The following is a 119,158-nucleotide window of genomic DNA, read 5'->3' on the forward strand; positions in this document are numbered from 1 at the left end:
ATCTCTATTTTCTTCTTGAAAAATACAGTTAAGGAAATCAATATTTGTAATTTTTCCCAAGTAATTTCCTCTTTAACAAGTATTTTCACCATCCATTCAATTTTAGTTCTCCCTGTGTTGCATTGAGTATTTTAAAAAAACAACTAATTTAGATTTAATTATTACTAATTCGTCAATAATAATATACCTATATATTGGGTGTTCTTAACGATTTCAGGAGTCAAACGAACCAGCCAGTTTCTTTGAACATGATATATTTCAAATAGTAACAAACAATAGCGCAAAGCTTTTAATATTTTTTTAAAACTGAGAATCAAGCGCTAGATTAATAATGTATAATAGAGTGCTAATAAAACCTGATATGTTTGCCTTGACAATATTGTTCTGTAATAAAGTAAAAATTACAAATAAATAAATATAAAGACAAAATAATATGATTACAAAGCAATGACTTTTTTTGAGTAATAATAAAATTACCACGACTTGTGTCGTATAAATTGAGTTAAAATAATGATTAGCTACAACAAAAATAATAAGGAACAAATCTTTCAGGATTTAGTTGTAGATAATTAAAAAGTTGCTGCTAAAAAATATGACTGGAATGAAGAATACAATTTCATCAAGACTTACCGTATTTATGAATCTTCAGAAAAATTTATTTAATATCACGTATTAATGCATTCAAATATCTTCATTTAAGTTCATTACAACCACCAACCTAGAAATGCACACACACACACTCTTGCAGTTTAAAGCTGTAGGTTAGCTGTTTTATATGAGCTCTTTCTTCTGTAAATATAATTATTTTTCTAATTAGAGTTTCAATAGTCTCATTTAAGCCATGAATCTTTAGTTAGATTTATTATAATCATCATCTGTGTATGCACACAAACACACTTTTGGGATAGAGCTGTAACATGTTGTTTATTGGGAGCTCTTACTTCCCATTCAAGTATAAAAAATCCAGTTTTCTATTTATTTTCTGGTCTTCTAAGTAGTAGAAGGATACCGAAAGAATTGGTTCTTATTAACACATTGGCAGACTGCAAATTATATAATTTTTCTGTCCAGCAGAAATTTATCATAGACATTTTTCTATGGCAGACTGCAAATGTATGAAAACTCGAATAAGAATTGATAATATTATTTTTCTGCCCAGAGCATAAATTCATTGGAAGAAAGATTCACAAAGGCAGAATTTAAAAAAGGTTTATGTAAAAGTAGATTGATGACACATTACAGATATTACAATAGAGACTCTCGAATTAAAGACAGATGCTTCTCTAAAATTCAATCTCAACTATTTTTTTGGATTCATTTGCTTCGTAGTCTTTGTCAATAGACTCTTGAATTGAAAACTCATTTTCCTCTGTTATTCAAGCTTCAAGTACTTCTTTTATTCATCTGCTACGGTAGTTTCGGAATATTTTTCACTCGAATGTTTTTAAAGTAGGCTAAATAATGAATGATGTTAGTTCTGAGTTACATCATAATTCAATAATAATTTTCATATTTTGAAAAGAATCCCTAAATTCCATCATATTTTAGGAATCATATCTAAAGTTTCCATAGTAGCCTAGGTAATGATGTCAGTGGCGTGTGATGTTGAGGTGGCGAACGTTGATTAGTTTACGAGTATATAATTAGAAACGACTGGAACTAGTATCTTAGTTTACAAAAATAATATGAATCGTTGGATAAATCGAGTAGCACTGAAGGTAACATCACAGTTTAGAGTGGGCCGCGCTCGCTTTCAGACATCAGCACCATGAGAAGAACGGACTCTTGTTCATGAATCGCTGCGTGAAGGTGTCGCTGAAGGAGCGAAAGCGTGACGTAGTGCCGACGTGGCCTTTCGACCTCTCCACGACCACCGCCGGCATTTGAACCAGTTGCACGGGGCTCTTGCTGTCCTTCAGGGCCTGCGTCAGGTTCAGGATCTGACCCCTCATCACACTCATCTGCTTCTCGAACAGGTGTCGGTCGAAGCCCTTGTCTTGCTGCAACACAACATCAATAAACACACACGACTATCACTCAACGAATATTTCTGTAATAATAACTATGAGAATTATTCATAAAATGATTAAATTATATTATATCATATTACCGAATGATTAATTATAGAACAGTACCCTTCTATTTTCATTGATGACATGACCGGTTTCGGGTATTCTTTCCATTATCAAGAGTCCGAAATGTCAAAAATATCAAACACTTTGATATTTGGATAAATACCCGAGACTGATAATATCATCAAAGATAATAATAGGGTACTGGTGATTCTAAATAATAACACTACCAAGTAGGCCTAGCCCTGTACAAATCAAATGAAAAACATTATTTAATTTCTCCTCCAGATAGGTACTGGTAGGTATCTCAACACGCATTTTACACTACTCATGGAACAGAATACTGTAGGGGATTCCTAAGCTTATTCCTTATAATACTAAAAAAACAAGTTTCTCTCCCAAGGGATTACACTCATCATCTGCTTTTTTCCTCCTTTTTTCTGTATTTTTCTCCTTTTCCTCTCAATTAATATTTTTAACCGCTAATTCTGAGTTGTTGGTTTTTCCCAATTTCAATTTTAACTACTACCGTATTGAATTCTATATTTAGGACTCATATCTGCGCACAGGTTCAACGCCTATGCAGGTATTAATATTTTCCTTTTGAGTGTTCTGTACTTTTTGCATAGATTAACATTTATTATTATGTATTTTTTTTATATATACACTGTTTTAAATCTCTTTAGTGTTTCTCTATGCTGTAAAGTGTTGTATTATTATGTTTTGTTTTTGTTTATTTTTGGGAAATAAATTTCATTTCATTTCATTACAAGTTATGCAATTTAAATAAGGTAGCATCTCTATGAAAAAGTGCTACCTCATTGAAAATAGGAAGCATAGTTATAGGTTGTGTTGTTTCAATCTTTTTGAAGCAAAGAGCCGTGTGAAGGGAAAATTGCTATATATATATATATATATATATATATATATATATATATATATATATATATATATATATAAAACCAATCACTCACATCTGATGAAATCCCAACTCCACCTGGTACAATACCCTGCAAACGCCCCCGCTGTAAAACCTGCCCTATCACTGATCCTTCCATTTCTTTTACCAGTCCTATCACCAACTACACCCATCAAATCCATCTATCCAGTAATTGCATCTCCAAAAATTTCATCTACCTCCTTTCCTGCAACTTCTGTCCTGCCCTCTACATAGGTGAAACCACCACTGCCCTAAACCTCCGGATCAACAATCACAGGGCTTCCTTTAAAAAGAATACTTCCCTACCCATCCCCACCCATGGCTCTGAGCACAACAAGAACTTTGACAAATGCTTCAAAGTCAAAGTCACTCTCCCTCCCACAGCCCCCTCCATAGATGTCAAGACGAAAGAATTGGCTTTTATTTGGGTGCTTGGAGCTGCTTCCAGTCCTGGTCTTAACAGACAGCAATAGTACCATAACTATCAACTCTACACCAACTGTCCAATTAAATTGAAATAAATTCCATCATATATAAGAAATTTCACAGCTATCAAATATTATAATAAATTATCAATCAAAATAAAAATAAATTTAATTCCAATTCCATTCTATAATTCCATTTTCTAATTTTATTCTACTTCATTTTGGATTTCTAATTTTAAATCTCCTCTTTTCTATCAATTCGTAATCTACACCTTTCCTTATCCATAACCCACTCAAATTTGAAATCTCCCGCTTGAAATAACCCATCATGGCCCACCAACTAATCCCATAATGCTCCTTCAATCAGTGCGCCTCCGTTCGTCTGTGCTCTATGGTCTACACAACATCTCTACCGCGTCTCTGTGGTCATGACCGTTAGAATCTTCAAATCTGCACTTCACTTCCTGGTTGATTGACAAAGGGGACCCAGCATATATATATATATATATGAGGGCTATTTTTTTTCAACTTCCGATCGTGCCGCTAGAAGGCAATGCGAGCAGCATTGGCCAACAATGCGCGGCAGCTGACTATGCACATCTCACACTATAACCTCACTCGTTTTCGGCCATCTGTCGTCATTACCAGTTCATCTAGCGACACATAAACATGGCTAATATGATAGAATCTCCCGCCAAGTGTGAGTTGCGAAGTGTAATTCGTTTTTTGCAAGCTGAAGGGTTATCCGCAGCAGAAATTCACCGTAGAATGAAACGGAAGGATACTGCGGTACATTACAACGTTTGCGGAGAGCTATTCAGAACAAAAGGAGAGGAATGCTCACATCGGGAGTGGTGCTCATTCATGACAACGCCCGTCCTCACAGTGCTGCTGTGACGAAGCGTCTTCTTGAAGGGTTTAAATGGGACGTTTTTGACCATCCGGCATATAGCCCAGACTTAGCACCAAGCGACTATCACCTTTTCCCGGAACTGAAGAAAATGCTAGGAGGGCAGAGCTTCCGAACAGACGATGCGCTGCAAGATGCTGTGAAAAACCATCTCAAATCACTGGCGGCTAACTTCTATGAACAAGGTATTAAGAAGCTTGTAGCCAGGTATGAAAAATGCCTCAATCTGAATGGTGACTATGTTGAGAAGTAACTAATAATGTAAATAACTTTTGATAATGAATTCATTCAATTACTCTCACTAGTTTCTTTTTTATACCACATCGGAAGTTGAAAAAAAATAGCCCTCGTATATATAAATTGTTAGATAACAGACGCATACATTTTTTAAGCGCGGGTCCTAGAAATTACACAACATACCCCAACAGATAGCGCAGTTAACCGATAGCGGCAGTTCCGAAATTCTGGCATAACTTCGTAACATGGCGACAACCCTCTATTTATCTCTATTCTTATTCTATGCTGTAACCATCCTCGTTAAATTCAGTGTCTTTTGCATAGCATTTCAAGTTGATGAGTAGTTGAGGCGTAATGGAGCGTCACAGAGAACCAGAAACCTTATTTCAGTTTAGATAGAGAAATTAATTATCTATGCTATTACTCCTCTAAACGCGGAATAACTCCATATTAGACAAGAACAAAATTATTGTTTTTCTGAAAATAAAATTGAATTTGAATACATATTTATACTAGCAGGTAACCCGTGCTTTGCAAGAGTATTTTTTTAAACTTGACAAACTGAAAACTTGTAATGAAATCTAGAAGAATTGAAAATTTGGGTGCGACGGGAAACCTGTTTTTATCATTCGAAAAGGATCCCCAATCATACCTATCTTTTAATTTCCCTTTTAAGAGAAATGTTTAGCTGCTTCCATACAACAACTGGAAGCATGGCAAATAATTGAAAACTTGACAAACTGAAAACTTGATGTGATCGAATCTTGAAGAATCGAAAACAGGTCTATAACCATCCTCGGTTAAGCAAGAATCTATATGCAAAATTTCAAGTTAATCAGTCCAGTAGTTCTGACGTGATAATGCGTCAAACATAATTTTCCTATATTTTACACATGTATACGTGTATGTATAATCAGTTCTTTCCTTTATAGTATAGAAGATGATAGATGGATGAATGATCATTGTTATTTTAGATAGAATAATTTTAAGATAGAATAAGTTGAATAGTTTCCCTTTCAGAGGGAGTTTTGACAACCCACAAAACTCATTTTTCATTTGAAGATAAATTGAAAAGGTGCATAATAGGACCTTATCTTTTTGCTCAGCTTGCCAAAATACCCCTATTTTTAGAATATTAAAATTTTCGACTGACTGTACAGTGAGTCAATTATTCCATCAGGGTTCGAATAATTTTGAAATTTTAATTAAATAAAAATGGAAGAGAATAATTTATTTATGTAAATACCAACACCTTTATTCAAAGACATATAAACTTCATGCGTTTTCATATTGTCGATACAGCATTGATGAAACTGTAAACGTTTATTTAGCACTTTGTCTCAAAAACTGTTCTAGCTGAAAAAATAAATATCGGGGACTGAGCTTCGCTCTAGAGTACAAAAGCATAACAAATTTATTACGAAAGAAGAAATTATAATAACATTCATACAGAAATGTTCTATCTAATCACAGTAAATTGAGATTAATTCCCAGAGGAATGTAAAAATTCCCCTCACAAAGGCCCGGTTGCACAAAAGCCGGTAAAATATTAATCCTGATTAACTTCACGTGAACGAAATCAGAGAAGACCATTTCAAAAAGATGGATCTACTGGAATTAATTAGGATTGAAAATAACCCGGCTTTTTTGCAACCGGCACTGATTACCTGATTAAATGATTACAAAAGTTCAACAGCTGAGTCATAATTTTGACACAGTCCCACACACATGAACTCGCTCACTCACTTCCATCACCAAAAGACTACGAAATAATTAGTATCAGCTGTTTTTCCAAGAATGAATGATAATTATCCTTTCAATGTCCTTCAGCGAGTTTTCCCAGGGATGAGACCTAGTGCAACCGAATCTTTATATTATAAACCTACTATGTTCTGAATTTCGTGAGAATCGTTAGAGCCATTTTCGAGATCCGGTGAAATACAAACATACAAACATATATAAGCATCTAAACATCCAAACATCTAAACATATAAACAGAAGTTGCTCGTTTAATAGTATAGGATAATCCATGCCACGTGTAGGGCTGATACATTGCATCAGGAAAACGAAGTTTCAAAACCATGTTTTTTCTAAACAGATGTTTTTGAGTATAGTCCAGTCAATATAGACATAAAAAAGGGGGCGTGCTTGCAATTTATATTGTAGTTCTGATTTTTTAATATATTATTTGGGTACATAATAATAATAATAATAAATTTATTAGCCAAAAAACAGGATGTCACAATTTGACATATAGGCCAGTCAATATAACATTAAAACACTCAGTCAATACAAATACTGTCAATAAAAACCAATACAAAGTCACATTTACAATAAAAACATGTATGGTATATTAATCCTATTCATATAACAGTAATATTAATAAATTCTAAATATTGAAATCTTCTACATTCATTTTCATGTCGATAAACTCTTTAACTGAGTAAAAGGGGTTTTTCAAGAGAAATATTTCTAAAATCTTTTTGAACCTCCTGTGATCAAGTTGCCTCACCTCAATAGGAAGCCTATTCATCAATTTAATATCTTCAATAAGTACTGAGTTATAATTTTTAGAAATGAATGAAATTTGAAGAAAAAATCAATATTGATGAATCAATAGTTTTTGATCAACAATATCTTCCGATTGTTAACATTTAGATGTATAATTCCATCATCACCAACTAAATTGTCGTCACATTGATATTTCGCACAATGTCATAAGTTCATGAGATTATGGTCTATGAGAATCACCCGTCAGATTCACTTCATTTCAGTATTTCCTAGTAGAGAGGCGCGCTTAAGGACACCTCAAGGATCAAAATTTCAAACACTTATAACTTTTGACACAATGCTCAGATTTCATCGTACTACACTTCATTCTTCTCGGCTCGTCAAGGCGGTCCAAAATTATGCATCATAAGTCAAATTCGGTCAAAAAATTGAAAATTTTTTGTTGAGTGTACTTGAGCCCATATTCCAATACATAAAAAATGGCCAATTTCTATATTCAAGAAGTACACTCAACAATAAATTTTCGATTTTTTGACCGAATTTGACTTATGATGCATGATTTTGGACCGCCTTGACGAGCCGAATAGAATGAAGTGTAGTACGATGAAATCTGAGCATTGTGTCAAAAGTTATGTGTTTGAAATTTTGATCCTTGAGGTGTCCTTAAGCGCGCCTCTCTACTAGGAAATACTGAAATGAAGTGCATCTAACGGGTGATTCTCATAGAACATAATCTCATGAACTTATTACATTGTCCAAAATATCAATGTGACGACAATTTAGTTGGTGATGATGGTTGAAGCTGAAAATTAGGTGTTTTCTCAATACAAGGAGCATTGTTGTCAGGTGTACCTGGAAATCTATATGAGATAAAGTGCTCTACCTGATCTCAGATTGTAGAGCACAAAAATACGCCCATAGGGAGTTTGAATTATACATCTAATCTTTGATTAATATAAATATACTAGAGTAACAAATACCAGTTCTTCATGTATTGATCACATTCTGTTTAGAGGTAGTAGGTCCTTATCGGATGTGCTAGCAGCAGTGATTGATGCGGGATTGACTGATCACAGAGCCGTCTGTGCTTCAATACCGTCAAAGAGAACCAGCGATACTCATGGTGTCACTAAGTCTTCGAGAGTAGATTATGTCATGATAAATTGGCTACTTGGGATGGAGGACTGGATGTCTGTTTATAATGGTGTAGACGTAGATTCGGCATACTCAGCTTTTCTGAATACTTTACAGACACACATACAGTCTTCCAGTATAAACATAGAAACAGTCAGGACAGGCAACCACCGTTCTAGGGCACTCAAGCCTTGGATGACTGCTGGCTTAGTTCGGGCTATTGAAACTAGGGATAAATTATTTAAAATAATGAAAAGGGACCGAAACAATATATTAGCAGAGAGAAATTTTAGGAAGTTCAAGGATAAAGTACATAAATGGATTAAGGAGGCAAAGGAGAAATACTATTCGGCCCTTTTTCATAATGCCAGGGGTGATAGAAAAAAACAATGGACAATTACATTGTAATTGATTTACGACTCACAAGGAATCTTCCTTTTGCCGGTGTTTTTGACTCACCTACTGTACTTATGCATGTGAACATAAATTGAATTTTCATTTTATAACTATTATTTATAATATAAAGGATATCATTTCGTTATTATATCTAATTAAATAAATGTATGTATCTTGGTTTAAGTGCAGTAGCATATACTTATATTTATTTTTGTAAAGCTTTTTTTGTATTTTGTTTTTGGCAAATAAATTCATTCATTCATTCAATCAATTATCAATGAATTAGTAGGTAGGAAGAAAACTAAGAAATCCATAAATTTTGTTAGAGGAGGTGAACTTATAACGGATGAAAAGGAAGTAGCAGAGGAGCTGAATAATTATTTTATAAATGTGGCAAAATCGGATTCATCAACTCCCAACCAGCCAATAGAGGCCAAGAATGTCTTCCACAAGTCTTTCAATATTAAGCATAGTCCAAGATCACTGTTCTGGATGCCTATCAGTGCAGATGAAGTGTTGCTACTTATTTGTAAATTATCCAGTAACAAATCTTCTGGTGCGGACACTTTTTCACCATTCTTGATGAAGAAAATAGCACCGAAGATATGTGAAATACTTTCATATATATTTAACAAAAGTCTAAATGAAGGAAAATTTCCATCCGAACTCAAAATGGCCAAAGTGATAGCTATTCCGAAGAAGGGGAATACAACTGATTGCAATCGCCCAATTTCTTTGCTTTTCTCCATTCAACAGATTTTTTTGTCTCTAATCAATTTGGATTCAGAGAGGGATTGAGTACTGAGCTGGCTCTGCGCAAGTTTCTCTCTGAAGTCCATTCCAATATCAATAATAAAGATGTTTCAAGAGTCTCAGCACTGTTTCTGGACATTCGTAAGGCTTTTGACACAATTGACCACAATATTCTGTTGGAGAAACTGGAGTTAGCCAGTGTTCGGGGTGTTGCAATGAGCTGGTTCCAGTCATATCTCTCAGGCAGGAGTCAGTTTGTGAGTGTGAATGGAACTAAAAGCTCGATGAAATATGTTTGTGCTAGGGTTCCACAGGGATCTGGTTTAGGACCCATTCTATTTTTGATATTTATAAACGATCTCTATCTTGGGCCTTTCTATGGAGCCATAACTGCTTTTGCAGATGATACTGCCTTCAACTATGGTGCAGACTGCTTGAAAAATCTGCAGGTTCAGATGCAGTCTGATCTCAATCTGTTATCTCTGTGGTTTTCCTTTAATAAGCTGAAACTCAATGCTGACAAAACAGCATACTTAAATATTTAAATTTATGAATCATTCACCTTCGACAAACCACTTAAACACCACAATATTCACTGCCTCAATCATGATAGCTGTAACTGTTCCAATATATTACAATCCAGTCAAGTGAAATATTTGGGTATATCTATGGAGGATGATCTTCTGTGGAGGAGCCATGTGCGGATGTTGAAAAATAGCCTGCGCATGCTTCTTCTTAGATTCTACCATTTAAGAAATGTATGCCCACTCTATATTCTGAAGTATGTATACTTCTCACTTGCGCATTCCAGACTTTCATATGCCATATCATGTTGGGGATGTACTTACATTACCCACTTGAAACCACTAATGCGTTTACAGAGATTCTTGCTTCATTTCTTGCATGAAGAACCTATTGCTCACTCCGATCTCTTCAACAATTTGAGGATTCTTAGCCTAAGATCACTATACATATTCAAAGTACTTGAGCAGTTTTAATGGGCTAGTGGGAGCTTGGGGAATACAGTGGATTTAGCTGAGCATGCGCCTCTTACTCGAAGGGCTGGTCAGGTTAGAGTGCCAAGACCCAATTCAACTTTTTTTAGAAAATCGTTTCTATTCTTAGAAGGGAAATTCTGAAATAAACTGCCCTCATCCATTGTGCATAGTGGTTCACCACAGCTTTTCAAACGTAATTTGAAGACTTTCCTGTTAAATCTGAGTGGAGAAGATGTAGAAAGTATGTATAATATAACTGTATAATCAATAGTTTCTAACTTTGGATTTCTAATGAGATTAATGGTTTCCAATATGGTAAATTTTGAACAAATAGTGTAAAAATCGTTATACAGTAATTCAGAACTATTTTTTACTAACGATTTTTACACTATTTGTTCAAAATTTAGTTGTGATTGAATGCCATTTTTATACATGTGGATGTGTAATTGTGTATAAATATATATATATATATATATATATATATATATATATATAATATAAATTGAAACAGGATACACACGAAACAGATAGAATAAGAACACTTGAAAACTTACATTACAAACGAAAATTTATGGGAGCTGGGCTCCCTTTCTCAATCAAACAGAATTGAAATAAATTTCATCATTTATAAAAAAATTTCAAAGCTATCAAATATATAGGCCTAATAAATTTTCAATAAAAATAACAATTAAACAATTCTATAATTCCATTTTCTAATTTTATTCTACTTCATTTCTGATTTCTAATTTTAAATCTCCTCTTTTCTATCAATTCACTAGCAGGTAACCCGTGCTTCGCAAGGGTCTACTTTATAACTTGACAAACTGAAAACTTGACGTGATGAAATCTAGAAGAATTGAAAATAGGTCTATGAGAATCCTCGGTTGATTAAGAATTTATATGCAGCATTTAAAGTAAATCAGTCCAGTAGTTTCAGAAGTGATGATGCGTCAAACATAATTTTCCTATCCTTTACACGTGTATAAGTGTTTAAGCAAGTTCTTTCCTTTATTATAGTATAAAATATGATAGATAGATGGATGATATATCCATCTAAGTGTTTAAGCAAGTTCTTTCCTTTATTATAGTATAAAATATGATAGATAGATTGATGATATATCCATCTATCTATCATCTTCTACATTATAATAAAGGAAATTAATGAGAATAAATTTTGAAAGGTTTGAGATATCGATGTGCGGTTTTCACCATACCTTTTCTCTGAAAATCCTGTATCGGAATCATGTATCATATGACCACCTTTCAATTAAAAAAACATAAGTTGGATTCAAAATGTTGGAAAAAATTTGGGTGCGACGGAAAACCTGTTTTTATCATTCGAAAAGGATCCCCAATCATACCTATCTTTTAATTTCCCTTTTAAGAGAAATGTTTAGCTGCTTCCATACAACAACTGGAATCATGACAAATAATTGAAAACTTGACAAACTGAAAACTTTATGTAATCAAATCTTGAAGAATTTAAAATAGGTCTATAACCACCCTCGGTTATGCAAGAATCTATATGCGAAATTTCAAGTACATCAGTCCAGTAGTTCTGACCTGATAATGCGTCAAACATAATTTTCCTATACTTTACACCTGTATACGTTTATAATCCAGTTCTTTCCTTTATTATCAATAAAGTGCCCAATCAATTTTTTCCGCGGTAAATGCATTTCAATCTTCAACTTGGTGCCAACCTAACAAAGTCAACTCAACTTAATGCCAACCTGACAAAATTATTAATTTAGTTACCAGTTAACAACTGTTTCGAAGAGGTACTCTCTCTATATTATAGTTCTATATTAACATATGGTATGGACATTTTTCAATTATAATTAAGAGAATAAGAAGAATATACATGCTAAAAGACGAACTTTATACCCTTAAAAACCACCCTTAGAATTAAAATATTGCCAAAAGATTTCTTAGTGCGCCTCCAAAGGGCCAACTGAACATACCTACCAAATTTGAACGTTTTTGGTCCGGTAGATTTTTAGTTGTGCGAGTGAGTGAGTGAGTGAGTGAGTGAGTGAGTGAGTGCCATTTCGCTTTTATATATAGATAGAAGATGATAGATGGATGGATGGATGATCATTGTTATTTTACTAAAAGATAGAATAAGTTGAATAGTTTCCCTTATGCACCGAAAAGGTGCATATGACCTTATTTTTTTGCTCAGCTTGCCAAAATACCTCTCATTCCAATCTTAAAATTTTCGACTGACTGTACAGTGAGTCAGTCAGCAGGGCTCCAATAATTTTGAAATTTTAATTAAATAAAAATGGATAGAATAATTTCTTTATGTAAATAACAACACCTTTATTCAAAGACATATTAACTGCATGCGTTTTCATATTGCCGATACAGCATTGATGAAACTGTAGACGTCTATTTAGCACTTTGTCTCAAAAAACTGTTCTAGCTGAAAAATAAATAATCCATGCCAAGTGTAGGCCTAAACATTGCATCAGGAAAACGAAGTTTCAAAACTATGTTTTTCTAAACAGATGTTTTTGAGATAATTTCTTTGATGCAGCTGTTTCACATTCACCATTATTATTATTATTATACAGAGTTTGTGAAAATGAAAATATTTATTAATAATTATCAAAACAATACTTTTATTATATTTATAATAAAAATATTATAATTATTATTGAAAATATTCATCAATTATCAAAACAATATTATTGAGGTTAAGTGGTATCAGGTAGAAAGCAATATAGAAACAGATATGTTCCTTTTTTAATTTCGACCATATGATTTGGTGATTTTTTAATGAAATTACTACATTAATAAAATTTAAACATTAATTCTGAAAAATCCAGAAGGAAAATTAAAATTTGGGCTTCCAGGTGCACGAGATTGATATCTTTAGAATCTATGTGCAAAATTTGAAGATCTAAATCATTCCTGTTTTTCCGGTATGAAATCCACAAGTTGACATGTTTTGATGTGAACAAACGAACACACGAACAAACGAACAAACACAACCCTACTCTCTCTTATTATATAGATAATCTACACCTTTCCTTATCCATAACCCACTCAAATTTGAAATCTCCCGCCATTATGGGTTAATGGCCCACCAACTAATCCCATAATACTCCTTCAATCAGTACGCCTCCGTCCGTCTGTGCTCTATGGTCTACACAACATCTCTACCGCGTCTCAGTGGTCACGACCGTTGGAGTATTCAAATCTGCATCACTTCCTGTTTGATTGAGAAAGGGAGCCCAGCTCCCGAAAATTTTCGTTTGTAATGTAAGTTTTCAAGTGTTTTTAATCTATCTGTGTCGTATGTATCCTGTTTCAATTTATATTATAATACTTTAAAGTGTTTTCCGTTATGTGATATATGATATATGATATATATATATATATATATATATATATATATATATATAAATTTGTTAGATTAAAAACCGAAACTTAACACTTGAAAATGGCATGAGTGTTCGAAACTAGTTGTGTTTATATAAAATTGTATAAAGAGGGTTCAAGTAATTTCTATAATAAATTAAACAATTCAGGTAGCCCTATTTAAATACTTTAATAGATCATAGGCCTTGTCACACCCGTCTTTTTTAATATTTTTATTAAATATAAAAATTTAAATAAAATTCTTCAATTTTTACTACTGTCAGATGCATAATCCAAAACAAAACAGTTCCTTTTAAAGAGCCTAGGGGAGTTTATTTAAATTTTACTATGAAAATGATAGCTTAATGGAATTGATAGTAAAAATAAGAACATTTTGAATTTAGTAATATGCTGATTTTAATTATTTTATATTCTTGTTCTTGGACACAGTCCTTAAGGTTGTGCATTCAATAATTTTTTTTTCAAAAATTTTCTTCTTTCTTTTTCTAATCTATTGGACAGGTTCTTAGGACATAATCTATGCAATTGAAATATTTTTATCAACTTCTGTTAGCTAACAATAGGGCTTCAAAAGTCACTTTTTTGAGGCAGATGGTACACATACCCTACAAAAACTACTGGTCAGAAAATTTTTAGAAAAATATGCAAATCTCCTCTTCAATATAGCAGAAATTACATCAACTTTGTTTATGAAAATTCTGAAAAAATTAAATTTTTATACATTTTAAACTCCTTTTTCACATTCAATGTTCATTCTATAGAATTAAAATTTATAGTAACTTGTAGCGCTGTTCTTGATGAATAAAAATAAAGTTGATGCTTAAACGTCTTTTATAGACACAATAATAGCCGCTGGTATGTGTACCTTTAAAGCACGGTTCTACGCCTGCTATGCTTGGGCAGCAAGTGAATAGTACAGCTGGAGCGATCTAGCGGAATTAGTTTGTCCCTAGAGCTAAGAGCTCGACGTTAAATAAGTTTAATTTCAATTTATAATACATAGGTTATACTTATACAAAATAATAATAATGACATTGATGATGACTCACCCTTTTTAGAAAACATACAATTAATAATAGAATCTGATGATTTAAATACATTTTATGCAATTTTATACATTTTCTGTCAATTCATAATAAAAAGAATAATATTAGCCCACAAAGTGTGTCAAGTTTGATTCCCACTTTAATAACATTTAACCTTTTCAAAACTACATTTCATCTCCAAATTAATTACCACATTTTCTCTTTTCCGTTATATCACTTTACATTTTAATTCAAGATAAACCTTTAATAATAAAACTGCACTAGCTGAATCTTTTTACACACAACAAAGACATTGGTTGTACGTCTAAAGTACCAAACAGTACCAAGTAGCCAAACAAAACAAAAAACAGTACCAAAAGTACCAAACAGAACAAGACTTCGCTTCTTTCCCTCCAGTTTTCAACTGCCATAACCTCTTATACAACTCAACTTCCCTCCAAATATTAGAATAATTCTTTTTGTTATTTATTTACTGTTCAAATTTAATAAAAAATGCTATTTATTTGATTTAAATTTATATTTGGCTTTTTGTTTATTATTTTAATGGAATCCTGTAAATGATAACATTATGTAAAATTTGTGTTAATGTAATTGGTACAATTCTTTTGATTTATTTAATAAAATTACCAATTATTTTATCTTTTAAAGTGTTTTATTATTTTTTATTTTAAAATTTTATTATTGGAAACTTTATATTTAATAACTTTGTTGTGTTGGCATCTAACCTACAAACATTATTTTGAAATTATCAACAATACATCGACAAATGAACTTTCGACTATCAATATTTATCTATTTGATTATACAGTATCAATGTTTTGTTCAGCGCTAAATTCAAATTATTTATCTTTTTAAAAAGTTCAATACATCGACAAATGAACTTTCGACTATCAATATTTATCTATTTGATTATACAGTATCAATGTTTTGTTCAGCGCTAAATTCAAATTATTTATCTTTTTAAAAAGTAATATTCTATTAATACTCTAGTAATAGCCTATATTCATCCATATGAACATACAATTGAGGTAGAAACAACAGGCATTCGCCCAAAACATACTATTCAATATATTAGAATTGTAATAATTTCTGTTGTGTCAAGAGGGCTATTATGGGAAGTATTTCTTCCTGGTGCCTTCATATTGTAATGTGAATAAATAAATAAATCACAGCATGAAAACTGCTTTAAACCTTGACACAGTCTAGAGGTTATAGTAGTGGTTATCTATAGAACCAACCTTGAACAGCTGATAAAGGTCATCGCACAAATCCTGGACGAAGTTCATGTCGGAGAGGTGCGGGAGCACAAGGTCCTTGGTCTCCTGGCTGAAGGGCACCTTGGCATAGGGCAGCCACGCCCAGTGGTAGGGGTAGGCGCGCCACGAGTCGGGGTGCTTGAACGGAAAAGCCAGTCCGTTGTCGATTGCCGCTATCTTCACCTCGGGTCGGTCCACTACGTTCCACTCCTGACATTAACAAAACAGTCACCAATCATGTCATTTTTACTCTTTTTCAGATTAACATTTTTTACTTATATGTTTTATATTTAGATCTAAAGATTTATATAATAAAGTGCTTATAATTGTATTATTTTATTTCAAACATGGCTAGTTTTGGGTATTCGTCCCATTATTCCTTCATAATCAACTTTCAAATAGCAAGATACTTGGAATCCTGAAAATAGAATATAATAATTGCCTTCATTAAGGGCAGTGTTGAGACTCTATGTCCTCTCTGCCACACAACCCTAAGGAATAGCTACAAAGTATAATAAGGAAAGACTATAAAGTAGGTATAGTTTTTCACACTCCGTGATAGAACGTTTACTATAAATAAGTATTGGAGTGCAGATAAAAAGTAATTTTTGGAATAAAAAGTCCATGAATCTGCTGGCATGAACAGTCTGCTCATCAAAAGGGGATACAACAATAACATAAAGTTTGCAATCCTGTGAATACAAAAATTATTGATCAACTGTCGATTGGTGGAGCAGTGAATACAGTTCACAACGCTTTCAATCACAATAAGTCATGTACTGCGATTATAAGTTGACAAATAATATGTTGGATGGTGAATATCTTGAAAGCTAAAGGTTATATCACAAAACTCTATCGAGCAAAACTTGTAGGAAATTTATCTAGCTTCACTTTTGTAGTAAATTAGTACATTAGTAATGTTGCTGAAATGCATCTCTTCCAAGATACATGCATGTAAGCCAGAAATAAAAAATGATACATTTAAACCACCCTCATCCCTTAAGTACAAGGGGTAAGGATGAAGACTTTTGATATGTTTACCTTCTAACTAGTCCAAACAAAGCTGCGAAGTCAAATATTGTGTTCCAAACGTTCTCTCTAAATTTACCTGTCAATTGATCTATTGTTGTTGAACTGAAGATTTTACACTCAATACTATAACGGCTGCATCAATTTGTAGGGAGATGCGTAAAATAATGAAATAATATATTAAATTGGAGAGAATATGATTCTCTATGAGCTCATGATTAGCATGGAGTTTTTCAATCAATCAGAGCCGGAAGGGTTTCTCTTCAAAATGTGACACCTTCGAGAACTCATACCTAGAAAACTAGAAGAGATATGGGAAAAAGTTACAAATGAAACTTGTAGGCTGATTTGTAAGCTTCAATTTTGTATTCGACAAAAATTTCCGAAAGACGCATATTGTCCGAGATATGTGCAAAAAACCAAACCCTTAGCACAGGGGGTAGGAGTGAGGACTTTTGATATGTTTACCCCCTTACTATCCTTAAAAGAGCTGCGAGGTCAAAAATTGTGTTCCAAACTATTTCCTCTATAATCTTTCGTTGACTGGACTATGATGTTTTCACTTCATTTCCATTTTTAGGAAGAAATAAAACAAATGAGCCATATGAAAATAATTTGAACAATATTTTGTAAAGCTGGAATTAGTCAATGTGTTGCATATATCACTTTCTTACATGTTCCCAATGAGAAAAATTACGTAAATCTTATGAATTTAGCTCAAATAATGAATAGTGAATGGAAGTCATTGTTTATAATTATTTGTTACTTTGATGGAAAAATTAGTTCTAGAAGCCTAAAGATTGAACAAAATTCTAGACACAAATTTATTAAAGATTGCATTTTTAAACTTTGTACAATATGATGATAGCTAGTTTATTTATGATCACACATAGTAGTTCAGAAAAGGTGTGTAAAATACCAATAATTGATGTGATATTGAATCAAGATTCAACTTAAAAGATGATAAATCTATATATTCATCGCGAGGTACAGCTGTACTCCACGCGCTTACTGGAGGGTAAGACGATTAATTTATTCTACTTGTAAGAGATTTGAATAGAATAAGGAACATAAACAGTCATTAAATAAGACGAAAAAGAAATTGAATACAAAATAACAGTAATGCTGTTTGATACAGGAAAATAAAACAAAATTCAAACTTCTTTCAGATCTTATTCAGAAATATTTTAGGCTGATCAATATTGAACACTAACACTAATATTTAAATTATATTTGTCAATGGGCATTAGAATCCAATTGGAAATACAGTATTAGGTTTGATTTTTTAGAAGAAAATGTACTTAGTTCCTACTAGTACACACCCACACCTACTTAGTTCCACTCCCGAAACTCAAATTGAGAGTAGAAATAAAATTTACTTCATTTTTTTCTAAATAGAGAAGAAAATTATGAGGCTTTGGCAAATGAATCATCCGATTAGATGTCATGACAGTATTATCCAAGGGAGTTATTATGTGTAATATCCTCTTTCATGCTGGCATTAAAACTTCATGCTGACAACCACATGCCTACTCCATGCAGTTCATTCATTGATCCATGAACAATTCATGCAATAGAAAGAATCCAGATATGAAATGATATAAGTTAGTGCATGTGGGGCACCACTTACACTAGAACTAATTTTAGGTGAATTTGGAAACATACAAAATATACTTTTATAAGTGAAACTTCACTAAATTTTTAAATGAGAGGTGCGAATTCTGCAGCAAATGAGAATACAATAAGCCATATGAATAGAGTTGAGCATTTGCTTATACTTCCAAAATATGAAGCATATGCTTCATTTTCTATGAATAAACGTGAGCAAAACCTTTTGCTCATGCTCATCAAGAAGAATAGTTTGAGCATTTGCTCAAAAGTAGAAGCTTATGCTCAAAATTGTATGAATAAACTAGAGCATTTGCTCAACTTTTGAGCAAATGCTTCAAAAAAGGTGAGTCTAGTCTGGAGCAGCTTTTTAGCTTTTGCTCATAGTAAAATGTCTCAACTGATTTGTGTGAGTAAGCGGAAACTATACCAGATACGATCAAAACTAATAGTTGAGAACTATGAAACTCTTTTTAGATTCAACCATGATATAAATATCACCATTATTCCTATAAAAGAATAAATACAAAAGATACCTATCCGATATAAAGATAGTCAACACAGAATGAAGTATTCAAGTAAGTGAGAATAGGAAATAGGCATTTAAGAAGATGAGAGTGTAGACAATTATAAGAAGGTTATTGAAATTATATGATTATGTTAAAGATTATTATAGAGATGACATTTTTTCACGCTATTATTTAAAAATTCATAACTCAACTAAACTAAAACTCAATTCATGGATAGAGAACAGAGCAGATGACTAAACACAAGCGGTGTCTATAGTTGCATATTTAGCGCTTACGTGAGCTATAAAAAAAGTAAGGCGACAAAGGCAAATCAGCTGATGAAATTCTTTAAAATACGTGAGAATGTGCTCCAGAGTTCAGGAGCATAAGGTAAGAGTATAAGGTAAAGCTTATTCATATAAAAATGAGCAAATGCTTATGCTTCTACCTAATGCTCATGAGCAAAACCTTATGCTCCATGCTCTTGCTCATGAGCATTTGCTCTGGTTTTATTCATATGGCCCATTATCTTGGCGTTCAACAGTTCAAGATACAAATGCAGTTCAAATGTCTTTTTTTAATTTCTCAAACAATAAAAGGGTTAAGAAAATGAGACGTGGCCGCCGAAAACAAAGGATGGACAGGAGAGGTAAAAGTTCTAGTGACCCTTCAGTGGTCACCTATTGTTATTGAATTTCGACATTTTCGTGGTATATTGTTAAGGTTTCCACTCCGAGCAATATATTGGTGGACCAGTGTGGTTACTTGGAGACACTTTCGACTGTAAACCAGCGGTAGCATATATCCAGTGATTGGATAAACACACACATTACTATCGATGACAAGTAGAAATTTAGTCAAACGTTCGTGGTGTGTAAAGCCCAAATTGATTTTTAAAAGTACATTTGTTTGCCGTCCTTATAAATTCTACCAGATTTAATAGGACTTGACAAACACATGATACACATCATATGTTTGCCAAGTTATGTTCAAATAGAATTTGAAAGAACGCCAATAAATCGTACGTTCAATGAGTATCAAATTGTAGGTAACTCAAGTTAGTCTGTATACACCTTGTGAGCAAGTTGAGTTTCATCAAATGAACCATTGGGAATAATACAATAATCACAAGTACTTGATCACTGATTTACAGAAATAATTGCAAAAAATACAAGTAACAGATGTAAGGTAGGGTATACAAGTAACAAATAAGTTGGAGCTACCAGCTAGAATTGCCTTCAGGAAAGCACACGGGGCCACTAATGAGAGTAATGAAGCGGAGTCAGGGGACAATAAAGTATGCTAGTCAAGACTTAGAGGATGGACCTTTTTGGAACAATAGCCCAGCGCACATGTAGCGCGGCCCCGTCTCCTTTCTTTCACCCCAATAAAATGATCAGAGATTAAATAAAACTCAGAGAATTTTCAGAATAGTTTTTCAATATATAAATTTTTTTATTTGATTGAAAAAGTATTTATATATTCGAATGCATTTTATTGGTGAAGGAATCATCTTAGATAAATCCGCCCGCCATAGAACTCAAATTCTTCCAAGTTGAATAATATTTTTCCATTTGGATCAGGTATTTTTCATATTAACAAGTTCTAAAGTATGTAGAACAGCAGCACAAGACAAATCCACACCACAAAAACAAAATATTAGTAAATTGTGACAGTGAATTTAGAGAAAACTGGAGCAACGCCATAATTTCCCCATCTTTCACAAATTGCATTGGTATCACCTCATTATCAAATACACCATTCAAATTCGTATGTTTTGAGAGAAACTCAAGTTTCCGTCATATCGGTATATCCAGTTGCTCTCTACATGTAAGCAGCCTTGGAGCCGGAATTCCACCTTCAATTATAGTTTAGCCGTGAAATATAATGAAGTCATTAATATTATTAAAGACACAGCTACAGAAGTAAGCATTGAGAAATGTAATACAGTAAATAAACAAAAAATCTCAATGATAACTACAGAGATATCCAAAAATAATTGTATGCATAAAAATTATTATGTATACACTAATTATTGACAGTGAACGTAAAGAAAACAAAACAACGTACAACGTACGAATCTTAATCTGTATTATATAGAGTGGGTAAAAAGTTCGAGAACGGCTCAATATCTCATACACAAAGGTAATTTGACGGTGGGTGAGATTGGGGATCCTACTAAAATTAAAAAAACTACTTGACAATGACTTTAAAAATCTGGTCCGCCATATTGAATGCAACTTCATTTTTTTAAATGGGAAGGTGATCATGCGATACATGATTTCGATAGGGAATTTCAAGTAAAAATGAATGGCGGAAACCGCATATCAATATCTCAAACCGTTTCGATGATATTCACATTATTAATCAATACTATTCAAAGCCGAAAAGAGAGAAAAAAGTCTGAGAACGGCTTAGTATCTCATAAAAAGAAGTGATTCCAAGGTGGGTGTGATTAGTGATGTTACTCGAATTGAAAATACTACTTTACTATAACTTTAAAAATCTGGTCCGCCATTTTGAATGCATCTTTATTTTTTTAAATAGGAAGGTGGTGGTCATGCGATACATGATTTCGATATGAAAAAATGAATGGCGAAAACCGCACATTGATATCTCAAACCGTTCAGAAGAAATTCACATTATCAATCAGTACAATGCAAATCAGAAATGAAATACATGAGTGGTATTGATTAATAATGTGAATATGTTCTAAACGGTTTGAGATATCAATGTGCGGTTTTCGCCATTCATTTTTTCATATCGAAATCATGTATCGCATGACCACCACCTTCCTATTTAAAAAAATAAAGAGGCATTCAAAATGGCGGACCAGATTTTTAAAGTTATAGTAAAGTAGTATTTTCAATTCGAGTAACATCACTAATCACACCCACCTTGGAATCACTTCTTTTTATGAGATACTAAGCCTTTCTCAGACTTTTTTCTCTTTTCGGCTTTGAATAGTAGGTATCGATTAATAATGTGAATATCTTCGAAACGGTTTGAGATATTGATATGCGGTTTCCGCCATTCATTTTTTCTTGAATTTCGCTATCGAAATCATGTATTGCATGACCACCTTCCTATTTAAAAAAATGAAGTTGCATTCAATATGGCGGATCCAAGATGGCGGACCAGATTTTTTAAGTCATTGTAAAGTAGTTTTTTTCAATTTCAGTAGGATCCCCAATCACACCCACCGTCAAATTACCTTTGTGTATGAGATATTAAGCCGTTCTCGGACTTTTCACCCACCCTGTAGTTCAATGATTTGTAAAAAAAATAGTGTAGCGTGAGTGGCCCGAATGCAAACTGTGAGGCCGTTTCAGACCGCCGTAGCCTCTTCGGGTGATGTAGCACGTCTCCCAGCGTATTAATACGCAACCTATGAAGAGTTCACACCAAAAAAAAATTATTTTCATTATTTTTGTATTATTGTTTACATTTTGAGCTGTGGTCGAGTGGCATTGTTTATCTCAAACAGCATGCGCTGTCCGATATACGGAGCGATGGCCACGTTGCAAATCGTAGCATTGACGTCACGTATTATGTAGCGTCAGCAACGCCTGTTTGAAATGGACAGATTGATTAACATTAGGAGCCATGTCTTTCACAAGAAGTCGCTCTAGCTACATACGGCAATCTGAAGCAGCCTGCCAGTGTCTTACCAAGATAATCACTGTCAGAGTATACATTTTGTTGGTCCCTTCTGTATTCACTAATGTATTAGTTGGTCTAGTTGATCATAGACAAGAAAAAATAATATTTAAAAAAGTGAAATCAGCCGATGCCAATTTAATTTGATCCTGCAAAATACACTAAAATGCACGCTTAACTATAGTTTATGCTGTTGATTTCATGACAACTAATTTGTCGAGAGATAAATAGTAATCTAAATGTATGAAAATTGTTAATAAGTATGGACAACTAGTTAACAAATCAAAAGACGCCAAGACTGTGCGAAATGGTGTATTGAAACGATGACAGATTTGGAAAATGTTGAGAGTTGGAGCAGAGCTCACCGTAAGGACTTGCATTTCGGCACAAGCCGTGTTGTCGTCGGCCTGCTGGCCTGCAGACGGCGACTGCTGACTCTCTAGAACGGCACTCTGCATGAAAACATCATCCTTGCCGTCAGCAGCAGCTGCATCATCGTCCCCACTCACATCGACCCACGCCTCGGGAGGTTTGCGAACAATGTTCTCATCAGGGCTAGCGTCCGCTCTCGTTCGCGGCGTCGTCAAAAATGTCAAATACTGAATGAATGTTCTAGACTTTAGGGGCTGTTTCTGTAAATGGCAACAAAACACCATTCACTGTTAGACATAGGACACTGGGTGCTGGAAGGAGGAAAGCTGGTGATAAAGCCTGTACAGTGTCGAGCGCAACAGAATCAATTATTGCCCACAAAAAGACTAAGAAAGGATCTCTAATACAAGGAGCTGCCATCAGGTTACAACCCGACTGCTGCTCCAAACAAACACGATCATTCCTGATCCTTCAAAAACCCATTGCGCAATTGTTGCAAAAATTCTAGTTGTGACTTTGTTTTGCAGTGAGCAACTGCCGTAGAACCAGCAGTGACGGTGCAGAGAAACAATCATTCAAAGATGAAGGAAATTTTCAACTGCTGAAAGAATGAAAGCTGTACTTGTGATAAAAGCAGTGCAGTTGTAACTGATGCAAATGGATTAGAAATGTTGCTATTGACATGAATGGTTCATTTTTACAATGACTATGATGATTTTCAGGGTATGATGGAGCAAAACTAGCTCCTCTATTAATTGAATAGTATAGTATTAAAATAATAGTATTATTTTAATAGCTAAGTATAGAACATAGTAAGTATCTTAGTTTGTAATCAAGAGTGTTTTGTCGTGGTTAACAATATTCAATAGAATTTTACTTCTGGAACGTTCTAAAAGCGTTTCTGATTGCGGTAACGTAGTGATGTAGAAGATGATAGAAAAGAGCTTGTATAACAAACACCAAATGCGTCAAAAATTGAAGACAAATCACGAAATAAAAAGTTGAACTTACAGAAAAACTATAGAACACAGTCAAGAAAGAGAAAACTTTTGTCCATTCAAATTTTTTGGGAAGCAACAGGTTTCCTTTATTTCTTCAGCTTATGAAAACTCGATCTATTGTCATTGGAATTTATTTAAAAAGTTCAGACATAGACAATACACAGCATTGCGAAATATGTACACTCCGAATTCAGTCAGAAACAGCCCAAAGTGCAAGTTTTGAGGAATCAACACAGTGGATGTGAGGCAAACGTATGAAGGGATCGAGTGCAAAAGCAGAGTTGGACAAAATAGATAATAACTTTCAGAAGCCAAAAATCAGCTTATAAACCAAAAGTTTCCGAATCAAAAAAAATGACGAGGGAATGATGAAATATAATAAATTCAAAGCAGGTTCGTTATCACATGTGATAAAACTTCAGAGATATCTCATTTACATCGAATTGTTTCGAGAACTTTGAAACATTCATCAAATACTAAAACAATATCCAGTTGTTAAACAATTTCAAGCAATCAACAGCATTCGCAAAATATTAATATCAAATATTACCTGTGATCAATTCAAACTCAAGACGAATGACATCAAAGACGGGTTTTAATGAGAACATAGAACACCTTTTGTATGATTAGGTGACCAAAATGCAAACCCATAGACCAACTCAAAATGCAAGCATGGAAAGCACAGGCCCAAAACACACCAACTATATACATGTATACAGAAAAATATAGCTTCAAACTCTCTCAAATCAAATCTCAACCTTAACTTAAATAAACTTAATTTTTAACCAAAATAAATATTCAAGAGTTCGAGGGTGTGATAGATCAATGATATAACCAACGGGATTTTCTATTGGAAAAGTTGATTATACAGGGTGATTCATAATTATGGTAAAATAATTTAATACGTGATAGTAGAGGTAAAAATAAGAAAAAAGTTCTTATAAACATATATCCATAAACGCTTCATTAGCGAGCTATACAGGGTGAAAGATTTCGCCCGGAATTCAGTTCCTCTGGTGAAATACACCGATGCTGAATTGTTTGGGGACTAGTTTTTGAAAAACTTATGCTGGATTCATATGGAAAAATATCTGAAAAACTGAATAAAACTAGTCTGGAAGCTGTAGTGTGAGTAGTTTTTGAGAAAAAAGTTGAAATATGCAAAAAATTCAAGTAGAAAAACACATACTTCTACGTTTGATGCCCAATAACTTTCTTTAATGACCAGTAAACAAATAATTTTTCACAATAAAAATTGTAGAGAATTTAATTCTGAGAAGAATGATGTAAGCTGTGTAAACTAAATTTGAATAAAAGTTGGATAAAATGTATTCTTATGTAGTACATTACACCACAAAAATTTGCTGTTTTATGAGGAGAGAACTAATAACTCATAAGTTGTACCTGATTGCAAATAAAATATTTGGTTTTTTATGAAAAGTTTTTTTTATATGAAAGTAGCATATCTAGATGATATTAAACTTATACCAAAAGACTAGTAGATTATGCCATTAAGCCTAGAAGGAAGCTCGAACAGAAGTAGATGATCTCCTATGATTCCTGCCCAAATGTTTACTGAAAACTGATGTTTTGGAAGATTGGGATTGATGGCATGAGGATTCTCAGCTGCCCAAATATGTTAGTTGTGGACGTTAACGATAGCTGTTCTTGTAAAGTGTGCCTCGTCGGTAAATAAAACGGTTGTTAAAAAGTTTGGGTAAACAAGTTTTACTAAAAACCATCGGCAAATACCAGCACGGGGAATACAGTATCGTGGCAATAGAGTATGAACTTTCTGGAGGTGGTATGGATGTAATTGTTGCTCTTTTAGTATCCTCCAAATGATAGATTGATTGACATTAAACTGCACTGACAATTCTCTTGTGTTCTTCTCGGGATGTTCATAAATTTCATTAAGAACTTGTTCTTCTAACTCAACAGTCTTAGTAGATCGGGGTCTGCCTGCATAAATGTGCTCTTTGGATATCAAAGAATCTGTCTCAGACAGACGTTGATGAATAGTGGCAAAAAACCTTGAACTTGGACATACTCGGTTAGGAAAGTTCTCTTGATACAAACGTCTTGCTTCAGTACTATTACAGTAGTGTCCCATTCCATACATTAAATGCATGTCAGCTAATTCGGAGTATGAATAATGTCTAAAATTACCTGCCATTTTTTAAAAAGTTAACACTTAACACAAAAGCAAAGTGAAATGGTTACAAATAAATGGTTAATAGGCTAAACAAAAAACACAACGCGGCTACAGTAGGCCTTTGGAACAAAACAGCTGATATATTTTGTCTAAAATAAAAAAATATTTAAAAGAAATTATCAGCTGAAAATTATTTTACTGTAAGTTAGGCCTACTGTAGCCGCGTTGTGTTTTTTGTTTAACCTATTAACCAGTTATTTGTAACCATTTCACTTTGCTTTTGTGTTAAGTGTTAACTTTTTAAAAAATGGCAGGTAATTTTAGACATTATTCATACTCCGAATTAGCTGAGAATACATTTTATCCAACTTTTATTCAAATTTAGTTTATACAGCTTACATCATTCTTCTCAGAATTAAATTCTCTACAATTTTTATTGTGAAAAATTATTTGTTTACTGGTCATTAAAGAAAGTTATTGGGCATCAAACGTAGAAGTCTGTGTTTTTCTACTTGAATTTTTTGCATATTTCAACTTTTTTCTCAAAAACTACTCACACTACAGCTTCCAGACTAGTTTTATTCAGTTTTTCAGATATTTTTCCATATGAATCCAGCATAAGTTTTTCAAAAACTAGTCCCCAAACAATTCAGCATCGGTGTATTTCACCAGAGGAACTGAATTCCGGGCGAAATCTTTCACCCTTTATAGCTCGCTAATGAAGCGTTTATGGATATATGTTTATAAGAACTTTTTTTCTTATTTTTACCTCTACTATCACGTATTAAATTATTTTACCATAATTATGAATCACCCTGTATTGAAGAAAACTTTGAAGCAAATGTTCTTTGAAGCAAATAAGCAAGTTATTCTAAAATTTGAATTCCAATTTGATAACTAATGTGTGTGAATGGTTCAGACATAAATTTATTGGAAACAGAATATTTATCTCGATAATTTATTTAGATTTGGAATAGACCGGTCTCGAGCTGAAATGAAAGCGTATTCTGTAATTATTCATATCACACAATTGAGTGGATATTGTTTGTCACGCATCTGGCATTGGATTCAATTTCCAATCAAGGACACTTTTGGGAGACATGCAACACATTATCTACGTTCAAGCCAAGTAATAAACAAATGTTCTCTGAAATAAATGTAGGCTATCAATTTTGATTTATTCGCAATATTGTGTCAGAATGAACAAAATTTATTTATATTTTAAACTGATACTATTAGAACTTCCCAATAAGTTAAACCCGAATGAATTTAATGTTTTCTCAAGTTTTCAATTATTCTAATAATATATTTATATTTCTTTTGCAATTTTAAATTTTCAGTAAAACCAATTTGTAAAATAGATATTAATATGATTAGTGGAAAGTGAAGACTTAGCCTGTTTTTCTTACCAATTTTACCATGCTACCATGTTAAAAGATCGTGCAGGCTCTGACAATTAGCACTCGTTCAATACGTTCAAGCCCCAACCTTTGCAAGAACCTCCCTTACTGAATTTTCATCACATCCTATTTTTCACATCACCGTTTTTGTTTTGTAGAGTTTCAAATGTATTTTTTGGTTCTACTTTTCATGTAAATTCTCCTGTATGTCCTGTATGAAATAATAAATATTGTTGACTAATATTTGATATTATCAGAGTAAGTAGTAATAGTTATGTTCAAAGTAAGTCTTGGTGAAAATATTAAATTTAATGATCAGTCCTAATCAAAATAATTTATTTCATTGGTTATGTTCAAAGTAAGTCTTGTACAAAATAATAAATTTAATGGATAGTCCCAATCGATATAATAAATGTAATAGTTAGTCCTAGTCGAAATAATTCATTTTATGGTTAGCCTATGTTCAAAAAAAGTCTTGATCAAAATAATAAATTTAATGAATAGTCCTTATCGAAATAATTTATTTCGTTGATTATTTTCAAATTAATTCTTGACCAAAATAATATATTTAATGGTTAGTCCTAGTCGAAATAATTCATTTTATTGGATATGTTCAAAGTTATAAAGTTGACGGTATAATCAAAATATGAAATTTAATGGTTAGTCCTAATCAATATGATTCGTTTTATTGGTTAGTGCTGATATTAGCAATTGATATCACTTTAGTTGAACCATGTACCGGGTGATCAAAAAGTCTCCGCAGTAGCTGCGTGGGGGCATATTGTGTTCTGTTTAGAAACGCGTTTAACAAGTTACTCCCCCTAAACAAGGAAGGCACCTTCATCATTTATTGTAATGAATGTAAATTTAATAAATTAAAACCCTTTTGTTGTTCAACAATAACAGTATATTTGTTTTTGTATATATTGTTATATTTATTTTTTGTATTGTTCATTGTTTTTTGTTGTTTTCTATAGATAATGGGGTGTAAATGTTAGGAGAGTGCAGTTGAACTCACAGTGGCATCCTCCATCTCGGCCTCGTTAGGAAGAGCAGTGGGAGTGGTTCGCTCTCTAACGGACGCGTTGTACTTGATGAGCCAGTTGTCATTGCCTCGGTCTGTGTTGCGGATGATGTAGTCGAGGATGACCATGCGCTCGAACTGCAGCCGGAACTGCAACTGCAGCGAGGGCGACAGAGGCGACAGCTCCATGCGCCGCAGCCAGAACTCTGCGTCCTTGTAGCCATCCACGAACATTTGGAACGAGCCCACCTAAAACTCAAACTCATTAGTAAATCGAAAAAAATCAATTGAAATCTTACAATAAGTGGGGTGACTGTAGAGGGGCAATTGGAATCAGAAAATCATATAATTCAACTTTGAAGTGGCATAGCAACTGATGTTACGCTGTGAAAAAGCCATGTTAAGATGTTTTTCTATGCATAGTTTTTTATTTCAATATTTCTATTCGAAATTTTGAATGAAGATTTTTTTGGAAAAAATACTGTCACTGATCCCAATTGTCTCTTCAAATGAGGCAAATGGAATCACGGCTGTAAAACTTTTGTGAGCACTTCTAGTACAATTTCGATTTCATTTTTGAATTCTACATCAAAAATAAGCTTGAAATGCATTTCCGCTTTCAAATTTTATAATGTCGCCATTTGACCTATGAATGAAAGAAAAGTAATCAATCAACTCTGTCCGAAAGTAGAACAGCATAGTAGAGTGACATAGTAGATTGATAATAATCAATATTAAATCTTAAAGTTAATCAATTTAATTTTATTTATTTATTTTCTATTGTTCATTACATTGTTCTTATGGAGGCAAAATGGATCACCGATCTGTTGTTCCACATTTTTGTATGAATAAATATATATACAATATATATACAATTATTCATATTTCAACCCAAAATGAATAAAAAGATTCCAGCAATAGCTCGTGCTGCCAATTACCCCACTCCACCTTATGAAGGAGTATATACTTTGTCGCCATGTTAACGAGTGAGGACAGAATCTTGAACGCTTAGTAGCCTGCACACAGGGACAATAGTAGCTTCCACTAGATGTTGCGGGAACGCGAATTGGAAATTCGTACTTTTGAGTTCCAGACATTTCCAATTCCTGCGCCAGCTAATGGAAGCTACTATTGTCTCTGTGTGAAGCGTGATTAAGGAAGCGTTACCTGTTAGGACTCTATAGTACTACGTCAATTACCATCTTGGAAAATGTATGTGCGTGAACAACGAGACTTTAACACCCCTTAGCTTAATGACTCACAGCTGTCACCTGGTCATATGGGACATATATATGATTCATATATTTATCTCATATTGATCAGGATTTTAGAGTTTTATTTTACGAAAAGTTTAATGAACGGTGTTTCTGCCTTTGAACAGTTTTGTCATCGACAGAAAGATTGTTTATTTCACTTGTTATCAAAATTATTGTAGTTTCTCTTTTGTTTTTCATAACAAACGTGCTGGCTTGTGCGACGGATAAAAATATGTATTTGAAATGGCTTCATGTTTGGCATTGACTGAGTTATATATTAATACCCAAAATTTTACTAGTGTGTGTGAGCTCGTTCGTTAGGACTGAGAGTAAAAGTCCGGCTGTTCTGGTGAAGGGGATAGATTTTGTTCTTGTTTTATAATACAGTTTTCCTGTCACAGTTCGGGCAGTTTAAAGAGAATTGTATTATTGAATAAGAAGGGATCTGAACCCACTTCATTAGATCAGTTTTTTTTATTTTTCATTAATAATTAACGTCGCGTTCAACCAGTGGATGCCAAATTGGGGGCCATTATCATAAAGGTAGGTGACTACTGAGTCATTGTTTTAATTTTTCCATAACCACAACAAATTTAATCTTCACTAGCAGCCAAGCGAGTAGCCCTTGAAATTTTATCTATTTATTGTTATTTCATAATTTATAATTATAATTCTAATTTTTTTGTACAAATAATTTATTGTTTTGTTTTAATTATCAAAACCAGTACGATCATTTCTTGTTTTCATTTCCCCACCTTTACATACTCGGTGTAGGCACATATTGTTTACATAATTGGTGGAGGCTCAAAGGGTTTTTAATCCAGCTTTTAAAATTTGGACTTTTCCGGTTACCTCATTGAAGATTCAATTTTTGTGGTTGCATTTTTCATTATTAATTATATGTTTTTATTTCAGTGAAATTATGGGTGAAATAGTTGAGTTTGAACCTTACGGGACTGTAAAAACAGTTTGTAGGATGAATTTCGAGGATTTATTGAATTGGAATATTGTGGAACAATAATTGATTGCTAATAATGGATTTTAACGGATGGAGAATGATAATTATAATTGAACAGATTAATTTTGAGATTCACGATATTGGAAGATTTACGATTATTGATTTGGAGATTTTGAATTGTAAAAGCTTTGGCAATTGAAGATTTTGTACGATTGCAAGATTTATTATCAATTCTTATTAGAAAGAATTGGATATTTATGATGATATGAGAAATTGATGATTATTAAGATATGATTGAATAGGTTAAATTATTATTATTGAAGAGATTTTGAGATATGGAGAATTTATGATTATTGGAACCAGATTAATTGGAAATTTATTATTTATTATTGAATAGAATTGGATTGGAACAGATTAACAATGGAAAAACTTAGACCGTTACTATTACCGAAATTTTTTGATGGAAAAGATGAAGAATTTGACATTGATGATTTTTTCAACTATTTTGAAAAGGTTGCCTTAGCGAACGGTTGGGATGAAAAAGATAATTTATTATACTTGCGGTTTTGTTTGAAAGGAAGTGCTGAGAAATATTTTGACGTTATTGAGAATGATTTGACTCGACAGGACAAATTTGAATATAAGCCAGTGAAAGAAAAATTGGTTAATTTCTATCGATCTCCTCTCAAATTGTGGAAACTAGAAAAGGAATTAGATACTTGTAGCATGGAATTTGAAGAAGATGGTAGAGATTTTGTAGCACGAGTCTTATCCCTATGTAGAAAAGTAGATTCGAATATGCATGAATCTCGGATTATCAGGATAATTTTAAGAGGTTTGTCTTCAAATATATTTGAAAGAATTATAATGTTATCAAATAGTACTATTGTAGAATTGTATAAAAATATTGAGAAATATGAATTATGTCAGTATTTGAATGAGTGGAAATTTGGACAGGTGCAAGTAATTAATGATATTATGGAACCAGAATTTGAAGAACTATTGGAAATCGGAAATGAGTTTGAAAATGAGAATTGTTTAGAAAATGCTATTATCTGTGATGATTTTGATTCTTGTAATTATTATGTTTCAAATGAAGTGGATGTATATTGTCATGTTAGTAACTTCGAGATTGAAAATGGGTTGGATGAAGTTCTTATTTGTAATGATTGTGATTTGAATGAGGAAGATATAATTTACAAAGAGGATAAAGATAGGGAAATGATTAAGGAAGAGTTATCAGATTTATCGGAAAGTGATTTGGATTTCTCTTTTACGATTGATAACAGGCCGTTTGAACATTTTGTGAACTCTGGTATGCGTAATGATTGTGAATCTAGAGGAGTCAAGATGCATCAGAATGTTAGTCTCGTGAATAATAGGACTAATAGAAAAAGAAGACGTAAGAAATGTAAAGTTTGTGGTAAACATAATCATTTTACGCGGAATTGTTTTTACAACGTTAATTATGCTTATCGGGTTTATAAAAGGATGCATAGAATTTGTGAAAAAGAAGGCTATGATATTAGAGTGTGTTCTTTTGATGGCAGAAATAAGTTTTCGGAAAATGCTAGACGTAAGAAAGCATATTTTACTGATAGGACACAGGAGTTTAGTACTAGGCATATTGATGAAAATGTTTTAGACGGCGGTCCATCAAATATTGATAATTCAAGGAATGAATTAGGAGGTTGTATAGTCACTGAATCAGGTTCTACTTTGGAAGGTGTTAGGCACAATGGGATATATGTTAGAAGAAACTATTCTAATACTGATGATAAGAAATATTCAATCTCCATAAACACGAGATTGATCTTGTAGATATTAAAATTAATTATAGCCAGAAATGTGGATCAGCAAATAATGGTTTTGAACGAAATATTACTGACTCATGTCAGAGTTGAAAAGTGATGTAGATAATAAAAGTTTTGTTAACAAGATGAATGAATCAATTATTGATAAACAAGAACCAGGCCATGGAAATAGTATATTAACCGATTACAGAAAAAATGTGAATCAGCGATTTGTGTGAACAGTGAAGGTGAAAATACAGAGTCAGATTTGAATTATTGTAATTATCCGAAAGATATGAAGAATAATAAAATTGAAACTGATGGAATTGTTATTAATGAGAGTTCGGTAGAGAAATATGATGACATAATTTTGAATAGTTTGGAAAGCGTGTCCCAGTTAAGCGTTAATAGCGATGAAATATTTATTGAAACAATAATTCTGGAGAGGTTTGAAAAACGAACTCAGACTCAGCAGACTCAGCGAAAGTATTACATGAGACAATATTGCTAGTAGAACGAGGCCTTTTAGCTGATTTGCAGTTGTCATTCAATGAAGAACGCTGAACTGTTTGGGACTAATACATCATTCGATGTCAGATAAATTGAAAATAATCATTGTCCGATATGAAGAATGATTAATATTATGTTATGTGGAAATATTATGAGCTAAAAAATAATGATTAGAGTAGAATAAGATAATTAGAATAGAATTTTTATTAGATTTTGATATTTTTACTAATAATGAACTTTTAAATTTTGGGATTTTATGATTTTTTTTTCACTGAGCTTGTAGGTAGTGATAATTTCAATCGTTTATGTCCAATAAAATTTTTCGATTAGGGCAGTAGTTTTCGAGTTAGGTATTTTCAATAATTTTCAAAATTTTCTTTTGGGGTTTTGTGATTTTTTTTCTTCATATAAAGTTTTGTTTTAGTATTTTGAAACATATTCTGGAAATTCAATGTAATTCACCGAACGAATCTGTTGTGAAGGAAGTTTTTCAAACGACGATTTTGATAGCGTTCGATATTGATTGACTCCTACTAAATTTTTGCTCTACTGGCTGCCAAGAGGCGAAATTATCGAAAAATTCAGAAATCTCCAGTTCATGGGAAACAATTTTGTGATTTTTCGATTTTTTTTTCGGGAATCTTATTTTTTAGGATGAGTACATTCAACTTTGTTCTGTGAAAAATTTTGTTTAGAGCAAAGGGTTTTGAGGTTTTTCATTTTATAGTTTTTGTTGGTGACCTTGTATGTAGCAAAAAATTTTTTTTTTGAATTTAAAGATGAATTTTAGGTCATTCGCTTGCATTTCTAAAATGGGATAGGATATGTGAAGTAGATATTTTGAGATATTTGAAGGTTCGTGAGTTATTTCAATAGGTAGTAAATTTTCGGCTACAGTCAGACACGGATTTTGAATTTCGCGCGTTTCTGCTGAATGGTTATCTACTGATTTTGAATTTCGCGCGTTTTTGCTAAATGGTTATCTGCTATTTTTCTATGGTTTATGTTGGGATTTCATTTTGGTTTCATGATATTTGATGGATAGTTGTATTCTACATATATTGGATTTTGGTTTTCAGTTATAAGTGATATTCGTTATTCCGATGAGTTCTTTTTTTTTACGATTTATGATGATTACAAGGTATGCGGCGTATCTTGATTGTTAGTCTAGAAATTTCAGACAAATTCGGAAAAAGTCGATTTTCGAAAAAAATTTTATTGCAGTTTCATATTTTCTTAGCATAGATTTTAGCATTGCGATAATTATAATTTTGTTTAGGGCAAAGGGTTCTGAGATATTCACTTTAGAATTTTGGCCCTTTGGATTTTATATTTCATTATATTAAGGTTATGAATAAGTTTTATTGAAATATTTTCAAGGGTTATTAAAGGTAGATATTTTGTTGATAGATTTCATGAATTAAATATTTGAATTTGTTGTCATAAGGTGTTGATAATTAAGGTTTAATGGTGATAGTCATTTTTTTAAGTCGTATTTTTTTGAAGTTATGCGCTATATTAAAGTCCCTAAGAGAATTTTTGTAAATATTATTCGTAATTATTTATCATTTCATCATTGTTTATCAGAATTGATTATAATATTTATGGATTTATCATCCAGTGGTTGAATAATAGGATTATATTTTATTTATTTGATCTGTTTTCGATGGGGTCTTATGATTCAAGCCTATAATTATAAGTCCTCGTAAAATTTTATTAAAGTATTATTACTGATTATTGTTGCTGGAGGTGAAGTCCATATTTTTCAATGGTAATATAGACCAAACTTATTGTCCATGGGTTATAATAAACGGTTATAGGGGAATTTTTTAGCTATGGATAGCAGAGTTTCAGTTTTATACGTTTATATCTTTGAATTGAATTTCGTTTTATAATTTTTTCTCAGTATAAAGTAATGATTACTATATTCTTGATTATATTTCATGATAATATTTGAGTTTCATTGTGTCATGGTTCTAATATTAATGGTTTTGAGTAGAAAAGTTTTCTTTTGGCACAATAGGTTGAGTTTAGGGCTTATTATTATGGTTGAGTTTTTATTTTCAGAAGTGATTTTTGGTAATCATTGTAGAACCATGTTTTACGATATAGAATCAGTTATTATAGAAGAGGGTTTATTATTCCATGGTTACATATTTATAATTTTAGGGTACAGTTACCTATGAAAATGGTATTTGGCTGGGTTTTACATTTAATTTCACAGTTGCATTATTGATTTTGTATTGATTTTACAGTTATGACTAACCATGTTATATTTCATAGTCATTATAATTATATCTTAGTTATTTCAAATTATGGTTATTCCAGGAAAATGAACAGGAAATATGGTTGATGGATAGTTTACCATTTTATGATAACCAAATGGTCATGTTTCATTCACATAATTACATATTCTGATTACATGTTACATTTTTGTAATATAACATTATCACTGATATAACTTTCTTTTTTTTCTCGATAAATCATGGTACGTTTTAATATTGGTGCCACGAAAAAGTACAGTAATGTAATTCATTGTTTTGTTATTTTATTTTTGCGTTTGTACTGATGTGACCTACGTTAAAGAAAGTGCAATTGTCACGTATTTTTGTTTAGTTGTCAATCTTGTTATTCATATCCAGGGCAAGGTCGTTCATTGAGTGACAAACGTTGTTATTGATACTTTTAAACGTTCACTAATAGAAATTCATAATGAAGCTGTTATAAGACAATTATATTTTTGATGGATGAATATTTTATTCACTTTTATTTTGACTTGAATTTCTTTCTCAATAAAAATATAACTAGAGTATAAGTTTCTTATATTCTGATGATTTATTGTATGATTGTGATTTTGTTTTCATATGACTCATATATTGTTCTGATTTCAGAATTGTTCCAGTATATATATATATATAGGCCTATGCACTTCTAATAAATTGTATCATTTCTAGGTTTCTGATTAATAATATATGCTAACCAGCCAGTCCAGTTGTTAATTGTAATATTCACGTCGAGTTTGTTAATTTATTGTAAACGTTTCTCTTGATTTTTTTTTATTACGATTCATTTGCGGTTGCTTCAAAGTAGAGTTTTTTTTGTTTGTAAGAGGTTCTGTTACGCATAAACATGTCAATTATGGTACATTTTGCGTCATTTCTCATTCTCACGACTTTCACGGCGCAACTGGAGGCAGTCAGGGTCTTCGCGGGAGTTTTCTACAAGGAGCTACGTCACGCTGTAGCGTATGAATCATCGGTTCCACTAACATACGAGGTAGATTTCCCGGCAGCTCAGCTCGACATCTTGCAGGCGGAAAGGGTGTTCTGGCCTAACTGTCAACAAGAGGATTGCAGTTTAGCGGATGCGGTAGAAGTTTTGTATAATTCTACAAACGGAATTCTTCGCAACAGTCATGCTGCTTTCAACTCTTCAATTCGTTTGGGAACTCAAGCTTCACGAAAGACCAGAGCGATCGATGTTGTCGGCGATTTTCTTCATTTTTGTTGCGCAGTCGCGACGGATGGGGAACTTCATAAGCTGGAATTCAACGAAAAACATGTAGCTGATCACCTCAACGCATTCCAAGGGTTGGTTGCAGACGACCACAAAGATTTAATTCGGATTTCTCGCAACTTGAGGCAGTTTGCTGGAAATTTTTCTCAGCAATTTCACGATGCGTATAGCAAATTAACAGACAGTATGAGATTATTCGTACAACAGAATGTATCGGAGGAGAAAACACTGTTCACAAACCAGTTATTAATTACATTTTTCACCTCTACTCACATGTAATATTTTATCACGGCAGGAATTCATAAATACTGCGAAGGAACGCTGTGATAAAAAGCTTTTACCCTTTTCGCTGGTACACCCCAATTTATTACGTTCAGATCTCTTCAGATTGGAGAAAGGATATAAGTCGAAAGGACACCAGTTAGCTATACCTCTATCGGATTTGCAGCGATATTTTGATCTTCCACTTACGACTTGCGTGGTGAAGGAGAACTCCATGGTGCTTAGCTTAAAAGTACCGTTGGTCAGCATCGGCGGACAGTTTCAATTGCACAAGTATGTGAGGACACCTATGTATTTCGACGGCCAGATTTGTCAGCTTCAGCAGCAGGATTTCGTTTTGGCGCGGAGACAGGAGGACGGTGAGATTCAGGTCATCTCGGGAGATCATCTCTCTTCTTGTCGGGCACAGGACGATTTCTTATGCTATCTTCCGCGGCTGGTGCATGGAGGACATATGTCATCGAGATGTATGCATCACTTGTTTGCGGCGACAGAGCTGAAGGACATCCAACAATATTGCAGTTTAAGCTGTCGTCCAGCTAAGCAGGAGTTGGAGATCGTCGAATTTTCGCCTTCGGAGTATATCGTCGCGAATATACAGGCCAACACTACAGTCACTTGCGAGGGAGGTTCGTTTCATCATCTTCAACCTATTCCGGGAGCAATGTATGTGGTTTTACCCTGTCATTGCGAGATTTCGGTCGGCGGGAGAATAATGGTGAGAAAGACTTTTCCGTGTGACGCAAATGTTGATAAACAACCTCAGGTTCTCCATTACTTACCTTTGCATTGGGTTAAGTTTAATTCGTTGAAAATTGATGTTTTGCAACCGCATTTCAATCCTAATTTTGTTAATTTTAGCGAAATTTTAAAAACTGATATAGATATAAAGGTTCCGGAATTTACAGTTCAAGACGTAATATCGTCAGATATATTTCACAAAGTAGATCTTCCAAATTCTTGGGGAGATGTTGTAAATTCCTCTAGTTTTGTTTTTATATATTATTTGGCTGGTTAGGGTTTTTAACTTTATTCTGTGCATATTTAGGCATCAAGTTGTATGTGTGTAAATTATCTGCTGTAACGGTAGCACAACCCAAGATACATATAATCGATAGTTAGGAGTTATATAGTTACTTTTTGATGGATTAACTGTTTTATTGTTTTTTTTTCTTGACTATATAGTTATGAGTCAGAATGAACAAAATTTATTTATATTTTAAACTGATACTATTAGAACTTCCCAATAAGTTAAACCCGAATGAATTTAATGTTTTCTCAAGTTTTCAATTATTCTAATAATATATTTATATTTCTTTTGCAATTTTAAATTTTCAGTAAAACCAATTTGTAAAATAGATATTAATATGATTAGTGGAAAGTGAAGACTTAGCCTGTTTTTCTTACCAATTTTACCATGCTACCATGTTAAAAGATCGTGCAGGCTCTGACAATTAGCACTCGTTCAATACGTTCAAGCCCCAACCTTTGCAAGAACCTCCCTTACTGAATTTTCATCACATCCTATTTTTCACATCACCGTTTTGTTTTGTAGAGTTTCAAATGTATTTTTTGGTTCTACTTTTCATGTAAATTCTCCTGTATGTCCTGTATGAAATAATAAATATTGTTGACTAATATTTGATATTATCAGAGTAAGTAGTAATAGTTATGTTCAAAGTAAGTCTTGGTGAAAATATTAAATTTAATGATCAGTCCTAATCAAAATAATTTATTTCATTGGTTATGTTCAAAGTAAGTCTTGTACAAAATAATAAATTTAATGGATAGTCCCAATCGATATAATAAATGTAATAGTTAGTCCTAGTCGAAATAATTCATTTTATGGTTATGTTCAAAAAAAGTCTTGATCAAAATAATAAATTTAATGAATAGTCCTAATCGAAATAATTTATTTCGTTGATTATTTTCAAATTAATTCTTGACCAAAATAATATATTTAATGGTTAGTCCTAATCAAAATAATTCATTTTATTGGATATGTTCAAAGTTATAAAGTTGACGGTATAATCAAAATATGAAATTTAATGGTTAGTCCTAATCAATATGATTCGTTTTATTGGTTAGTGCTGATATTAGCAATTGATATCACTTTAGTTGAACCATGTACCGGGTGATCAAAAAGTCTCCGCAGTAGCTGCGTGGGGGCATATTGTGTTCTGTTTAGAAACGCGTTTAACAAGTTACTCCCCCTAAACAAGGAAGGCACCTTCATCATTTATTGTAATGAATGTAAATTTAATAAATTAAAACCCTTTTGTTGTTCAACAATAACAGTATATTTGTTTTTGTATATATTGTTATATTTATTTTTGTATTGTTCATTGTTTTTTGTTGTTTTCTATAGATAATGGGGTGTAAATGTTAGGAGAGTGCAGTTGAACTCACAGTGGCATCCTCCATCTCGGCCTCGTTAGGAAGAGCAGTGGGAGTGGTTCGCTCTCTAACGGACGCGTTGTACTTGATGAGCCAGTTGTCATTGCCTCGGTCTGTGTTGCGGATGATGTAGTCGAGGATGACCATGCGCTCGAACTGCAGCCGGAACTGCAACTGCAGCGAGGGCGACAGAGGCGACAGCTCCATGCGCCGCAGCCAGAACTCCGCGTCCTTGTAGCCATCCACGAACATTTGGAACGAGCCCACCTAAAACTCAAACTCATTAGTAAATCGAAAAAAATCAATTAAAATCTTACAATAAGTGGGGTGACTGTAGAGGGGCAATTGGAATCAGAAAATCATATAATTCAACTTTGAAGTGGCATAGCAACTGAAGTTACGCTGTGAAAAAGCCATGTTAAGATGTTTTTCTATGCATAGTTTTTTATTTCAATATTTCTATTCGAAATTTTGAATGAAGATTTTTTTGGAAAAAATACTGTCACTGATCCCAATTGTCTCTTCAAATGAGGCAAATGGAATCACGGCTGTAAAACTTTTGTGAGCACTTCTAGTACAATTTCGATTTCATTTTTTAATTCTACATCAAAAATAAGCTTGAAATGCATTTCCGCTTTCAAATTTTATAATGTCGCCATTTGACCTATAAATGAAAGAAAAGTAATCAATCAACTCTGTCCGAAAGTAGAACAGCATAGTAGAGTGACATAGTAGATTGATAATAATCAATATTAAATCTTAAAGTTAATCAATTTAATTTTATTTATTTATTTTCTATTGTTCATTACATTGTTCTTATGGAGGCAAAATGGATCACCGATCTGTTGTTCCACATTTTTGTATGAATAAATATATATATAATTATTCATATTTCAACCCAAAATGAATAAAAAGATTCCAGCAATAGCTCGTGCTGCCAATTACCCCACTCCACCTTATGAAGGAGTATATACTTTGTCGCCATGTTAACGAGTGAGGACAGAATCTTGAACGTTTAGCAGCCTGCACACAGGGACAATAGTAGCTTCCACTAGATGTTGCGGGAACGCGAATTGGAAATTCGTACTTTTGAGTTCCGGACATTTCCAATTCCTGCGCCAGCTAATGGAAGCTACTATTGTCTCTGTGTGAAGCGTGATTAAGGAAGCGTTACCTGTTAGGACTCTATAGTACTACGTCAATTATCATCTTGGAAAATGTATGTGCGTGAACAACGAGACTTTAACACCCCTTAGCTTAATGACTCACAGCTAAGTGGACGACTAGTTTGAACTAATACTCAAATCCGGCACAGCATCCCTGTTCCATGTGTTATCTACTAGCGTCCAATGGTAGAATTCTATTAACCTTAACGAAGTAAATACAATCACTGAATGTTGGCAAATAACGAATGAGCCAACCTTGAGGTTGTGCAACACATCATTTGATCATTCCTGAAATTAGACTTATATACTTATATATTGGACTTGTATATTAAATTAATGTATTAGAAGGTAGTAGGAAGCAGAGGAAGGAAGCCAGTTACCTTTGGCCTCAATCCTAGTCTATGGAAGCGGCGTCCTAGTTTTGGAAAATGTTCATTGATAGCAACCTTCACCTGCGACTTTCTTCTATCGATTCTATGGTAATTGAATGTTTCACTGACTAATTTCACAACCTGCAAACAAAAAATAAAACACAAAAAGTAGTAATTGTTGAGAAGATTAATAACACAGAAATTATCTTATTTATTTAAAGTTATCAAGTAAATGACATTTGTCATAACAGTAATATGAACATTAGCATTAACCATCATCATCATCCATGGCGCTACAACCCGCTACAGGTCTTGGCCTCCTCCAGTATTTGCCTCCATTCGTCTCTGTGTTCCGCCCTGCTTTCCAACCTGTGGCTGCAATCATCACTTGTGCGTCGCTGTCAACACCTTCCAATGATATCAATGTCGTCTGCGTACGCGAGAATCTGGGTTGATTTATAAAATATATATTATTCCCTTCAGTGTTGACTTTTGACTCAAGAATGATTTTTTCTAAAGCTATATTAAATAGCAAACATGAAAGAGCATCTCCTTGTCTCAGCCCTGCCTACATCTCAAAAGGTTCCGACAGATGGTTTTGTATCTTCACCCGGCATACAACTTTAGACAAGGATGCTTTTGTAAGGTTGATGAGCTTCCTTGGGAATTGAAATTCCTCCATTGCTTCGAATAGCCTTACTCTCAGGATACGGTACTGTCATAGGCCGCCGTGAAATCCAAGAAGAGGTGGGAGGTTCCTGTTTTATATTCATGAGCCTTCTCTAGAATCTGTCGCAGCGAGAGTATTTGATCTATTGTAGAGCATCCGGAGCGGAATCCTGTCTGATACTTCCCTACACACCTTTCCGCTAACGGTTTGAGCCTGGCAAACAGAATGTTTGAAAATACTTTGTACTCAGTGTTGAGAAGGGTTATGCCACTTTAATTCTTACATTCCATCTGGTCCCCTTTTTTATGTATCGGACAGATAAGTCCTACAGTCCAGTCCTCAGGCATCCGCTCTGTCACCCACTCCTTATGGATTACTTTTTGCAGTTGTTCAGCAAGGTGATCTCCAGCATCTTTCAGAAGTTCTGCTGGGATTCCATCTTCTCCTGGTGCCTTGTTTCTATTCAACTTCTCCACTGCCAATTGGACCTCCCCCACCGATGGAGGGGGTTGTTCTGCCAGGTCGGTGTTGATAGTTACCTCTTCATCCGGCCTTTCCAGTGGAATTGCAGGATGGTACAGTTCTTCAAAGTGCTCCTTCCATCTACGCAAAACTTTCCCCGGCTCACTCAGCAGTTCACCATCCTTTGTTCTGCACAAAGTTGTTCTTGGCATTAAAACCCTTTCTTCCTATATTAACTTTGTTGTAAAACTTTCTTGTTTCATTCCTATCTTTCGCAGCTTCTAGGATCTCCAGCTCTTTTTTCTCCCATTTTTTCTTCTTTTTCTTATGTATCCTTTTTTCAGCTCTTCTCATAGCTCTATACTGTTCGGCTGTACTCCTCGTCCCTCGACTCTGCTGCATCTTCTTATAGGCTGTGTTCTTTTTGTTTGTTGCCTCTTGGCATTCGTAGTCAAACCATGTTTTGGTCTTTTCTTGCCTTTTCACTCCTATGATAACTTCTGCAATCCTTTCCAGTACATCCCTTAGGCTTCTCCACATCCCAGATGGATCTTCATCCTCTTCAACTCGCAGATTATCCTAGACACAGTCTTTGAATTTCTGAGAAGAGTCCTCCTCTTTCAAGGTACCAACATTGAACTTCTTGTGTCTGGCTCCCTTTATATTTTTAACTTTGGAGATCCGTGCTCGGAGCGTGGCTCCAACAAGGTAGTGGTCCGAATCTATATTTGCTCCTCTAAAGGTCCAGGACATACGAGCGCTTTTCTACAAACTCTCGTGCATGGGGGTTTCATCAAAGTTTTTGAAGATACTCAGAAATATATATTTCGGAAATAATGGAACCACTGCACGAGTATGGGGTGAGGATGGTCTGACGGAGGAGTTCAGTACAGGAGTAGGCTTAAAACAGGGCTGTCAGATGAGTCCTCTCTTATTCTCACTTTTTTAAATGATTTGGAGGGGGAATTGGGAGGAGGAGCAAGAGTGGGAAATCTACGAATAAAACTTCTTATGTATGCTGATGATATTGTGTTACTAGCTGAAACAGAAAAAGAACTACAAGATATGATATTCAGTCTAGAAATTTATTGCAAGCGATGGAATCTGAGAGTGAACTTGAATAAATCGAAAATAATGGTATTTAAAAATGGCGGAAGGCAAGGGAGACAAGAGGAATGGATAGAAATGGATAGAATTTTACAGGAATCGGATAGAACGAGTTAACGAATATAAGTACTTGGGAGTAATTATGACATCAACCCTTAGAATGTCTCCTCATCTTGAAAATAAATTGGGAAGTGCGAAAGCAGGGCTGAATGCTGGCTGGGGCAATTCATAAATAATAGGAAAGTATCATTGTCGGCTAAGTGGGTTTTATACAGAGCTGTAGCAAGGGCAATCATGGTGTATGCTGCTCAGGTGTGGGGATATAGAAGGTTTGAACAGGTGGAAAAATTGTGGCGCTTTTTCATTAAAAGATTGTTCAACCTGCCTTATAATACACCCAGTTATATTCTATTCTTAGAAACAGGAGAGCCGCCGCTTTTTGAATACACGCTCCGATTGCATTTCAATTATGTTTGCAAGGTAAGGAAAATGCAGGATTGACGCTTACCTAAACTACTAGCAGCCCAAGTTGTAAAAAAGAGAGTGTTCTGGTATAAGAGCTGGTTAGATATGTCGCAAGAGCTGGGTGCCAATGTTGATTTGAGTTTGGACAATCTGAGTAATTGGAAAAGTGAAGTTAATAAAATTTGAAATTTAAGGAAATTGAGAAACATTGAGGATTTTGAGATCTCAGCAAACGCAGCCAGACATCATACCATATATAAGAGTCTCACGAGTGTGAATTTGGGGGGTAATGGCTATTTAAAGGAGGAATTTGGTTTGCCAGACATCAGGTGGATAATGAAAGTGAGAGGAGAAATGTTAAATTTGAATGACAGACCGTGGTTGAAGGGAAGTATTAGAATGTGTTCGATGTGTAATGCGGGTGGAAGAGAGGACACGTTTCATTTTGTGGCGCGGTGTTTGGTGTTGGGTGAGTGGAGACGAAGGTGGTTGGGTAAATCAACTCTCTCGGAAAATGAGTACCTAGAAGTTCTGAACGGAGAAAATTGGCGGGGGCTGGTTGGATTTTGTAGAGTGGCTTGGCATTATCGGTGGTTCTTATTAGAGAATTTCAACTATTGAAGTAGGGTAAGCATATATGTATAATGTCAATTGAAACCAAATGAAGACACTTTCCGACTGGCATTCTGTTCAATAGAACGTCTCTGCATTTGTTGATATTGTGGAATAGCCCATTGAGATTTTCTGTGAATTGTTGTTGCTTTTATAGTGTTTTATCTCTCTGTTATGTTTGATTTATTTGTATATATTGAATTTCTCTTAAATGTTCACTTTTAAATAAAGTTTTCTGTAATTCTTATCATAGATAAAATGAAAAAATCTCAACTCGAGCTGACGGCGAAAGCCAAGCTTAGGATGTTATGAATTTGTATTCTTGTATATTGTGCTGTTGAAAATAAAACATTATTATTATTATTATTATTATTATTAGTCAAACCATGTTTTGGTCTGTTCTTGCCTTTTCACTCCAATGATAACTTCTGCAATCCTTTCCAGTCCATCCCTTAGGCTTCTCCACATCCCAGATGGATCTTCATCCTCTTCAACTCGCAGATTATCCTGGACACAGTCTTTGAATTTCTGAGAAGAGTCCTCCTCTTTCAAGGTACCAACATTGAACTTCTTGTGTCTGGCTCCCTTTATATTTTCAACTTTGGAGATCCGTGCTCGGAGCGTGGCTCCAACAAGGTAGTGGTCCGAATCTATATTTGCTCCTCTAAAGGTCCTTACAGGCATAACATTGGAACGATGCCGGCCATCTATCATCACATGATCAATTTGATTATATGTAGCCATATCCCGGGAGACCTATGTTTCCTTATGAATATTTTTCCTGGGAAAGGATGTGCTGCTTATCACCATTCCTTTAGATGCAGCGAAGTTGATAAGTCTTATTCCGTTCAGATTGGATTCATTATGTATGCTGTGAGAAGCCGCTTGCTGTTTGTAAATGTCTTCCCGTCCTATTTTAGCATTCATATCTCCCATTAGAACGTTAATGTCATGTTTTGGGCATGCGTTATACGCTCTCTCAAGATCTCCATAGAATGTATCCTTCTCTTCATAAGTTTTTTCTTCGGTAGGTGCATGGCAGTTGATTATTAATAGATTGAAAAACCTTCCTCTAACTCGTAACACTCCGATTCGTTCATTTATTGCCTTAAAATCAATCACTAACTGCCTGATATGCTTCATAACTAGGAAGCTCACACCGAAACAGTGTCTAGTCTTGTGGCAGCTGTGGAAGAAGTCTGCGTTTCTTTTGTGTATAACACCGTCTCCTGTCCAACTTACTTCTTGGATTGCAGCTATGTCTGCTTTGTAGGCTGACGCACATTAATAGGGTACGCACATTCCATGTAAATAATCTTAATTCAATTTTCCGTTTGCCAAAGCCAGTTTGTTTCCGTTTTTTAATCCTTAAATCCTGTCCAATCCGAGGCTCATTCTGAGTTTCCATAACGTTGACAGTTTTACAGGAAGGGTTGTTGGCCTTTCGCAAACCCTCCTCCTTTGCTCCTATGAGCATTAACAGTGTCACTAATAACAAGCTGATAAACTTTCGGGTATACTGGGTAATCTGGTAAGTTCTTAATCATATCATAGCATCTTGGAATAGCATACATGATATTATTTTAGAATAATTACCTTAGGAACAGCTTTGGATACGTTTATGCATATCTTGCCATATATTTGTAAAGAGAACTTAAAAACATTAGGCCTATATGTTTTTTTCATATTATGAAAACTCAGCACAAACTGTAGCTGTAGGTAAACTTGACTTATGCTTAGGCTAGCCACTAGCGTAGAGTTTCACATGTACGGTACAGCCGAAAACCTGAACGTTAGTGGCAGTTACTTTGAACGCAGGTGTGCAATAGTTTGAGTGCTCTTGCAGGTTAGCTGTTACATAACACTACTCGCCTTTCAGTCGTAAGTGATAGTGGCTGGCCTTACCTACAAACTAACGATTATCAAGCAAAGTGGGTAACATAATAAAGCATTTGAAAGTATCTTTAACCGCAATCTTCAGGTCGCGAGCATCAAGTCTCGAAAATAGACTGTTAGTGCCAGTTGCACAAAATCCGGTTGAATTTTTATCGTGATTGATTTCAATAGAACCAATCAGAGAAGCCTTCTTTTCGAAAAAGCCTTATCTGATTGGTTCACGTAAACTTGATCACGATTAAAATTTAACCGAGTTTTGTGCAACAGAGCTTTTAATAATTTAGTGTATTACAAACGAATCTCATAGTCCCAGTTCGTGATGGAGACCAATATTTAAGCATCTTGAGTAATATAAGGACCTCCTATATACTATCGGACCAGCGCCTAGAAAAATAATGGCCACCGTAGATGGTGACCGGCATTAATATTTTAAACAAGAACTATACGAATTGAGATTTCGATAAACTGAGACCCTCCCAAACAGCTGATTAATGTTTTTCTTAGTGGAAATTCCTCAAGTCCACCAACTATGGCGGCCATTTTTTTCCTAGGCTCAGGTCCGGCAGAATATGGGAAGTCCTGGTGATATAGAGAGCCTACCTTTGTCTTTGGAACGACTTTCAACTGGAGCTTGTGGTCGACGAGAGAGGCGCCGGCCTCGGACAGGTAGCCCTGGTTGGGGATGAGGCACTCGCGGCCGAAGCAGCATGGGCAGCACAGCTTGTGCATCCACTTGGTCCACTTCGGGTTCAGGCGGCCGTACGGCTCCTCGTCTTTCGGCTTGAACACGCCTATCACTTTCTGAAATATACACCCACAAAACCACAATCAACAATAGCATTGAGTAGACCTACTTTAGCAGCAATTCAAATAGCATTCCATTTCCCAGAAATATCCTACATAATAAGAAACAACAGATACTGTATCTGATATCTTATAAGTGACTATAGTAAGGTCCACGTTATAAAGGCAGTGTTTGATTAGCAATGGTATTGCTATCCTTGTCCATCATTCAACAAAGCGGATAGCGCTATCTATAATAATAATAATAATTATTATTATTATTATTATTATTATTATTATTATTGATTCTAACTTCACTTTCACAACAATTGAATCTCCTTCTCGCTTTGCTCTGTTACCAGATTGTTTTTTAACAATGTAAAATTAATAATAATTAACAAAATATTTCATCTTAATTATAAAGATTTATTATGAAATTATTGAAAAATATTATTTCTTGCTTAATAGAATATAATTCATTATTTTAAACGAGAATGAATAGTTAATATTACAACTATAAACCTGTATCAGCTACCGTCTATGGAATGCATTGACAAGACAGAGGATCGGCAACGTTGTTCTGTAATCTTTCTCCACTGCCATTATAACGTGGACCTCACTATAGTTCTACAACAGGCCTACTGTCAGCATTCCTCATAAATAACAATGACGCTTCTCATTCAAACAATGCTGACAGCATTATCATGCAAAATCGAATTCTATTTATATTAAGTGCATACATACTACGGTGATAGGCCTACAATAGACATTCATTTAAAAATGTATGAGAGTAATCATTCAGTTATTATTATAACCTCTTCAAAATTATATCAAATACTACCTATTCGATTAAAAGGTATAGGAGATAATTGAATATTGCAGTAAATTAAAGTATCAAATTTTATATCCCTAGCATACGACGACGCAGTAAAAATCAATATGCTGCATACACATAATTTAATTAAGCTGGATTTTCACATATGAATGTGAGTGAAAGTGACCGGTACAGTGAGAATGTTATTCCCACAAGTTCTAAAGGGACTATTCATACTGGCTAGGCCGTAAAAGAGTCAATAGTTCAATCACAACTTTTGGAAATTACATTTTCACTGTGCCGGTCACTTTCAATGATACTAATATGTTACAATTATTCTAAAACGAATCAGATTTTCAAAAAAACCTGACAAGTTTTAGCTTTGAGAATCAGCAGCATCACCAATAACTTCTCCGACCTTAAGCCGCGTCCACATTATGCCAAAAGGGGTCGATCGACACTGTTGAACAAGTGTCGACATATCGCCCGGCTTTGTCGAATCATGTCGACCCGAACCGAATTCAACCCGAATCAAGTCGGTTCGGATCGAGCAAGTTGAATCGAAATCAGTAGTGTGGACGTGTTGAACGAGGTTGCACAACATTTCACACTGTTCTTTCAATATTTATTTTATTAAAAATTATTTCAAGTTTATATTATTATATTAATATTGCTTGCTTTGAAATTTTCAAGAGGTGGCCAAATGATACGTAAGAATCTCCTGTTGCCAAAAAACGCTGAGTTACTGCAAGGTGCTGGCTCACTGGAATAGGTGGTCTGAATTTTGTGTCTTGTTTATGATTACGGGTGCAATTTTACTTAATATATTTTCAAAATAGGAATTATTTATTCTAAACAAGTTCTGAAAGCCTACGTCACTTCTGTATTCCAAGTTCAAATCATCAACATCATTATGCAATAAATGCTTCATAAATTCTTCAGTACTAGACTTTTTTCTGCCTCGGACAAGGCTGGGCCTTCCCCAAAACCTCGGGCGGCGACGATGGCGATCATGCTAACTTCCTGCAACAGCAGTGATAATTGCAGCAGCCGCCACTGCAGCGTCTTCCGAGTCACTCATTTATTCATTAACTTTAATTTAAATTCACTTACACCGGCGTGTGCCGCTCGACTAGTCCACATTTACGGAGGTATGTGGACAAGTCAAATATCGAATATCGATCGACACATGTGGATCGACTTTTTTGACATAGTCTGGACGCGGCTTAACATACGGTAACGATTTCACATGGTAAATGATAATTTTTATCAGTATCACCAGTTTTGTCCGCCTGAAACGCATTCATTCATGAAGCTTGCTATAACTGTTTTTCTCAGCTCATTTCCTTATCCCGAAATCATATATCATAGATCGAATTCTGTCGAAATATGGAAGATTCATTCTTGAGCATAATTTAGTCAAATAAAACAGAAGAAGAAATAAACAAAATAAACAGAAATAAACAGAATTTGACTTTTTTAACAGTCAAATAAAAAAGAAGAAGGAAATTCGAAGAGGAAAATAATACTCACACCAGCAGGATTTTTGACAAAATAGCTTCCACTAGATCCTTGGTAAATTCTTTCCGGATAGATTCCATTATCGATTGCAGTTTCCGCCTGACGAATTATTTCTGAGAATGAGGGATCATCTGAAAAAACCCAACAAGATATTGGTATCAAGAAAGCAGCACGTTAGCTTAAACCCAGAAAAACCTTAAATGTTTAGAATAATATTTGACGAGAAGTTTAACAACAGTTTCAGCAAATACAGGTATTAGGTATCACACTAACATACTATTACATTGGAAACTTATATTCCCCCAAAGATCATGGATTAATAAGAAATTTGTGGATGTTTGAGAAGTTGTATTCCTTACTAATAGAAAAAATTCTTTAAAATTTGAGAATTTTCAGTGCCACTTGGAAAAGTTTGCTATTATTCAAAGGAGCTATTTAAGATCTCACTAAAATGTGTAGATACTAACTGGAATGTATATACTCCAATAGAACAAAATCATAATTATTATTACTAAAATATTTTTCTGTTGAATCTGATAACTTGACTATTAATTACATTGAACTGCTACATGGAAAAGAGAGTACTAGCAGCTTGAGAATCATAATGCATTTCAATAGAAATAGTGATAAAGTTCTTGCTCATATTACTGAAGTTTAAAGAAATTCTCTGCTAATGCACAGAATTCTCCCCCTAATAATCAGGTTTGAATTCCAATTTATCACATTTGAATTCTCTACTGTATCAGAAAAGACAAAACCCGGAAAAGGGGAGGATTGGTGTGTTTCTATAAGTTAATTTTTGACCAAATTTGGATTTACATAAAGAAATCTACGTCAATCAGAATCCTGTGGGAAAATTATATGAGTTGAGCAATAGACACAAAACGAGTGGAATAGATTATTGTGTCCTTGAACTCATTCATAAATGAGAACCAACCTTTAGAATAAATCTCTGTCATAAAAAGCTGCACTGGATTCATCATCTATGAATTAATGAGCAGTAAGACCTCATTGATTATACCATCAATTCCGAATTAGTAACCGTAATGAACAGTAAAACTGGTAATGCAATTTAGATTAGTGGAGTATTGATTTAAAGATAACGTCAATTACTAATCATTGGAATACTTGAGATATAAACCTCTGATTCTTCTCAACTGATGTTTGGACTTTGATTGAAATAGACTGAATTGTCTACTCCATGATTATTATGAACTTATCAAATAATAAAACACCATCCATAGTTCAAAGTACTTTTGAATTTAATTAGTACTTCATCTCTATGTAGGCCTCAATAATAACACTGTGATTATGAACTTCAATTTGGTTAGATGAGATCTCGTGCAACGCTATTTTTTTGCTGTTAGGAGTCAATAATGCATTCATAAAACGCACAAAACACATAAATATGCATTATTCAAGTACCAGTACCGTAAAGTATTATTCCTGGGAAATTGGTAGAGTGAGATTCACTTTAACTGTCTACTAGGAATTCTACTGAAATTCACCAGAACTGGTAATTTTAAAATAATGCGAATAGCACTAATGTTTTCTGAAAACGTATATATTCAGGGCTACTTACTTTCTTATTTGTAAAATAACACCATAGTAACTTTTTTGAGATATTTTTATTATAAAATAACAAGTTTTAAATTTATTTTATAATTAAAATATTTCAAAAAGGGTACTATAGTGTTATTTTACAAATAAGCACTCATGTTATTCATGATGATAAATGCTGACAGTATGATGTGAATCTTGAAAGCATCAATTCTTTCATGCCTATTGAGTTATAAAACTACCAAAACGGAAACAGTGAATTATGGAAGCTTGTTTTTACCATCTTATCACAAGCCCACCCTTTAGTATGACTATTTGCAGTTGATGGGTGAGGTAATGAATGGTAATGACTTTCCAAAGATAACAGGAAACGCGCTTGATAATCGCGCTCAATCAATGTCGTTGTGAATTATTCATGAGTTATACTAAGGCTAGCTTCACACACATTCGGTTTCATTCGGTTCGGTTCGTTTTCGGTTAGTTGCCGAAAACGAATGAGGCTTTCATACATATCAGGTTTTAATTCGCACGGTTCTGATTAGGTATTTTCTTCTCAAACACAGCTGCGTTTGGATTTTCACAATTCATGCTGTCATTAAAATATAAGAACTGGTGTTCAAAATAAAAGTCAGATGTGATTTCTTGAACAACAAAATTTTCAAGCTAATTAAAAATGTTTTACTATTTGAATACCTAGTTTATTTTTGATTATATTAATTTTGGACGTTCAGAGTGATTATTTTTTTTAATTGAAAATTTGTTTCTTGTTTTGACACATGGTACATAACCTTCATCTCTTCTCTCCATTAATGAAATGATATAATTTACGTGGAAAAATAAAAATATATAAATTCTCCCTGAGTTTTAATTTATCTTCATATTTTTTTTAGAAACTATTCGTTGAGATAAAAATGCTCCAATGAACTAATAGAATATTGGCCATATGATTTTGACATGGAAGATTTTGAAACAGATAATCAGGTTAAAATAAAAAAGCGAGTGTGTGTAAAAGACTTGGTTTTTGTTTCCGGTTTCCTAGCAACGAATTCGAATATAATAAAACCTATTCGTGTCGAGGGGGTGTTCGGTGCTAAGCGGTTGCTATTCGGGACCGAATTCAAACCGAATCACCGTTTCACACTTATCGGAATTTGCCGAAAACGAACCGAATCGAATGTGTGTGAAAGTAGCCCTCCGCTAGAAACGAATTTGAACCTGATGGAATTTATTGACCGAGCGAAGTGAGGTCTAAGATTCAAGTCGACGGTTTTGCATTTCTCTTTATGTTTATATGTTTAAATGTTTTTATGTTCTGCATTTACGGCGAACCGCGGTAATAGATTTCCATGAAATTTGACAGGTATAGTCCTTTTTAAATTGCGCGTCAACGTACATACAAGGTTTTTGGAAATTTTGCATTTCAAGGATAATATTAAAGGAAAAGGAGCCTCCTTCTTACGCCAATATTAGAGTAAAAATCAGCTGTCATTAGAATTATTCATCATAAATCAGCTGTCGAGTGGATTATAAATTGCATGCAATGGCGCAATGTAACTTGGTAAAAATTCAGCTGCTGTGTGGACTATTAATTGCATGCCTCATTGAAAGCAATTTTTATGCACTATTAAATGAACTATTGATTGCATGCAATTAATAACTAAAACAACATATTTTGTCTCTCGGCCTTTCTCTGCTTTGAACTCGGGCTAACCTGTTGCCAGTATGTATTGAGCGAGATTAGCTTTTGATGTTAGCATTTTTGATACACCAACCCCAACAGCCATTAGCCGTTTTCACACCGATATCTCACCGACTCGACATACAGACAGGATTTACTCTGATGGACAGTATAAGAGGAGGCTGTTGTTTATAACTGCGCGAGGTCTACTGTTCACAGAACAACTAGTTAAGAGTCAAGTGGGCGTTCGGTTCTATGAGGTTTCTATTCGGTACCGAATTCAAACCGAATTACAGTTTCACACTTATCGGAATTTGCCGAACCGAACTTGTTTCTTGAAAATCGACATATTTTTGCCTCCATCTTGTTTTTTTATGACAAAAATTTTTGTGATTGCCATCATGGATAAACTCTCTTTACACATCATTACAAAGAGATTGATACCATTCCCAAGTCTGCACCTTCAAGGAGTCTTGAGTTACACGGTTTTCTAATTGTTGGGATTGGCATTTGGTGGAAAAAGTGTGTTTTCCACTGCAAACAGTACTTTTCTCTCTTTTTCCGATGACGCTCCAGCCGTGGAATATGGACTTAAAGCCTCCAATCAGATGTCATCATTTTGAAGTTTTGGAAATATTCTAAAACACTGTACCAATAACATTAGTGTATTTCCACTGCGAATACATTTACAGGATAGAAAGTAAAATATTGTCCCCGAAAAATGTATGTTTCAAGTTTTTGAAGTTGAATAAATCATGAAAAGAGTGGTCGAAATAAGTTTCTCTCGAAAATCATAGTTTGGTTAATAATAGACACTTTGGTGATAAAACCAATCCGATATCTCCCACAATAACTGAATAGCAAGCGATATGAAAATTCTGTCAATAATGTCCGCCATCTTGAATTTTTCAATGATGTCGAATATTTTCATTGTTTCCATCATCAATATTCTTATTCGGCTTGTTGTAACGAAGAGATTGAGACCATTTGCAAGTCTCTATCATGAAAAAATCGATTTTATAGTTCTAGCTTGTTACCTCATGCGTATGGAAAACGCACCAGAAATCATGCAGGGTTTTCTTTGGAGGGCGTTGGAGAACTCATTTTTTGACGTACAGCGCATTAAGATATATCGTTTTTAAGTTGAAAAAGCGCTCTAAATTTCATAGATTTAAAATGCCTCTGTATCTCTTGCACAAAAAAGTTATAATGGAATGAAATTTGGACAAATTTAGAAAAAACGTTTTTTTGGGCTTTTGAAGGTTATAACTAGAAAAATATGCGTTTTAGAGGAATTTTATAAAACATAAATTGTAGAGGTCGGTTTTTAAAATATTTTTGTCTCGAAAAACGGTTGAATATTTTGAACGGTTATTGAAATACAATCGATATAGCAAAACCCTCAAAATTTAGGCGGCCATCTTGTTTCCGAGGTGTTTGCCTGTGATTTCGACTTATCATCATCACGGTCCTTATTAAGCTAGACCTACCACGGCTGTTACCCAAAAATGACCACGGAGTGCCTTATTCATGACATTTGTGCCCGGACTAAAAGGTGAATGGAATAGCTTCGGGTACTGATTCACATACAGTGTTGTTAATGCTTGAAATACAAAATGATCAAATTACTAAACAACACATTGATAATAATTCTCGTTAAATTAAAGAATATAACTGGAAAATATATCATTTTAAAATTGAAAATGCAATTTATTTGCAACACACTCATTTTTGACATAAAAGATGCTGGAGATAATTAACCCCTTTCACTGCGATGAACGTTTCAACATGCTTTTTAGATTTCATTATCTACCTCCGTGGTGGTTATCACTCTATGCAAGACCTTAACTTCGATGGTGTGATTCCCATGGGCAAATTCAAATTTCAAAATTCAAATTCTTTATTCTGCCTGACATTTTTTACAATGTAAAAGCTCGTCAAAAAAATACAGTGTACATAATAAGATACATAACACAATATCAAGAATAACAATAGCTCAGAGTATGTATATACAAGTAGGCTAACAGGGAGATTGACAAGAATAGTAACAGTATTCACATGATGATACACCTTACAGTACACAACTTAGTCCAAAATGAGGTGCAGCCCTTATATTGAACAATCAAAGTATTCAGTCAATGAATAATATGCTTTCTCCATCAATTTATTCTTCACAACTTTCTTGAATTTCATTTTTGGCAGCTCTTTAACAGCTGAGGAAAGACTGTTGTAAATTTTTATCTGCTGAAATAGGTGGCTGTCCCTTGTTTTAGAAAGCCTTATCTGTGGGATTGAAATATCATTTCTATGCCGGGTTGTGTATTCATGTTTGTTTCCCTGACATGAGTAAGATTGTAAATTAGTTTTGACATGCAGCAAGCTACTCATTATGAAAATTGAAGGGAATGTCAATATCTTCAATCTTCGAAAGCTTTCTCTGCATGACTCTCTGTTTCTCAAGTTGTCTAACACTCTTATTGCCTTTTTTTTGCCATATGAAAACTTTTGAAGCATGGCAAGAATTATCCCATAGGCGAATACCATAGGATATGAGGGAATGGAAAAGTCCATAGTAAGCAAATACCAAAGAATCAGAATTCAATGATAACGTAAGTCTTCTAAGTAGAAAGACAACACGAGAGAGTCTCTTACACAATTCTATGATGTGAGGCTCCCAACTCAAACTTCTCTCCAAAGTGAAACCCAACATTCTGACCTGATGCTTAATATCATTTTCTTCTGGACTATTCCTTAAAGAGAAGCAGATACATTCAGTTTTGCTCTCATTGATGATTAGATTATTAGACTCAAACCATGATTTAGCAGAGGCTCTGACAACTTATATCTAACATCATCATAGTTCGAGTCGGAGCAGATTAAAGATGTATCATCGGCGTAGAGAACAGACAATGTTGGAATATTACAATAAAGGTCGTTAACAAAAATTAAATACAGGAAAGGGCCTAAAACAGAACCTTGTGGGACGCCAGCAGCAACATCCTCAAAATTTGAGCACTCATTAGCAACAACTACCCTCTGTTTTCGGTTTGACAGATATGACTTAATTAGTTTGAGTTCAGTTCCTCTAATTCCATAGAAAAAGAGCTTATCATACAAGATATCAAAAGGTAGGCAATCAAAAGCTTTTGTAAGGTCAATTAAGTTAGCTGCTACTATGTTTCTACTTTCAAAGCTGTGAAGAATAAATTCAACAATAGTCTCAATAGCCATTACAGTGCTATGTTCGGGACGGAAGCCGTGCTGATTTTCATACAGTAACTCATTATTTATGAAATATTCATACAACTGCAAGACTAAACATGATTCAATTACTTTTCCAATAATAGGGACAATAGCAATGGGTCTAAAGTTCTCAGGCTTACTTGAGTCTCCCTTCTTGAAAACTGGTATAACATTTGTGAATATGAAACAATCAGGAAAAATACCATCATCGAGCACTCTGTTAATAAGGAAAGTCATTGGATCAATCAAGCTGTCAGAGACTGTTTTTATAATTTTGTTGGAGAGTCCAAAAATATCCTCACTTCTTGAGATACTGAAATTGACAATAACTTGTCGAACCATTCTACAATTGACTGACTTCCATTTGAAACCGGCGACAAGAATAGATCTATTAAAGTTCACCAACAAGGCAGAGTGCTGCACTACTCCATTTTGCAAGCTAGAATTACTATCAGAAGATTTTATTGTTTTCGAGAGATTTACAAAATAATTATTGAGAACGTTGGGGGCTATTTGAATTTCTGTAAACGGCTTGGAAGTTCCAGATTCTTTTCTGACAATTTTCCAAGCCATTTTACATTTATTTTTTGCCATTTTGATGAGTTCGTCATTTGCTGATCTCTTGGACCTATCTATCTCTTTATTGTACTCTTTTTTGTAATTTAAATATATTAGTTTGTCTTCTAAATCCTCCGTACATTTCCATTTATCATACAGAAGGAGTAGATAGCATCGCATCGATTTCAATTCACTGGTGAACCAACTTTTTGAACCAGAGTTAGGTCTGGAATTTTGTTTTTTAAATATTTTATAAGTAAGTGGACATATTTCATTGAATAAAGAAGATAATACACTTACAAACAGTGAGGAGGAGAAATTCACATCCACAATGCTGTAAAGTCCAGACCAGTCAATCTGTGATAGACACTGATTGAAATCTTTTATTTTTTCTTCATTTATTAGCCTTACATATTTTCCTCTACTTTTCTTAGAAGACCCATCTCTCTCTGTTACAACCTTACTTATATTAAGCCAGACACCTGCATGATCAGAAATGATATCTTGCGGCAGAATAGAGACATGTAAATACTCAGAAGAAATGTTCAAATGAATGCTGTCCAGGCAGGCATTAAAACGAGTTGGAGCTTTGTTAGAACTGTAAAGATCAAATATGATCTTAAAACACCCAGTAGCTCTAAAGATTCTCTACTATTCGCATCCAAAAGATTCACATTTAGATCCCCAGCCACAGCCAGCCAATCGTTCTTTCTCAGGTACTTGTCATTGACATGAACAAGGAGGTTCTCAAGACTCTCAACAAAAACTCTGAAATTAGCCTGTGGTGAACGATAAATACATAGAATTATAAGATTGGACTTCGTCAACCTAATAGCCGATGCTTCACAAACACTATCCTGACAAAAGTTTGATACGTCAATACACTTAAAAGAGATCCCTGCTTCAACAAAAATTGATGATCCACCATAAGATGTTCGTCTCGCATAAAAACTGGCTAATACAAAAATGACAGGTACATAATAATCAAATCTTCTTCACACAACCAATGTTCATTTAGACACACTATGTCAGCAGGTTTTGAGTCAAGAACTGCCTTCAACTGACCAAGCTTACCTCGAAGAGATCTTATATTAAGCAGGAAAATGTTTATGTCACCTTTATAAAAAGGAGCTCTGTTTTGAGCCTTGTCGTTATTTACAAGTTTAAATCCGCTGCTGAAATGTTGCCTCCGTCACTCCTGGTGTCCTCCATTGTGCAGTTAACTGGTGAGCCTACCACCTCAGAGTACGAAGGAGTAGAGTCCACAGCGGCCGGTAGAGATGTTGAATGTGCTGAGAAGTCGGTGTTTGTGCTGCCACCATGAGGTTCCACGTCTAGATAGCTCTTTCGGTACCGCAAGATACAGTCAGCTATGATGCGTTTTCCAATGAAGTTGATATGTAAGCCGTGTCGTGTGTAGAAACGTCTACCCAGTCCATGCACGTTGAACAGCTTCACGTTGTTGAAACGACTGACTATCTTCTTCAGTTTTTCATTAGCATCAGATATCGCCTGATTGATGGGTGCAGACAGTGAAAGATCATAACGGCACGGTACATTTACTATGAAAACATGTGTATGCGTTAATTTCTCTAATTGAGCCTCAATAGTGTCGAGGTAGTCTGCATGACAATCAGCAGAAAAATCTGGTGTGGCGCACTCACACAACTTTCCTTGCCGTTATGAAAATTGATCACCTGACGCTAGTGTACAAGCGCATCTCAAGTCTACTTATAAACAAAGATCTGAGCCAGCTGGTGACAGGACAATAACGCTGGAGACATACGAGGCCTGCTACCTCTTCATAGTGAATGATTTAATAGAATCAACAGTTGCCAACAGTTTGCAATTGGATAATCACATTTTCTCAAATTTCGAGCTTATTTTCAATTTTAGGTGAAAATGTTACTGAACATTAATTTTAGAGATTCTCATGCTCAATCTTTTCCACTCAAAATGTTTTGATTAAATTGTATCTGAAGCCTGATAATTGGGAATCTAAAATCAAACTTTGCATAGATGGGGCGGAGCTCCTGAAATTTTTACAGATATGGGACTTGTGGCAGTTGATAGAGCTTATCAATGAGACTTTTCTAGGTATGAATTTGATCAAAATCGTTGGAGCCGTTTTCGAGAAAATCGCAAAAAACCCTGCTTTTTGATAACATTTTCGCCATTTTAACCGCCATCTTGAATTGCATTTGATCGAAAATGTTCGTGTCGGATCCTTATAGTGTAAGGACCTTAAGTTCCAAATTTCAAGTCATTCTGTTAACTGGGAGATGAGATATCGTGTACACAGACGCACATACACTCATACACACACATACAGACCAATACCCAAAAACCACTTTTTTGGACTCAGGGGACCTTGAAACGTATAGAAAACATGAAATAAGGGTACCTTAAATTTATTTGGAAAGCAATACTTTCCTTACCTATGGTAATAGGGCAAGGAAAGTAAAAATCATTTGTACCACCAAATAACACAATCAAATCACGTGCAGTCATAGACTTACAATCATCGTGACACTTAGCCATAACCGAACACAAGCGAGTCCCAGGTTTCAGTGTACTAGTTACTTTGTTAATCGTTTTCTCTGCTCGTCATTTATCAGTTCGTCCATTCTTCTACCCTGACTATCAGCAAATAATTTAATCCCGCCACCAGTATTTATCCGCCGTTTTGAATTCAGCGCCAACTTGCAGGCAGGTGGTGCCGAGTCACTGATGCCAACCGCACAAGATGCCATCTTCTCCTTATTCCCATCACCCGTTGCAGTCACATTAAACTCATTGTACCTAGCGCACATATTATCATACAGCGACCTCCATTTGTCAGACTGCTGATTACGATATGTGAGCAATTCCCCTCTTAAGGCAACGTTGTCCGCCTCCAAAGCCTCAATCGAGACAGCCATGTGCGATATTTTATTTGATAAGGAGTCATTTTCTTCCTTGAGAGACCTGTCAATCTCATTTTTATTGCAACAAATCTCACATGGATTCACAAGAGGCTCTGTATTAATAGCTGTGTTGACCAATGATACACTGTAAGGAGACTTAGTCACATTCCGATCCTCTAGTTGAAGGGTGAGATCCTGTATTTTTTGAACGAGTGCTGACTGATTCTCAGTCAACTGTTGAATTTTGTTTATCAATTCATCCTTGGACTTGAGGACTGTCTCATCAGTTTGAGAAACTGAATCAAAACAAACTGGCCTCCATAATGAACCTAAGACAGAATCCAGTGATGCCCTATTTGATGGCTTCTTGATATTTGAAAACAAACGCTTCATTTTCGGACTTGAAAGATTATCTGGAGTTTGATGTTTCCCGTGTTGTTTATGATTATCAATGTAATGTTTTACACAATCAATTTTAGACGAGGTAGTAATGGTTGCAAGGCATCCAGGTGTACAACACCGCCAACTAATGTCTCCACTTACAAGAGTATGACCTTTTCTAAAGCAATAGCTTTTATAGTACATTGCCAGATTATCCTTAGTTGTTCTGTATGTTTTGAGTTCTGAGGCCATTTCGAAACCGGAAAAAGGTAAGCAACAGTGTTTTCAATATTGAGACAAGAAGTATATTACAATTCAAAAAGTTTACAAGGTTTTGAATTATTGGCGCCAATGCTGTAGTTTACATCGCCTCTTTCCATTATCACCTTATCAGCCCTCCGAGCTATGATCACCCGCTTTCATTGGCCAGATAAAACTATACAAGAAAGTACCCAGAGAGCGAACAAGGCAGGAAACAATATCGGAAGCTCCTGATAAGAACGGACAATAGGAAAAGGTAAAATCAGAAAAAGGAAGAACAGCAATAATCCAAACAGTCAAAGAAGGAGAAAGATAGCAGAAGCACGTCAGTTATTATCTCAAATGAATTGAACTTAGGTCCGTGCAATAAGTGCCGATCCTCACTGAAGTAAAATGAAGAGAATATCAATTCACTCGAAATTTGAGTCACATTTAAATGACGATTGTAAGTTATTCACTGCAACTACTTACGATTCAGATTCACACAACAAAAAGGAGGCTCAAAGCAACAGAAAGACACAATTCAAAACTCACAGAACACTGAAATACCGGCTCAAAATTAAAGTATTTACTGAGCGTTACAAAGCGTGACCAGCCACGGCAGACGGCTCTCCCAAACTGAAAAATGATGTAAAAATGATGTTTTACATAAGCAATTCTTAGAACACCATGGCATGTGCGCTGTTGCACCATCTTGCTGCAACCAAGAGCCTCGTATACTAGCTTCTAGCAACACTACAAACTGTAAGATGATGCTATAATCTCTAATAAAGTTCAGCTTTAGTCTAGGCTATGTGAGAAAAATTGGACATACAACTCTTCTGCGCGTAATTGCATACTAAGCTCCGAATTCCAGCGAATGTGAAGGGATCTCATGAAATACAGTATATATGAGGGTTTTCTGAACTCCAATATCTGGATATTTTGGCAACGTATGAATTTCGATGAAATAAATAAAACCTGATTAGAGTAGAAACATATAAAACACCCAAACACTATTGTGAATGAAACTCGAAAACCATTCGCAGTATCTCTTTCTCCATCAGGTTCATGAAGATCTAAAGTTCTAGGAACTTTAAGAAAGGGAAGACTAATAAAACATTATCTTTTCTGTACCGGTACAAGCATTGCCGTATTTAATAAAATAGATTTATAGCAGTAATATCAGAGACGAACGTATCTTCAACTCATCTTTACTCTATGTTAATAAGCTTCAAAAATTAAGGTTGCGTAATAATTTGATTATCCGTAAGAATTTATTATAAAAATATGTGCTCCACTGCCAGATCCCTCCCTGAGTTTAATGCAATGTGTTTAATATATTAATCATTAATATGTATATCAATGCAAGTTTTATTATTGTTCCAGTAAAGTTTATCGAGTAGTATAATAAAACTACATAATACATTCAAATTGATTATCTAGTACAGAATCAAGATGTTAATAGTGATTTATGTTTTCTGATAGGTACCTCATATAAAATTGAAATGCCAGTAAGGATACAATAACTTTTAGGATCAATAAGGATAACAAAATTCTTCCTTTAAATTATATAAAGTAGGTATGCACCGTAACCAAACATATAATAAGCTCAGCACAAAATATTAATCACTAAGGAATTACAGAGAGCTCGCTTAAAAAGCTGATCCAAAACATAAATTGTAATCCGGTAAACGTTTAAACTTTCAATCAAAAAACCTTGAAAGTTCTGGATGATTTGTGTAAATGGATGATCTGTTATCTTGAAAGTTCTATGTATCTTCCAAGTAACTGTCAGTCTGTACTTTATCCCATAACAAGTTTAACAACCCGATGATAAAGCCAGCAATGTAATCAGTAATTCAAGTTAGGCAGATCAATAGTGAAGCAATGACGTAACATCGATATTCAATATAGCATTAACAAAGCTACCAAGGTGCAAGGTTTATCAAATTGCTCACCTATCCAGTTTCAAGACGAAACTCATGCTGATGGATTACAACTCATGAAATAAGATATATTGTATTCAAAATTGAAATATGAAATATTCCAATAGCATTAGCGGATACAGTTTTAATTCCAATAATAAGTCTTATTATGAATTAAGATTAATATTAAATATGTTTATTATAATTATCTCCATGTTAAGACAGATTGAGCTTGCACCCTTAAATTAGCCAAATAAGCTATCACAGTAACTTTCAAATAGGAGTTATAAGAGGCTGATTTTACAATAAAGGTATCAAGTTTCATAGCCCAAGTAAGGCGATTAAGTTAGTTTGTTTTTAATACATTCCTAGAATCTCTCAAGCTGGGTTCCACAGAATAGCAGTGGACAGTGGAAATATGATTTCCAAGAGTTCTTATTAGACTATTCTCGCATTCTCACTCAGCCCGGTCCAGCGAGAAACAATAATCCCATTAGAACTTTATATAAAAAATATATTTTCACTGTTCACTGTCACTGTTGTTTGGGAATCCAGATTTATAATGTTAATATAGAATTTATTCTGTGGGAAACTTTGAGAAGAACACTGGATAATCTTTGTTTTAAAGTTTATAACTGCCTTATCTCTTGTTACTTTTTTAATTATGTGCGTACGTGTTTGAAAAAACACTCAGTATACAAAGTGGGTGAAAAGTCAGAGAACGGTTTAATATATCATACACAAAGGTAATTTGACGGTGGGTGTGATTGGGGATCTTACTAAAATTGAAAAACTACTTTACTATGACTTCAAAAATCTAGTCCGCCATCTTGGATCCGCCATTTTGAATGCAACTTTGTTTTTTTTTAAATAGGAAGGTAATCATGAGATACATGATTTCAATACGGAATTTCAAGAAAAAATTAATGGCGAAAACCGCATATGGATATCTTAAACCGTTTCGAAGGTATTCAAATTATTAGTCAATGCTATTCAAAACAGAAATTGAAGAAAAAAGTATGAGAACGGCTTAGTATTTTATGAAAAAATGTGACTTCAAGGTGGGTGTGATTGTGGATTCTACTCAAATTGAAAATACTACTTTAATTTGACTTTAAAAATCTGGTACGCCATCTTGGATCCGCCATTTTGAATGCAACTTTATTTTTTATTTGGAAGGTGGTCATGCGATACATAATTTTGAGAAAACATGAATGGCGAAAACCGCACATCGATATCTCAAACCGGTTCAAATATATTCAAATTATTAATCAATAGTCAATACCACTTGTCTATTTTGACTTTTATACCGCTTGGTAGTGATTTAGAATGTGAATATCTTCGAAGCCTAACGCACCACAAAGTGGGATGATTTCAAAGTCAAAAAGTAGAGAAGTAGTACTAGAGACACCCTGGGTTGAAGAGCACGCTCATGAACTGTTGGTGTTGATTGATCTCTAAAATCTGCAACTTGTAATAAATTATACAGAGTTGGTGAGAATCCTATTATATTGAGCGAGCAATTTCTGTATGTCTGTTTATATTTTTGGTTATTTATGTTTATTTATATACTGATTATTTATTTAATTATGGTTATCTATGTCCAATGGATCTTGAAAACGGCTCTAACGATTTTCACAAAATTTGGAAGATAAGGTTTATGATATATATAAATTCGATTGCACTAGGTCTCATCCTTGGGAAAACTCGCTGAAGGACATGAAAAGGATAACAATTGTTCATACTTCGAAAAACAGATGATAATTTCGTCGTCTGTCGAAACAGAAGATGCGTTTGTGGGAGAGAAACAGAATTATTTCCAGCTGTGTAATCAATCAGCGAGAAATATTATCTAGAAATTTTAATCGACTTGATCAAAATAATCTGATTTGTTGACATGACATGATAATCATTCTAAACTAGAGTACATCATAATTTTCAAAGTTATTCATTATTCTACAATTTTAAGTGATTAGTGAGTGTTATTTTATTATTCAATTTGGTTTGTAAAAAATATAAATTGGAACTTTTTGTTATTAAATGTTTGGACTGAAAATTGAACCTGAATTCAAGTGTATGGAACATAACCTACTTTCTGGACTATTTATTGACCGAGCATAGTGAGGTCTAAGATTCAAGTCGACGGTTTGGCATTTCTCTTAATGTTTATAAGTTGCGGCAATAGATTTTCATGAAATTTGACAGGTATGTTCCTTTTCACAATAACATAGTATTGTCTCTCGAACTTTCTCTACTTTGAACTTGGGCTGTCCTGATGCCAGTATGTCTTGAAGGAGATTAGCTTTTGATGTTAGTATTTTTGATACACCAACCCCAACAGCCATTAGCCGTTTTCTCACCGATATCTCGCCGACACGACATACAGACAGGATTTACTCTGATGGCTGCAGTTTATAACTGCGCGAGGTCTACTGTTCACAGAACTACTAGTTAGAGACAGACAATTAACAGGCAGACAGACGTTAACGGGAACAATTTAATACAGCCTAGAGCTGAAAAGTTGAATAATTATGTTTTATATTAGGTACTCAGCTGAAATCATGTGTCGGCGCTGAATCATGTAACTGTGTGATACTCCCAACAGCTTTTTCAAATGAATTGAAAAATTAAATAAATAGCATGCAATTGATTCTAGCTGACTAAATGATCAATCAGAACGAATTTTATTCTTATGCACTATCCTGGAAATGGACGAAGATGTGAGTCAATTCTTGACCTGTAAAACTGTTCGAAGAATAGGTGTTTAAAATTTAAAGCTGATTGATCAATTCTTTCTAGTTATTGTTGAACATACAAACAGTCGGAAGACGACTTTGGCAAGTGATAACTCGCTACTGCTCGTTCAAAAATTCTCCTGTTCATGCGTCTAAAACTCGACCCGCGGTTGTGTGCTTGAGAGTACCAAATGAAATAACACAATTTAAACACTTAATTAGTTCAATTAATGATGTAAGGTAGGTATGGCATAAAAACGTTTATGCGTAAACGATAAGGTTAAGTAAAATCTTAATAACTGACTGTGACTTTGTTTAATTGGATTCAAATATAAAAAAATGAAAAAAATGCTAGCATACCTACAATAAGAAAATTATTGATTCAAGTTACGGTATGTACTATATCATGGAAAAGCATTGATGATTCATCAGAAAGTCTATAGGTCGCATCAATACAGATTTACGTCATTAAATTTAAGCCTATTGAAATTGTTTGTTTAGTCTATTGATTGTAAGTTAAAGGCTTTTTAGTTTTAAGCAATGAATGTTTAGATTGTTGCATAACACTTGCAAGCACAGCATAGGGTATTATTAGGTTAGTTAGGTTATAAAAATGACTCACCTGGAAATGTATTGAATTGAATATCGGCCTCCATCCGCCCCAAAAGCGGCTGGCTTTCTCGATTAGATCTTGGCGAATCTATGGTTGAACCTTTACTAGAGCTTGCAACAAAAGCCACGTCAGGTACAGAGACTTCAGTATCAGAAACACCTGAGGACGATAACGACACTATTGAATCACTTCTGCTAACTAGCTCATCCGTCTTGAACGTTAATTTCAGTTGGTTTTGCTCTTCTGTCATTGAGCCTAAAAGAAATATCAGAAAGAACTCATCAGAATTATTTGTTTTGGTTAAGATAAAAACAACAAAACACGGGTAAAATAACAATAAAATAAATACACTAATAATAAACCTAGCACGCCGCCATTGACACTTTCATAAATAAATCCTATTATTGCAAAGTCAAATTACGAACAGCTGTGAATATGTCACAATCACATGGAACAACGTACGTAACCTAAAAGAACATAATTATAAACTTTTCAAAAACAGAAATTTATCATTATCATTGGCTTAATAATGTTTTTGAAAAAAATAATTCAGTACTGTTGTATTCAAAGAAAATTATAACATACTCAAGTAGCTCATTTCTATGCATTAACCTTCATTTGAAGTGACATCATTTGATCCGTACATAATACTGGAGGTTGATTTCACTTATCGATAAACTATTCTCGATCATATCTCACTAACAAATTAATACAATTAGAATAAAACAGCTAAATCATAAATAATAATTAACATTTAAATAAAAAATTACACTCAATGACTACAAACAACTACGCCACAACTGACGATGGCTCAATGACACGAATTGAACCATCATCGGTAGTGCGTAGCTACAGTGGCGTAGCTGTATCTTCTTTTCTTGTTTTTGTCGCATGCAAAACTCGTTGTTGACAGTTGAAGTGGTAGGTGATGCTATAGGAGGAGGGAAACCTTTTAAAATATGAAAGTTTTCAAGTACCTCCGCGATTGATACACAAATTACAATTTTTAAATTGACAATTCAATTTTTAACCCTGCATTACGCAGTTTAGTATCATTATTACTCGAGCGTGGTCAATATGACCCCATTTGATAACAAACTATTCTAGTATTCCTGAAATTTTTTCTTAGCACATTAGTTTATAGAATGGATTTAGATTTAGGCCTATAACACTTTAAAGGCCATGCTATACACTATGTTATTGTTGTAATAAAATTATTCCAATTCACAACGAATTTATCACAATAATTTATAAGGTACAATAAAATCACCGTAGCCTATTACTGGATGCTGAACATTAATGGTGAATATTATCGCAATTTTATATCTTCTGTAATAATTTTGCATCTTCTTCTTTCCAGGCGCGAGTCCAGGGAGGGGCGATCGGTGCTTTTCAAAGTGGTGTTTGAAAAAAATGTTGAACAGAGGGGTTTTTTGGACGACCGCCCCCCCCCCCCAGAAGTTCAGAGACCTGGATCCGCGCGCTGCTACTTTCAGCCCAATTGTTTGATTGGTTGGCAGCCTTCCATCTATCCATTGCTACTCATCTCTTCCATTGTTCAAAGCACCCAGATACTTTAGCATTCACGTCAAGTATTCTGGAAGGTACAGTTGATGGACTAAGGGGTCGTGGAAGGCCCTGGCTAACAGTATCTGAATTTACATAAATAAACCTATAAATAAGGAAATTACAGTGTATGATATTTTATAATATTATTTTCAAATTGAGTCGGAAATTTTTAATTACCGTTTTCTTGAAAATCGACAAATTTTTGCCACCATCTTGTTTTTTCATGATGAGAAACATTTTTGAGATTGCCATCATGGATATTCTCTTTCTACACATCATTATAAAGAGATATACCATTCCCAAGTCTGTACCTTCAAGGAGTCATGAGTTACACGGTTTTCTAATATTGTTGGGATTGGCATTTGGTGGAAAAAGCGTGTTTTCCGCTGCAAACAGAGTACGGTACTTTTTACTCTTTTTCCGATGACGCTCCAGCCGTGAAATATGGACTTACAGCGAGACGATTCTCTCGAACATCATTGTTTGGTTAATTCTAAACACTTTGGTGGTAAAAACAATCCGATATCTCTCACAATAACTGAATAACAAGCGATATAAAAGTTTCTGTCAAAAATGACCGCCATCTGATATTTTTCAATGATTTCGAATATTTTCGTTGTTTCCAACATCAATATTCTTATTCGGCTTGATGTAAAGAAGAGATTGACACCATTTGCAGTCTCTATCTTGAAATAGTCATGAAAAAATCGATTTTATAGTTCTAGCTTGTTACCTCATGCATATGGAAAAACCCACCAGAAATCATGCAGGGGTTTCTTTGGAGGGCGCTGGAGAACTCATTTTTGACGCACAGCGCATGAAGATATATCGTTCCAAAGTTCAAAAAAACACTCTAAATTTCATATATCCAAAATTTCTCTGTATCTCTTGCACAAAAAGTTATACTGGAATGAAATAATTTGAACAAATTTAGGAAAAAAGTTTTTTTGGGCTTTTGAAGGTTATAACTAAAAAATATACGTTTTAGAGGAAAATTTTATGAAACAAAAATTGTAGAGGAAAATTTTAAAAATATTTTCGTCGAAAAAACGATTGAATATCTTGAACGGTTATTGAAATACAAGCTATCGCTTGTATTTACCCTGAAAATTTTGGCGGCCATCTTGTTTCCGAGGTGTTTGCCTGTGATTTCGACTTATGATCATCATCACAATCCTTATTATGCTAGACCTAACGAAGAAATGAGACATCTTCCACGGCTGTTGCTCAAAAATGACCACGGAGTGCCTTATTCATGACATTTGCGCCCGGACTATGAATGTTTGTCAAATAGACACCAAAACAGGAAGCTACGGTATTGAGACACCCACGTCAGTATAGTGTCAACAGCAGACGCAGTACGCCAGAAAAATCCTGTTTGAGGAACAAAATGTGGAAAAAGCCATAGGAACACTCACAGTAAACTGGTGCAGTACAATGTGAGCAGCTACAGGCAAGTCACAAAACGTGTTTCTATTGATGTTCATTGACTGTATTTACCATGATGTGTATTGATATCCATGAACTTCTATTGATATCCATGAACATCTATTGATATCAATTGAGTTTTTCTATTGATATCTTCCACTAGGGTGGCTCTTTTTAATTTTAATCTGCAAGTTTGGACTTGGTCATGAATCATTTTTTGAGTACACTTAAGGAGAGGGATGGTGAAGCTGCATAACTATTATGCTCTGATTAGGCACGTCTATTAATTTATTGATTATCCATTTTAATAATCAATTGAAACCACTATTACTATTCAATTTTTCCTTTTTTGGATTGCATGTTTATTAAACATCTTAAAAAACATCTTCAACCATTACTGTAGCATTAGTTACTAGTTATTTGGAAACCATCAAGAAATTTCATATTCCAATATCGCAAATAATATACACCATACACTCCCATAATAATGAGTATCTTTTCTATAATACTCCATTAGTGAAAAGGCGGTCGCATGAGGAATTCCAATAAGCGTCAAAATCAGTTGTTCACCATCCACAAAGAAATGTGATTGTTGAATTGATCCAGTAATCAATTTCTAACTCCTACGACTATCCATCCACATGTTAATAACCACAACTAAATCTCTAATGAAGGCATATTTTGAATTTGACTGGAACTGGAATGAACAAATATCGGTTGAAAGTGAAAGAAACCCTGAACTGTGGTGAAATTGTTTGAGAAACTGGATGTGCAGGGACCTCACAGTAATAAAAATCGAGTATACAAATAATCCATAAGGAAAGTATTATATTTATATTCAATAAACATAAAACAATAATATTTTAAATATAAATAATATTTTAATCTCGAATTATAGGTAATATATTGGAAAGTGTTACACCATTGAGAGTGTGACATAATACAATAGTACAGTAGAAATTTAATTGATTGATTATATTACTATCCTATCCCCATTCAAGCAGTAGAAGATACTGCTAGTTTTTTCAAATGTTCCATGAAAACTTGTAAGCTGACGTCATCTGTCAAAACTGGAGCTCCGCTCTCCTGGAACGCATAAATTCAAATATTAATATGTTTTGATGTAGAGCTATACCGTACTTTTTTCGCTGATTCAAATTCCAATAAAAAAATTAATATCAAATATATGAGATCAATCAATAATTTGGGATAAGTGACTTCAACTCAATTTTACTGAGATATTACTAGCCTAAAACCACGGTACTAGGTTTCGGTAAAATGTAAAAATGTTCTGATATTTTTTCAATCATGTAGAATCATACTGTATTTACATAAATGTATCTAATGTACCAAATCAAAATTTATGTTATGAATAAATAAATAAAATTATCAAAGCCTACATGGTGAATTGAATGTAAATGTTAATGATCATATTGCAATTAGTTTACAAAAATGTCTAAACCAATTTACCTAGAATACAATGTAGTGTTCACGCGCATCTCAATCTATTCGATGATCAGAGATAGCTGATCGATATTACGTCATTGGATTCTATTCTTTCTACCTTTCTATCTTTTCAATGTTAGATTGAGCAGCTTTGTGAGTCTTTTTCTCAAAAAGTACATACCATTTAAGTCCCATCGACATCTTCTACGATTGATACCAAATTTACCTTAATTTTTCAAGATTTACAATAATTTTTAAGAGAAATATTGAAGTATAATAATGTTTTCATTTTTACAATTTTTCATCAATTATAATAGACTTATCAAATTCATTATCATCAGAAAATTGAATTACAAAATAGCCAGGAAAACTATGTTTGTTTTTTAATAAGAGAGCAACAGGTATTCGATGAGCATGTCCTACAAAATCGAGAATTCTGAAAGATCTAGCCGTAGAGTATTGAAACTCTAGTAAAATAAAGATACATGGTATTAATCGTAGCAGATGTCGATGGGACTTGAAAGTTATATACTTTTTCAGAAAAAGACTTAGGTTGATTTTTAGAGCTCCAATGACGTCACACCGATTAGCTGGTTTAAAGTTGTCACTGCGCATATTTTAATGGACATTAGTTTGAATTGAACAGTTAATGATGTTTCTTTGCTTACAATAACATAATCTTGTTATTGCAAGCTCAAATTCTAAATATTCTTTAAATACAAGATAATTGTAGAGCATTCATATTAGAAGCGATTTAGAGTAAGAAGTAGCTTTCCACCAATTCATGCAATATAGCGACATGAAAGAGAATACGAAAGAAGTCTTATAAAGCTGCGTTTACACCAGAGTTGATAACACACGTTTTTTAACATTTTTGTTATTAACATCAGTTATAAACATATTAACATTAACAAAAAATGTTAATAAAATTTTCTTTTGGCTGCTAGTTTTGTTATAAACAAAAGTTAATAACTTTGTCACGTGTTTCGTCAGCTGCTGTAGTTGGTAGGGAACACTGGCGCGCTCTGTGTAGCAGAATGCTGGGCGAGGGGGTTGCGGGAAAGATAGGAGCCTGTAACTTTTATTAACTTTTAACTTTTGATAATAGCTTTTGTTATTAACATAACACATTTCCTTTGATCTTTACCGACTCTCGATGGATAACATAAATCTTGCTAATAACAAGGAATTTTCTGTTAAAAACACGAGCTATTAACTTTGTTAAGATAAATTTTTGTCGATTCAATCAAGTTGATAAGTTTTTGTTAATAACTCGTGTTATTAACTCCCGGGTTAAACGCAGGTTAAGACGACAGGCAAAGTTTTTTGTGAAGGGGGGGGGAGAATTTAGAGTTATGGTACGAAATCTGAATCAAATGCTGATACAAGAAACTATTAAAAGAAAGAAAGACAGTAATAAGTTATCGACAGACTGAGATGTAGATTAAGTAATTTATAATGAGGAGCATAAGAGTTCGGAGTAGTATTTATAATTATAGTAAATCTCAAATGTCAATAAGTTAGTGGGGACATGCACTACACAAAATAATGGAAAAGTGGAGAATTGTATGTAAATGCTCATGAACGACCTCTAACAATAATTGACTATGAATAATCCATGAAAATATTTTTATAAGACCTCGTATTTCTCATGAAATTGGTCTACACATATTATATATAAATATTTTCCAATAGAGAATTTTTGACTCATTACTTGATTGTTATTTAATCAAAAACAAGAAATTTTTAGCTGACTTGTCTAATTCAATTGTATGACTTTGAAATCATGCTCACAGAAAGTAATGCAAATAGACATGATTATTCTGTAAGGAATGTAATGAAGGACACCAAATTAACAAAAAGCACCAAGGTATTGCATGATAGGAACCCTGCTAGCAGTGATCAGCAATCAACGGAATCTAATGATAAATTATTTATGAATGAAAAATTGTTATTACATTCGTTTTTTATTTAACAATTAAAATTAGCCATACTGTCTTGTTGTTACTTTTGTAACATGAGAAGCATATAAAGTTACTAAATTATATATAACAATTTCATGGAATAGTGAAAAAGGAGCTTGAACTAATTGAGTCATATTCTTATGTGTTCTGCATCTTTCACGATTTCTAGTAACATGATTTTCAAACTTTAAGAATAGAACCATAGCAACCTTTAATAGTAATTAGAGGTGTCTATAATAGAACCCATTGATTTAAATTGAAGTGGACCAACATAATATTCTAGAAACTAGTTGACTTCTATTCAACTAATGAATTGCATATTGTAGAAGAAACTTAAACTTTTTTGATAATTCTGATAAATTCATCATATTCAACACATTCATTACTGATCACTTCTGTGAAATGAACCAGACCAACCCAATTTAAATGATAATAAAATATAAAATAGACTCTACCGATCCATCTGGTCCCATCATCTGTAGAAAGAAAACAAATGTTACAACGTGCAGCAACAAACAAAATCACAATTACAAATTATATTAATGGGTATTAAAAAACATTAAAAACAATAATGCATTCCAATGATTTATTTAGTTGCAACTCTGATAATAATAATCTATAGGGATTTCTAAACGGAATAAACAAGAATGAAATTTATAAAGTTCTTTTTAAGGGTTTAGTTTAGTGACAACTGGTCCATGAATACATTCAGAGTATTGCTTCAGATTAGTTGAAAACGGATGAGGTAGACCCGGCCTTGCACTTTTTGCGACCTGGATTTTTGGTTACATCAGTTGTTCTCTATAATGAGAATAAATAAATTTTGTCATTTCAAAGATCTATCTGGAAAACTAGACTAAAAAGGGCACTGAAATTGAAATTTGTAATGAGTGAAGAATATTAGAAATATTGGCAGACTTATTAGAAATACAATTAGTCAGTGATATTTGTAAAATCAATACAAAAGAAATAACTAGATAACAAACCATAGTCTTGGAACATAAATTACAAGTTCAACAAATTTACAAATTAATAACAAAATACACATATTAGCTCATTAGTGGACATCTAGATAAGAACTTTAAATGAATTTTCGAAAAATACGGTATATAGTTTAAAATAATCATTAATCGACGACTTTCAATAATAAATTATTGCATTTGAAGCATGAATATTATAGTTTTTGACTGAAATACATTTACTGAGACGTTGTGAGTAATGAGATAATCATTCTTTTTAAACTAATTATCAAATAAAAGTTATCAAAACTATAAACAAATACTCGACTTTTCAACAAGATCATACAGATTTTCAAACATAGCATGCACTAGCAAAACAAAGACTTTAGTAATGTAATTTGCTAATCAGTAAGATATCTATTTTTGTGAGATTTTATTAGTAAAACATGAATCTTACTTTTCAAATAAACTAACAATTATAATTAAAAACAACTTCATTTTCAACGTTACGATTAAGAAGCACAAAACTAGTTTATATTCTTTCTATTACAAGAAGGATAAATTAATTGAAAAGTATACTTACTCCACCATACGTGTACATATTATTATGGGTTTGAGAAGGGTTGACTTTGGACAGCAAGAAACGAGCCTGAAAAACGAAATTTGATTTGATATTCAACTTATTCTGGTAATTAGAAAGGTAATTTATAATTCATATAATAAGTACTATGGAAATTTAAATACTGCACGCAATCAAAAGTATGTTTGCATTAGAATAAACAATCTCAATAATCCAATATTATAGTCAAATCAATCAGAGTTTTTCAATCTGAGAATTATGAGTTTGCCATGTATTTTTATATGCCAATGCTTGTTGTTTGTGAAGTCTAACTTGAATTTATTCTCTAGGCATAATAATGTCCACTCTCATTACACACGGAATCGATTAAACATCCGAAATGAATTTTACTACTATAGATCTAGATCTAGATCTAGTCATACTAGTTTCAAGGCCTGGGCAATCAGACTTTATAACCACCTACCATTAGATATCAGAGAATTACCAGAGAAGAAATACAAACAGAAAATTAAAAAGTTCCTTTTGAAGAAATGTTTTTACAGTTTAGAACAATATTTTTGCATTAGGTTGGACAGCATAGAATGATGTGATATTTTTTATGTTTAGTGTTAAGTTGTGTGATTTTTATGTAGGCTATATTGACAGTGCCTGTACAATATTTTATATAATGTGTCTTGGGCAATACCGGTTCGTCAAGGCAAGAAGAATAGGGTGGCTTGGCCATGTTGAAAGAAAGGCCGAAGAACGAATACAAAAAGGAATGTAAGAAACTGGAAGCTGTAAGAAAAAGAGGGAGGCCGAGGGTTCGATGGATGCAGGTTGTAGAGAGAGACCTGAGAGCGATGGGAGTGAGAGGTTGAAGGCGAAAGGCAGCAGACAGAGAGATTTGGAGGTAGATTGTGGAGGAGGCCAAAGCCCACATCGGGCTGTAGCGCCAGGATAAGAAAGTAAGTAAGTCTTGGGCGATAAATGAAATTTGAATTTTCAATTTGAATCGTTGAGATTCAATCACTTTATTTTATACACTATAATTATGAATTATTGTAGGAAATATGAATTGCCTATTCACAAAAAACACATTAAAAATGAGATAATTTTGTATGGTAGGTGATTGAATTAAATTTGTGAAGTCTCATAAAAGATCTTACATGAATGAGGAAGAATTCTGAAGGAAATAAGGTTTCTCTCTCAGTTGAGCACGAATGCCGTTTTAGCTTCAATTGAATGGATCTATATGGATTGTTTGCTTTTTGAATTGACTTTAGAACGTCAAATTCAATCAATTTTGGACATTTTAAAGCTTCCAAATGTAAATGCTCTATGTGCCTCTATCAGCTATTTACTTTTCTCCAATAGCTGACATCACATTTAATAATTTTGGAGCATTTTATGAACATTCTATTGCACTTCCAACAGTTTTTCTTTTAATAATTATCATCGCCATTTGAATAATTGCAATATATCCAGCAATTTCCATCTGTAGTTTTTCTTTTCTTCAGTAGCTATCTATTCCAATAGAATAACGTTTATACACTAGCAATTAATTGTACATCCAGCAACTATTAATTTCTAGTTATTCTAAAAATATTTTAATTGGGTAATAAATGATTGATGATAGGCCTACCTGTGAGCCTCCCTGCTCAGTATCAATGTAACGAGGCATGGGAAACCTCGTTTGCAGAATATCCCTGGCGTCCTCCACTGGTCCCTGCAGCAGCTGCTTGAAGTTCTCGTACTCTGGCATGTCCTGGTAGCCCAGAGATCGCCATTGAGCAATCGTCTGAAACATTTTGAAAAGAATAGGCTTATCCTATTATATTAAGCGAGCAATTTCTGTATGTACTTATTTAATTAATTTATGTATGTCCAACGGATCTCGATAACGATTTTTATTTAAGAAATTTGCAATATAGGAAAACTTGCTGAAGGACATGAAAAGGATGATAATTATTACTTTCCTTGCCCTATTACCATAGGTAAGGAGAGTATTGCTTTCCGAAAAAAATTAAGGTACCCCAATTTCTAAATTTCTATACGTTTCAAGGTCCCCTGAGTCCAAAAAAGTGGTTTTTGGGTATTGGTCTGTGGTGTGTGTGTGTGTGTGTGTGTGTGTGTGTGTGTGTGTGTGTGTGTGTGTGTATGTGTGTGTGTGTGTGTATTAGTGTATGTGCGTCTGTGTACACGATATCTCATCTCCCAATTAACGAAATGACTTGAAATTTGGAACTTAAGGTCCTTACAATATTATAAGGATCCGACACGAACAATTTCGATCTAATGCAATTCAAGATGGCGGATAAAATGGTGAAAATGTTGTCAAAAACATGATTTTTCACGATTTTTTCAAAACGGCTCCAACGATTTTGAGCAAATTTATACCTAAAATAGTCATTGATAAGCTCTATCAACTGCCTCAAGTCCATATCTGTAAAAATTTCAGAAGTTCCGCCCCATCTATGCAAAGTTTGATTTTAGATTCCCAATTATCAGGCTTCAGATACAATTTGAACAAAAAATTCCAAGTGAAAAAGATTGAGCATGAAAATCTCTACAATTAATGTTTCGTAACATTTTCACCTAAAATTCAAAATAAGCTCGAAATCCTAGAAAATGTTATTATTTCAATTGCGAACTGTTGATTCTATTAAATCATTCACTATGAAGAGATAGCAAACTTCGTGTGTCTCCAGCGTTATTGTCCTGTCACCAGCTGGCTTGGATCTTTGAATAGTAGACTTGATATGCGCGGGAACACTAGCGTCAGGTGATAAATTTTCATAACGGCAAGGAAAGTTGTGTGAGTGCGCCACACAAGATTTTTACTTTCCTTGCCCTATTACCATAGGTAAGGAAAGTATTGCTTTCCGAAAAAAATTAAGGTACCCCAATTTCTAAATTACTATACGTTTCAAGGTCCCCTGAATCCAAAAAAGTGGATTTTGGGTATTTGTTTGTGTGTGTGTGTGTGTGTGTGTGTGTGTGGTGTGTGTGTGTGTGTGTGTGTGTGTGTGTGTGTGTGTGTATGTGCGTCTGTGTACACGATATCTCATCTCCCAGTAAACGGAATGACTCAAAATTTGGATCTTAAGGTCCTTACAGTATAAGTAACCGACACGAACAATTTCGATCAAATGCAATTCAAAATGGCGGCTAAAATGGTGAAAATGTTGTCAAAAACAGGGTTTTTCGCGATTTTCTCGAAAACGGCTCCAACGATTTTGATCAAATTTATACCTGAAATAGTTATTGATAAGTTCTATCAACTGCCACAAGTCTCATATATGTAAAAATTCCAGGAGATCTGTCCCATCAATGCAAAGTTTGATTTTAGATTCCCAATTATCAGGCTTCAGATACAATTTAAACAAAAAATTTCAAGTGGAAAAGATTGAGCATAAAAATCTCTACAATTAATGTCTAGTAACATTTTCACCTAAAATTGAAAATAAGCTCGAAATTCGAGAAAATAAGATTATTCAATTGCAAACTGTTGGCAACTGTTGATTCTATTAAATCATTCACTATGAAGAGATAGCAAACTTCGTGTGTCTCCAGCGTTATTGTCCTGTCACCAGCTGGCTTGGATCTTTGAATAGTAGACTTGATATGCGCGGGAACACTAGCGTCAGGTGATACATTTTCATAACGGCAAGGAAAGTTGTGTGAGAGCGCCACACAAGATTTTTTATTCTTGGAAACGTCGTCAGTCGATAATGGAAGATGTGAGTGCCTGTGACTATTGCAATCAATCAGCTGATCTCACGAGAAGTATTATCTGACACGAAAATAATCAACTGATCAACATAACTGATTTGTTGACATTACCAACGATATGAGTTTATTCAAGATCCATTATTTTTTACTTTCCTTGCCCTACTACCATAGGTAAGGAAAGTACTGCTTTCCAAAAAAATTAAGGTACCCTAATTTCAAGTTTTCTATACGTTTCAAGGTCCCCTGAGTCCAAAAACATGATTTTTGGGTGTAGGTCTGTGTGTGTGTGTGTGTGTGTGTGTGTGTGTGTGTGTGTGTGTGTGTGTGTATGTCTGTGAACACGATAACTCCATTCCTAATCAACCGATTGACTTGAAATTTTACTATGAGGATCTGACAATAAGAAATTCAATAAAATTGAATTCAAAATGGCGGATAATTACTAAAATCCATGTTTTTCACGGTTTTCTCGAAAACGGCTCTAACGATTTTCTTCAAATTTATACCATGGATAGCTATTTATAAGCCCTATCAACTGACATGAGTCTCATTTCTGGAAAAATTGCAGGAGCTCCGTAATATTCTTGTGAAAAATGGCGGATAATCACTAAAAAACCATGTTATTCACGGTTTTCTCGAAAAAAGCTCCAACGATTTTCTTTAAATTCATACCATGGATAGCTATTTATAAGCCCTATTAACTGACATGAGTCTCATTTCTGAGAAAATTGCAGGAGCTCCGTAATATACTTGAGAAAAATGGCGGATAATTACTAGAAAAACCATGTTTCTCACGATTTTCTCAAAATAACTTGACCGATTTTTTTTCAAATTCATACTCTGTATAGTTATTTATCAGCTCTATTAACTGGCATGAGTCTCCTTTCTGGGAAACTAATGGGGGGTCCACCCCATCCTTGAGAAATAGACTTTGTTACCTCCTTCTCGTGCATGAGGTAGGTAGGTAGAGCAGTTCATAAAAAGAACACATAGTCGAGATATTTCATCTGTAGAACAGCTGTTTTGACGACTTTAAAAAAATGACGACTAAAAAAAATCATCGAATTTCACAATTTACACAAAGGAAAAAGTACTCTGAAAACAATATACAAAAGTCTGATCGTAGTTTCAAATATGAGCAAGGAAAGTTGTGTGAGTGTACCACAGCAGATTTTTTATTTATATTAACAAATATTGTAGCAAACATAGTATATCATTCTAAATAAAAGTACCCATATAAAAATTTTCAAAGTTAATCATCATTTCACAGTTTTGAATGATTACTGAGAGTTATTTTGTTATTCAATTTGGTTTGTAAAAAATCTAAATTTAAACTTTTCTGTTTTCAAATGTTTGGACCGAAAAGTGTATGAACATAACCTAATTTTTCGACTACCGTATTTATAGTGTGTACATCAACATTCGGACAAGAAACAATTTTGGGCTGCGCCTGTTGGTCCTTCCCCAATCATTTAAAAGAATTGTGTTCAGTGTATCAATAAATAAATGAATATAAACTATGCTTCTATGCATTTCTTTGTACTCCAGAGCGGAGCTCGGTGTAAAGTCTTTAATTTGATTCAATATATTTAAGCTTTAAAAACGCTAATGTTTGACAAGTTTTGTAAAAATTTTTACAATCAACGACGACCAAATTAGGTCTGAATATAAAATGACGCCGTCCATCCAGGAAGCTGGTCAATGACGAAGGACATAAGTATGAAGTAAGTATGAAGGTGCCCCGATATTAAATTATTAAATGAAAAATAATTCCATTGAACTCTTTATTTAAAACTGTTTTATATAAATAAAAGTTTAAATTTATAACAAATACCGCGGCCCATGTAGCCTACTGAAGTGCAGCAGTAACTCCTTCCTCTACTACATCTCAATCTATATTTAAAGATAATTTTAATACATACCGGTACCGTAGTCTTCACTTATAACACTTTTTATCTGACTCCTATTCGCGAACACAGTCCAGCAACTTACTGACTTTTTGTGAGTAGTATCATGTTCACTTGTAACTTAGCTGTTGTTCTATACTTTGGTACGAATTTTGAGCAAATAAATTTGATTTGATTGATAAATAAGCATCGTTAAGTGAAAAATTAGTTTTTACGGGTGTTTAATACTTGATTTTCACAAATCCTGAGAGAGAATTGATATACTGTACTGAATAATGATCAATTTTATACATGTAAGTGGTGTTTTTAGAATTTGAAGAATTGATTCTGCTTGTAATACTCTAAAGTGTGTGTGGGCTTGCCTAGTATCAGCTATTGATTGTCGTTCAATTTGTAAAATTGAAATTCTATTGATTATCGTTCAATTTGTAACTAACTTCAAAGTTATATGGCGTGAGGACACAACTTGAGGTGAGATTCAAGGCGGTTAGTTTAGGGCTTGGATAGCCATCTGGAAGATGTACTTGAAATTTTTATACTATACGAGAATTATTAACGGAGAATTTGACAATATCCAGAAAAAAGGTTATCTATGATATGATAGATCTATAATATAACAAAGGAAAGAATTGGCTTATACATGTGCGGGATAGGAAATTCACGAATACATCATCATGTCTGAACTACTGGACTGATTAACTTGAAATTTTGCATATAGATTCTTAATTTACCGAGATTGGTTATAGGGCTATTTTAAATTCTTCAAGATTTCATTAGGTTAAGTTTTCAATTAGACGGAGCACGGGTTATCTGCTAGTTATAAATTAATGTTATACACATTCACTAGATAAGTAACACTTGAAACTAATATTTCATTAATTTATAAATTTGTTAAGGTTAATATTTATTGATTATTTATGTGTTGACTGATGAGATGATCTATTTAGATTATCTTAAGAATCTTGAAAGAAAAAATTTTCACATTGGCAAACAATTATTACGAGAAAAAAATGTAATATCTAGCCTACTACCACGCACCTCTCCATGGAAAATGAGAATTTGGAAAAATGTGTCCATCAATAGGATTCTGTCGGGTTGAATACTGCTGGTGTCGAGCAGCACTGGCTCGGGGGGACCATTGAAGCTGTAGCTGTACAAAATCGGCTGGATCATAATCAAACTCTGAGTCAGATCCTCTCGCATAAGAATGTGCCTGCAACAAAACAAATTGATGATTAAAAAAATTAATTTTAGTTGTTGATTGAAAATAATAAAACTTGATTAAATACATGGTGCTAGACAGAAGTATCAGGACAGTACTAATTGACATGTTACCAACAATATATATTAATTTTATCACGCCTGATATGTTATTTTTTCATATTGAAACAGACAAAAATAATACATTGTAGAATCAATGTTTATCAAAGCGGGAGATTCTTTTGGATCATACATTGAAAATACGAAATGGAACGTGATAGATGGAGCCTGATAATAAAATTATTTGATTAATAATAAATAAAATAATATAAATTGATTCCCTACAATTTCCTACATAATTTTAATCTTATTAATAGTACAAAACAAATATAAATTAACTAACAATAATTATTATGCACAGTTGTTTTTAAATAGAGTCATGAAATTCAATTTTTTCCATAAAGAAATATTATTTACAGACGAATACATTAATAATGAACTTCATGTATACAATTTTAGAAATAATCACAGTAATAACGATTACTGTTCTAATGTCATTAGAATTAGAGTTAATTATTTGATTTGATTATTTATTACATGTTATCTTTTCAGATTAATTATAAATTGTGATTAAATTTGCATGAACTTTTTCACTCCCGCAATAATTTGTCTATTCATTATATATAAACCAAAGTATTATACGGTTCTATAGGGTGTCCTATATAATATCGTTCATGTACATAGTACTTCACTAAACCAAACTGCGCATCATGCTGGTTTTTATACAGAGATTTCGGAAGTCACCGCGGCCCATGTAGCCTACTGAAGTGCAGCAGTAACTCCTTCCTCTACTACATCTCAATCTATATTTAAAGATAATTTTAATACATACCGGTACCGTAGTCTTCACTTATAACACTTTTTATCTGACTCCTATTCGCGAACACAGTCCAGCAACTTACTGACTTTTTGTGAGTAGTATCATGTTCACTTGTAACTTAGCTGTTGTTCTATACTTTGGTACGAATTTTGAGCAAATAAATTTGATTTGATTGATAAATAAGCATCGTTAAGTGAAAAATTAGTTTTTACGGGTGTTTAATACTTGATTTTCACAAAACCTGAGAGAGAATTGATATACTGTACTGAATAATGATCAATTTTATACATGTAAGTGGTGTTTTTAGAATTTGAAGAATTGATTCTGCTTGTAATACTCTAAAGTGTGTGTGGGCTTGCCTAGTATCAGCTATTGATTGTCGTTCAATTTGTAAAATTGAAATTCTATTGATTGTCGTTCAATTTGTAACTAACTTCAAAGTTATATGGCGTGAGGACACAACTTGAGGTGAGATTCAAGGCGGTTAGTTTAGGGCTTGGATAGCCATCTGGAAGATGTACTTGAAATTTTTATACTATACGAGAATTATTAACGGAGAATTTGACAATATCCAGAAAAAAGGTTATCTATGATATGATAGATCTATAATATAACAAAGGAAAGAATTATCTAAAATTAAGGCTTATACATGTGCGGGATAGGAAATTCACGAATACATCATCATGTCTGAACTACTGGACTGATTAACTTGAAATTTTGCATATAGATTCTTAATTTACCGAGATTGGTTATAGGGCTATTTTAAATTCTTCAAGATTTCATTAGGTTAAGTTTTCAATTAGACGGAGCACGGGTTATCTGCTAGTTATAAATTAATGTTATACACATTCACTAGATAAGTAACACTTGAAACTAATATTTCATTAATTTATAAATTTGTTAAGGTTAATATTTATTGATTATTTATGTGTTGACTGATGAGATGATCTATTTAGATTATCTTAAGAATCTTGAAAGAAAAAATTTTCACATTGGCAAACAATTATTACGAGAAAAAAATGTAATATCTAGCCTACTACCACGCACCTCTCCATGGAAAATGAGAATTTGGAAAAATGTGTCCATCAATAGGATTCTGTCGGGTTGAATACTGCTGGTGTCGAGCAGCACTGGCTCGGGGGGACCATTGAAGCTGTAGCTGTACAAAATCGGCTGGATCATAATCAAACTCTGAGTCAGATCCTCTCGCATAAGAATGTGCCTGCAACAAAACAAATTGATGATTAAAAAATTAATTTAGTTGTTGATTGAAAATAATCACTGTGTACCAAGTAGCCGTAACTCAAGTGCACAGTGACTTTCCGAACACTCTGTACTATAGATTAAAACATGTATTTAATAATTTGAATTTTATATGTTGGCAATTATACTAAATAATTGTAAAATTTAATTAATCACTTGTAGACCTATTTTATGGATTATTTTGACACTTTATAAATTCATAGAGACTTCACGACACCGAGAAATCCGTAACATGACTTGAAAAATAATTCAGTTGCCAAAAAGTTCAAGATATTGGAAAATAGGAAACATTCATGGTACCTGTAGTAAGATGTTTCATCAGGACTGTTGTTGAACACTTGCAAGAATTGGGATCGACGCAGATGGTACATAAACTGCGGATAAAGTGTGAAGTTCTCTGGCAGACGGAAACTGTTAGGGTCATCCTTACTGTATTCACCGAACCTCTGACACTGTAAATCAAACAAAATAATCAAAATTAACTGATAACAGCCAAAAAATATCCATGCAGTAAAATCTTAATATTTGATAGTTCAGATGGAAACGATAGTTATAGTAGTATTTTTATTTTACAGCCAAATATCACAGATCGTTTGAAAAGAATTTAGTTCAGTAAGAAATTAGGAGATTGGAAAAGAAGAAATATTAAAAAGGTACTATTATGAATTCGGCTTTCTGAGTTATTGGATTCAACTATTCCATTCTATTTACGAGGCATTTTTGTACCACCACGAGAGGACACAACTATTAGATCACAAGAAATCACTATTGTGGAATTGGATTGAATTTTGGTTGTGGGATAGGATTGAGTTCAGTTACAATATTGAACTATTTTATTCCATTTATAGGAATGCTTTGCTCATTATAATATCACAACAGAATTTCAATTCAAGTCATTCTTTATTGTCGTGAGCATTAATACAAATACATGGACATCGTCAGGTTCATATGAGAGCAAATATCACAAAACAATAATAGACTAGATATTAGACATTAGATTATACCCAATACACAAGTTTAGTCAATACTACAATAATTCAACACAATACAACAATGCTATAAATGAGGACATTTCACACATTCATACAGAATACTCTTATCCAGCAGATATTTCTTAACTTCGAATTGAAATTTTTTCTGTGCATTTTTAGTTAATTCAATTCCATAAGAACATCATTGAAAAATGTTATTCCTTGATAAAAATATTATTCTGGGAAATGGATAAATTGACACTGGGAAAATTATAGTTTATGGCTGATCTAGTTCTATGCTCATAAATATGGCCATTAGTTTGCAGCAGGTTGTTATCAATAGGGCTCATTATTGCATGATAAATAAACAAAGAGGAAAACATGAGAATACCGGTGGCTTTAATTACGGCAGGATTGATATCGCGCTAATCTGCACATGTATCTGATGGTTTTTTTGCAAAATTAATATTTTTACTAAACTATTAGATCACAAAAGTTATTCGATTCATGAATCAACTATTATCGGATTGAATTATCGGAATACTCACGAGACGGATGAGCATGCGGTCAGCCCAGCGCATGACGTCAGGTCCATCGTCAGTCTCGGCGCGATGCACGACCATGCGGGCCATCAGCACGGCTCCTGCCTCCTGGTCGAAGCCGGCACTGATGTGTGCCAGGTTGGTGCTCGCATCTGCCCAGCTGCAAGCCAAATCACATTCACTTTAAACATGCTCGCTAAACTATATTACTTTTGCCAAAATATATTTATACTTGAATACAAGTACATCAATTAATTTATAATTTAATAATATTTTAAAAATAATGTTTGACAATAATCATTGTCGAAAAACAAAAGCGGAAAGATACAATAGGTATTTGCGAAAAACTGCTTCTATTCATAATTTTGAATGCAGTCTCAATGTTATGTAATGTTAGTTTCCATTTCACAAATTTGATACATGAGTTCAAAATGACCGAAAACATTAACTTTAAATTCCTGATACTTCATACAGGACTCTTCAATTCCTTATAATCTTTCCTACTTTTGATGGTCCAATGATTATTTATTTAGTTCTGGAGACAACAGGTAACTCCATTTTGTTTCCTTTGATAATTAAAGGGTAGATGTCAGGGTGTCACCCCGACAACTTGTCCCCCGTCAGGATGTCACCTCTGAAACCGGTTCTAGAAGGTGACCGGTTGATGCCGACAACTTGTCTCCTCTCTGAGGAGGTGACATGCTGATGGGGGGACTAGTTAACGCTAGCGAGCAAGTGATACTCTGTCGTGCACGGCAACGATAGGATGTCACCTGAGATTCCAGTGGGAGGGAGCCATGCAAAACAGTTGCCAAGACTAATGTTTTCATTCAATCTCAAAGGTTGAAAGGGGTACGCAACTTGGCACTACTTGGCACCCACTAACTGAACTGGAGAGAAATACAAGAAAAGAACATCCAGTTAGACTAGAATTATAGGGAATTTTATTCTCTTCAAGCTTCTTTGTCTGAAATTCAAATTCAAACATTCCGTTTGATTGAAAAGTGGCTTGAACTATGTAAAGAGGATTGATTTCTTGAAATCTTAGCTTCTCAAAACCCATGTAACTAACTACAAGACAAATAATTACAAAAGAAAGCAATAAACAATACAATATACAATGCAATAATGAAATTATTCTACAGAATAAAACATTAGGAACTACTTCCCAAAAAGAGCAAGCTCAAGCTTGGGAAACGAGATTAGCTGGGCAATTAAGATTATAGTAGGCCTACATTGAAAAAATTATGACTTAAAATAAAACATTATGAATGTCTTAAATTGAGCAACAACTTTTATACAAAACTTTTTTAACGGAACATTTTTTTTCGAAAAACGGAAACAAGATATAAAATTATGAGCCGAAAATTTTCTGGCTTTTTATGGGAATGACTTCCTAATCGATGGATATATTAAAAACTTCGATAGGACATTAATTATAATAGGATATCACCTACTATTTAAGAAGGTAATATGCTGACCACTTGGGTGAACACTTGACGTAAGCGAGCAAGGTTATAATCTGTCGTGTACGGTCCCGACAAGATGAAACCTGCCATTACATTAGATGACATGCTGACGGGGGGACAAGTTGACGGTAGCGATATATTTTCGCTAGGGGATAACGCCTGTGCTCAAAATGTGGAAGTGACAAGCAGACATGGTGACACCCTGTCGCGTACCCGTAACATTAATTGAATTAACTATGAAGAAACCCAGAGATAACAAAGTAAAACCTACTTTGGACTTCATGTGAAAAAACATTTATTTATTGATTTGAACCTACTTTCGAGCGATGGTGGTGACACGTATCCTTCTCTGGCCACTGGAATGTTGGTATTGCGTAATGAATTGGATGCATCCTCTTCCTCCCTGTGGGATTGGGGCTGCGTGCTGAAAAATAGAAATGATTATGTTCATGTTTTTGAAGGGACGGATTCAAAGACCCAAAGGTTCAAAGAATCTCACACGTCAACCGAAGATTATTGAGTGTCCCAAAGTATGTTAGTTAGGCAAACCAACAGCTGTGTCCTTTAAAAGGTCCAGAAGTTTTTTCCCTTTACTAACATCCCATTCCTCACCTGGTTGCTCACAGCCAAACAGAGCCCTTCTTCTAGCTCCAAGTCTTTCGCAATCCAGTATGATATGCTTGGCAGTCTCTTCAGACTGATTAAAAAGCCTACACATCTGGCTTTCATTTCTGAGTCCAATTGTGAGGAGATGTTTCCTGAAGTGGCCATGTCCAGTTATCAGAGCAATCAACTGCTTGACTTGACCTCTATCCAGACTTACCAGCCAGCTGGTGAAGCGAGGGCTTGCGTCTGCCAGCAGTCTTTTGCCAGGTGCTTGACCAGGGTGACCCTGCCATTGCTGGTGATGTAAGTCCCTGGACCATTTTTATGGAAGGCAGTTGTTTTGCTTAAGCCACAGCTTGGCTCTGGGCCAAAGAATGGCATACTGGAACCCCGCTTAGCAAGCTCATCTGCACGCTTGTTACCTCCTATGCCTACATGGCCAGGTACTCGACCAAGATGCACAGAGTTGCATGTTGCAAGCCTGCTGAGCGTTTTGTGGCACTCCTACACTAATTGAGACTTGATTTCATTGGAGTCAAGAGCCTTGAGGGCTGCCTGACAATCTGACAGGATCACTATATGCTTGTTGCAATAGCGCCTGGCAATGCCTGTTGGCACAAGCCATGATGCCCCAAGTCTCTGCCAGAAAGATGGTACAGTGTTGTCCCAGACTTGCATAAACTTGTGTTCTAGGTGAATCACTATACACCCCGTAGCCAGATTTCCCTTCAATGATAGAACCGTCCGTGTACAAGACAAGGCTGCCACTTTTGGGATAGGGCCCTCCTCAGACTTCCACTCCTCTCTAGAGCAGAATTTAACAGAGAAAGGTTTAGTGAAAACCAACTCCGTGCTCATGACATCTGACGTCATTTTCAAGCACGGGGCTGAGAGCAACAGCTTTGGTGATTGTGCAGTGGCCTGTTCCGGACAGGCCTTCTCTCCATTGGCCTGCAACTTTCAGTCGATAGGTTGATTTTCGTGCTTCTGCCATTACAAAAATGTTCAATGGTAGTAAGCAAAGAGCAACTTCAAGAGTTGCTGACGGGCTGCTCCTGAAAGCTCCAGTGACTAGAAGTGTGCCCATCCTTTGTAAACTTGTGAGTTTGGCTGTGGCTGTAGCCTGGTTCACCTTTGTCCATAAAAAACAAACTGTCCATAAAGACTTTGTTTAGTGATCCATAAGTTACCTGAGGCCTTATTACTGCCTTGTACAGCCACAGAGCTATGTGAGGCTTTATCCCCCACATGGAGCCTGCAAATCTCCTGGACGTCATAAGCGCCCATTTTGCTTCATGCAGTGTATTGTTTAAATAATTGTTCCAAGTCAGCTTTGAGTCGATGGTCAGCCCTAGATATTAGAATGTACTTGATACTTCAAGCCGTGTAAATCCAATTTTCAACCTGGAGAGAGACTCCAGGCTCTTTTTCCTTGTAAATGGAATGACTACAGTCTTCGAGGGATTTATGCTTAGTCCCTCTCCAAAACACCAGTCATTAACAATTTTGAGGTTGAAAATTATCATACTTCATGAACCTGAACTGCTTACAATAAAACATAAATAAACAAAGAACTCTCTAAGTCAATAACTGAAGAAAATGCTGTTAACTCAAGATGATATTATAACCAATTTGAATTGAAGTTTGTTTATTTCCTATTGAATTATACAACACAAAGATTTAGAAAATATATAGTAAAGAAAAATAATTCTTCACATGCTGTGTAATGACTCCATAAGCAAGGTGAGCATGAATATCCTCCTGGGCATTCAATTACAAGTTTGAAAATTAATGAGCAAGCATTGTTACCTGGTTGACAACTTCGAAGAAGAATGCACAAGTTGTGTGTGGAGTGAAGGCGCACATTTTCCATTGAGAGGTGCCGCCCAAGCCAATGTCAGTGTCTGACACACACGAGCCTTTCACGTTCAACGAAACACATGGTCCGATCGAGCCCATAACTGCACAATGCAACAATAAAATGGAATAGAATAGTTTGTGCAAAAAGTACTGAGCACATAGTCAAGTCAAATCACGGTAGAGAACAAAATCAAAATCTATTTATTTCTGAGAATATGGGAATTTTAGTGTCACTATTATTAGAAAACTGGAAAAATGGCCAATCATCCATTAAAAATCGTATTAGAATTATAATAGAAAGGTGACATATACCTGGGTAGGTTTGAATTTGAGTAAAATAGTTTTGAAGAAAGATAAATGGTTGATCATCTGACTTGCTTAGAGTTAATCTTGGAGAGGATAACCACCTCAATTATGGACGACCATACTGGGGAAACTAAAATTCCAGTTACATTTTAACCATTGCATGTAATATTTCTCTCATTTATAAATTTAAGCCAGATAATTGAAATTTAAAGAAAGTTCACTTGACAATTGACTTGATTTTTGTGATACTATTGTTTTTCATGCCACAAATTCCTAAACAATCCCAAGATTACTTAGAAAACAAAATAAAGCAGATTTCTTGTAACTTAGTTGATTGGAGAGGAAGCTCAGAAGTGAGTAACCAGATAGTTAGAGAAACGCATTCAATTTAGATTTGAACAGGTTTCCCAAATGAGTAATATAATTTTATGGTATTGATCCATTTTTATTCTCCACCGAGAAATAAGATACATTTCAAGTACGAATTTGTAAAAAAATATCTATACTAGAGTAATATTGATAAATCATGATGAAATATTAATTTCTGAAATAACAAAGGGAATCAAGAGTCAAATTTTACATGAATTTTGAACAGTTTAGCTTACCTTTGAGCTCACGAGAGGTTTTCACTTCGAGAACGCCATTGAAAGCCATTTTGAAGTCACCCTTTGCGTCTCGAATGATGACACTCTGGAACGACTGCTTGAACAGTGACGAGTTGAACGAGTCTCCCATAACCATGTGTCCTCTGCAAGTAAGTGGAAAATTAAGTACTTGCAGAACTATTAAGGTAACTTGCAGAACTGATTCAGTTTTCAATTTCAATAAATTTAAACCATGTGGACAGAAAATTTTCTTTACGTTATAGTTTGGAAGGAAGTTTCAAGTTTTTATTGGGCCAGTTAAACTTAGAAGTTACATATAGCCAAGTCACAATTCACATTGAAACATACAATAAATTGCACAGGCACTACAAATACAATAAACAATAATAAATAAAACAGATCAGTTAAAGAAAATTTACAATTAGATCAGATAATTTAGAGGGTATTAATAGACAAAAAATAACATTATATTAAATTGACTAGGGTGTTGTGATCGGCAGTAATGAATTCCTCCACTGAATAAAATGGATTCACAATCAACCAGGATCTAACTACTTGGAGAAAACGTTTAATTGGTAAGGATCTAACTTGAGCTGGTAGCAAGTTATGGAATTTGTAGCCTATCACAGGGTAGCTCGACTTAGACTTTTCAAGTCTGCATCTTGGAATAAATATACTCTCACGGTTTCTTGTGAAGTGACTGTGAATGTCATTGTTTTTTGGTAACCTATCCTGTATCTGATGTATATCTTTCAAACATTGGTAGATGAACTCATTAAAGACGGATAGAATGTCATTTTTAGAAAGAAGGGGTTTACAGTGATCGATATAGCCCGCCCCAGAAATCACCCGGACCGCTCTCTTCTGAATTAACAGCACTTTAGAAGTGACTCTAGATGCATGACCCCACAATTTCAAACCATAACTCATCCTCGAATGAAAAAAAGCAAAATAGGCCTGTCTGACCACCGAAATTTGCAGTTCAGACATCAGCCTTCTCAGTAGATAGACAATGCTGCTGAGACTGGAGCACACCATGTCTATATGAGGTTCCCAGAGTAACTTGGCATCAAGAGTGAACCCCAATAATCGGACCGGCTGCAAACACTCACTGACCTCTGATAGAGAGAACAATATACTATGGGTTTTTGCCTCATTCAGAGACAATATGTTTAGTGAGAACCAATCACGAGCCTTAACATACAGCTCCATCACATCTGCTTCAGCCTGGGTCTTATTTGCAGAGAACAAAGAAGTGTCCTCCGCATAGAACAGCACATTTCCATCTAGATAGTAGTGCAAATCATTTATTGCTACAAGAAAGAGTAATGGGCCCAACAATGAACCCTGTGGCACATCCCGTTTTACCAGAAGAGGAATTGATCACTGATCATTCCAATGTACAATCTGCTTTCTCTCAAACACCCGAATTGCACAATCATGTAAGCCATAATGCTTCAATTTCTTTAATAGAACTGTATAAGGGATACAGTCAAATGCTCTTGAGAGATAACATAGCATTGAAAAAGTTGATTTCCGCTCCTCAAAAGAATTGATAGTCGATTCTAACAGCGATTCCACAGCCATAACAGTAGATTTTCCCTTCCTGAAACCAAACTGAGAAGGAGCCAGTAGGTCATGCTCCTTAAGGTATTTATACAGTTGTGCAAATATGATTGCCTCAGATATCTTGGCAAAAACAGGAATTATAGAAATTGGTCTGAAACTTCTTCAGCACTGCTTCATCTCGAGTATAAGTTAATTGTAAACTTCCTATTCACTACAGTAGAATACGGATAGTAATAGACTGAGTCGGTGGAATTTCATAACTGCTTCATCTCGTGGAGGCCGATTGATTAATTGTAAACCATGCATTACTTTGGAACGAAATGAAGGATAGAGTGAAAATAAGCCGGTGGAATTGCAGCACTGCTTCAACTCGTGGATTAATAAATTGTAAACTTCATATTAATTACTTTGGAGTAAAAAACAGATATACAAGACTGATGGTAAAATTGCGTAACTGCTTTAAATTGTGGAAAAAATCAATATGATTGTCAATTTCCTATTTATTACTTTGTAAAGAATATGGATGATATACCAGACTGACCCAGTAGAATTTCATCGGTGCTTCATCTCGTAGAGGCTGATTGATCAATATTATAAATTTCTTTTTCAATATTTTGGGGTGAAATACAGATATGCTAGACAGGAGGCAGATTGCATAGTTACCCGGTGGAATTGTATCACTGCTTAATCTCGTGGAGGCCGATTGATTGCAATTTTTCTGTTCATTACCTAGATAGGATCAGGGTATTGGTATGCTGCACATTCACCATATAATACATTTCCGTATAATATTAATAGATCTATAATTTATAATAATAATAGTATTTAGTAATAGTAATAATGATTTTATCAAACTAATGGGGATAATTCCCACTATTATGTATTGCGTTATTTAATTAATTTGATTTTTTTGTAGTTACTATACCCTGTGTATGTATTATATTCTATAATATGTTTTATTATTTTATGGAAATAAATAAATTCAATTCAATTCAGTAAGAAAATATAGGGAAGATAGAGACTAAGCCAGTAGAATTGATCCACTACTTTATCGCTTGGAGGACGATTGCTTGTTATCTTTCTATTTACATACTTTGGAAGCAAAGATAGGATGGAATGATACTAATCCAGTAGCATTACAACATTTTTATGTGAATAAATAAATAGATAAAATATATAAACACTGCTTCATCTCGTGGACGTCGATTGATCAATTGCAAATTTCCTTTTCAATACTTTGGGGTGAAATACAGATATGCTTATCTTTCTATTTATTACTTTGAAAGCAAATATATAGGATAAAGTGAGACTAACCCAGTAGCATTACAACACCGCTTCATCTCGAGACAGTCAATTCATCAATATTAGTCTATTGTGTTTTTCCTATTCATTAGTTTGGAGTGAAATACTAGACTGGAGGCAGATTGCTTAGTTACCCGGTGGAATTGCAGCACTGTTTCATCTCGAGGAGGCCGGTCTGGTCGAGTGCGCATGAGTAGATGTCGATGGCATGGCCGTTGGTGGCGGCGCGCACCGCCAGCGCATCGTAGTGCTTCATCGCCTTCTTCATGTACTTGGCGTTGTCCTTGTGGATGTCGTGGTGCGACCTGATCGGCTCCTTCAGGTCATCGTTCACCACCTGACCAGGGCCCTGCGAGCACGGTCCACCCACGAACAGCATGATGCGTCCGCCTGCGTTCGGGTATGTGCACTGAAACAATCCATTATCAACGATATTCATCAACTTGTAATGTACAGAGTGTCCCAAGAAAGATGTTAGACCGAAGAACATAAATTCTACATTTAATTTGCAACAAAGAATGTTCAGTAAAACTTTCTTTTATCAACCTTAGGGTACAAGCACACTGAAGGCGGAGCGAAGCGGGGTGTGGCGTAACGTGGTCAGAGCGTTCATGATACACACAGGAAGCGCCTGAGCGTCAAGCGTCTAGAAAATGGCGTTGTCTAAGTTTGCACGGACATTACTTAGTGAGAATAATGTATTGGATATTAGCTAAGGAAAAAATATGAGCCAAATTTCCCCCACAAAATTTACTAGATGGTGATAGAAGTTTTCAATTTTCATAGAAATATGAATGGAATGGATTAGAATCAACGTTAGTAGATCTGTCTACTAACTTTGGATTAGAATAGCTTTACTTTTGATTTCAAAGTGCAATAGATAAATTTTCTTTTATGAATAATCAAATAATACACATTACAGGCGAATTTGGGCAAACATTAAATATACTAGTTTACTAGATGGTGGGAAAATGTAGTAGAACAAGTACATTATTATGTACAAGAGTAGACCAGACTGGCACTCGCACTGTGATGCTCCAAAAAACAAACCAACTTGTTCCAAAGTTTGACGCCCCGCTCTGCGAGTAGACGCTTTCAGTGTGTTACATCTTATTACTTAAAATGATATTGTTCACTCCGCTCCGCCTTCAGAGAGTTTGTACTCTTAGTTTTCAAGAAATATAGATATCTCGATATTTCTGAAAAGCATAAATAACTAGAGAACTGTCAGTCAATATCTAATTCAAACTACAGTGTTGGAAAGAGGAAGAAATTTCCAATAATATTAATATGACTATTTTTTTGTTTGACGTTCTTAATCTTTTTATAAGCGCTCAAAATTGAAAAAAGTAAATTCATCGAGTTCAAAACCTAATTTCAAACAGTTTGAACGCCCATAAAAAGTTCAAATACGCCAAGCATAGGAACAAATTTTACATGAATCTTTTGAAAATTTGCTATTCTTTCCAACGTTATTGACGTTTTTCAGAAATATCGAACAATCTATATATATATCTATAAAACTAGGATCGATATGAGAAAATTTAAGTCTGCATTCTGATAATTCTGTGATGCAAATTTCATGAAGAATAAAACGGAATCGGCTGTTACACCTTTTGTGGAACACCCTGTATAAGACACATTAAATTGAGAACAATTTATAATACACCAGATGACGCTCGTCAAACTCTAAATTATAGCACAGTTCAACAGTCTATTCAACGTTATTCAAGATAGACTGGTTACACACTAGGTTAAATTGAATTATGCAACTCTATAATATCACTAAAAATGTTCAATTTATAATAAGCCACAATTATTATGATACTCATCAGCACGAAAATATAGCACAGTTTAAAATTTCCTAGTCAACTTCATCTACGAATAGACAATAAATCATTTCAAACTATAATCGGGACGTACACTGACAAGCAAACTTAAACCATGAATGATACTCATTCATTTATTGACAATAAAAACAATACGACAGTTAACTTATTTGCCCACAGCCGAGCAAACCCCTTATCTCAAATACAATAATTTAAAATACTTCAATATTAATAGAATACTCTAATCCCTAATTTTTAATTTTGAACCTTCTCAAGCAAGGTAGATAGAATACATTCTTGATATCAAGGCTACATTGTGCTCCAATTTAGATATATTTCAGTCCGAAATAACCACATAAATATTTCAAATTCCTGATATTGATAAATGTTTTAAACACAAAATCAAATATTTAAAAGAATAAACATTTGATAATTTTCTAATGTAGACTAAAAGTTGGATGACAGTATACAACATTGTGAATATCAATCGAATTTCTCAAATCTTTGAGAGATTCAATTTGAAAACGCAACGGTATCATAGACTAACCTATGACTTTTTTAAGTTTTTAATATCAGTATTTGTAATAAATATATCTTTATGTACTTCGTAACAGTGTTTTCATCCATAATAATGATTGTGTGTTGTGAGCAAAGTCCATGCAATGAAAATAAAATTATTGTAATATAATTTGCAAATGAGTGATTACATCGAATGGACTTTCCACACCCGAATCCATCAACCAACAAACTAAATTAATAAGAAAAAAAATTTAGTCAATAATGCATTAAAACGAATGTTATTTCAATCATGCGAGAATTATAAGAGTGGGGCATATGAGAGGAAAATGTGAGGTTTGATCAAATATCTAAATTATCAGAGTTAATCCACAAAGTAATCTTTACTTCACAGAATATTCCAATTTAATTAACCAAATCACCGATTAAGTTATTATTAAAATATTTTCTGAGTAATGATTCTATTTTAATAAATTGGAGATAGGATTCAACTTCCATAATAAAATTATGTGTTCAATGCTTTCATGTTCACAATAATATTCAACTAATTGGCCAATAAATAAAAGTAACAACAGTACACCACATAAAACATAAATGATTTTATAATCGATGTAACGGTATGCATTCAAAACCCCACAAATATAAGATGCAATGTTTGTAGCAATTCAAATTCCAAAACATTCAATGATACCCTGATTGTTCAACAACCTATATGAAGTCTCACTTATACATTGGGTGCATTTCTTTTTCTTTTTAAATTAAAATTTTCACTTCGAGTTTGTCTTGTATTTTTTGAAGTGAAAGTGAAATAAATGCAGGCTGTTAAAAAAGTTCATTGAAATCTGTGGAAAATAATAATTGAAGCGAAAATGAGAAACTTAATTCACTGCCGCTCATATTCCAGGTAATTCGCATTGAAATTTGCAACCCAATACCAACTCTTCATCTCTGAGAACATAAAATTGCATTTACCCTTGTTGCATTATTTTTATTTGACGGGTCAAGCCCAAGTATCACCTGGATAAATATAACAGAAATGATTAATACATTGATATTGGAGAATAAGAAAGCATGCTAATAAAATCAATAATAAGCCTCAGAAAGGCGGAAAAGATTTTCAATTTTGCATTGACAATTGCAAAAATGACTTTGGGAAGGAAAACTACAAATTCGATTATAATAAGTCTATCTATTTTGTAATTTCAATAATTAAAAAACATTTAAGTTTTTTTTGGAAATTCTGATTCTTGCCCTAAAATAGAGCGGACAGTTGTATTTATTTATTCAATCATGTACAATCATTATACTTATAAAGAAGGCAAAATAGCCTGTTGCCATGCCAAAAACTGTCCCTTTTCAAATTATTTTTATACTTTAGTACAGCCCAAATAAAAATGTAGGTTGAGTCACTATAACTTATAGCAAGAAAAAATACACTTTATAAAAGGAACAAATTCCAAAAAATACAGTATCACCCAACAATATGAATCTATTTCAAAATAACGATTACAAGATTCAACCACATAGTGTATGTGACTTAAAAACATGGGAGTGTTTCACAGTTGCTTTTTGAATCACAGTGTTTTTGAATAACTCAGTCAGTTATTTACATCTATTGGCATTATTATAATGTTAACATTATTAATGTTATACAACATTTTAGTATTTTCTATGATGATATTCACATACAATCACCTACATTATTCTACATAATTTATAAAACGATTATATATATAATAGGTAATACTGTATTGTTTCACCACTTTGTTGATATTCATGCTATCATGTTGTTTCATTACATGAAACTGTTCTCCATATTATATGGAATCAGTGTTCAAAAAATAGTTCTTAAAAAACTAAGTACTCAAATCATTGTCAATAATCTTTCAAAATTTAAAATAAAAATTAAACGAAATCTTAAGAAGAGTTAAATATTAACAAGTAAAATATCAAATGGAAATTGAAAGAAAAATAAAAATCTTAGTACCTTTTATGAAATATTTAATTGATTTAAGTGATTTTCACTTGAAAATGGCATCAATGTCCGAAACATGTTGTGATTAAATATTTCATAAAGGGTACTAAGATTTTTATTTTTCTTTCAATTTCTATTAAAGTAGCCCTATACAGAAAAGAGATAAATATATCAAATGGAATTATATTGAGAAATTAACAACATAAAACTTACAATCATAAAATAGAAAATCTACAATAATTCATAAGCATAGGTAAATATAAAAATAATTGTCAATCATGATGAGTAAATAGTGAAGAATTACCTCGAGCAGACCAACTGCAATGGACAATGCAACTCCAGTAGATCGGAGAGGTCTCTTGCCCTGAGCCACATTCCATGGATCTCTTTGCAATTCCCCAAGCAGATCAGTTAAACTCATATCGCACTTTCCGACAGGCTGAAGAAATCTGTCAATTAAAAATGAACAGCTCTGTTGTTAACTGGTCTGATTTGGAAGTAATAGATCTATAGAAAAAAGACTAAAGATCTTCATCATTTAAAATTAGTAGGCAACCCGTGCTTCGTGAGGGTCTATTTGAAGCACTGTTAGTCTGTTTGAAGCACAAATAGATTGAATTTAGTTTTATAGATTCATGCTGATATTGAAGGTATTAACGATTGTAATAATTTACAATGGAAAAACGAATTGATTGGCTTTTATCTTACATAAACTTTGTATCACATTTTGAATAAATTTGTTCTAATTATTAAATTAGGATGAATTGGTTAATAGCAATAAAAATGCAATCTATGTCCATCCTCGGTAAATTCAGAATCTTTATGCAAAATTTAAAGTTAATCAGTTTATTAGTTCAGATGTGATGCGTCATTCGTGTATTTCCTATCCCGTACGTGTTTAAAACGATTCTTTCCTTCATTACATTGAAGATGACTTAATTCACAATCCGAATCTCTAGACGGCTAAATGAAATATTTCTACGGTGATGAAAATTAAAAATGTGGGATATCAGGAGATGTAATTCATTACATGTATTATTTTCATCACTTCATAATTTGAAGAGTATGGTGAAGTGAAAAATAGTTTCTGCAATAAGATACATAATACGATAACTGATTTTTCTTATATACTCGATTATGAAGGTATAAAAATGAAGCATGAAGTGGATGTTTTCTTTCATATCTCCTTGATTTCGCCCACATCACTTTTATTGTAAAGTGTAAATATAAAAGTCATCTATCTATCTATCTTGATATCTACGTCACTTCAATGATGAGGAACATTAAATAAGATAAAATATACCATGTAAAATTACAATATTTTGCAGCCAGGTTGCTCTAGTGGTCTGGGACGTTACAAGCCACTGCTTGTTGAGGGTTCGAATCCCACCAGTAAACACGGGAGTAAAATCATCTCATCAATCCCAACGTACTTTCTATTACCCACGCACAGACGCTTATTTGGGCTTCATACACAATAAAATAAACCTGACTACGATCTCATATTAGTAACATTTATTTTTTAAACATTAAACTTTCACAAAACATAACCTTTATTGGACTGATTATTATTCAAAATTAGGGAATAAAACAGTAAGGACTATTCCAATAATTTTACAATTTTGTGAATATGTCATTGGTAAATAATAAATAAATAAATACATCAGAATTCGGGAGAGGGACAGTTTTGGTCTTAGTCTGCTGTTCTCTCCCATTCTATATGATTTGTGATTTGAATTGAATTGTATTTGAATTAAATATATAGAAATGAAAAATATTACTTGAAATAATGAAAATTAAGAGAATTTGATTTGGTAATCCCTATATTTTTTTTGATCTAAATAGATATATTAGATGATATCTTTATTGCTTCAAAAAAGGACATAAGATTTAGTACATTTTATAGGCCAACGAACTATAACTATAACCTATTTCACTTATAAGCAATATTTCTAAGATTTTGGAAAAACTGGTAAAGAAACGTCTTGTGAATTACATGGAAAAAAACAACTTACTATCTAGGAATCAATTTGGCTTTCGTGAGGGGAGGAGTACAGAAGATGCGGTATTAGAATTGTCAAATTTTGTCACAGATAAGCTAGAAAATAACAAAAAATGTGCAGCAGTGTTCCTGGACCTAGCAAAAGCTTTTGACACTGTTAATCACAGTTTGCTGCTGAAGAAATTAGAAGCCATGAGAATTAGAGGAGTTCCTCTAGCATGGTTTAGATCATACCTCTGTGACCGGCGTCAAAAAGTCAAAGTTGAAGAACATCTCAGTTCAGAGGAAACGATGAAGTTTGGGATTCCCCAAGGAACAGTTCTTGGGCCAATTCTGTATTTGGCATATGCAAATGAGCTATGTTCAATTAAGATAAGAGGAAGAGTAATAGCTTTTGCTGATGATACGTGTATACTATTTGAAGGAAACACCTGGGAGGAAGTTTTTAATTGTGACAGGAAGAATTGATGAAAGTCGATAAATGGTTAAGAGAAAATTTGCTTACAGTAAATGCAACAAAAACGAAGTTTTTAGCCTTTTCTCTGACAGAACGGACGAGACCACCGGATTCTTCAATAATCCTGCATCACTGTGGAAGCACCAACAACCCGTGTGATTGCCCTTCAATTCAACAAGTCAATGAAATAAAATATTTAGGAACAATAGTGGACAACAAATTCAAATGGGACAAGCACATTAATCTATCAATTACCCGGATCAGGAAGCTTCTCTACAAATTCTATCAACTCCGTAAAATCCTCAACTATGAGACATTAAAAACTGTTTATTTTTCTTTAGTGCAATCAATTTTAAGATACGTCATAATTATCTGGGGAGCTACGAATTTTATACATGTTGAACCTCTCTATAAACTTCAAAAACGAATACTAAAAATAATAGGCTTCAAGGAGAATCAATTCCCCACGAACATTCTTTTCAAGGACAGGACAGTAAAGTACTGAGTGTAAGACAACTCTACATCCAGGCTATCATCACGCGAATGAGGAGAAACAACGAACACATAAGACTGGCAGATCATAACCATCAAACAAGGCAGAGAAACACGCATTCAATAGTACCAAGGATGAACACTACATTTGGGCAAAGAAACTACATATATTTGGGACCAAAAATTTACAATTCAATACCAAGTTACATTAGGGCAGAATTCAATAGACACAGGTTCAAGAAACGTTTATTTTCCTGGTTGGTTGATATTGGGGTGGAAAATTGTGAAAATTTAGTTAGACTGTAAATATTGAAACTATTTATTCTTCATTCTTCTCTTTACTGTTTTTCATTTTTCTAAAATAACCTTTCTTATTATTATCCTTAGTAGAATATTAATATTTATCTACTAATTTCATATTTTTGTTTGTATTATAAATTTTTACTAATTTTATTATAAAAAACTTTAATCCTATATCAGTGAATGAAGTTTGTAAACAGTAATTATAACACGCAATAAGCAACTAATTACTTATTAGACCAGACCAGAATGTACTGTGACTTACTTGAATAAATAAACTTGATCTGTACACTCTGTATATTCAAGATTTCAAGAAATATGTGTTTGAAATTTGAAAGTAAAATTGTGTATGCATTGTTGACAGTTTGTGCTCACCTGTTGACAGGTGCGGAGGGAGCGGCGCCGGGAATGCGCTGTTGCATGGGCTGTGGAGCGGCGGCCATCTTGCCAATGCCCAACATGTCCTGGATCTGCTTGGCAGTCAGGTCCTTCACGCCACGGAACACGTAGCTCTTCGAGCAGCCGTCGCAGCCAAGCTCGTGCACCTACATTTAAAAGCATTACATACTTTTATAAATTTCCAATAAAACGTTTTTCAAAATGATACCTTACTATATATATAATATAATGTTTCGAGGTAAATTAATTCAGAATTATGCTCAATACAGATTAATACAAAAAATCTAAAACTATATCTATTACCCAAACCATCAACTAGGACAATGATACAAAACCGAGGAACTATTTTTTACCTAAAAATTACTTCAAGTATAAAAAGTACTACTTTCATCTAGATTCTATTTACTATTATTACCTCACTACATTATTATACTCATGACAATCGTAATTGTAAAAGGTTAGCGCCTGTTTTTCTTTCCAATATTGTGATGCTTTTGACCTAATGAATTAATGTGAATATGAATGAATAACCCTTTCAGAAAGGAGTAACAGGTTCACGCCTATAACGGTTCCCAAATTTCGCTAGAAATAGTTCCAAAAAGAGGATTACATTTTTCCATGTCATCAATTTTAGTTGAATTTTTATATATGGAATTAATCAAATTCATCAACCAGGCATTTATAAAAATACAGTTATGAATAACAACAAATTAGATCTAAATTTCATGAAATTTTAATCAAAATATCAATTTTTTATTCAATCATTTTTTTAGTTAGTTTCTGAGTAGACTTTTGCCCACACCTTCTTCTACCAGAATTCCCAGTGTCGCTCTGGGCCGGCTAGACTCAGTCGGCGACTGGGGTGGGCCGCAGCAGGGGACGGGAGGCTTGGTGGGGCGTCCGTCAACCACCCTCGTTCGAGTCAGGGGTTGAAACAGGGTCTTGAGCACCTTGGAGAAATGCTTCCCTCTTTTAGGTAAGAGGGGCCGTGCTTTCGCACTGCCTAACAGGGTTGGGCGTGGAGTGAGAGGAACAGGAACGATCTGGTGTCGGCCGTGAGGGGGGTCTCTGTTACGGGAGTAACGTTCCCGATTCTCACTAGATATCCTCCTGCTATTAGGATCCGAATTAGCAGGATTTAAAGGCCTCGGAACTGGTTGCTGTAGTCGGTCACCGGGTCCCTAACCTCGGGCGAGTGTTGTTCCAGGTTTTAGCCAAAACCTGACTTGTCGCCACTGGTTGAAACAGGCAGGTTGCTGCCAAAAGTCGTCGAAATGGTCGAACAACACTCGCCCAAGTGAGTGCTGAATCTCGGAGCTTCCAGTGTCTTCGATTAACCCCCGTTAACCTCAGACACGACTCCTAGTAGTCGAAGGAGTCGGAGTACACTCAGGATACGAGCTGTACTAAGTTGCTAGCTGCGCGCTGCTTCCTTCACTCTCTCTGCCGACCGCTCGCACTGGACACCCGCACTAGACTGAGCTCCTACTAGCCCTTCACGAGCCTCCCTCAGTGGCCGAGAGGGAGGGGGTAAGGATGCACGGCACTGCTGAGCGGTAGCCCAGCGGCCGGGCTGCTCGTTGGACTCCGAGATTTCATCAAGAGATAACCAAGCGTCTTTAGAACAAGCCCTAAACTCAATTCCCCTCACTAGTTACGATATCCATCGTGACAAGCTTCAAGATTCTAAGTGGTTTAACTTCAGTGATATGTGTAACTGATTTATAATAAACTTGCAATTGGAATATTTTTGCACTTGCTACATGTAAACGATCACATAAGGGCTTCAAGAGTAAAAGCAAGAAAAATGTAGACTATTTATTTTCTTAGTCTTTAAAAAATGCCTTGAGAAAACTTTTTTTTATTTGAAACTAGTAGATTGTAGATACATTTCATACATAGAGACATAGTAAAAGCTCTGTGGGAAATATCGGAATTCCGATTCAGTGTAGGTTCATTTTGAAAAAAATAATATATTTGATCAAAGGTTGTTCCATGAATTGAGAACATGGTACGAGCACACATTATTTCAAGTGTTCGAAATCGTCTTCAGTCCATATAAAAAGTTTAGAATTGATGCCTATTCTGATTGTTAACCATGGTATTGTGTCCCAAACAAAATAGGCTGATGTGTGATGTATCCTATTATATTAAGCGAGCAATTTCTGTATTTATATATTTGGTTATTTTTACATCTGGTTATTTTTATATCTGACTATTTTTATATCTGGTTATTTATGTTTTACGGATCTCGAAAACGACTCTAACGATTTTCACGAAATTTGGAACATAGTAGGTTTATGATATAAAGATTCGATTGCATCGAATGCAACCTGATTGCAGGTCTCATTCTTTGGAAAACTCGCTGAACGACATTAAAAGGATAATTCATTCTTGGAAAACAGATGATAATTTCGTCGTCTCTCGATAACAGAAGATATGGTTGCCAGTGTGGGAGAGAGACAGAATTATTTCCAGCTGTGTAATCATAATCAATCAGCGAGAAATTTTATCTAGCTAGACAATTTATCGATTTGATCAACATAATCTGATTTGTTGACATGACAAAATAATCCTCCTAAACTAGAGTATATCATAATTTTCAAAGTTGATCATTATTTGACAATTTCAAGTGATTAGTGAGTGTTATTTTGTTTGTATATAATCTAAATTATAATTTTCTTGTTTTCAAATCTTTGAACAGAAAATTGAACCTGAATTCAAGTGTATGGAACATAACCTACTTTCTGGACTATTCATAGTGTATAAATCAAAATTTGGGCAAGAAACAGTTTTGGGCTGTGCCTGTTAGTACTCCCCCAATCATTTTAAAGAATTGTGTTCGGTTTATCAAAAGTCAATAGATAAATAACGAGCGAAGCTCGGTGCCCCGATATTTAGGCTGATAGGATGAAAAACTAGTTTCACCTAAACTATAAATTATCTTTGATATTGTAGTATCAACGATATTGATATAATCAATATCAGATATAGACTGGTAGTTTGTCATCAAATAACTTTTCGTAGTAGAGAAAACCTCATCATCACTCACAATGATCATTAATCTAAACTAAAACATGTTTTTGCAGTAACAGGCTATCAAATAAACAAGTTTTTCGCACAAATTGGTGTGGGTTTGGGGGGGGGGTGGAGACGAAACCAGCAAAGATAATAGGAATGAAAGAAGAATCATGGCCTCTCTATTTCATGTTTGTTTACAAGCCTGGCTTCTATGGGGGTCTGAACAGATGTGTCCCTACACCCTCCAGTATATCTATCTATTTTTGGGGAAACCACATGTTTTCAGCAGTGTTAGATTTTGCGATATTGATTTTGAATTGATTAGAAGTTCTTTTTATATTTTGTAGTACACTATGATGTTTCATATTTTACCTTGTTTTAACTTTTATGTTTTATCTTGTAGTACACTAATCATTTTATTAATTGTGACTGCACAGTATTTGTGATCTAATATTGTAGTTTTGGCATAGCCTAATGTATTTGTTTTATTTTTTAGCTGAAATTGATCATTAAATCAGACAAGTCATCAATTTTATAAAATTTATCAAACTGATCCTTATACGCCCGGTTGCATGGGTACTTTGATTGCCATGACTCTAGTATACGAGAGAATTACTTCCTTTTACCAATGGAACTGAGTAAAATCAGCTAATACACATTACGTACATATTTTTCAATTCTCTGAATGCTTAAAAATGTGTGCCAATAAGGTAACGTGCCGCATTCAGCCCTAGCCCATGTTGTCATGAATAAAAGTGCTAGAGTGAGAGCAGACTAAGGTACAGTTTAAATGGAGATTATTCAGGTGTTTGTTTGAACCCGAAATGAAGCACATTGTAATGAATGCTTACTGACATAGAGAAAATATAGCATAAGAAGATATTACATAGTCGTTTATGTTCCACATTTTAAGCCGATTTTGTCAACTCAAGCCGATTACTGTTGACCACTGTGTATTATTACTGTTTTGTTGGAGTGAGAGTATGAGAACGTATTTAAATAATTAATCAATGAGAATAAAGATTCAATGCAATTAGAATAACGATAATATAATATTGTGGTGTGACTTCATAAATCGGCGGTGTTTCAACAAATAAATGTAGATTCTGTGAGAATGATATAAAATAATATCCTTCCCATCAATACACGACCGGGTTGTGATGGAATAGAGCTATTGGGAATTATAACTCGAAGTAATGTTTAAATGGGAAACTTAACTTGATAAGTTAAGAACTAGATGATTAGAATTATGGGATGAATGAATGATAATAGAATGAGTAATAGTGAATACAATATTGCATTGATGATTAAAAATGGATAAATGGAACAAACGTTATAGGATGGGATTTAATTGAGATTTTAGAAATTGATTGAGTAATATTGACGATATACAATACTAATGAACAGAAAATCTTGAGATGAGATGATGAATATGTATTTTATAAAATGGAGATAGGATATGGAAAATGGATGAATGAATGAAAAGGCAGGGAGATTAGAATATTTGTCATGCAGAGCTCTAGGGTTGGACAGACTCAGTCATTTTCTCTATAAGATATTTTTTCGAAGACAAGATAAAGCCCACTCGACTCTCAATGCATCTAATAGAGTTTATCCCATTCACAACAAGCACTGTCAAGGAACGATTTAGAATAGATGGTAGTTCGGTGATTAGGTATCATAGGAGTATTTACACCAGTTTTAGTATGGGAAGCATCTATCCTCCTACCTTCGGAAACAAATTTAAAATGATTTTTTTAAATAATTAGGATTGCCATATTTTAAAGTATCTCTAGCAAGTTTGATTATTCTGAAACGTTTCTGATCGGGAAGCTTCAGTTAAGAGCTAGCAATGTGTGCTGGGGTGATATGTTCTTGGCGTTCAAGAGAGTAAACAAAACGTAGAACAATAATTTTGGCAGTACTGCATTTTATCATTGAGTGTAACTTGCCTGTCATTGAGGACAGATTTCAGTACGTGAAATGTGGAAAAATCAGATATTGGACCAGTAATAATCGTATACTTCTAGGAAGGACATCTTGTAATTTTTTCAGTGAATGCATTGCTGAGAAAACCTTTCTATAGGTTTTATTGACTTGTTCTGACCAGTTGAGGTTTTTATCCATGCCTAGGTTTTTCACAGTATGAGAGACTACCAGCGAGACATATCTCTACGAAAAATAACTACTAGGACTATCGGCTTGAGTTAACAGTGAAATTTGCAACATAAACGACCTATACCATGGGATATCTTCTTATGCTATATTTTGTGTATGATACTGACCTGCACCATTTTGCCGAACGTGATGAGACCGATGAGTGCATTGGGCGGCAGCAGCGACAGCGACATCTGCAGTGAGTCCTTCAAAGCTCCCAGCTCCTCGTCGTCCAGACACGTGTCCACCACCAGCACGAACATCGGCGGCATCGTTTGCGCTCTCTACAAAATACACCACGCAAAAATGATAATCACAGTGATTATTATCGTTCTTATAGTGGACCAAAATAAATTATATTTTGTTCCAAAACTGAGGTTACGTCACATTTATACTGTTACATTTAATAATGACAGTATTCATTATCTATTGTAAAATTATTTCTTGATAATAATTTGCTCGTGATTTGACATCTTGCAAAGCTGTGTAATTTTGTGCTCTTATAGCTATATTCTAGCTATTAATTATGAACTAAATAATTCAAATAATAATTAAATTATTTAATGAATTAAATAATTCATTAAATTAATAATTAATTAATTCAATTTGAATAATTTATTTCTTCCTCATAACTTCACGGATAAATTTATAGAATATACACTGTAAAAATGGTACCAATTTAGTAAAATTGGACATAATAAAACATCAGGAACTAATTCCCTGAAAGAGCTAGCTCGAGCTTGGGGAAGTGTCACACGTACTTCGACGAGCAACAACTAAGACTCGGTCTTTATAATAGACATGAAAATCAATTGATATGGGATAAAACTATAATCATTCAATATATTTTGCATTTATTCCAATGGGGCTACTTGAAACTTTCATCAAATAGAATTGCAGGTATCCTTTTTTATTTTCTTCGAGACACTAGCTTCAGATATTTCCCATCATCAAGTATTTCCCAGTGTCAACAATTGAATTGAAGTACATTCTTATAATAATTCATATGTTATAATAATATTACATTATTCAAATGTTATATACTGGAGAAACCATGTTGGACTAATGACAGTCAGTGTAAAGTTTTGAATGAAGCAATTTTGATACGGTTTATAGTGAAATAAAGTTTTGCAGTTCTATTGTGTATGTTTCATTTATATTTTCAATTAAATAATTCAGATGGATCAAATATGTAAATAAATTACGGGTTTCCAACGCAACTCCTTAGAATTAATAATTGCTAGATATTTAGAGTATTTAATAATATCCGATACTAGGAACGGTAAAAGCTACAGCATAATATTTTGTGATTATATAAATAAATAGAAAAATAAAACTTGAGAATATACTATTTGCAGAGAAATAAAACTTATTATCATGCATCTTGAAAACTAATTAAAGAAAAATTTACTGAGAATATTGTCAAGATGAAATGATGACATCATTTGAATTGAAAAACTATCTTATTCGTTTTCAAAAAGAATATACAGGACAGGGTGTCCCAAAAGTAAAGTGCCAAACTTCGGGAATAGGTTCTATGGGTCAAAACAAAGAGAAAATGTGAAATAATTTTTTTTCCTCAAACGCTTCATTTACGAGATATTAGCCATTTTATCCAAGCACAAGAAAATCATAATTTGATGTTAATACAGATTGGTAGGCTTCCATGCTATTTACAACAAATTGATGTTTTGCTGCCACGTAACACACATTTCATTGTACCTCTGTTATGCTTTGTCCGATTCTCATTTTTTTGGTGTTGACTGATTGTAAATAAAATTTCCTAAAATTGTTCTTGGTAAATTTCTCTATCCATCACCGTTTTCCCGCAATTTTGGATTGAAAGTTTAAAATGGCCGCCATTTTGAATTTTCGAATTGGACAAAGTTGAATATTTTTTCTACATTTTATCTCTCTTATTAGAACATAATCCCTCATTTATAAGCAACCTCCCAACCTCAAGAAAATTCTCAGTAAAAACAAATCACTCACCTCTGATGAAATCCCAACTCCACCTGGTACCCTACCTTGCAAACGCCCCCGCTGTAAAACCTGTCCTATCACTGATTCTTCCATCTCCTTTACCAGTCCTATCACCAACTACACCCACCAAATCCATCAATCCAGTAATTGCATCTCCAAAAATTGCATCTACCTCCTTTCCTGCAACTTCTGTCCTGCCTTCTACATAGGTGAAACCACCACTGCCCTATACCTCCGGATTAACAATCACAGGGCTTCCTTTAAAAATAATACTTCCCTAGCCATCCCCACCCATGGCTCTGAGCACAACAAGAACTTTGACCAATGCTTCAAAGTCAAAGTCCTTGCCACTCTCCCTCCCACAGCCCCCTCCATAGATGTCAAGACGAAAGAATTGGCTTTTATTTGGGTGCTTGGAGCTGCTTCCAGTCCTGTTCTCAACAGACAGCAATAGTACCATAGCTACCAACTGTTTAATCAAATTGAAATAAATGTCATCATATCATAATAAATTTCAGAGCTATCAAATATATATTAAATGTTCAAAAAAAAAAAATGAAAAATAAATTTAATTCAAGTCCAATTCTACAACTACTTTCTCCAATTTTAGTCTAATTCTTTTTTTATTTCTAATTTTAAATCTCCTCTTTTCAATCAATTCATAAGCTACACCTTTCCTTATTCATAACCCACTAAAATCTTAAATATCCCGTTTGTAACCGCCCCCTAAATACCCCATAATGTCCCCTGAATCTGTACTCTTTTTCTCTCCATCCGTCTGCACCGCGTAATCTGTGGTTTCTGCTGCTACAATTGACTCTCCGTGCGTACTCTGTGGTCAAACGACCGTTTGATTTCAAACTATATATATATATAGGAGATATTATATAATATTTAATATATAAATATAAACAGGATACACACGACACGGATAAATTAAAAACACTTGAAAAATTACATTTAAACGAGAATTTTCGGGGAGCTGGGCCCCCTTTGTGAATGAACCAGGAAGTGAAGTGGTGAGATTTGAACATTCTAACGGTCGTGACCACAGAGACGCTGTAGAGATGGTGTGCAGATCATAGAGCACAGACGAACGGAGGCGCACTGATTGAAGGAGCACTATGGGATCAGTTGGTGGGCCATGATGGGTTATTTCAAGCGGGAGATTTCAAATTTGAGTGAGTTATGGATAAGGAAAGGTGTAGATTATGAATTGATAGAAAAGAGGAGATTTAAAATTAGAAATCCGAAATGAAGTAGAATAAAATTATAAAATGGAATTATAGAATTGAATTGGAATTAAATTTATTTTTATTGAAAATTTATTATATATTTGATAGCTGAGAAATTTCTTATATATGATGAAATTTATTTCAATTTAATTGGACAGTTGGTGTAGAGTTGATAGTCATGGTACTATTGCTGTCTGTTAAGACCAGGACTGGAAGCAGCTCCAAGCACCCAAATAAAAGCCAATTCTTTCGTCTTGACATCTATGGAGGGGGCTGTGGGAGGGAGAGTGGCAAGGACTTTGACTTTGAAGCATTGGTCAAAGTTCTTGTTGTGCTCAGAGCCATGGGTAGGGATGGGTAGGGAAGTATTATTTTAAAGGAAGCCCTGTGATTGTTGATCCGGAGGTTTAGGGCAGTGGTGGTTTCACCTATGTAGAAGGCAGGACAGAAGTTGCAGGAAAGGAGGTAGATGCAATTTTTGGAGATGCAATTACTGGATTGATGGAATTGATGGGTGTAGTTGGTGATAGGACTGGTAAACGAAATGGAAGGATCAGTGATAGGGCAGGTTTTATAGCGGGGGCGTTTGCAGGGTAGGGTACCAGGTGGAGTTGGGATTTCATCAGAGGTGAGTGATTGGTTTGTATTAAAAATTCTTTTGAGGTTGGGAGGCTGCTTGTAAATGAGGGTGGGTGGTTGCTGGAAAAGGTGTTTGGTAGAGGGATTGGAGGAGACGACATGGAACAGATCTTTAAGGACAGGCTTGAGGTTTTCGATTCCAGGGAAGTAGGTAGTGCAGATCTTTGGAGTTTGTGGGATTTGGGAATTTTTTGTAGTTGGATTCGTGTATGTTTTCAAATCTCCTCCAAAACAGAAATTTCTTATATATGATGGAATTTATTTCAATTTAATTGGACAGTTGGTGTAGAGTTGATAGTTATGGTACTATTACTGTCTGTTAAGACCAGGACTGGAAGCAGCTCCAAGCACCCAAATAAAAGCCAATTCTTTCGTCTTGACATCTATGGAGGGGGCTGTGGGAGGGAGAGTGGCAAGTACCATAACTATCAACTCTACACCAACTGTCCAATTAAATTGAAATAAATTCCATCATATATAAGAAATTTCACAGCTATCAAATATATAATAAATGTTCAATAAAAATAAAAATAAATTTAATTCCAATTCAATTCTATAATTCCATTTTCTAATTTTATTCTACTTCATTTTGAATTTCTAATTTTAAATATCCTCTTTTCTATCAATTCATAATCTACACCTTTCCTTATCCATAACTCACTCAAATTTGAAATCTCCCGCTTGAAATAACCCATCATGGCCCACCAAATCCCATAATGCTCCTTCATGCTCCTTCGTGCTCTATGGTCTACACAACATCTCTACCGCGTCTCTGAGGTCACGACCGTTAGAATCTTCAAATCTGCACATCACTTCCTGGTTGATTGAAAAAGGGGGCCCAGCCCCCGAAAATTCTCGTTTAAATGTAAGTTTTTTATATTTTTACTACAAAACTTCAAAGTGTTTTCTGTTAAGTGCTATATATATATTTTAAAGTTATTGGATTGAGCTATTTGATTTATTCTTCATTCTTCTCTTTACTGTTTTTCATTTTTCTAAAATAACCTTTCTTATTATTATCCTTAGTAGAATATTAATATTTATCTACTAATTCCATAATTTTGTTTGTATTATAAATTTTTACTAATTTTATTATAAAAAACTTTAATCCTATATCAGTGAATGAAGTTTGTAAATAGTAATTATAACACGCAATAAGCAACTAATTACTTATACCCCAACACATATAATTTATAGTGGGGTGTATATTATTTATTCATTGAAGTTATCATTTATTCATTGTTGAAACACCGCTGATTTATGTAGTTACATTACAATACTATATTATCAATATTCTAATGTTCCATTCAATCTTCATTGTAATTAATAAGTTTTCATAATATGTGAAATTTGTTGCATAATTAGCTGTTGTACTGTAATTTATTGTAGATTCGTGTGTGGACCGGAATATATTGTGACTTACTTGAATAAATAAATTTTGAATTTTTTTGAATGTTTGAGTTACTTACGGTAATGATGTATTCGATGGTGGAAAATGAAGGTATCAGTTCTGCTGGTTGATGCTGCTCCGAAATAGCTGCATATTGAGGGGGGAACTGGAAAAAGTATGTCATTGAATGGACACTATACACAAACCAAACAAATCCAAATAGATGAAAAAATGGGAAAATATTTCGTTTTTTATTTTGGAAAATTATAATTTTACAAGGTTATCAGTGACATGTAAAAGTTTGTAGAATTCTAAAGTCATGATTTGCAATAAGAGCTAACATTAGACCACCAACAAAACAATTTATTTGAATTATAGATTCCAAAAATATAAAAATGAAATTGATAATAGAAGAGTTATCTTATCTTAAGAAAGTACGAGTAATCATACATTATTTGTTCAAATGTAAAGTATATGCCGAAAATATTATGAAGAAAAAATCTATTCAAACAATAGGATTTGGGAAAATAAAATGCATACAGAAAGGGGATATAAGTGTCAAATTTCTAGTTCCATGGCAAATTATTGAATTATTTTATTCATTTATATATTGTACAGACACTTATCATCAAAATAATTGGATAATAATGCAAATGTAATGAAAATGGACTAATTGACCTGGAAAAGTTCAAAAGTAGCACACAATACACAATATTGGATTTTTTCGATCTTGAACATTTTCTGGCCAAAACTTGAATAAATATTATACAATTACTCAAGACATTTATAATCTATAACATTCAAAAATGATGGAGAGCTATAATCATTGTGTAAGACAGCAAGCACTGCAAAAAAACTCACGTCAATGAATTAGATAAATTCACAGGGGAAAATCACAAGATATTGATATAGCTTCTACTCTTGTGTAGAGGGACTTATAACTTGGTATGAAACTTACAGGATTCCTCTGGAAACAAAAGTTGCAGACCCATAGCTTGGCTCGATAGTCGACTTGGCACAATGGATTCAGAATTGCACGACAAGTATTCCTAGTACAAAGAACTGGATCGTACTGTACAGGCGGTAGATCTGTAAGTAAACATTACTAGTATACATAAAAATGAAAAGAGAACGCATATACACAAAAAATATAAGTTTATGTGAGATTATAACAAGAAAGATATTCAGGATTGTGCAAATATAAAGAAGACTCTCTGCAGCGAGTTTAAGAGGATACTGAGAAGACTCTGGTCACCTGAGTTATCGGCAAAGAGCAAAGATAAAGCCATGTTGGTGGCTCGCTGTGCCAGCTCTTACCTAGGTACTCATTTGGAGTGTTCAAGTGCAACAGAAATCAGCTCCAGGATCTGGACAGGGAGACCCGTAAAAGGATGTACATGGAGATGAGTCTACATCCCCGCTCTTCTAGTTCGTGACAGAATATACCTGCCAAGGCCTGAGGGAGACTGAAGTCTACTTGGTTTGGAGAATCTTTACAACAGGGTGGCCATACAGTTTGCCTGCAGCATACGAAGATGCTCTGTGCCCCTGATGCAACTGGTCCACGATCATGAAGTTGCAAGAGTTGGAGCCTTCCTATATAAGGCAGCACAGCAAGCAGCAAATACCCTCGGTCTCGATTTCCACACTGATAGGGAGGAAGGATTTCAGCCTAATCAGCTCAGGGCTAGAATAAAGACTGCTGAGTCCAGACTTCTTTTGTAGCAGCATTAGGATAAGTCCTTGCATGGTGTCTTTTATAGGCATGTTGAGGAGAAGAGCTTGTCCAAACCGTGGCTTTGGCTTTTATAAAGTCAACTGCTCTAAATAAATTGAGACTGAGGGTTTCATACTAGCATGCCGAGATGGTAGTCATCAACACGTTGTCATACCGTAGCAGAGTATTTTTTTTATTGCGCGGATGTTGCCCACACGAAATGTTTGCTTGTGAGTGGTTGCGTGGGTGATTTGATGAGATGAAGCCACAGGCGGGATTCGTATTCACACACCAGGCGGGGCTAGCAGACTGAAGTTTATAACGCTCCTGACCACTAGACCAACCCGGCCGGCACATGGACATATATGCATATTTATTTATTTATTTACTCTTATGGCTTTTATCGGCAGAGAGATCCTTTCGGATGTTCCGCCTTGCCGTACTACCCAATGTCATTTCCTATCAACACTCAAGTTTATAGGTTATGTCTTGGGTTCTTCATTTTTCTCACTAAAAATTTGCACTTTCACTTCCTGAGTTCCTATTTTATAAATTTTAAAATCAAGAAAACTATTTTAAAACACAAAATCACATTTAAAAAGCAAAAACTATACAAATTTTGATGATAATATTGAACTGAAAATTTCACATTACAATTTTTTCCATGGCAACCAAAAAAAAAAATGTTACAAATAGCCTATTATATATGCATATCATAATAATTAATGTCGGTGGAGAGGGACTGGCCACCTACAAATGTGTGTGTGATTTTTTATAGAAAGACTCACCAGGTCTCTCCTTCAAAGGTTGATACAGACATCCAACGGGAACAACAAGCCTGGTGGCTTCCAGTCGACTGGACGGCCATACATTCCACGTGAAACGAACTCCGTCTCTCTCCTCGTTCTGAAGGATGAATTCCTCATAGGTTGTCATCTTTCAAGGCGAAGACGCTGCAAAAAGTATACAAAATTATAGCTAAGTACAAGTTAAGTTTAAATACACATTTATTTAGCAAGCTAACAATTTCTGGGGTTTAAAAATGAGTCCCTTGATATGCCAATAATAATCATGAAATGATGAACCCATGGATTTCTAAATAGATAAAGAATTGAGACATTGACTACATAAAATTGCGAACTCAGATAAAAAATATAAAAACTTGTCAAAATACGGGGAATAATCAGCCTTCAAATTACCTAGTTAAAACAATTGGAAAATAAGAAGGTAGTTATTAGAAAGGAAATCTCTGTTGTAAAATATTATTAGAATAGTGGGCTATAACATTACAACATTCAGGTCAATATATGTTCTGTATCTTAATGATAAATTATCAACTAGACCAAATGAACATTTATCGTTATTTCAACTTCAGCAATATTAACGACTGTTTAATAAATAAGAAGCTCTGTACTGTTTAATATCCAAGTATCCTATTGGTTATGAAATCTACTAGTATGCTAATTACCAAATTGAACATTTATAATGACATATATACAGGCCTATGCTAATTAATGACTTATTTTCATTTCTAATATGATCGACCTTGAACAGTTTACAACTGTGGGGTGTCATTCATTAGTTTTTAATAATAATTGTAATGTATTCAATACCTATGTTAAGTAATGAATACATTTTTATCTTACATTGACAATGACAAAATAATTTTCTTTCAAGAAAGGATTTTACTCCCACTCATCAAGAGATACTTCCTAAATTTTATGTAATAAGAGAAAAAAAGCAGAAAACTCAAATATTTAAAGTAGGACTATTTGTAATAAAATTCAAATAATGTTGATTTTTGAGAAATTATAATTCAACTTTGAAGGAAGCATACAGATTGTAAGCCTTCTTTTTAGCACTTGAGTAGCCAACCAAATGGGCCTACACTAGAATAAATAATAATGTTACATTTATTCTGAAATCTTTTCTATTAGGTAGGCTACCTTATGGAAATATCATAGAAACAAAGAATTGGTTTCAGCAAAAAGTGATAAAATGAAGAAAGAATTGTGACGTGATACTAGGATTCAGCGAATTTATAAATTAAATTAAACAATTTCACAATCTTTCAAAATCTAAACAAGAAAGTAACAATGTTGTCTGTCCTGATCAAACAATAACATTTATCGTAAAAGCTAGATTCAAATTATTAGCCAACAGCTACAATAATGACGCTTAGAAATTAAAGAGATGTTCGGATCATATAGCGAAAATAAGATTTCTAAATGTATTTAACCTCGTTATATAAATTTTGTTTTGTAATGACAATAAACGATTTTATTTTGAGTATATTACATTCAAAATAAACATAAGCCTAAAGACTGAAGCCAAGTTATGATAGAATGTAATTAAAAAATTAATAGATAATATCTTTGAAACGTTAATTTATTCCATTGTATGCTACAGACCTGATGACAGTACAAGATATGAAAGGGAAAGATGAAGTTTTTAATAGTTGCATTAATATTTTTACAAAGTATTATGATAATAGACCTCTAATACTATAATAATCAACGTTACAAGTAACAAAACTTTCTTATGATGAGATTGCTGTTATACTCAACTAAGTATATCTTAAGTGACCTTTCTAGCTTAACTGTATTACCATATTTATTTTTGGGCAAACAAAAATATTTAAAAATATGTACTTACTGGAAATTCCCGTCTATAACCTTGTCAAAAATAATCCACTCCAGCAAGACGACGACCAGGAGGAATTGGCAGGACACGTCACAAATAGACAGCCGTCCACAAAAACAGCTGTTACAATGCCAATGCCTTGCTAATTACAGTGTAAGCCACATCACTGCACATTGATTTTTTTATAGATTGCTCAAATTTTTCAAAAAATGACAGTCTACAAGAAACAAGAAAAAAATCTGGTAACACCGAATTCTGGCACCCTTGACAAGTGATATACCTATAAAAAATTCGGGTCGCCAGAGCACAGAATAGGTACAGAGTGGAAACTTGTAATCAATCGCCTATCTAACCAATGCTTTTTACATGACCCCAATACTGAACACGTGACGTGACCTTGGGAAGTTCCAATCCTGGCCTTCTGATTGGCTCGTAGCAGTGAACGAGATAGATTGATCCGGATCATTGAAGTGATCCGAACCTACCATCAATATCATTAGGGGCCGCGGAATTGGAAATATCTGGAACTCAAAATATCAATGTTAAATGTCCTATGCTTGAAAACTGTTGCTGGGTGGAACTCCGAATTTTGTCAGACAGTAGAATTGGAAATATCCGGAACTCGAAATATGTTGCTAGGCGGAATTGGGAGTATCTGGAACTCAAATTATTTGTTTGTCAGATGGCGGAATTGGAAATATCTGGAACTCAAAATATCAGGGCCTAAGTGGGAGTACTGGTAATGTGTTTGTTATTGAGAAATGGTTCAAGTCTGACTTATTTTCTGGAATGATATGGACTACAGTAGAAACAACTTGGCTGATCTTTTTGGACTTGTTTTTCATTATCAAAATTTGGGAATAGAATACTTTTGGACGTGGTCTGTCGTTCTTTTTCAATTATATTCATATGATTTGCAATTGCACAAAAAAATAATGGAAGTAATATAATATTTACAAACATGAGAGTCAGTTTCTTTCTTGTTATAATAAAGATTTTTTATTAGGTAGGCTACATTATTGCTACTCCATTTTATAACTAATACCATAACCAACCGTGAAAACACAAATTAAAATTATATTGGTTTATAAAATAATAGTCATGTACATATTATGCAAGTTTTCAAAACTCTGTTATCTGTTTCAACAAACAAGACTGACGACTGTTGATGTGTTGATGAATTTATTTTAGGTTAACTATAGAACCCTTCATTTGTTTTGCGATAAATTTGTTTCATCCCACATCTAAACAGTCTCGCTAATAACGATCGATATTGTGAATTCGATATATTTCCAATACCACATACTCCCAATTCCACCAGCTGACAAGATATTTTGAGTTCCGCCGGTCTGCACAATATTCGGAGTTCTGCCTGTCAACATATTTGGAGTTCCATATATTTCCAATTCCGGACAGCTGCAAGATATTTTGAGTTCCAGATATTCCCAATTCATGCGACCCTATTATTAAAATGCGGCGCTTCCTAACAAGATGGCGGATTTTAGCGTCAGGGTACTAGCCAAGTTTCCGTACTGTATGTTTACTGTGGCCAGAGTTCCACCTGCACTGAAAGCCGCCACCATTGATATACAGAGTGTTTCAGAAGTAGTGTCGAGAATTTTAGGGTATTGTACCTGGATGCTAGGAGACTACAAATGTCATATTTGAAGTGTCCAAAACTCAGCGGTTATCCTTATAGCTGCCATTTTGTTTTTTTCACTTAAAAATTTTTATCTCAAGAACGAAATGTTGTATTGATCTGAAATTTGGCATGAATATTTATGCTATAAAGACTCAACTATAAAAAATAAAAAAAAAATTTTCGTTGAAATTTTTCAAAATGGCGGCCATTTTAAATTTTTGATGGCGAATATCTCGAAAACTGTCCATTTTACAGAAAATTTACAAGAGACAAAAAAGTTAGCAAATTTTTTCACGATTCCAATGATACCTAATTTATTAAGATTGGTCGAAGAATAACAGAGAAATTAATTATTTCGTACTGCATGCATGACCACTTTTCACCATTTAAAGATCAATATTAATTTTTTTTATAATTTCATGAAAACCGTTCTTATTACAGAAATATACAAGAATAACTTTCCTCCAAATTTTATTTTACATTGAAAAATATTAATTTCACTCAAATCGGTTCACTGATACTAATGCAGCAATTGCTCAAAATGCCGTCCTTCAACTTGATTACACAGTCTGCACCTTTCAATCATGGACCGTCGAACTGCTATAAAAGCATTTTCATCATCTTGAATGGCACCTGCTGCAGCAACCACTCTTGCCACAAGGTCTTCTTCGTTTTCTACTGGCGTGCTGTAAACAAGGTCTTTCATATGGCCCCAGAAAAAAAATCTAAAGGGTTGAGGTCAGGTGAACGTGCGGGCCACGGTACTGGTCCACCCCGCCCAATCCATCCTATCGCTGACGATAGGTCATGTTCAGAAAGTCCATAACAACATTTCCGAAATGAGCAGGGGCACCATCATGTTGAAACCAAATATTATATCTGTTTGCAAGAGGCACATCTTCCAAAAGTTCTGGTAGTATGTCTCTTAAAAAGTAATGTACGTGGGAGAATTCAGACGATTAGGAAGAATGTATGGTCCAATCACGCGATTACCTAAGATACCCGTCCAAACATTCAGCGAAAATCTATGCTGATAACCACGCACTTTGACCTCATGAGGATTGTCTAAGGCCCAGACGTGACTGTTGCGAGAGTTGAAGATTCCTTCTCTTGTAAAGCTGGACTCATTGGTAAATAACACATTTTCTAGAAAATTTGGTTGGATAATGTCTTGCTGAAGAAACCAACGGGCACAGTTTACTCTTGGCTCATAGTCGCGTTCAACCAATGAGTGAACTTTTTGAAAGCGGAAGGGGTGAAGTCTTTCCTTGTTTAGTACACGCCACACAGAAGAAGCACTTGAATTGATTTGCTTTGCAACTGCTCTCGTACTCGTTCTAGGATTGAAATCGAATTTCTGCAATACTTCCTCTTCAAAAGCAACATTTCGAACTGCTCGAGGCCTACCAGCAATTACCCTGTTCCGTTCAAATGAACCAACTTCTCTCAGCCGATTGTGAGTTCTTGTGAACACCTTGTCGGAAGGGAGACGGCGGTTTGGAAATGCAGCTGCATACATTCTTCTTGCTTCGGTCGCATTCCAAGAGCTGCTCCATACATGAAGTGAATATCGGTGTACTCCAGCGAACTAAATTCCATTACAATAATTAAATATTTGTGTAGAAGCAACGTAAGAAAATATTGAAACTGGAAATTTAAGATAGAAAAGACCTAGGAAACGTGAGACTAAGAAATAGGAAGCACTACATCTGGTTCTTTACTTTTAATGAAACAACAATACTTTTACAAGACAAACATTATCATCTGAAAACCATTGTAAAATCATCTGTTTGCCCATATGGAGCCATACCGAGTTTCAAAGCTTCATCTTAAATACATCTGGAATTAAAAATTAATATTGATCTTTAAATGGTGAAAAGTGGTCATGCATGCAGTACGAAAAAAATTAATTTCTCTGTTATTCTTCGACCAATCTTAATAAATTAGGTATCATTGGAATCGTGAAAAAATTTGCTAACTTTTTTGTCTCTTGTAAATTTTCTGTAAAATGGACGGTTTTCGAGATATTCGCCATCAAAAATTTAAAATGGCCGCCATTTTGAAAAATTTCAACGAAAAAATTTTTTTTTATTTTTTATAGTTGAGTCTTTATAGCATAAATATTCATGCCAAATTTCAGATCAATACAACATTTCGTTCTTGAGATAAAAATTTTTAAGTGAAAAAAACAAAATGGCAGCTATAAGGATAACCGCTGAGTTTTGGACACTTCAAATATGACATTTGTAGTCTCCTAGCATCCAGGTACAATACCCTAAAATTCTCGACACTACTTCTGAAACACCCTGTATATATAGATATATATTGATATATAGATATACATTGATATATATATATATAGAGATATATACTGTATATATAGATTATATTGATATATATATATATATATTAATATATATATATATATATATATATATATATATATATATATATATCTATATCAATGGCCGCCACACACAAAATAAAATTATAGCCTTGTACACACGTCCGTACAGATTCGCGCGAACAATCGTATGTACATATGCCTCAACATTCACTGTACGTCCTTGTGGACGCGATCCACGTTTGCCTCGGCATTCAAAAAGCTATCTGATTTGCAGACGACACGAAGACATGGTAGATGTAGATTTTCCACATTACACATTACAACAAAGGCGTCATTCCATCATTGAAGATAGTTATCACAGCAGTATCATTTTATTTCAATGACTTATATAATAAAATCAAAAATAAAACTTGACAAACGATGTTGGTGGGTTGAACGATTGTAGGTTGAAGTAAGGAAATAAATTGCTACATGACATAAGATTGACAGTTCAAACTTTATTAGGTTGTCAAAACATTATCTTGTTAATATAAGTTACTGAATCTAATTCAACTAGTTATCTAAACAATAATGATATCATCATGAGGGAATCAATAACTCCACAAGAACGATTGGCTCTAACTTTGAGATTCTTGACATTAGGCGATTCATTTGTTGGTTTCCAATATCTATTCTGAATCTCAAAAAAAGAAAATTTCTACAATAATTCCAGAAGTTTTGATGACCTAATCAAAGCACTTAACACTGTCTCACAAAATTGACAGTCTTCTTTAAGGAAATTAGCCATAATTTGAATCAAATACTAAATTGCTGCCCATTTTAAACTAACTCTGCTCATACACATGACGAAACAAGATTCTCCAAAACATTAGCTTCAAGATTTACCTTAAGGGAATACTAGTTCAAAGTTTGAATAAATCTCTCTATAGATAGCCTAGCTATCTAAAACGTATAATATCATATTGAAGATTACAATTTTAATTAACAACTCTGATTGATAACATGAAACAAACACAAGATGATTTGA

General features: G+C 34.1%; 2 protein-coding genes across 9 annotated transcripts; both read right to left on the bottom strand.

Annotated features, from left to right (window-relative positions):
• Nucleotides 1-240: 240 nt before the first annotated feature.
• Nucleotides 241-66,111, bottom strand: LOC111063935 (phosphatidylinositol 4-kinase type 2-alpha). 5 transcript variants are annotated; one of them, XM_039427432.1, is made up of 9 exons: nucleotides 65,860-66,098; nucleotides 65,257-65,502; nucleotides 49,418-49,536; nucleotides 46,888-47,088; nucleotides 41,085-41,216; nucleotides 28,821-29,075; nucleotides 23,240-23,506; nucleotides 16,051-16,278; nucleotides 241-2,000 (listed from the first exon to the last, which is right to left on the bottom strand). In XM_039427432.1, the coding sequence occupies exons 1-9, from the start codon at nucleotides 65,891-65,893 to the stop codon at nucleotides 1,761-1,763; spliced, it is 1,722 nt and encodes a 573-aa protein (XP_039283366.1). In that variant the 5' UTR covers nucleotides 65,894-66,098; the 3' UTR covers nucleotides 241-1,760. The 5 variants fall into 5 exon arrangements, with proteins under 5 accessions (XP_039283366.1, XP_039283365.1, XP_022207313.2 ...); XM_039427431.1 differs by lacking the exon at nucleotides 28,821-29,075 and adding an exon at nucleotides 39,551-39,805 and having other exon boundaries at nucleotides 242-2,000; XM_022351621.2 differs by lacking the exons at nucleotides 23,240-23,506; nucleotides 28,821-29,075 and adding an exon at nucleotides 39,551-39,805 and having other exon boundaries at nucleotides 242-2,000; nucleotides 65,860-66,111.
• A 2,941-nt stretch (nucleotides 66,112-69,052) lies between these two features.
• On the bottom strand, nucleotides 69,053-114,511 carry LOC111063970 (protein transport protein Sec23A). 4 transcript variants are annotated; one of them, XM_039427428.1, is made up of 19 exons: nucleotides 114,155-114,511; nucleotides 112,288-112,452; nucleotides 110,741-110,871; nucleotides 109,862-109,948; nucleotides 104,664-104,819; nucleotides 99,334-99,503; nucleotides 96,012-96,156; nucleotides 94,705-94,749; nucleotides 91,522-91,796; nucleotides 88,517-88,659; nucleotides 87,555-87,706; nucleotides 85,457-85,563; nucleotides 83,677-83,830; nucleotides 82,458-82,609; nucleotides 81,942-82,116; nucleotides 74,818-74,973; nucleotides 73,197-73,262; nucleotides 72,110-72,130; nucleotides 69,053-69,330 (listed from the first exon to the last, which is right to left on the bottom strand). In XM_039427428.1, exons 2-19 carry the CDS (start codon nucleotides 112,433-112,435, stop codon nucleotides 69,241-69,243), a joined length of 2,373 nt encoding a protein of 790 aa, XP_039283362.1. In that variant the 5' UTR covers nucleotides 112,436-112,452; nucleotides 114,155-114,511; the 3' UTR covers nucleotides 69,053-69,240. The 4 variants fall into 4 exon arrangements, with proteins under 4 accessions (XP_039283362.1, XP_039283364.1, XP_039283363.1 ...); XM_039427430.1 differs by lacking the exon at nucleotides 94,705-94,749; XM_039427429.1 differs by lacking the exon at nucleotides 72,110-72,130.
• Between the last annotated feature and the right edge of the window lie 4,647 nt (nucleotides 114,512-119,158).

The sequence above is a fragment of the Nilaparvata lugens genome, chromosome 4, assembly GCF_014356525.2.
Source record: "Nilaparvata lugens isolate BPH chromosome 4, ASM1435652v1, whole genome shotgun sequence".
NCBI classification, from domain to species: domain Eukaryota; kingdom Metazoa; phylum Arthropoda; class Insecta; order Hemiptera; family Delphacidae; genus Nilaparvata; species Nilaparvata lugens.

Bases quoted from the DNA above. Each gene is read 5' to 3' on its own strand.
- LOC111063935 (XM_039427432.1), bottom strand. From the start codon at position 65,893: ATGTACGGATCAAATGATGTCACTTCAAATGAAG. The intron at 47,089-49,417 runs GTGAGTATTATT...TGTATATTTCAG, and splicing joins TTGTCAAAAATCCTGCTGGT to AAAGTGATAGGCGTGTTCAA. The intron at 2,001-16,050 runs GTTGGTTCTATA...GTTGTGTTGCAG, and splicing joins ACCTTTATCAGCTGTTCAAG to CAAGACAAGGGCTTCGACCG.
- LOC111063970 (XM_039427428.1), bottom strand. From the start codon at position 112,435: ATGACAACCTATGAGGAATTCATCCTTCAGAACGAGGAGAGAGACGGA. The intron at 110,872-112,287 runs GTGAGTCTTTCT...GTTTACTTACAG, and splicing joins ACCTTTGAAGGAGAGACCTG to ATCTACCGCCTGTACAGTAC. The intron at 83,831-85,456 runs GTAGGTTCAAAT...TTTGGCTTGCAG, and splicing joins GTCACCACCATCGCTCGAAA to CTGGGCAGATGCGAGCACCA.